Below are 142047 nucleotides of genomic sequence, written 5' to 3' on the forward strand. Positions count from 1 at the left end.
ACAAATATGGAATACCGGTAAAAACCATGTTAAAGCGTCGGTATTTTGCATTGTTTAATTGTGTTGTGTAGCCTGAACAAACTGTCTCTTTTTATCATCATTAGGATTGCATACACACATTTTAAAAATTGATTGTTCTGTGATTTCTTATCCCTCACATAAATTAATAGTGTTTTCATCCTCCACATTACTGTGATTGATTTAATGTCTGCTGCCAAACATTATATTGAACATACGCATGTACGTTACTTTATTATTAAAATATTTATATAATTTGTCAAAGAGATCACATGCTATTAGAACTAGAAACGCGTTTTAAGAAGTCGATTCGTAGTTTTTTATGGTGATATATGTAGGACAACAATACTTAGTATAGTTTTATAGTCATTCTTCCGTTTTATTTTAGTTATGATATGTACATCCGTAGTGTTGGCTTCACGTGGCTTTTATTGTACGTACATTCACTTTATTATGTGTAAGGCTTTTTTGTTCTCTTTGATGTTCATATAATAAATACAGCTTTGCGTCAGATGTCACTTAGTAACTAATAAAGACATGCTTCTGGTTCGTTAAATAATAAAATGCAACATAAGCTACTTACGTGATGTTCGTTTTTTGTTCCAATTAAAAAATATGCTCGTAGTTATGTAAAAGATATTCATTGCATGTTAAAAAAAATAAAATAAAGCTATTCGCATTATTTTCACGTTTGTGAGATGTTAAATTGCAAAATAAAAAGGATAGCTTATGCACTTGATGTTTGTTCGATGCTAACTTACAAAAATAGTGTTCTGCGTAGAATGTTCGTTAAATATTAAAATGAAAAAAATATATAGATGAGCACTTGATGTTCGTAAATTGCAAAAGGCAAAATACAACTATGCATAATATATTCATAAACTGTTAAATGGCCAACAATTAGCTAAACGCTATTTGTTCGTTGTATATTACAAATATTTGAAAAGTAATAATTATAGACACGTGTTAATTTACATATTCAAAGGTAGACTATAACTATCCATCAGATGTAAGTAAGGTGTTAATTTGCAAAAATGTAAGTATGTACCATGTGCTTCTTAAATGTTTAAAGGCGGAGATATAGATGAGCACCAATTTTTCGTTGAATGTCGATTTATTATTATCAACAAAGTGAAATACAAGCTACAACAGAGGAAGGTACCCTTTTAAATGGCAATGAACAACCTGCAAAAACTAAGTATAAAATAATGAGATACATCACATTTGTACGCATAACACAAATACGCAACACATACATGCGCAACTCAGAAATACGCAATACAAAAATACAAAACATAAATAAGCAACACAACAACGCACCACACAAACAAGCAATGCACAGAAACGCAACACACATTTACGCGACACACAAACACGCAACTCATAAATACACAACACGAAAATATACTACACACAAATACACGACACACAATTACACAAAACACAAACACGTTACACAGAAATACACGATACAAAACGCAACATACAAAAATGCCACACAGACATACGGAACACCAAAACACACACACACAACTACGCAACAAATTAATACGCAACACACAAACACGAAACTCACAAATAAGAATAAAACCGGGGTCACCGCAAGAGAATCGTTAATTCAAAGCATTGACGTATCAGCCGGGTTTATATGAGCTCCCGATTTTACACACGTGGCCCATTGATAATCGCACACAAAATTGAAGCGTACATGCAATTACAAATTTACAGCATATTATCATACTTTAATTGGAATACCAATAAGAGAGAATACATTTCAATAAAATAAGCCTCTTTTCCTCTGTTATTGTCCACTTAAGAGTTACATTTTCTGTTTATTAAAGCAACATAACTTACATATCCTATATATTTCCTTAGAAACTGGACAATTTTAGGAAGGAAAACTGGCAACATTTATATGTTGATATACCAAGAAAACATAAAAGCTATTTTTTTAATGTCAGGCTCATATCCGTCATATGAATATTCAGACGCGCAACCGCTCATTAAGGCAAATTGCATGCTACCAACCCCACGTGATAAAGCGTCAGATCGTCACGGATGAACGATTTTAACGTTGGCTTGCACCGAACATAGTCATATAATCACATCTACAATTAAAAATTAAAACTAAAATCTTTGCTTATAAGAGAAATATCAAAGTTTTAAAAGTGTTGCGTTAGACAAGTCTCCAATACACTTTCAAGGTAACCTGCAATTAGCCAAAATGCGCGGTTGTGCTTCAGAATATTCATATGAGACATACATTTTTAAAAACTTAATTTATGTTATGTTAATGTAAGAACCATAAAATGATGAAATTAAAATAAATTTAGAATATTGCGCTTCACCATTTCCACGTGCAATCAGATGAAACCATGAATACCGCACGAGCTAAAGCGTCTGATCGTGAAGGATAAATGATTCTATCGTGAGCTTGCTCAGAATGTAGTCAAATGATCACACGTACAATTTTAAATCAAAATCTCAACTAATAACTAGGACATTACTATTTGAAAAGTGTTGCCTTACAAAAGTCTCCAAGTGTACATCAAATAGATATCTTCTCACATGGAATTCATAATTATAAGCATGCTGAAAATGTCTGTTTGTTGTTAAAAGACAATATATATATATATATATATATATAATATTATATGCAACATAAAGTCGTAAATTGTTAAAAGGATAAAATAAAGCATTATTTGGGGTGTTAAAAAAATGTTAACATTCAAAATTATAACTTAACAGAAGATGAGCTCTATGTGGTCAAACACAATATAAAAGTTGAAGTAAAAACCAATATCAACTTAATATAAGTACTGTGACGTAAAATATATCTCCAAAGTTTCTCAGTGCTATGTCAGTATACCGTTTTAAATTCAATGTAAGTATTAATTACGATAAATGTAATATTTTTAACTCAAGTTTTGTGAATTTGACGACGATCATCATTCTTCAATTCATAGCTCTCACTCTTTCTCTCTCTTTCACCTGTTCAAAGAAGTGTGGGTGCTAAGGTCATTGATTTGCCCTCACTTACACAGCTCTCTCTCTCTCTCTCTCTCTCTCTCTCTCTCTCTCTCTCTCTCTCTCTCTCTCTCTCTCTCTCTCTCTCTCTCTCTCTCTCTCTCTCTCTCTCTCTCTCTCTCTCTCTCTCTCTCTCTTTCTCTCTCTCTCACCTGTTCAAAGAAGTGTGGGTGCTAGGGTCATTGATTTTCTCTTACTTATACAGTTATCCACTACTTTTCGACGCGTGTACAATGCGTCGTGTTCAAACCACCGTCCTCACGCGAGCTCCCTCACGAAGGCACATTATCGAGATGGCTGGTCTAATCGATAGCACGATATGACTATATGATGTACTCAATAACTATTAGAACATAAATTACGCTTGCCTCTTTCCCAATAGTCTACATCAAATGTCGTTTGTATGTCTTTTGGTGACAATCTGAAACGAATCACTAACAGCAACCTATTATATGCTTCATTAAAACGTCAAATCATCGGCTTCGCGTTGGTTACTATGGCAATAAAGTGTACCTGCATTGTGAAAATGATATTTAATAAGCGTGATGTAGTGTATGATATTATAGTAAAATGAATAGCAGTGGGAAATATTTTATGATACATTTCTTGTTTGATATTTGAGTGTTAGTGTTTCGAAGCCGAAATGCCATATTCGAACGTGAAAAAACACAATGCTATTGAGGAGCTGGAGGTAAGGCAATTTTTGTGTGAGATAGTTTAAAAGCATTTTTATGTCCCCCACCACTATAGTGGGGGACATATTGTTTTTGCCATGTCTGTTGGTCTGTTTGGTCAAAGTTTAACATTTGCCATAACTTTTGCAATATTGAATATAGCAACTTCATATTTGACATGCATGTGTATCGCATGGAGCTGTACATTTTGATTGGTGGAAGGTCAAGGTCAAGGTCATCCTTCAAGGTCAAAGGTAAAAAAAAATGTAAAAGCGGCGCAGAAGGGGACATAGTGTTTCTGACAAACACATTTATTGTTTACTCTAAAACTAGGGCATATATATGTAAACATATAAGATACAGACAAAATGTTAATACAATGTATAACTTATAGGGCATACATAAATTAAATTGTTTCATCGTGTAAACTGTATTAAAGCGTCTAGTAGGGTAATAAAAGTTCGCGAAAAAACTTTGTAACTTATTCATTGAGTGGGGTTCAGAACTTGTAGATGTGGAAACAATGGTGTTCTTAATACTAAGTAGAAGTAAATGTAGTGTGATCGATTTATATAAATGAGCATCGATAACTCGAAACTTCAATCCTCTTTTACAGTTGTGTTGCCTCCAAAATGAACAGTAATTAACTTAAGAAATATTACTCAGTTTTGTATCCAGTAGGGATATAAATTTACACAGAACAAATTCCGCTCTTTTCTGATATATTTCGCCTATATAGACTTTTTTAAAGTTTGTTTTAACAAATTAACTACATTTTCTTTCTGTGTCTCTGTAGTTAATTTGTTAAAACAAACTTTGAAAAAGCCTATTTAGGCGAAATATTCAGAAAAGAGAGGAATTTGTTCTGTGTTAAGAAATATTTTTGAAAAACTAATGAAACTTGTTGTATTGCAATAAAAGTAAAAAGCTGAAAACTGCCGTAAAATAATGATGGGTTGCTAACATTGTTCTCGAATAGTCAGTACACGCTATAGCTTGTGATGTCGGTGAGGTTAATCAACATTTACATAGTGTTTATACTCTGTGCGAACCAAACGTCGGTATCATGTATTACTTTCGCATCAAAGAGTTTCGAACTCCCACACGTTTAAATGCATTTGTAACATACGAAAGATCAACATGGGAATTAACGTTTATCATGATTTTCATTTGTAGGCGTACTTGATAGGTTAGGAATTCGTGGCACCAATGCGCGTCTGTTCGATTATAAACTTACATAATAAAAACAGATCATTAGACTTAGGACTTAAAATGAATTATACATTTAGTGTTCTAATTCACACGCAGCGTAAATCGGGCTAGAAAGGACATTTTCACTTTTGATGGGTGTATGGAATTCAAGAATTCGTGCAAACTCAACGCGTACGATAGTCTGTTAAAGGGACCTTATCATAGATTTTGGAATATATTGAAGTTTGCCGTTAAATGCTGTAAATTGATAAATGTAAACATTGTAACTAAATAGCTCCAGATAAAACAATAATACAATTTAGGAAAGGAAAAACAGAAATACTCAACTGGGCTCGAACAATTAACCCTTTCAGTAAAGGTCTAGCAAATAAACCACGCGACCATCCGTTCTTTACCAATAACAGGTGTATTTTATACTATATATATATATATATATATATATATATATATATATATATATATATATATATATATATATATATATATATATATATATATATATATATATACTCATATCTCTATACACCCCTAAAGAAGACTTATAATCGAAAGCGATATGGTATAAAATAATTATTGTTTACACTGTTTGAACAATTTCTTTCTCATATATATAACTATTTCTGATTGTTCTTGTATCCTCATAGGATCCAGTGTTTTTGAAAGTATATTCGTTGGTGTTTTATTATATTTCTCAACTATATATATATATATATATATATATATATATATATATATAAGCAATCCTCGTAGTGTCACACAATATAGAAATATAACTCTCCAAAGTAATCAATTGTATTGCGTTGCAACGCTTTATAATTTTCAGGTTTTTAAATCGTTAAAAGATGCATATAATCGATATTTTAGAGCATGGAAAATGTTCAGTATTACGGTTTCCTCGTAAATATCATAACTACAACGAAAATGTGCGAATCTGAATTTTTTTTTCTTCAATTTTGTCATTTTAACAAAACGTGCAAAGGGCCCTTCAACACAAATTAACATACACTATTGATTGTTAAGCTTCGCTCATCACCATATTTTATAAAAATTGTGGTAATTTATTAACAACGACAACAACAGGAACAGCAGTATTTGTTATGTTTTGTTATGAAAAAAACGCGTTTTACTTCAGTTTCATTTATTACACTTGAGTGGTATGTAAGCGTACATGAACATTAATTTCCAAAATGTGAAACATTTGTGAACCGTTTCTGTAAGTCGTAGTTTCTTTGGCTTCGAACATATAAACAGTAAAATCCACATTCCTTATTTGGCATAGCAAATTTAAGTATAAATAAGAAACATATTTTATCTATGCCATATATCTGGTGGTTACAAGGTACAAATCCGTCTTTTTGCGCTTTAAAACTTCAAAAGAATTGCGTTTGTCGAAATGGACGTTTACTTCTAGAAATCCTACTTTCGGTTTAAAAAGCGGTACCGTTTGACAAATTATAAATTACTTGCTAACTAGGCAATAGATTTAATATTATTTGTGTCAATTAGAATATATCTGGTGGTAACAAGGTAACAATCCGTCCTTTTGCGCTTTAAAACTTAAAATAATCGCGTTTGTCGAAATGAATGGACGTTTACGTCTAGAAATAATACTTTCGGTTTTAAAAGCGGTACCGTTTTAATAATAATAAATTACTTGCTAAATAAGCTATAGATTAAATGACAATTGTGCACACTTTCAAATTGCATCTGTATGTATTGATTAACGTGTATTTCATTTCAAAGTCAGAGGCAATGTGTGTGGCTTAAATCGTTAATAGCAACACACGATATGTCACAAATTATAAACACAGTATAATAATTGTTATGGACCATTAGCCTTCAGTGTAAAGTTTTGTGTTTAATATATTGTGACGATTTAAAAAAAAATCCGCGCATTTGTGCCACGGATATGTACCATATCTATGAAACCCGACATTCAATGTCATGATAAAAACATTTTGTTTTCAGAAATCTGGTCTGACGTAATAGGATTTCAGAATGTTTAATACTATTACAGGGGATGGCATTATTCTTGCATATCTTGAGAAGAAAGTAGATCAATCATCTCACGCGCAGCATAGCACTTCGCCGGTGTTCGATTGCCCTAATGGTAGTCGAATGAGTTCATACAGTACGCTATGATCAATCTACACTTTCTATAAGGACTTATTGATTTGTGTTTAAAATGATTGAGATTGCACTGACAATTCTGTTACACAAATAGCTCATATTTACTGTATAATGTTGAAATGTAGATCTTCTGCATATGGGCACAATAGACACGACGCAGGTCAATTGAGCATGGCGCAAGTTGAGTGTCCGAAACAAAACATAGTTGTCATTGTTAAGATAAACAACAAACCATGTTTTAATCAACACTTTGCAATTTGACTATTTGTGTTTATCTCAACCCCACCATCAAATATTTAGGGAAACGTAAACAGGTAAATATATTTGAGTCGTGTTCTGAGAAAACTTGGCATAATGCATGTGCGTAAAGTATCGTCCGAGATTAGCATGTGCAGTCCGCACAGGCTAATCAGGGACGACACTTTCCGCTTGTATGACATTTTTTGTTTAAATGAAGTCTCTTCTTAGCAAAAAACCAATTTAGGCGGAAAGTGTCGTCCCTGATTAGCCTATGCAGACTGCACAGGCTAATCTGGGACGACACTTCACGCACATGCATTATGCCCAGTTTTCACAGAACGCGACTCATTTACCCATGCATACGCCGCTTGATCGAACACCAACATGGGGATAATAGTTCAACACACATGGCTTGCTAAAAAAGTGGTGTTCTTTTCAAAATTGAAAGAACCAACATGCTTTATTTATGTTACTTTTGGTTATGTTTTTGTTACACAATGCACATATGTGCATCATCGTGTATATATAATCAATAAAAAGCCATTAAATGTATGTAATACAATTATTAAATGAACGATAAATAACAAAAATGAGTTTTTTGTTAATTTAACTAGAACCTGTCTCTAAAAACGTGTTCATGCAGGCATAATAATAGCATTCAAATCTGCTACTTTTCCATATAAAATGCTTAATTATTTTTTAAGGGTATTGATTAACTTTTGAAATCTTTAAAAAGTTTCATCGAGGGGTAGCATTCCATAACTTTGGTGCGACATCCTCATTTTGTCTACCACATTCTGGGATATAATTCCATATCTTGTATGCGACAATTTCATAGCATCTCTCACATTCGGTGAGAGCAGTCCACAACTTTGGTGCGACAACTTCATAGCATCTCTCACATTCGGTGAGAGCAGTCCAAAACTTTGGTGCGACAATTTCATAGCTTCTCTCACATTCGGTGAGAGCAGTCCACAACTGTGGTGCGACAACTTCATAGCATCTCTCACATTCGGTGAGGGCAGTCCACAACTTTGGTGTGACAACTTCATAGCATCTCTCACATTCGGTGAGAGCAGTACACAACTTGTGTGCGACAATTTCATAGCATCTCTCACATTCGGTGAGAGCAGTCCACAACTTTGGTGCGACAATTTCATAGCATCTCTCACATTCGGTGAGTGCATTCCACAACTTTGGTGCGACAATTTCATAGCATCTCTGACATTCGGTAAGAGCAGTCCACAACTTGAGTGCGACAATTTCATAGCAGCTCTCACATTCGGTGAGAGCATTCCACAAATTTGGTGCGACAATTTCATAGCATCTCTCACATACGGTGAGAGAAGTGCACAACTAAGTTGCGACAACTTCATAGCATCTCTCACATTCGGTGAGAGCATTCCACACCTTGTGTGCGACAATTTCATAGCATCTCTCACATTCGGTGAGAGCATTCCACAACTTGTGTGCGACTATTTCATAGCATCTCTCACATTCGGTGAGAGCATTCCACAACTTTGGTGCGACAATTTCCTAGCATCTCTCACATTCGGTGAGAGCATTCCACAACTTGTGTGCGACAATTTCATAGCTTCTCTCACATTTGGTGAGTGCATTCCACAACTTTGATGCGACAATGTCATAGCATCTCTCACATTCGGTGAGAGCATTCCACAACTTTGGTGCGACAACTTCATAGCATCTCTCACATTCGGTTAGAGCATTCCACAACTTTGGTGCGACAATTTCATAGCATCTCTCACATTCGGTGAGAGCATTCCACAACTTTGGTGCGACAACTTCATAGCATCTCGCACATTCGGTGAGAGCATTTTACAACTTTGGTGCGACAGTTTCATAGCATCTCTCACATTCGGTGAGAACATTCCACAACTTTGGTGCGACAACTTCATAGCATTTATCACATTCGGTAAGAGCATATCACAACTTTGGTGCGACAATTTAATAGCATATCTCACATTCGGTGAGAGCATTCCACAACTTTGGTTCGACAATTTCATAGCATCTCTCACATTCGGCGAGAGGAATCCACAACTTTGGTGTGACAATTTCATAGCATCTTCGCCCTTCACGGATAGCAGTCCACAACTTTGGTGCAACATTCTCATTGTATCTCTCATATTCGGTGAGAGAATTCCACAACTTTGGTGCGACAATTTCATAGCATCTCTCACATTCGGCGAGAGCATTCCACAACTTTGGTGCGACAATTTCATAGCATCTCTCATATTCGGTGAGATAATTCCACAACTTTGGTGCGACAAGTTCATATTTTCTCACACATAACATTCCACAACTTTGGATTGACAATTTAATAACATCTTCGCCATTCGAGGAGAGCAATCTATAACTTTGGTGCGACATTCTCATTGCATCTCTCACATTCAGGAAGAGCATTCTATAATATTGATGCGACATTCTAATTGCATCTCCCACATTAAGGGGTAAGCAGTCCATAACTTTCGTGCGACATTCTAATTGCGTCACCCACATTCGGGTTTGCATTCCATAACTTCGGTGCGACATTGTTGTGGAATCTCCTTCCTTCCGCATTAGTCGTGGTATATTAAACTTTCAACGTTAGAACGCAAATCTATAATCCAAATGCCGTGGGTAGAGCTAAATAATGTGCAAATAAATGCGTAATATATGTGAATGTACAAACTATGATATAGTGGTAAGCAACATATATTGATAGCCCGAGGAGATTGCATGCATTTAACGGATATCATATTCTTTCTTTCAGTTGCCATAGCAAAATATGTATGTATTATGTCTCCATTGTAAGAAATAATGATATTTTGTAAGAAATAATAATATTTTATGGTCATTATGTTATATATCGGTTGCTATGTACTAGACATACTATTGATGTTTTATAGAAAATCTGTATAACAAAGTTAACAGTATTTTCAGATCTAACTAGACAAGACAAGCACTTGGTGGTAAAAGCGATACTCGAGCTTTAGCGACTTTCTCAATATCAAATGACGAAACTTTTACAGTTACATTTTATTTGCATGTTTTGTAAAATCTGGCTTTTGCCGTTTGAAATAAATGTGATAAAAGGTTAAGCATTTGCTCGCTTTTCATAGATATTATTTCTAACAAAAATCCACAACTTAAGGTTAATGATGGTTTTAAATGACAACGGTTTTAGGCTCCAATATACTATATGTTATTGAAGTTAATGGTATGTTGGTTTAAAAAATATCGCCAGTTTCGAAGGAAATATCAGCAGGTTCTTTTCTGAATTTAATTATACTCCGTTACTAAATAAACGTAGTTAGGGGGGAGCAATGCTAAAAAAACATACTGTCCGTCTGTATTTCCAGTTACACAAACATATCCACATAGGACTCCTTCAACGTACATTCACACTGGCACAAAATGATTATAATGAAAGGAAGTTGTACCACTGCGCCCTAATATAACCATTACGAAAGTTATGCCACTTGTTAAAATTAGAATTAATGTAATATTACTGTTGTGATTATATACTTAATTATTGACACTACACTGTATACAGTGTATACTGTTGAGATGGGACATAGCTCGTATGTAACATTGAATATAAGCCGCCCTACACTTAGTTTCATCATATTATGACCGTGTGGTTAATACCGGAAACATCAATGTGGACCAAAAAAATATGTATACTTGTAACGAAAAATAACTAAACAAATCTTAAATTCTCAAACAATATAGATCTTAAGTTCAAAAATTGGTTTGTACAATTTATTATTGTTCTCTGCATACTTTGTTCGAATAATGACCCCGGGGTCCATATAGGAAAACAGATTGATCATTGATGATTTAGTGTAATTGTCTTTAGAATAAACATGATTACATGCGGCGTCATGTGCTATTCCTTACTCGTGTGACAAGATTTAGCTTAATTCAAACATAATTACAACTTCGGTCACTTTCATATGAATGCTGCATTCTGATTGGATAATTTGTTCACGTGACTGGTTTTTCATTTTCCGATGAACCCACTTCGTATGCAAATTTAAGCATGAATATTCATGGTGCTACTTTCTGGTCATAAACACGTTGCCGATATGACGTAATGTTTTGCGCGAAACTTAATGGCGTTGCTTTTTATTGGTCAATAGCGAAATGACGTTATATTTTTTGCGCGAACTTCAACGATATACCCGTTTGACGGAGGTGAAACCGAAACTGAAAATAGATTCATACGCTAGATAAAAAAGGACTTGAATGACCCTTACCACGATAGAATTTCAGCTTTAAGATCATTTTGTGTTGTAATAATAAGAATTGAAGAATAGCATTTTTCTGCATTTCATCGGTGTATGAACTGTCGGGAAAAAATACGCCTACGGCGTTTATGCAAATTAGGCGTAATTTTCCCGACAGTTCATACACCGATGAAATGCAGAAAAATGCTATTCAATTCTTAAATGACAATCGGGTTTTACGAAAAATGAGACATACATTTCTACACTGTGGAAAACGTCCTAAGAGACACAAAGTACTTTCTGCTTTTTTGTGCTTTTGAGGGAAAACTGACATTTGCAAGTAACTTGGTGCTCTTGTTATTCTGAATGATGTCGCGTATGAATATAAGTTACAATGCAACCAGGTATCGAAACTGATCCGTGTAAGAGTAAGTTTTGGCTACAGAAAATGGAAATGTCGTTTTTATATGTGTTGACTTTTCGAGAGCAAGTCTTGTCAGTAATTAAAAAAAAATCTCTTAAGTTTGTTTAGCGACGCATGAAGTCAAACATGTAGTTAATTACGTATTCAGTCTTGTTTCTTAAGAATGTATCACTTGGAGATACCTGATGTTTTTTAGAGCATGTCCAATGGAATGAAGCATCCATGGCGGCGGTCGGCCTCCAAAATGAGCATCGTTTCAGCGACGAGCAGCGTGGATGCCAAATCAGTAAGGTCCCGCAAGATATTATTTTTTATTTCAATTGCAATCGTTAACTAGCGCGGCAGAGCCTGTAAAGTAAATAGTAGTTCAAGCTCTCTCGAATTTGCGTTATCATGAAGACCATTGGTTTTAGTATATAGTGTCTGGATTTGCCACGAAGAGTCTCATACCCATCTTTTGTTACAGCATTAACGTACAGTATTCGAGATCACACACATACACAAGTGCATGATTGGGAAATCACACTGATAATGCCGCATGCTATTTTAACCCATTTATGCCTAGCGTCTAGAAAAAAGGCCTTATCAAACAGCGTCGCCCAAGATGAGATGCGGCGTCTCATCAGGGTTTGCGCTGTTTGCTTAAAGGAATTTCTGTAAGAAATATTCTGTAAAAATAACTATACTAGACATCCCTAATTTTGGAAATAAATTGTTCCAATTGAGAAGGATGGGAGTATCCACAAGGCATAAATGGGTTAAAATCGTTGAACAACTGAATGAGTGATATCCGAGTGCGTAAGTTTTATATGTGCCGCGTCGTGCGATAATGGGTCTTGTGATATATGCCAACGTAGCTCCAGCCTAGCATGCGCATTCACGCAGTTTTGTCAAGAGCTTCCCTGTCCGCTCTAATGTCTCGCAAGTTTTCTTGGTCTCATTAGTAGATCTGATGACCTGATGACTCCTTAGCAGCCATTTTCATACGGCGCAGGTCGTAATTTTAATTAATAAAAATGAATAAAAACTACTATAATTGACGACAGGTAACGGACCTAGAGGACATATTTATGCACGCGGCTGAGTTCGGTGACGTGGAGACGGTACGTCGCATGCTAACGGAGAGCCCGCACGTAAACGTTGACTGCGTCGATACGCTGGGACGTATTCCGCTACAGCTTGCGGTGAAAAACGACCATCTCGAGGTACGTCCTTGCCGGCTTACGATGTGTTATTTGTAGTATAATTACCGTGGTTAAGAGGTTATTTTTTTTTGTATTTTTGTTTCTGTTTTATGCGGTTACTAATTCTCTTTATTGCGTTAATTACAATTAAATAAAAAACTTATCATTCGCAATGTGCTTTAATTCGAACGCTCTAATACGGTTAGAAAATATAATGCGGAAAGACGAGACGAATTTCATTCTATCTTAAAACTGAATTACCGCAATTATCTGCAGTATTCGCCAAAAGTGCCAATCAAATTTCGTGCATGTTACATGATGATTAGTCCTTTTGATAATCAATATGCGAATTACGCCCCAGGTTGTAGAGCAACTCCTGGACCGCTCCAGCAAACGTCACGTGATGGAGGCGGTCATGCAGGCCATCAGCGCCGGTCATGTGCTCATTGCGGAGACCATCCTTAAACACAAGCGTTACCTCGAGATATGGAAGGTAAGACGGGATGTGTAGCGCAACCTCGAGATATGGAAGGTAAGACGGGTTGTGTAGCGCTACTTCGAGATATGGAAGGTAAGACATGATGTCTAGCGCTACCTCAAGATATGCAAGGTTAGACGGTATTTGTAGCGTAACCTCGAGATATGGAAGGTGAGTAAGAATGTTGACTTCGGTCTGGAAAAATCGGGCTTAATGCATGTTCGAATAGGCTAATCAGGGACAACACTTTCCGCCTAAACTAGATTTTTGCTAAGTGGAGACTAAATTTCAACGAATAATTCTGTAAAAGCGGAAAGTGTCGTCCCTGCGGACTGCACAGGCTTAGATGGGACGATACTTTACGCACATTCATTTAGCCCCATACTGCCAGAGCGATACTCGTGTATAATGGACACTATTATGCAACTGATCATCGTTTGAATTGTTTTCAATTAAACCAGTCGTCTTTATATACTAGTATATTGGTATTACATGACTGTGATGTTCCGGTGGATTGTATAGAAGGAGTTTTGATTGTGATGATGTCACGCAATCAACGACTCGATACGATTCATAGCCAAAAGCACAACACAGTTAGGTAACATTCCGTTTATTACCGTATACGTGAACTACGGAATTCATATTCAGTTGCTTGTATTTAATAGTCGAAAAACTCAATATGGTTTCAATCAACATATTTTGGGTATATTATAAGTAATTATATATAAAACTCGCACAAACATGACAGAAAGAAAGCATAAACAATGTACATGTAGTTGCAATAATCAAACTCCCAGCTACTGACCCTCCCTACGTATGTACTCATTACACCTAAAAGAATTCAAGAATAACTAACTGTACATGTCCTTTCAATTACTATTACTTATAACAAATCACAAGCAATAACTTGTTCTTAAGGACCGGAAGAAGTTCGGGGATGATGACCACTTCTTCAAGACGCAGTTCGAGGATTCTCAGTTCTCGCCGGACCTGACGCCCCTCATCCTGGCGGCCCAGAAGAACCAGTTCGAGATCGTACAGCTTCTGCTCATGCGCGGCGACCGTATACAGTCGCCGCACAAGTTCAGCTGCCAGTGTCAAGTGAGTAAATTAGTCTTTCGATAAACAAATAACGTTCAATATTTCAACATAATGAAAAACTATCAGTTATTCGGCGCTTCTTAATATGAAAGTAACGTACCATCAGTCACTGACTTGTCCCATCTACCAACGAAATTTGGCCACGCAATAAACTTGAATTTTCAAAAAGGTATGACACATGTTGCTTGAAACCCGATTTAAGGATCACTTGAATAATTGGCGTTGCTCTGGAGAGCGGCAGCTAGTATGTAATGCATTTTTTTCGCTTATTGGAGGAGAAGTTATTTTACGGATCAATGTATATATTTTTGTTTTAAGAAAATCCTGCATAGTGATGATTTTTTGTGTAAATTAGTGTAAATAAGTACCGCATTTGTGCCTATTACATTTATTACAACATTTATTGCCAATAATGCAAAGCTAATTGTTTTAATTCATAACTGATCCACAACTGATTACAGGGGAAAGATCACAGGGACTGGGCAAATACGCGAAACTTTCTGGTTTTGTATAAAAACAAAACATAATCAAAATATATTTATTTTGTGGTTTTTCTAATTTGCTTATTTAGTGGAGAATCTATGTAGTACGATATTTGACGACCTATCGCGCAAGCAAGTTTATTATTAAATAAGGCTTACAAGATGAAGCAGATTTTTTAAAACCTACACAGGGGGTTCCATTAATGAAAACTGCACACGGATGCCAGTATAAAATGGAAACCGGTGTAAATAAAATGAACTATGAAATATTTGGGGGTTACAACACAACATCATAGATAATGGTTATTTGGGGGTTATAACACAACATCATAAATAATGGTTATTTGGACGGTTATAACACAAAATTATAGATAATGGTTATACCAGTATCTTCTTCTATTTTGTTTAAAATAATCGGCCAATATATTAATATTTACAGTAGAAAAAAAATCGTTCCATGTAACTTCATTGAGTGCCTTTAACACTGAAATTCCCGACGCCCTTTGATGCTTTGCATCAATACTTATATTGTTTTATAAATGTAATAACCGTTTTCACTTAGGATAAAAACATCAGATGAAAAAACAATCATGCATTTACAGGAATGTGAGAACAAACGAAAGTTCGACCAGCTGAGAGCCGCTAAATACCGTCTGAATGCGTACCGTGGTCTGGCAAGTGACGCGTACATATCCTTGTCCAGCAAGGACCCGATTCTTACAGCGTTTCAATTGGCCAAGGAGCTCGGTAATCTCGCCAAGGACGAGAAGTGCTTTAAGGTTTGTTTGGGTGTTTCGTTACTGACGTTTATTGTGTCTCGGGTTCGACCTAGCGCAAAAACGCGCGGACGAGATGGGATGAATGATGGAAATACATTTATCACGCGAAGGCTCGAGATCAAGATTAAGCTTAATAATAAATTAATCTCGAAATATTTTCGGTCATTCGTATCATTTTTCTGTGTTCTTGCTAATTTACAAACTATTGGTCAAAACTGCGAAATAACAATGCTACTTTTGCCTACAGTATCACATTCACATTCGTCTGAATTCGTGCCCCTGAAATAATTATTTCACTAAATTAATACGAAATGTGACTACTGCTGCCATTGATATGTGAGTCAACAATCTCTAGTTTCATAATTTTTCATATGATAACGGTAATGTTCAATACATGAATCACCCTGTCAGTTAAATAGATAAATAATGCCAGAGCATTTCAATCGGAGAACTTTTGCGGCTACCTCTCCCTAATGGCTTGTAAACAATCTTAACCGTCAATCGATGTCAATAGATTTTCATTAAGATGCGTATAATAATTCATTTCAAACATGCGAGGAATGGAATATGAAACAATAATCTCATGAACTAATTGTGATAACATACTTGAGACGTTCTGTGGGAAAACGAAGATAATGTATAAACCGTTAAATGTCAGATTTGCCTATGAAGTACATTAACGTTAATACTTTCAGTGCTGGAACCGAATTTTGAAGGCCTTTGCAAACAATTTGGAACCAGATGAGACGTCACAGAACGAGGCGTCTCGTCAGGATCCAAACTGTTTGCTATTCTTATAGTATTGTTTGAAAAAAATCGTAGAAAGTCTAATTTTAGAAATTAAGCAGACGACATTTTAGCAGATGACAAATTTCCCAGCATGCAAAGGGTTAATTAGGGTCTTCACTTTCCGCCTAGACTTTATTTTCGGCTGGAGAAGACTTTCTTTGAAAGAAAAATTCCATAAAAGCAGATTGTTTCGCACCTGATTAATACTATGCGGTCTGCACAGGCTTATCTGACACGATAACTTTACCGACATGCATTAAGCCCGGATTTCCCAAAGCTCGGCTCATTTTCATTAGATGTTCAAATAACTAGTAATGCAAGTTAATATTTTTGTGCGCATGTTGTTAAATGTATGCACGGAGCTGAAGAGTTCCCAATTCTTCATGTTTGATAATCTTAAGTAAATACCCCACTCCTGTACGCATGCAAAATTGTTCGCCTCATTATTTGGTCAACCGCTGTAAACTGTGTGAGTATGAAAGTTCATTTGAGCCTCGTTCTGTGAAAACTGGTATTAATGCATGTGCATCAAATGCCTGTGCGGACTGCAGGTACGACACTTTCGCTTTTATGGAATTTTTTGTTTTAAGGAAGTCCCTTCTTAACAAAATATAAATGTATGCGGAAAGTTTCGTCCCTGATAAGCATGCTGGCGGCAAGGGCTCAATTGGGACGATGGCGAAACTTAACGCACATGTGTTAAGTTTAGTTTTCCCAGAACGCATTGCATTTGTCCGTGATTCAAAATTACCGCTCGTCTGCAGCAAGAGTACAGGGAGCTGCGGAAGCAACTTAGCGAATACGTCGTCAAGCTTCTGGACCGCGTGCGCACGCACGATGAACTCGAGCTCGTGCTCAACAAGACGGGCAAGCCTGGCGAGGACAGATACAGCACACTGGCACGCCTTCGCCTCGCGGTTCAGTACCAGGAGAAAAAGGTAAAATACTGACAGGAACTGACGAGTCTTCTTCATTTCAAATAAAAACGGTGTTTCATGCATATGCCTAAAGTTTCTTTCAAGTTAGCGTGTGCAGTCCACACAGGCAAATCAGGGACGATACTTCACGCCTTTATGGTATTTTTTTGTTTAAAAGGAATTCTTTTCTAGGCGAAAATACAGTTTATGCGGAAAGTGTCGTCCCTTATTAGCATATGCGGACGGCACAGGCTCGTCTGGGATGACACTTTTCGCACACGCATTAATACCGTTTTCCCAGAGAGCGGCTCTTATTTTTTGTTGCGAATTGTCAATAGTCATTTATCAATCTTTAAGCTACTGTCAACCATGACGACCAAGAAAAGAAAAATTGTAAAATACCGTATTTTTGTAAAATTATTAGTTCATATTGATTAAAATATCACGACTGCTAAATAACATTACTTTAAAAAAAGTTGTTTAGTTCTCATATTTTCAATATATTTGGTAATAAATTTTACTGGGTATGTCTACCAGGTAACTACCCGCGAACTATAAATAACGCCAGTAGATTGAACATCATCGTCACGTGGTAAAACCAGGAATGCAAATTATGCATGCGTAGTGAATTGTATATATTTTATATATAAAATGATCAATCTACTTGCGTTATTTATAGTGTGTATATCGTTATGTCACCTATTTTCGCGATGTACTTTCGATTTCACATCGCGAAATTTTATTACCGAATATACTGAAAATATGAACTTTTTTCAAGTTATGTAATATACCAATCGTGATATTTTAATCAATACAAAATAATTATTGTAAAAAAATACGGTATTTAAGAACTTTTCTTTTTTCGTCATTCGTGGTTGACAGTCCCTTTAAACTCATTGATGTACATAAGCCATGTTAACTGTTATGCAATCTCAAATTAGTCTTTGCCGGTACATAGACACGATTTTTTGTTTGAAACAATTACGGGTAAATGTGTTGTTATAGGTGTAAACTTGTTCGTCATGGATTTCATTTAAGTAAACACTAATTAATTCGCGTTACCACTTGATGATAATACATTTATTTGATATAATATTACTTGTTTATATTCATGTATTGGTTAATATTGGTGATATTAAAATGTTGAAATTAAAATCCTTAAAAAAAACTCGCTTTAAATACATATGAGCCGCGCTCTGAGAAAACTGGCTTAGTGAGTGCGCGTAAAGTGTCTTCCCAGATTAGCCTGTGCAGTGCAACCAGGCTTATGAGAGATGACACTTTCCAACTTAACTGGATTTTCGCTAAGAAAGAGACTTTCTTCAAACGAAGAATGTCATACAGGCAGAAAGTGTTTTCCTTGAGGGCACTTCACAGGCTAATCTGGGACGACACTTTACGCACATACATTCAGTCGTGTTTAATCAAAGCTCAATATCTTATTATTTCAGTTTGTGGCTCATCCAAGCTGCCAGCAACGTCTTGACAAGAGCTGGTTAGAAGGGATTGACAGTTTTAAGAAAGCTGGAATTTTCAAGAAAGTCTCCATGGTGGCGATGTTTTTGCTTGCATATCCGGTACTCATCCTCATATACATAGCTGCACCGAACGCAGATATTAAGGTTTGTATATACATGTACATAAATGTGCTTTTATTTTAATTGTGTAGTTCAGTGAGGTATAATAACGATAGAATTGCGTTCATTATTAAATAAAAAAACAACAAGATTATTTAACAACAAATAAAAACAAAATGATTCTTGAATATAATTTATTTTTGATAAAAGTAATCAAAGATAAAGAGAATTATTCGTGCATCACATAATCTACGCAACTATGGACTGCACAGACATTGTTAGCCGTGCACTGATCTATATTCAGATCATATTTAAATGCTTTCAAGGGCGTGCGGGCGCTCAAGTACCCTTGGATCAAGTTCGCCGTGCACTCAATATCATATATCGCCTTCCTGGTAATGATAGCCGTGTTTACCGTCGAGGCTACCAGCCACCACTCCCGCGACTATACACTAGGTGAAAATCACGCATTTTTTAAAGAATTTGCTATTGAATGCTGAATTTTCTCTGAGCGGCGTTGTGCAAAAATGGGTAAAATGAGTCAGGCAAGGTTTCGTGGTCTCTTTAGCGGACAAAACGACTCCTCGGATACGGATGCAGAGGCACATATGAACAAAACTGAACAGAAAGTGTATTCATATAACTTGAACATTTCCAGTTCATTGTAACATATGGAGCTAGACTCTTCGGATATGTCTCAATGCCCATTCTGGCACCACGCAGATGCGAAGCCTGGTCTTGAGCTTCTCTGTCCGTATTGAATACGACCCATTTTCGCATGACGTTGCTTATATAATGATTTTGTCATTGCAATTCAAATACCTTACAGAGCAATTTTGATATACGTTCTATATGACGTTGCTTTTCCGATGCTAGCATTTAGTAAACACTTAAAAATATCTGTGTTTTTTAAAGATCGGTCACGACAATATCACTGAAACTATACATTAAACAAAACGTAAGATATGATCATACAAATTGGTATATAGATTGATCTATATGCTCGTTATTCATCACTCCATCTCTGCATCCGCCCCTTTGTCCGTTCGTGATAAAAAATGACTAGAGAAGTACATATGATATTATCATGAACTCGGTATACACGTTGATGATGAGTGATTATGAATGACTTTAATTTCTCAAGACAACAGTTTTCCAGTAAACTAGACACCTAAAAACGAGAAAAACACAATATAAAACGAAAACTGGAAAAGTACATAAAATAATATCATGAAACTATAGATGAATGTAAGATGTATGCGAGCAATTTATTTTTCAGCAAAAAGAGGCCAAAGTATGGTTATGTTAAAAAACAACAACAACAATTACATACTTAGCCGTAATACTGCCGTGACAAACTGATATTGCTCTTGATAAAATTTAACGATACACATCGTTAAAACACATACATGCTTAAACTAAATTTACATCGTTCATCAATGTAATGTAGGCAACTTATATCCGGATATCTACCAGAAGTACAACGCAATGCGCAACGTGTCTGCGCAGTTTCGTTTCGGCGAAGATCTTCCGTTGCGACCCATGTTACCAAGTCCACTCCAGTTGCTGATTTCGATCTGGATTGCAGGCAGGTACCTTAGTACTATACGTACTCGTAGAAATATAACTTGTTGGTTGATGGTCCAATTACCTTCCCCCTTTCTCTTACCCCTTTGTCTGTAGTAGATGTGGTGGTGGTACCGTTAGTCGTCATCGTTAAAACGGTTCGATTGAAAATTCCATGAACAGTTAAACGTTTCGTTAGTTTAATATAAGATATCAGTCTTATATTGGTCAAATGTTGTACTAGTTATATTACAATTTTTATATGTTTATGTATCGAAGGTCCTTAACCCATAACTCTGTCGGTTACTTGTACTGAATGAATAACATATTGCGCCGTTCTATCGCCATGCAGGTAATCTGTGCCACGAATGCGTTCAGATTTACCAGGCCGGGTTTGACGCCTACGTCTCCTCGTTCTATAATATCATGGACTTTGCAATCCTCGCCGTCTACGTCTGCTCGTTCACTCTCAAATACGTCGCCATGGTGAAGGTTAGCATTCCACTGACCAAACACGTTGAACGGTTTTTATACTTAAACAAATCAAGTGTCGTCCAATCCTTTTAATCTAATAATTAATATATATATATATATATATATATATATATATATATATATATATATATATATATATATATATATATATATATATATATATATATATATATATATATATATATATATATATGTATAACTCACAGTTAATAATTGTATTCAGGTTCAATGTCAGTAAACATTTTATGCATATTAATGATCGCCTAAGAGTCCCTTAACCTGTACCTGTTATTACTCAGAGATGAATGTCAGGGACATTGACCGGCAAGTCTGCGTTGAGACTAGTAATATGAGCCAAGTATTGCGAAAATGGATATTATGCCTTATGCAGAAAGCGTAGCACTAGATCAGCCAGTGCATTTGCGCGTAATGGTCAGTAGCTGTCCGCTTTAAAGTCACGCAGGGTTTCGTGGTCTCATTAGCGAACAGAGTAGCTCCTGGCCCGACTGCGATTATGCGCTGGCCGCACATGAAATAATAACCATTTTCGCATGGCACGAGTAATATTTTATTCTGAATTTTTTGTCTTTCCATGAACGCCCGTGATGCAGGTTCACATTGCAATACGGTACCTCGCTACAGCGGAGATGGCGAACATTGCTGCACAAGATATGAACTACACACAGTATAGCCTTTACTGGATTGTCGCAGGTAGGGCCAATTGCTGACTGTCGGGAGAACATAGGTCCTTTTAATAATAGAATAAATGTTGAATTGTTCCGGAGGCTATTATGTTGGAATCTTTACTTCTATTAAGTGTGACAACGCCATCTAGAGCTTTTCCTATATATAATAACGACCTGTTGTAGAATGTTTGAGATTAGCTATATTAAACAAATTTTAATTATGAATCTTCATCAACCATGTTTCTTTATTTTTCATGCATTCTTCCATTTTTCAGAATTTCAGACGACGACGCCCTACGTTGTCTTTAATCACAATAATATACATTTGTATCGTAGTTATTGCAGACGGTATCTGTTTACCCGCGCCAAGGTCGTGATTATTGGAGATCCGATATCACATGTATTTCATTTGTAAATTATCATATTTCCCGGGGGAAAGACAGTATTCTGTGATAGTTTTGCACATATATATTCAGTTCTTAAATAGTTCTATGAGTTTCACAGATTTGTCTAATCCAATGCGCTGTAGCTTCTGCAGGCATTCAGGGACAACAAAATAACTAGCAATATAGCTTGCACACAAAATACGTTGATATTCTAAAGGCCAATGACATGCTAAATGTCAACTGTTAAACATATCATTCTGTTATCGCATTTCTGCTCTATAGCTCTACGATTTAAGTATTTAAAAATTATTTCATGAAAACGCTCACTTAAATGAGTCACCGTGTAACGCTTAAAATCATAGGGTACCTTCAAGGTTGAGGTCAAACTTAAAGGTCAACGTTAGAACAACAGCAGTGTTGGTTGAAATATAGTTTTTCTGCATTGTAATTTTACCATGAATTGAAGAACTTCTTAATAATATGACCTTTATCAAACTCACATCAACCAAATCGCTTACTTGAGGGTCAATTATATTCTTTGTCACTGGTTGACTAGGTTACCGTCAAAGAACACGACACAAACAAGTAGTGCAATAGGGCAATGTGACCTAATTAACGCGACCATCATGCGCCGTGTTAACCCATTTATGCTTAATGGACTCTCCCATCCTTCTAAATTGGATCAATTTATTTCCAAAATTAGGGATTCTAGTATATTTATTTCTATTTTTATAATATTTCTTACAGAAATTCCTTTAAGCAAACAGCGCAGACCCTGATGAGACGCCGCATTATACGGCGTCTCATATGGGTCATCGCTGTTTGCCAAGGCCTGTTTTCTAGACGCTAGGCATAAATGGGTTAAAAAGTTTTTGGTATGCGTCATGGTAAATGCGGAATACATTTTATTGTTTGCAAATAATTTGTTATCAACACATATATGTATGGCTCAAATAATCATCTCAGACTTTTAAAACTGAAAATCTTATAAAAAAAACACAACACTGTTTCAACAAATTCCCTTATTTGCGTTCAAACATTCGTTGAGAGTATTAGACACATTAAAAACACAATACTTGCTTCTATTCGCCCCAGACCGGTTTTACTGGCTGACATGGGATCCTATCAACCTCTCCGAGGGGCTGTTCGCGGTGGCCAACGTGCTAACGTTCTCGCGCATCTCCTACTTCCTGCCGGTCAACGCCGCCCTCGGGCCGCTACAAATCTCCGTTGGCAGGATGATCAGGGTAACAAAACCACTGGAAATGTTGAGTTTTGAACACCCTACCTTAATACCCCCCCCCGCATACAATCACGCAATTGTTTTTTTTTACGGAATTATTTCGCCTAATATATGATTTTTTTTCAATTCTTTCTCAGCGAAAATTATTTAATTTTAAAACAAAAACAACAAACCTCATACCTACACATATATCAAGTGCCTGTGAAATATCTCCCATTGCAGGATATCATTAGGTGCCTTTGATATCTCCATGAACAAGAAATCATCAAGTGACGATGCCTGCTTATCATTTAGGGTGCAGGATCAACGGGGTTTTCAGGGGTTTACACAAGGGCTGGAAAGAATGTAAACACACTGCTAAGAACTTTATTTTTGCAACGTTCTCAACTCATTGAAACACCTTTGCATAAAATGTTAAGTGCAAGAAACACAGTTTTTCTTGCAGATTTTGCCGATATCTTAAGATTAAAGGATAATCAAATCGGTGCCAAAATTTCACGTTACAAGCTGCAAAACTGTATACATTAATTCAGTAAAGATCGATTTTTGGCCAAGAACACAGGCTCATTAAATAAAGTAATTCTAAAATATTTCACGTTGCAATAAGCAGCATAAAAACTGTCTTTCATGCATTAGTTGAAATTCTTAAGAAAAATGGTTTTTAAAAAGTTATTTGAAACAAAGCACCTCTTACCGGTGTGTTTACATCAATTAAAGTTCAATTAGGAACCCCACAAAGTCACGTGATCTTGCACCCTGATTTCTCGTTGAAGGATGTCATCAAATGCCAGTGTCTGATGATGGTATTGATGATGATAATGATATTATCAAGTGTCTGATGATTATCTCCCTTAACAGTATATTATCAAGTGCCTGATGGTAACCTTCCTTTGCAGGATACTATCAAGTGCCTGATGATGTATATGATATACTAACGTTGATGATGTATATGATATCCTAAAGTCAAGTGTCTGATTATTACCTCCCTTTCCATGATATCATCAAGTGCCTCTGAACTATGTCTGATTTCAGTAAATCATGAAGTCCCTAATGATAACCTTACTTTTCAGGATATCATCAAGCGTCTGATGATTATACTTTCCTTAACTGGATACCATCAAGTTCTTGTCAATTACCTCCCTTTCAAATATAATATCAATTGCTTGTAAATTATCACCCTGTGCAGGGTATATTCAAGTGTTAGATTATTTCCTCCCTTTCCAGGATATCATCAAGTGCCTGTGCCTGATCACCATGGTGCTAGTTGCCTTCGTGATCGGCCTGCAGAACGTCTACTCGTACTACCACGTGCGGAGGACCATCGAACTCATCGATCACAAGATCAAACCGGAAGCGGAAGAAGCGTTTGGAGAGTACGGAGTCAGGGACCATAATCAGAAACATCTTAAGTTACAATTAGATTTAAAACCTAACATTTTTTTTGAAAGTTTCATGCGATCTTTACAAGTCTCCACATGGTTTTTATATCAAATAACGTTACGTTTTAGTACTATAATTATAAGTAAAAAATTATGAGCTTAAGCAAAATTCATTTATACACGATTCTAAAGATACGAATGATGTCAGTTATTTCTGAACAAGAACCGCAGATTGTAATTCTAAATTTGTTTTGGAATCACGTGATGTTAGATTTGTCAGGAGTCAGATAAAGTCGATTATTGTTCAGATAGGTTCAAAATTTTATTTTAACTATCGTCGATATAATGCAACTCAAGCATTTTTTTTAAGTACCCGTTCTTTTATGGATAATTACAATCCGTGCAGCTTTTAAACAAAGGTATTATAGACTTGTGTATTGTTAAAAACAAGTTTCCATTTTTATATTAAATAGAGATAAATCATTTTCACACCAGTAACAAATATTATCTTTTAAAACTACCCGTTGCCACAAAGCTATTCTAGCCTAAAACATTCATTTTCGTGCAGCATTGTGAGCACGTTCCGAACAGTGTTCTGGTCGGTGTTCGGTCGCGGGGGGACAGATGTGGTTCTGCTTGACCAGTACAACAACTACGTGACGGAGAATTTCGGCAACTTCCTGTACGGCCTGTACAACGTCATCATGGTTACCGTGCTCATCAACATGCTCATCGCCATGATGGCCCGCTCCTTCCAGGCTATAGCGGTCAGTATGCGGTAGATATAGAAGTCTTGTTTTGAGAAATCATGGCTTAATGCATGTTTGTAAAGTCTTAGTGTATCATAGCTCACGTGGCTGTTGAAACATCGCGTTATACATAGACGCTGTAGTTTGTTTCAACAAACCGTAGTTAGTTAGTTACGATACGTAAACGATTTTAGCATAGCATTGGGAAGACGGGGCTACGTGAATGAGCGTAAAGGGTTCACAGATAAGCCTGTTCAGCTCGCACGGGCTGATCAGGGACGACACTTTCCACTTTTATTGTATTTTCGTTTACAGGAAAATTTTATACAATTCGAATTTTTCGTTAAATCAAAGTATCTTTTAAACGAAAATCCAGTTAAGTGTGGACAGAGTGCACAGGCTAATCTGGGACGACACTTTCAGCACACGTTTTAAACCATTTTTTCCAGAGTGAGGCTCATTTGCATTAATTTTCTATAAACAATTGTGTGTGTCTTGTTCTAAGAAAACTGGGCTTAATTCATGTGCGTAAAGTTTCGTCCCAGATTAGCCGTTGCAGTCCGCACAGGCTAATCAGGGACGACACTTTCCGCCTAAACTTGATTTTCGGTAAGGAGGGACTTCCTTGAAACTAAATATACCATTAAAGCGGAAAGTGTCGTCCCTGATTAGCCTGTGCGGACTGCACAGGCTAATCTGGGACGACACTTTACGCACATGAATAAAGTCCAGTTTTCTCAGAACAAAAAACATATTATGATTGAGTTGCGTGGATTTGATGGATTTTGTTTACCTTTAGTAATTTTGGATTGCTATGGCAAACAATAGCCCATTTTTAGATAATCCGATCAAATTCCTTGAAATCCTAGGCCGCATCACCTAAAAGACAGAAGGCGAAGCTATTAATGTTTTTTTTTGCAACTGCTCGATACCCTGTCTATGCTCTCGCAACAACTTTCTGGTCCATTTTTTATTACCATCATTTTTATTACAAAATTATTGACAATCATCTGTGCTTACAACGCGTGTCATATTTTTAATGGTAAGTGAATAAGAACGGCAATGAGGTTTTTCATGTTTCCCACCATAAAACTTACCATTGAACTTTGCATCCGCCTCTTTGAACAAATATCGACATTATATTTATATATACTATACATACAATGACAGCATCAAACTTCGAATTTTTGCCATCGAATGTTAAGCTTGCAAACCACTCTGCTGATTCCATCGTTAAATTTCTATTTATCAGAACTACGAAACGTTGTTTATAAATCATTATATATTGCATTGATATATTAATGAAAAAATTAGTGTACTGTATTGTATTAATGAACGTCATCATATTTTATATTACCCGGTAATTATCATTCCGTATACAGGAGGAAGCGGATATTGAATGGAAGTTCGCGCGCAGTGTACTTTATCTGGAGTACATGAGTAACGGACAGGTACTTCCGGTACCTCTGAACCTAGCACGTATTCCACGCGGTCTCCTTGAGTGGTTCTGCATCCGCTGTGATGTCACTGAGGAGAACCTCGAACCGCCTGTAGACCATGATATATACGGAAATGACGTCACGAATGTCACGCATGGGCTCAATAACGACGAGGTTTGTTCGAAATATGTATTCTATACCAGGCATCTTTTAATACTTCTACTGACGCAATTAATCTAGACAAACGCATTATTATAATGCATTTACTGTTTCGATATAATAGTATTACCCTTTATTCACATAAATATATTTTATATGAATTGATTAATTTAAAATATGACGTTAGACTAACAATCCGATATTTAACTTTCCTTGGAACCAAAGGGAACACATTAAATTGATTAAACTCTTGTGATGGTTTCTTAGTTTCTATTTTACCCATTTATGCCTAGTGGACTCTCCCATCTTTCTAAATTGGATCAATTTATCTCCAAAATTAGGGATGTATAGTATTTTTATTTCTATATTTAGAATATTTCTTACAGAAATTCCGTTGAGCAAACAGCGCAGATCCTGATGAGACGCCGCATGATGCGGCGTCTTATCTGGGTCTGCGCTGTTTGCCAATTCCTTTTTTTCTAGACGCTAGGTATAACTGGGTTAAATTATGGTCGGTCATCATGTATACAATTACACTAACAGTTAACATGTATTTCAGGAACATACTAACAAATGCAACGAATCCATTATTTATCGACAGGCTTCGCCCGCACTTCCCAAGGCGCTCCGGAAAGAACCCTCGGCGGCTGCATCGCCGGCTTCGAAAAGGCAAAGAATTTCTTCGGCGGCGTCGGGCATGTCGGCCTTTGGCAAGAAACTACACAGGAGGTCCACAGTTCGAAAGACCAGCCTGCCGGGATCCGTTTCCGGCGTCAATCAGTACCAGGTCAGTATCGTGGTGTTCAGTCTTATAAAAGATCATATATAGAATTATAATATGAGCATCGCTATGGTAAAATGGGGCTTACTAATAATTCATGTGCGTAAAATATCGTCGCAGATCAGCATGTGCATTCCGCACAGGCTAATCTCGGACGACAATTTCCGCTGTTATGGTATTTTATGTTAAAATGAAGTCTCTTCATAGCGAAAATTAAGTTTAGGCGGAAAGTATCGAGCCTGATTAGCCGTGCAGACTGTTCAGGCTAAACTTGGACGACACTTCACGCACATGCTGTAAGTCTTGTCAGAACGAGACACATATGCATTTAAAGCGAAAGCTAATCTTATGAGCAAGCATATGTACTTTATTAGGCTTACCACATATACTCGCCATAAAATTGTATACGATTTTATCATTTAATATTACATGTTTTAAAGTATACATTATAACGTATAGTGTCTCAGTAATAAATTGTTGTAGAAATATAGTGGAAAAGAAACTCCTGAACAAAATAGCGGACAGTCACGAAAGCAATGTTTCAGATTACATAAAAAGAATAATTTCAAAAGGTTATGAAAATAACTATATGCATTAACATTAAAATTTGTTTGAAAAATACAGATACATGATATTTAGCAAACATTCAACAAGTATATAGCAATAAACGAGAGAAGCACAATTATACGTAAACACAAAGTACAAGAGCATGGATAACACACCATATATCAGACGGTTTTGTTCTATTTCAGAAAGTTATGCAACGGATCGTGCAGCGATACATATTTGACATACAGAGGGAAGAGGAAATTACAGAAGGTTTGATACATATATTATATAATTGTATCAGAATGTTTGAACAGGCTTATGTAAAGTGCTTTGAATGCATCGAACACCGACCGACTGCATTCACTCGTTATTCCAAACAAGATGTGTTTGTGAAACACTATGTTCCCCCTTATATTTGACCTTTTACCTTGAAGGATGACCTTGACCTTGACTTTTCACCACTCAAAATGTGCAGCTCCATGAAATACACATGCATGCCAAATATCAAGTTGCTATCTTCAATATTGCAAAAGTTATGGCCAATGTTAAGGTTTGACCCAAACAAACCAATAAACCAACAAACAAACCAAAAAACAAACAGACAGGGCAAAAACAATATGTCCCCCAGTATAGATTGGGGAACATAAAAATAATGCCGGTAATTCGTAATGTTTATGCATGGGTTTCAACATTTAATAACCTTGCATTTATTTTGATATCAAGAGAACAGTATCGCTTTATTAATTGGAAACACCAATCATAATGTACGTGGTTTCGGTCTATTAAGCTGAAAGTTTTAAATGAGTCGCGCGTTACGAAAACCGTGCTTAATTCATGTGCGTAAAGTTTCGTCCCATATTAGCCGGTGCAGTTACTCCTCCTCAATGGCTTATATATAGGCGTAACGAATAGAGGTGTGAGTTTAATGTTTATTATAACCCATGTTTACTAAGATGCATATACGAATTCAATTAAATCTTTTGAGTCGTGTTCTGAGAAAACTTGGCATAATGCATGTGCGTAAAGTGTCGTCCCAGATTAGCCTGTGCAATCCGCACAGGCTAATCAGGGACGACACTTTCCACTTTTATGGTTTTTTTCGTTTAAAGGGAGTCTCTTCTTCATGAAAATCCAGTTAAGGCGGACTGCACAGGTTAACCTGGGACGAAACTTTGCGCACATGCATTAAGCCCAGTTTTCTCAGAACGCGACTCATTTTAGAAAAAGAATGTGAAACAAATATCTCGTGAAATATGGCGGTTGTATACTTGAGCCGCGCTCTGAGAAAACCGCGCTAAATGCAAGCACCGTTTAGTGTCGTCCCAGGTAAGCCTGCAGTCCTTATGCGCTAATCAGGGATGAAACTTTCCGTCTAGAATCAATTCTCGTTAAGAATTTTTTCCTGTTAAACGAACATTTTCATAAAAGCGTATCGTTCCTTATTAAGCTCCTTTTCTCTGAGCGCGTTACGAATGTCTTGTTCTTGTTCGTTTCAGATGACTTTAATGGGATCAAGCAAGACTTGAGTGGTTTACGCCACGAGATGCTGAGCATTTTGAACCGCCAGTCCCTCGTTGACGTCTTTGATACGGCATTCTCAACTAGACGACCATCTAAAGGTATAACTTACATCCTAGCTGTGCACGCGTGGTTAACATAAAACTCTTTTTCAATGCGCGTATGCTTCAATTGCTATGTTCCAGAATCTTGTAGATGAATTTACGTATCGCACGCAAGTATTCGATTGGGGGTTATTACAGTGTAAAGGTTGCTATGGATCCCTTGGTCTCAGTCAGATGTAAACACAAAATCATTTTGTCATGCCCTTTCTCCACTCGCCTGCATATAAGTCGTTATTTCCAGTTAAATTATAGACAATCCCAGAATCGCTCAATTGACCTTCGCCGTATCGGCTATCATGCGACCCGCTGCCATTACGGTACTGAATAATCTGATAGACTTCAAATATATATCAATTTAAAAGATTGGAAACATTAATTAATAATATTTCATTTCGTTTAAAAATAATAGTGAACTTAAAATAATACACGTTAGATTTCTAACACACGTGTCTCTGCAACAACATTCAATGATAACAAGTACTGTTCATTTTGTAAGGTAATGTAACGATCATAAGCCGAAATAAAGAATGCGATTTGAAATAAAATTGAAATATTTATAAGCGAAACTCGACAAGATTTCAGGTAGAGGGAAAATTTGTTATTAAAAAAAATCTGGTTTAGTCTAAAACTTAAGTATTATGTTTTATTTATATCTTTTGTATAAATATTGATTTTAAGCTAAAACAAACATTTCTGGTCGGAAATGAATTTTTTGATTTTAATGAACTAGTACAGGAGATATTCATTAGCGAAAATGTGTAAGGTATCAGAGTGTTTAATTGAAAAGTGCATATCTGCTTTTGCATATAACTTTATTTTGATTTTATTATTTTAATAACATTTTACTGGTAAATCAAATTCTATAGCCTAAAATAACTGTGTTTGTGATGTTCTCAACATTACCCTAACTGATTTCTTGCTTTATTTTATTTTCTTAATACAATCTAAATTAACGATAACAATGTTCAACATGCTACATATGGGGCCGCTACATTCCACAAACGTATTTATTTCTTTAATAAATTTTGTCAAAACAGTTTATATCTGAAACAATTAAAACACGAACAAAGTAAGTGATGTTTTGCTACGTTACTTACGGAGTGTCAATTCAAGCAAGATAATTTTCTTGGAAAAAAATGCGATCGATGCACGAAAGCATTCCCTCAGTGGGAGACGATGTCCCAGTGGTTGATTAAAAGTTTTAATTGGTATGTCTGTTACACTACATGTCTGTACATGTGTAGATGCAGTTATTAAGATACGATACCATGCGTAACCTTTTAAACATGTAAAATGACAATGAAGGCCTAATTAATGTTTTATGACTCTTAAAAAATGCAGATGAACCTTGTTTCTATTAATCAACAAATAACTGACAAAATATTTATTTAAAAAATACGAACTATGATGTGATGATCAGATCGATGACATAAACTAGTTAAATCGTCAAATATATTAAATACAATCGCTTCACTTCCTTTTTTTGTTCATTGACCTATAGAAACATAAAGGTCTTGCAGACAATACTTGTTTAACATTTGATCCGTTCTTTAAGAAATCGTTTTTTAGTCATCTGCTTTGTGCAGTTGTGCTCCCCGCATATAACGCAGCAAAGACCGTTGACTTTTAATCAGGGGCGACACTTTCCGCTTTCATATGATTTTTTTCGAATAAATGAATTCTCTTCTCAGCAAAAATCCTGTATGGAAGGAAAGTGTCGTCCCTGATTAACCTGTGTGGACTGCGCAGACAAATCAGGGACGATAACTAACTGACATGCATTAAGCCCGGTTTTATCAGAACGCGACTTAAATGCATTACCAGTCATGTAATACATTGCCCATCCTCCTTTCTAAAGCACGCACCTTCGTGTTCTATTTTGCGCGGGCCTTTTTCTTGCAGACTACCTCGAGGACATAAGCAAACGGAGAAGGTCCGCGATGTCGAAACTGCGTAATCTTCGTCTGGCCTCGCGGTTCTCAGGCTCGACAGACAGCAAGAGAGCAGAACAGGGGGAGGTAGACGAAAATCTGGTGGTGAGAATGAACACTGTGTATTGATGCGCCGGTACCAAGTTATGATAATAAAATGTTTCTCATGGCGTAATTATTATGTCAATTTTATTGACTTAATTTAGGCCAGACCAATTAATGTTTATGTTAATAAAATTTAACGCAACGCGTTGAATTTGATACAGTCTTACTAAACAAGTAAATGTATTTTCGTAAATTATATTGTAAAAAATGGCGTGCGTCTATCTAAGGTATTTAAAATAATAAAACAACCATGACACAATTACATACCCTATATTTTATAAAAATGAATTTTACTACGCCTAATCAAATACGATATACAATCGCTATTGTTTTATTAAATGAATTTTAATGTTTAAGCATTCTTCATATTGAGTGCAGCAGTTTGTTAAAAAAATGGCTTAACCCATTTATGCCTAGCGTCTAGAAAAAGGCTTTGGCAAACAGCGTAGACCCAGATGAGACGCCGCATAATGCGGCGTCTCATCAGGTTCTGCGCTGTTTGCTTAAAGAAATTTTAATAAGAAATATTCTAAATATAGAAATAAATATACCAGACATCCCTAATTTTGGAAATAAATTGATCCAATTTAGAAGGATGGGAGAGTCCACTAGGCATAAATGGGTTAATACAGGTACAAGAAAACGATGAAGACTTGATCCCCGAGGATCAGTTAGCAGACGAAGGCGACACTGAACACAACGGCGGAGCGGAGGATGATTTAGAGGAGGCCGACACTGAACACAACGGGGGAGCGGAGGATGATTTAGAGGAGGCCGACACTGAACACAACGGCGGAGCGGAGGATGATTTAGAGGAGGCCGACACTGAGTCGCAGACAGCAAATTATGGCCATATAAACAGACAGGGTTTGACAGATGAAGCTGACGATAATAATGATCCAAATGTTGAGGATGAATATGTTGATGATGGATATCAAGAAAACCAGGACAACGATTTCGATGCGACGAGTGCAGGTGATCTCTATGGTCAGGTTAACGACGCCCTTTCGAAAGTTAAAATCTACGAATGAATTAAATATATATGAGCTGCTTCATGCGAAGAGACAATTAGAAGTGAGACGCCAAAAAAATTGCATTGACAATGCTATTTAAGTTTTTATTCTTTTTCTTTTTTGTGTGTTGTTTTTTTTTCGCGTAGTTTTCAATGTAGTATTTTTACTATCGTGATTTTCGCAGTTTTTGCTTACTTTAATGTTTCTAATTTGTATCGTTTAATTGTTAATAAAACCCTACTGCATTTAATATTGCTGTGAAATGTACTTGTGTGTGTGAATGTTTTATTATTAAATATATTTTTCCACATCATAATTAATATTATTATAATTATGATTATAATGATGCTGATGATGATTATGATTATTATTATTATCATCATTATTATTATTATAATTATTATTATTATTATTATCATCATTATTATTATTATAATTATAATTATTATTATTATTATTATTATTATTATTACCTTTTTAAACTGTATAATTATTATTCATGTTAACTTATTTTAGCTTAAGGAAATTGCATGTTATGTTATGTTTTAACCACAAACATACCTGCCAAAAGCGATTTTCGCCTCATGAATGTATTCGTAAGCATCAGCTGGCTGATGAGATCAAATCCAACGCCATTGATTAAATTGTGTATAAGTTAATAATGGCATGTTGGGGCTTTTTCATGTTTTTCTTTGTAATTCTTCTTATGCATACTATTAAATATCAATAAAACTAGTCAGAACACGTAGTGTTATGTTTTACATTCACATTGAAAAACATGTCCACATGCTTTACAGACAGTAGTCGGCATTTTTTATTGTTTATAAACTTGGTATCCTAAGATGGTATCTTCCAAATCTAAATTACATACGCAGTTCCCAATTTATTGATAATAACACCCGTAAAATCAAGATTAATTTCATGTTCCGAAATATGTAATTATATATGAGCAATTACGTTACCTTTATTTTTCGTTCGAGAGACACAGGCACTTGTGAAATTAAATAAAGAAAGTTGTTTAGAGCTGAATAATTCTTTTTGAAATGCCTACTGTTGTTGTAAACAATACGTACTTACACAATTCATCGACACCAATCCCCAAGTAGTGAGGAAACCGCTGGTGGATGATAATATGAGCCTCGTTCTGGTAAAACCAGGCTAAATGCATGTGCGTAAAGTGTTGTACCAGACTAGCCTGTGTAGTCCGCACAGGCTAATCAGGTCGATACTCACTTGCCGACTTCATTTTAACAACAAATTCCATAAAAGCGTAAAATGTCGTACCAGATTAGCCATTACTTTATTCTTATCGCACATGGATTTAGCCCAGTTTTCACAGAATGCGACTCATATGCTCTCTGGCACACTGTGACACTTACGTATGTGTGCCTTAACGTAAGAGTTGACAAGTATCCTTCATCACACACTGAATAATTAATAAATAAATGTACAAGTTTGTAATACGCCCATTGTCAATTAAAGGGACATTTTCATTTTTAAAAGTAGTTAAAAAGCAACATGAAGTTAGTGAAATTTTAATGCAACCAATTGAAACTTTAGACTTTAAATGATGAAAAATTGGATATGACTGCATTGTGGGTGCTCTCAATAAACATGACAGTCACTACAAAATCGTATATATAATATACTCTGTAAGATACGTTATACATTATATCATTTCAAATTAAAACTACACAATTGACGACTATCCAAAGATATATTATTCATTTGAGTGGAGGAATGATATATTATAATACCCATGATAAGTTTTTCCGTATGGCTTTGCCTTTTAATGAATAATTTATCATAAAAGTTATAATAAATATATATAAAATAAACAAGATCAAGGATGTCTTCCTGTCATGTATAGTGTATTTGTAAGACAAACATATTCTTCCAAAATATTGCTGTCATTACATCAGTCTATTAGTATCTCATATTTACAGTGAAATAATTTGCAGTTCATGTGTGGAGAGAATGGTATATATTTTGGTAAAAGGAATAGTACTGTTTTTTTAACGTATCTTACAAAAGTATATCATGCGTTGCAGAAAGCACTTTTTATAACAAAACATATCAATGAATGACTGGCATGCCTTTCTCTAGTAATAAAATCGTTTTAAAAGTCTAAACAAAACCACTTGCTGAAATAACTGCAAAAAACATGAAATTGTTAACGTATCTTACATTTAACCTTATAAAGTGTCAACTAAACTCCTTTTTAGATGTTTGCTAGTTTAAGCTGAAAACAATATTTATATATATACATCATGCATTATGTACGGTGGCATAAAGGGGACATAGGAAATATTTTATTTAACAGTCTCTATGACGTGCGCACGTCATAGCTATGACGTGAGCACGTCATAGAGTGGCATAAAGGAAATATTTTTTAACAGTCTCTATGACGTGCGCACGTCGTAGCTATGACGTGCGCACGTCATAGAAAAAGTTAAATAAAATATTTCCTCTGTCCCCTTTATGCCGCCGTAATTATGAGTTTAAAATCATCCCATGTAAGCCATGCTGGACTGATATTTTGGCATTTTATGCCACTACAAAAGTTAACGTATCTTACAGCGTGAATTTGTCTTAAAGAACAACTTCGTGCCTAGTCTGTTGCTCAATATCTGTTTAAACTAGTAATTAGTTAATGTTTTATTACTGCAGTGGCTATATCTATAAAATTTCATTAATACAAATATAAAGTATACATTGTCAATGAAAAAGAGACATAATGCAAATTGATACATGTGCTTATTAACAAATCGCTTTAGTTCATTGTTCGTTCTGTAAAAGAATCAAGTTAGATCATTATCAAACTCTGTATGCCAGAAGTCTAACATTATAAGTAGCGTATTGGTAGTCATATACCGGTATAATCAAGTAGGATCACAATGAATTTTAAATAAATGTGATGAATATAAAAGTCTTATGAAATCTAACAGTACGAGCACTCGTTGTCAAGTTCTTTTAAATTAAAATTGTTGTGATTATTTGTATCATCTTAACTGTATACAGCGCCAAGAAAAGATCATGCACTAAGCAAGTGACAGCTATTAGATAAGATAAATTAAAAAAAAAAGACAGCGATCTTCATTAATGTTATTATTATACGTTTATTAGTCTACATTCTCCATGAAACACAGATTGTGCAGTTTATTGTAAACAAACTGCTTTATGCCATTGCAAATTTCATGAAGGTATCTAGGTCATCTACTACTGTAACATGTCCAATTATTAAATTTATCACGTGCCTGCACAGGTTATTCACATTCAAATTATTTCCCTATCACTGTACGTATTCTTTCTGATACACTCATGGTGGAGTTCGGATAAAAATGTAAGATACGTTAGCAAAATTGAAAGATACGTTAAATACAATATCAAAAACACAAGGCCTAATGGAGTATTAGTATTGTCAAACTATATACTAACTTATATTGTAATGTAATTTTGACCCTTGTTATATCATCCAAGCACGCAGTTACTGACAGAATAAAATTCATCTTATAAATATTGTGCCCTAAACATAACATAGAGCGCGTAATATACGTTAACTTTATGTAAGATACGTTAAGCCAGTTTGTTACGTTTTATGCACTAAACAGCACATCTATTCATTTACAAGACCTTTAAATATTTAGTTTAAAGTATAATATCATGTAAAACAAAACAAATTATTCTATAACGGTAACTTATCCCAGCAATAACGTATTAAATTAACCACGGGTCCAAAATCAAACTTTATATCAAGTTATAATGAACATGCCTACAAAACTATGGCAATAACCCAAGAACATGGTTCTGTCGAGTCTATCTAATGTTAGTTTTGCTCGTGTGTGGTTTAAAGGAGGATTTTGACAAATACACTGCGGGGGATCACGTGATCACAAAGTACATCGTACGCACAAAATGGCGGAAAAAGCTCTCGCTTACAGACGAAAATCAATGAATTCTCATATTTTATTATATCAAAATAAATGATAACTATGCGCAGAGTACCCGCTTAGTCGCCTTATGTACTCTGGTAATTGTCGTTTTTCTTAGATTTCTGTAGTTTTCTCAAACATTCAGGCACAAAAGACAATGAAAATTGTACATCGCCTGAACATACTTTATTTTGACGTGTTTGCAATTCAAGACGACAAACAACGAAATAAATACAACATATTAAGCTTGATAACATGCATAGAATATTTCGTACAAGGTTTTGCACGTTGTTTAAGCTTTAATAGATCTGTGGCGAGGAATTTGGAAAATAGTACATCGTCTGAACGTTTTTTGTTTGCGTACATCGTCTGAACGGTTTTGAGTACATCATCTGAACTGCTTCTGTTTTTACTTTTAATGTGATGTTTATCATAATATAATTGTAATAACACTTGTGATCAGCCAAGCGATTTTTCGTCCAAAAGAAGTTCCGTTCTATGATCAGAATACACAAAATCCTGTGTTATTTTACAACTTTACATAGTGTTTAATTTTATTAAATTAAATGTATTAAATTAAATACAAGTCACACTCGAAAAAGGTTGTTATTTTTATATATAAAGGCATGACAATAATGTAATACGAGGAACGTTATTGGGACGAAAGATCCTTGGCTGTTCACATATTTATATTTAAAAAGACCAAATGTAGTTTGCAGTTAAACTAAACTAAACTTAACATTTCTTTTTACATACCGGTACTTGGCACATGTGAGTGCTTATTAAAAATATAATGCTCGGCTCAAAACAGTGGCAGCTCTGAGCTTGCGGTGATTTTTGTCAAGCTTCAATAATATATGTAGTATATAATATTAAATGTAAATCTTAGTCTGAATTACATATATGTGGTTATCGATATATAATTATTTTTGTGAAGATAAAATATTGATGTCATCAAATAAGTTGATATAATTAGATGTCTGTTATATATAGCTGGTTTTTTTAAGATTTCAGAATGCACAAAAAGTAAAGTCGATCGCTTCATCGTTTGAAGAGAAAGCGCTTGAAAACATCGCAAACAATACGATTAGTTACACCAAAATGCATTTCGTCAACTGCATGTCTCACTGGAGTTTGTCTGCAACAAATTACACCTGTGCTAACGACCATTTAGTAACCATTTCGTTCACCATTGTATAAAGTATCTACACCCAAAAGCGAGCAAAGAAAAGCATTTCTGCAAGAGCTCTTTTTGAGCAGCAGCCATCTTGTGAAAAAATATGGCGTGGCATTCATGACACTACTGAACATAAACAATGGATCAGTCAAAACGAAAAGCCAACAGTCAAGTGTAATCGATATCGTGTGAATCTCAAAGCTATGAGAATACTACAACACAAGCAGACAATTTAACGAGATACATATTCATAAAATAGTTTGTACTAATGTATCTAAGATCTGAAATAGTTGTACCGGGTATATCTACATCTCATATATTAACTCTTCTCAGATTCTACCACCTCCTTTAAATACCAGTTTTATGAATAGTTATAGATTTTCCGAATGCTTTAAGAATGCTTTGTGCTATTTTATGCCAAATACAAATTATGTTAATGTTATGTCATGAAATAAAATTTAATGTTAATAAAGAAGTCATTATGACCTAGTGTTATATTTTATATGAAGCATCATATAGAGGCCCTCGAATACATGTATGTGCTATTTAATCTTGACTGGGGTTAGAAGTGGCCACACGCAGGAAGTAAAATATTTTATTGACTCGAATAGCTAAATAACTGATAAAATAACTTCTACCGAACATGTGCCCAATTTGATGGAAGGGGGAAGGGGCAGATATAAGACATTAGGAAAAAACAGCATATACACTTTACACAAGTTATGACGCTTCAAGAGGAATTTACTGGATTAAAGCATTTTGAGGACTTTTATATCTATTATCTATTTTATATCTATTATACCCGGTACATGAATGTCTTCCTATCAGATTATACTGCTGTTGATAGCCTAGCGCAATGTTGAAATTATGCATTTGTACACTTCAGCATGTGGTGCATTACAACTAGTGCTTAGGATATTTTCTACATTGTCAGATACAAGTTCCAATAGTGCAGCAAGATTTTTTTTGTAAACGATAGTGTGAACAAGGTTTTGCTATAGCCATACACGGTATACTGCCCCGCTCCCTAGTGACCATGTTTTTCAACGGACCGTAATAATTTTCGAATTCAGCGGAGGTATCATAACAACAAATGTTCGGACCAAGTTTCATGACGATTGAAGTATGAATGTGACTTCTAGAGTGTTTTACTATAGCCATGTGAGCAAATATGCCCCCTGACGGCCATCTTTTTCAACAAATCTAAACCATTTTCAAAGAAAGCTGATATATCATTAAGACATACGTTTTGACCAAGTTTCAAGAAGATTGAACTATAAATGTGAATTCAAGTGTTCACAATCTTTTTCTTTATTTTGACCAAGTGACCTAGGTTTTGACCTGGTGTGACCCAGTTTTGAACACGACAAAGATATCATTGGGACAACTTTTCTTACCAAGTTTCATGACAATCAAGCAATAAATGTTACCTTTAGAGTGTTAACAAGGAAAAATGTTGACGACGCATTAAGGACAAATTGTGATCCTAAAAGCACACCATGAGCACCTTGTGCTCAGGTGAGCTAAAAATAAGAAACTTAACGTTTTATGTTTTATGAAACAAATGTAATTTTTATTTGCACTAAACTAAATTTCCAGTACTTTATATTGGTTATGTCATAGTCAGAGAGGTTAATATTATGCACATATACAGTACATAGATTGGCATGTTCACAAATTCAAATATATGACTGTTAGTTTAAATATTTTTTTTATCACAGTCATTCTCAAAATTTATTAAAGTCATATCAGGGTGATAATTTTCTCATCAATCCCTTGACCGGTTCGGTTGTTGGGGGGAAATGAGGGAAGGTAATACAGAAATCCTCCTCCAGTCAAGTCTGTTGTGTGCTACTTAGAGTAATTCATCCATGGAAAGGGATGTCCACTCTTACATTATCCATCCAGCTTTTATTCTGACGGCCTCGGCGTCGACCTCCCTCTAACGTGCCCTGGAGAACAGTCTTGCACAGAGATTCGTGCCTGGTGACATGTCCAAACCAAGCCAGCTGTACCTTAGCACAAATATTTGTGGTCATGGTAGTACATTTATAAAATTGCCCTTACTGAAGCTTGTTTCATTCCGTTGACTGTTGTTTATTTCTCACGGTCCATACAATAACCGAAAAGCACCGAAAAGCACCAATAAGCACTCAATTTCTCTCTATATATGCAATATATCGTTTCTAGTGTGTGTTAACGAGTTTAATTAGTAATAAATGGCTATATGATTGTATGTTTATACTACATTGTGCCCAAAATGGTAAATATCGGCAATTACCGACCGAAAAGCACTTCATGTGAAGACCGAAAAGCACTCAATTTCTCGCTATATATATGAATATTTGCGTTTCTATTGTGTGTAAACGGATAAAATTAGTTATAAATGGTTATATTTCATGCATATTTAAACTACCTTGGGTTTATTATGTGGTATTAATGCCCAAAATTGGATAAATATCGTCAATATACCGACCGAAAAGCACTTCATGTGAAGACCGAAAAGCACTCAATTTCTCGCTATATATATAATATTTGCGTTGCTATTATGTGTAAACGGTTTAAATTAGTTATAAATGGTTATATTTCATGCATATTTATACTACCTTGTGTTTATTATGAGGTATTAATGCCCAAAATTGGATAAATGTCGGCAATATACCGACCGAAAAGCACTTCATGTGAAGACCGAAAAGCACTCCCGCGACAGCAGAGCATCACCGAAAAGCACTCAAGTTCTCTATATATATATGAAAGTTAACTATAAGGGCAATGTCTGTTCATATTAAAACTTAATTGTAAGGTCTGAAGTCATCATTAACAACTTGTGAACGAACGGCCGGTACGCTTCTTTAATCAGCACAAAGCAGTTTGGAAATAGATTTTCGCACCTTCAATTAATTATATTCCAGATAATGATGAGAAGTTGTGTTATGATCGGCGCCTTTCTTTCATGTCCGAACAGTGCGGCTCGTGTGAATTAATGTACAGTTTTGTCGAATTACATGTGCTCAATTTATTATTCGATGTACGATGTGAATCTAATCTTAGTTTTAGTGCAGATTCGTTCATACGACACAAAGACACTATTTTATTTTACGGATCATTTCGGTTTAGAGGATTGAGACAGTCATGTTAAATATCGAATAGAATATATATTTTTTATAAACAACTGGTAGCAAGATATAAATATATCGGCAATGTACCAACCGAAAAGCACTTCATGGTGTTTATCATCTTATACGTAAATTGATGTATATGTTTTAAGTATTTCTTATTGACGTGAAACTCTTAAAGGGGCCTTTTCACAGATTTTGGCATTTTTTTAACTTATTCATTAAATGCTTTATATTGATAAATGTAAACATTGGATCGTAAAAGCTCCAGTAAAAAATCAAGAAAAAAATTAAAAAAAGGAAAAGAACATTGCCCGGAGCAGGTTTCGAACCAGTGACCCCTGGAGTCCTGCCAGAGTCCTGAAGTAAAAACGATTTAGCCTACTGAGCTATCCCGCCGAGTACACATTCTTGACGTATTTTATACCTTATATAAGCAATGTGTCATAAACCCAGGGACCTATACTTGTATATCTCTGTACGGGGTCATAGACCGCATGTGTCTGGTCATTAAACACGATTTATGATACCCCCATGTCATCTATTGGCATGTCAAGCCAAAAGCTTTACAGTTGCTTTAATAAAATATTTGAACATATTTTAAGAACAGACGTACATTTGTCCGAAATGGATCAACAGGAACTATTAAGTGTATATATATATTAGCCAGTTTAAACCAGAGACCTACGTCTCTGTTTAAACATAACAATAAAGTGTTTAATAATAACAATACATTAAAAATATTGTGGAAATGTACTGCTACACAATTAACGTATTTAACGGGTACTTGCAAATATAACGTTTAAATATCGTGCGTTACTGCAGTGTTCGAAACATCATCGTGAAAGCAAGCAATCGCGTTTGATCATAATATGGATATAAAATGCTTGGGTAAAATAAGTGTATAGATTTATGGTATAATAAAATGCCAGAATTGTATCGCTCATTATCACTACAAAAGAGTTTTCAATATACATATACATTCAAAGACAGTTCAATTCGCAAAATATGCATGTGTTTTTTTTTCCATTTGAATGCTAAAATTTATTAATATTTTCATTAAATGTAAACGAAACGAAAATTCATTCAATGTAAAAGAAAATTACAACTACATTTGAAGATTGTAATGTATTGCGCTATTTTAGGGCTTTATTTTATAACTGATTCAATGCACCTCTTACACTAAATTTCGATCGCTAATGAAAAATAACACTCGCATCCACACCACTTATAATTATAATAAAACTATTATAGGTTTTATTATTTTTGAAATATCTTTTATTTAAGTCTTAATCTAAAAAAGAATACGTAGTATTTATAGTTTTGTATTATGAAATTGTCAGTTATTTAATCTTCCGACGACCTTTCCTCTGATACAATGTTGTTATTCGCGATTTCCTCCATCAAAATCGCAATAAATTTTCTGGGAGCCGCCATCTTGAAACGTTCGCGCCGAACTTATCGTTCAATAAGACCGAATCGGAAACGAACGATTATTGGCGAACGTTCGCTGTAACTGAACGCACTACGAACTCTCCAAATTATTCAATCGTTTCGCGTTGCAACGCTTTATAATTTTTAGGTTTTAAAATCGTCAAAAGATGCATATAATGGCTATATTAGAGCATGGTTAATGTTCAGCATTACTGTTTCCTCACAGATATCATAACTAAAACGAAAACTTACGAATCTGAAACAACTTTTTTCAATTTTGTCAATTTACCAAAGCGTGAAAAGATCCCTTTAGATAGAAATTGCAGCATGACTTTTAGTTAATGTGCTTTGTATTAATAATAGCGATTTTAATCGTTCCATTAAAACCATTCATTGCGCGAGTATCGAGTGTACGCTGGTAACTTAACACGCATTTTATTATGACTATTAATTTACAGCTCAAACACAAATTTAAAAAGGCGCGTGTGCGTTAAATCAATTACAATGGATTATTGAAGATACAAAAAAATCAACATGTACACTTGAAATTCAATAGCTCCCCCAATAAGTGCAGAAAAAACAACGTGTCAACGTGAAACCCGTATAGACCCTTTCAGTTATTCGCTTTTACTAGTGTTAGAGTTGTGTCCCTTAGCCGGATGTGACGTCAACGGGGGATAGAAATTCGCCAGAGAAAATAAAATTTTACTGTGTCGCTGAAGAAATCAACGTCTTTAGCACAATATATGCGTAAGTTGCACACATGTTTTATTTTTATTATTTTATTGACGCATATTAAAGCTATCGCTTGTTGTATATTTACTTTTAAGTACGATGAAGTGAGAAAAAATGCATTAAACATTCCGTTTTGTCAAGACACATTTCATGTTCGTACATATACCATTACACCTGGATTGGAACCTAAAAGTAAATATTGTATAAAAATGCCAAATTTTGAAAGCAAAGCGTATTACGAGTTATTTTCAGAAAGTTTATATTTGTAATCATGATTTTATCATAGGAATTATATGATTTCGGGGCTTTTTTTATTCTTAAATAGAACTAGAAAGTAGAAGAATGTGAATGAAAACCAATCAGGAGAACGGGTCATTTAACTTTCATGTTTTTTACACCAAAATCTCTATATTTATAAACTTTCAAAACCGAAACTATCCTTTGTTTCTTTGAGTGTTTGACTGAAGTGTTGAAATAATATAAAAATCAGCTGCAAAAAAAGCATTATATGTGGTTTTTTTTTCAGGAATCATCCCAAATGCTATGTTCAGAAACAGTGAAGTACCATGGCTGAACCAGATCCTGTAACAGAAAAGAAAGTACAACAGTACACGACTGTGATTGTCATAAGGTTTGTTTTTTTTGTTTTAAATGTGAATTCACTATAATAAATACTCCTAAGTTTATTATTAATATAATTATGCAAATACATACACATTGGTGGCATGAATATATCCGGACATAGTCATGTACCATAAATACACTCTAATAAATATTGACTCGGTACAGAGACCCAACATGAAAGCATACAAGTTCAGCTGTCAGGTTTTAAGCATTATTGCCACTTTAAAAAAAAACATGTAACTTACACTACATTCAGTATCGATCATATTTATTTCAAACCATTTTCTAAAAAAATAATATGATGAATTTTGTATGTTGTATAAGTAACATGATTTTTTTCTAAAGAAGCAATAATGCTTAAAACCTATTTTTTGTAGCTGTATGCCAAGGATGTCCCTGGCGCTGTTTTACCGCAACTTCAACCAGAAAGATGCAAAGTTACAGAGTTGCGAATATGGTTGAAATGCCGGGGACAAGCTGTGAAATCGAATGAGACAAAAGCCGAACTTTGCTTGAGGTACTTATTTTATATCGCCTTTTCAGGCCTTTTCCTGGTGTATCTACGGGTCAGTTAAACGGACCCATTCCCTAACCTAAATTGTAATTTGAAAAAAATAATTCCCAATAGAAAAAGAAAGAAGAGGTTATGATTATTTTAACTCAATTATATGTAAATGACATCTAACAAAGTACATTACCATGAACAATATGATTTTTCATCTAATTTGAATGATTGTGAAGGGTTATTTTATATTAGTTTTTCCCAAATCAGTTGATTTTTGGCACGAAAAATTCACAATCCTGCAATTGCTTTTTTCCCAAAATGGCCAGGAAAAAGCCTGCTTTTTATATTAAAAACGCACATTCATGTTGTGAATTTTTTTCTATGTTTCTGTCAACCAGTCTGTTAAAAATAAGTTTTATCTGTTTAGTCAGCCTGACTCGACCACACAGCATATAGTACTTTACAATGTATATAACATGCATAGTGGCACACAGCTTTCTGCTTCAATTAAAATCCCTGACATAATAAGTTACATTACTCTCTTAAGTCTGCATTAGAAATTGGTTGCCACTAGTTAAATTGTCTTTATACATTTTTTGGTCACAAAGAAGGTAGGGGTGGCGTTTATTAGGTGGAAAACAAGTATCTGAAACAGACTCTGGAGTAGTGCTTTTTTTGTAACACCTTAAATCTTAATGTTCTGTTACAAAGTTTAAATCTTTACTTTTATATATTTTCCAGGGTAAAGAAATTCAGTGACAACCAGGATAACATCCTAATTGTGGATCCTTATCCAGACCAGCCATTTGCAGCTAAGCAGAAGTCGTCCTGTATGAACTGTCAAGGACAATCAACAGTGTCAACAGCGGAAGAACATCTTAATTTGGAAGAATGCACATGGACCCAAAGCACCAGACCGATCTTCAAAGACTTTTCGTACATGAACATTCTGGAATGGACCAAAAGTTCTGGTAAAGGTTAAAAACTGGGTGTTGAAAAGCCTATTCAACGAGGCTATGTGTTTTTTCATGACGGTTATGTATTCGACACATGGACATCTGAACGTAACAGTTCAACAATTGTTAGATGCAAGTGTTTCCGCTCCATGAAAAACCGGTAATCAGAAATAAAGAGTATTGAAATAATCTAAATTATATTTGAAAGTATTCAATTTTGTGTTATTTTAGTGTCAGTATTTGTGAGATTCACCTCAAATCACATTTATTCATTTATAATCATAGGATCTCAGCTCATTTTGGTGCAATACCTGTATCTGAATGTTTGTAATTTTCAGATTGTGTTTCCTTAAATTAGTTTATGATTTCTAGCTTTCACATGTTGTCTTTCATCATTAATCTTACAATTAATGATACTTCATACTGTTTTGTGATGAACTATGCTACTCAAATGTGCTTATCTTGCATTATTTCTGTTGTAATAAAGCTTATATCATTGATTACAAAGTGTTTTTACTCAAAGGATTACGCAAATCTGTAGCAGAGTCTTAGTGAAATAGTTGCTATGGTGTCTGCTAAGCAATCTGGAGCAACCAGTTTCGATCCCCATTGAGAATCAGTAATGGTTCTTCCCAGGAAACGAACTTAAGTACTGATTTGTCTCAATATGCATTGGACTTTCTTAGTTTTACCTAATATTTCCCCAAAAAAACTAAAATTTCTATTAACAAAATTATTTATTCAGTAGTCATACAATCAAAACAAATTAACAAACATGATTAAAAAGATGTATATACAATTTTTATGTAAAGGCCACACACCTTATTTGGCATAGTAAATTTAAGTATGAGTGACATATTTTATCTATGCCAATTAGAATATATCTGGTGGTTACAAGGTAGAAATCCATCTTTTTTGCACTTTACAACTTAAAAATAATCGCGTTTGTCGAAATGGATGTGTACGTCTGGAAATCCTACTTTCGGTTTTAAAAGCAGTACTGTTTGAAAAAAAAAATAACTTGCTATTAAACTAGGCTATAGATTTAATTTTATTATGCCAACTAGAATATATCTGGTGGTAACAAGGTAGAAAGCCATCTTTTTTTGCGCTTTAAAAAGTTAAAAATAATCGTGTTTAATATAGAAATCCTTCTTTCAGTTTTAAAAGCAGTTATTCCTGTTTGAAAAATAATAAATTACTTGCTAACTAGACTATAGATTTAATGAAAATTTTGCACACTTTCAAATTGCATCTATATGAACATGTACTTTATTTCAAGGTGTGTAGCTTTAAGTACTCTTTAAGCATTAATCTGTAACTAAATCAATGCTTATATCAAGATAATTATCAAAAACTTTATACAAAGCCAAAAAATGTACAAATATTACATGAACAGCCAATGGTTTTTCATTAGCCTACATGTACCGTATATTCGCGGCCATAAGTCTACCTCGGCCATAAGTCGAGGGGTATAATGTGGCTAGAAAAACTTGGTTTTCTGCCTTGACTCTGCCATAAGTCGGGGGTAAATTTCCTCAATATCTCAGACATGTTTTAGTGACGTTTTAGTCATGGTTCTGAGGGCTTTTGCACTGGCAGTTGACATTTTTTGGGATATTAATAATAAGAATATATTTAAAACGAAACATTCAACGTTTCAATTATTTATTATCACGAAAAATATATTTTATTGTTCAAAATCATAATAACATTTCATTGATTATTTCGAACTTAATATATATTTCACAAATCAAAATTAGTTTCCCATTTAACGTAATAACTTTCAGCGTTTATATTATGAGCAGATATTTTTGTATTCAAATGTTAGTGCTATTGATGTGAAAATTCGTTAAAATCTTGAACGCAGAAATTCATTATATGGTCAAAATAATTGTAACTTGCTCTCAAAAACGCTTTCGCCATTATGTATGAAACACGTGAATTTACCAACACTCGCATCGCTCGCTATTCGACTGTTATATACATATTCGTAAATCACGAGATACCCGAGGAATATTTTCTGCATTCTGGAAAAACGTCTTATCTAATAATACTAAGCAGCTAATTGAAAGTAATTGTGTATTTAATATGTCCAATTACACTTTTAAATAATCCAGGGTGAGTGCGTAATATTATTATAATCAAACAATGAATGAAATCTTCACTCAGATAAGATCTATTTATTTACGAAAACGATTATGCATAAATTGTGGGACAGTTGTGAATAAATCAACGAAACCACACCTTCATCCAATCAAAAAAATATACCATGTGGAGTTGAACAATAGCGATTGGTTAAAGGCGTATCCAACGATAGAGTAATTATTTTTGATTGGTCCGAAGTAGTTTGTAGCAGAACCGTTTTGCATATCATTAACGGATAACTATTTTTAGGCGTGACGCAATAAAGACAAATGATCAAAAGGATGCCAACACTACACTTTACACTTTGATCTTAGTCAAAAGGCCGAGAAGCGATAATTGGTGGCATAAAGACACCTGCATCTGTTGACAGTTTGTATTTACACGGATTAACTTTAAATGGGTACAAGTGTCAGCAGTCGATTTTCTATTGTTCTTAGCAGACAACGGACGATGTATCAATAGACAAATTGCTATGTATAAATTTCGCCACTTTACCGTACGTCACAAATGTTTAATATTTTCGAAGTTATTTTTACATGTTTTTATTTGGACTTATTACGAAGATTAATGAATTAAAACCCAATGTAAACATGCAGTATTTTGTTATCAGCGGACATTTAAGTAAAAGACGAGTCGCCTTTACCGTAAATAGTCATCATTCCTCCGCTTCGGAGATTAATTACTTTAAAAAAAAACGGCACAGAAATATGTTTTTATTTTTATTTTTATTTAGTACCTCATCCATAAGTCGAGTTGACTTTTAAAGTCAATTTTGGGAGCGTTTTTAGGTCGACTTATGGCCGCAAATTTACGGTAGTATGATGTACACGAACAACAAATGTTCATATAAATGGTATGTATGTTAAACACCAGGACATGGTATAATTGGGTCTTGGAAAAGAGTGAGCAATGAGCAAACTGTCCAAATTTGATTAATTATCCCAAACAGAGAAACCAGAATGACCTGATCAAATATGTGAAAACTTTTAATCTTGTTAATTGCACGTTCCACTTGAATTCGCTTCAACAGATGTGGTTTGTCCTTCCAGCAGTCGAATAGTGTAGGGATGGCTCCTGGTTTTAGATACCTCCGCTTAGCAAATCCAGATTCATAAAGACAGTCACGTTCAAAATGGAAAAAACAGACAACCGTATTGTGACTTATCTGAAAGAAAAAAAAAGAATAAATAAATATGTGTGCTTTTTTTGAATCACATGAACACTATTTTTCTGACATGAAAATGTATAGTACTTTACATGTTTTATTTTTCTTTATACAAAATCATTTAAAGTTTTACTGAAACCACTAACAACTGACCTTAAAATGTCTGTCTTCATCTCTTCGTATTTTATTCAACCAAACAGCTTGAACTGGATCATCTTCAGCTGGAAATGCATGATAGCTGGGCTTTCCATGGCCTTCTAACAATCCTTAGCCAGTGGTGTGACATTTGGGCACACAGCAGATCCTGTTAGACTGAAATTTTATGAAGATCAACTAATAATATTAACAAAATCAAGTGAATAACAACTTTACCAATTATTTTGGATCATTAAAATCAGTATAACAAAGTCCACAAACGTGGTTAACAAATAATAAGATGTGTTTTTATCCTATTGGTTAAGAATTTCATTTTATTTGTATTGATATTAATTATTATATGTCTATAAATGTTTTATTCCCAAATGTTATTTAAACAAATCAATTGACTAAACAATTTAATTTACCTTCAACTTCTTCTCGAGTGATACAGTAATGTCTTGAATCTGTTTTCCATCCGGTTTTGAGTCGAATACTGGTGTTGCTGTGTAAAACTGGACAGCATAGTCGTGGTCATTAATCTGTTGAACAAAATTCTGTTTCATAACATTCATGATAACTGATTCATTGTACTTTACACATTAATACACATTAGGCCGGGTATAGCTTAGTACAAGCTCTAATCAAACAAATAGCTTTTTAACAAACCATATGCTGCATTGGATGCCGTTGGCTTTCAATTAAAAAAAAATGGTCAATTGGTACAAAAGCACGGTATGACTAAGACCAGTACGAGTGTCCTTTAGTACTCCTATAAATATGAGGTCGATTTACATCGACCTCATATCGTTTAACGTTATTTTGCAATAGCATCGTTCCGACATGAATTCATGTCGGAAGCTTTAACGGCATCAAATTCATATAACAGCACAGAATAATCATGCAATAAATTATTAAACATACAATATAAACATTATTTTACTTATTGCATTAGAAAAATGTTTATACAAACTTACAAGTAATGATAGTCCAGACCTTAAAACACTACCACTGTTCAAATTCCATATTGTTGCCATATAGCACTGTGTAAATTGAAAGTTGCATAATGTTACCTCATTGGTCGGTTATAAATACATTGTTTCTCTATATATAGTATTTGATTTAGACGAAAATAATAATTTAAGTGGAATGTCATATTAGTTTTCCATTAAAACTTTGATATTGCCGTGTGTGTTTATGGACGTTAATAATTATGTTATACTTATTTTTGTATTTCATTAAGAATTAGAACGTGTAGCCCTTTTTGTTAACTGTTTTTAGCAAACGATTCACGGCTTAATAAGACACGGAAAATAGTTAAAGCGACACTTTCATTTAAAGGTTTAATGTGAACAATATTAAATGAAACCTTTTTTGGTATTAATATATTTTATTGACATGTTAAATTCGATACTTGAAAAGGTGTTTAGTCTTTAAAAAGATGTCGCTGATATTGTTAATTTTAATAACTGTTAATATGCTTAATGTTGTATAAGAAATCGAATAGTTTCACTGAGTTGTATTCCCGCCTAAAATCCGATATCGTAAAACGCGCAACGGTTAAGAATAAGGTCTGAATAAGTTTAGGTATTCAGATCCGAATATCAGCAGCTGTGCCAACTGGGAAGCCCCGTTTTGGCTTTAACAACCGCAAGCGAAACAACATACTTTTTTAAGTCTTTCACTAAGACTCCATGATCACAAGTATAGGTCCCTGCTGTGGCGAATGACACCATAGTGTTATTTAGTATTGGTCGGCACAGTATCTGATCATAAAGAGATAATTGGTTTGTGCTGAACACAGGGCAATAAAACCACAGATCTATCAATAAACAAGATTATTGAGATATCTTTTATTGAACACCGCGATAAAAATGCTCAAACCACGGACTCTAGATTACACGGATAAGAAACATGGCAACATTCTCAGAATCATCACTGCTATATGTGTAATCACCTAACAATTCGTCTAAAAATAATTTATATATTTGAGTTGAAGACGATGTACTGTTGCATAAGTCTGAATAAACTATCTGTCTGCCTGTCTAAATCTAAGCCGTCATCGTCCCAGTGAAAAAAATCTGATTTTGAATAGTTGGACATGATGCCCTGATGTCAAAATACGAAATGACCCGCGTAACACCGACCGTGATTTTCAAGAATCTTTAATAAATTGATAATTTAAGGTAAATAACATTTCATATAATTATACATAATTCCCTCGTTGATAATTAACAGCAAACGATGAATGTTTTTGACACCCATTTTATTTCAAGTATGCATGCAAAGCCGAATAAAATCGAGAGGATCCGCTATATACGCTGTTTCATCATACATTTATCACCCTTTCTGTGTTATAAACAAGAGCTGAAATCGTTAATTTATTAAGATGTATTTATAATAAGCTTTATTGATATGTTTCGTGAACAAAATACCACAATATATTCCATAAAAAATATAATAATCATGGCAAAGGAAATTCAATGGCCGGTTTCTAAACAAAAGCATAATCGTCAAGACCGTAGCATCAGTTCAGTGCGTTAGGAACGCGCGCTTCTTTCTTCCGCCTTCATTCCTTAATTACTTTCGTTTTTAAACAATTTTTTTCTATCGTATACAGAATTCTATTCTCCTAAGCAAGATGTAATTTTTAAAACTGAACTCCAAATATAAACGCTACAAATTGGTATTAAGTACGAACATGTCAACCGTAAATCTAGATTCTAAAACTCCAAAACGGTATAATATTTGCAAAAGTTTAAGTTATAACTCGCCGGGCTGTCGAAATCAGAAGAACGCTACAAATTGGTATTAAGTACGAACATGTCAACCGTAAATCTAGATTCTAAAACTCCAATACGGTATGATATTTGCAAAAGTTAAAGTTATAACTCGCCTGGCTGTCGAAATCAGAAGAAAAACTTAATATATGTTTGTATATCTGTTTACTACGTAACGTAAGCTTTCTAATGATATATAATTTGTCAAAATCGGCCGAGAAATGAAACTATAATTCAACAAAAGACGACACGTGAGTGGGTACATCAAAATGTATAACCTCGGCGCTTCGCTGTACGCTAATTGTACAAGATCGATAGCCACAACACGGTAAAACGCGCGGTGGTAAAACATAAAATGTGTATTTCTTGTGTTTATCTCGCTATAAATCCATTAATAACAACGGGAGTATACTAAAACGTATTTTTTTTAAAGAGGAATTAATAAGCAACAAGATAACGTATAAACCAATAAAATCGGATGAATAGTTTTTGCATAAGATTGAATTTACGACAGTAAGGGTCAAATACTCGAATCATCTCCTATCAATATACACTCCGTGATACAACTGGTAGTTTAAACACACACATATAGGTTTCATTTAATTAAAAAGTACAGAAAGCTAAAAAGTGATGTGGTTTGTTGTACAACAACAATTGGTTTTGTGTAACCTATTCAAAAAATAATTTCGTTCAAGATAATTCAATGTAATTCTATAAACGACAAACACACTTCGTGTGTTGTGTATGTTTATTTTTTAAAAATGTACATAAGTTGTTTAAAAGCACAATTTTTACACATTTAAGAGGTAATCGCTCACATTTATGTCTAATTAATTATAATTTTATGCATTAGCAAAGATTTAACGAGAAAAACTGAAGTTTAAGTTGAACTCAATTTGCTACAGGAAAACGACGGTAGCCGTTTAGACGTAAGCGGGATTAAGGACGAAACGACCCGAGACCGACGTAAGCGGGGTAGCTTACGTCTAATTATTTGGACTAGTCCTTTAGTTGCTTCAAAATATAAATGCCAACGAGTGTTCATACTTTGACGAATACGAAATGTCCTTAGATAAAACAAGTCAATATTTCCACCTATTTAATCTATATCAACATTTCTGAACAGGATTTATTTCAGTAAAAAATCCTTCGTTTGAACGTTTCGTCCTCGCGAAAACATATAACAGACAAAAACAATACCGCTGCTTTATCAGCATTATAAACCGAATATCAAAATTGCATAAGAAAATAATAAATTATTAATAATAAGGTCAGTACAAACCTTTTCGTTCATATTTTAAGTCCATTTACACCGTTGAAAACACACATTGTCAAACAGACATCTCTTTGTTTGCTTACAGTCGATAATCGGGTATTCCCGGATGACGTCATTCAGGGGAGGTAATTATAATCAGTTAATAACTGAAAGGGTGTATATTTCCCCTCCCTTACCTACCTGAATTAATATTGCAAAAAACAACGTGTCAGCAATGCTTCTCGTATGACAATCCTCCCCCAATTAATGCAATAAAAACAACGTGTCAATAAGGGACCCCAAAAACGCACATGGTTGCCGGGTTATGACCCCCTTTTCTCGCGGAAATGCAGGAAGAACCAAGTGTCAGCGTATAACACACAAGTTCCCCCAATTATTGCAGCAAAAACAACATGTCAACGCGTTCGCATCTGGTCGGCGTTTTTTTAAGATATGAAAGATGCAAATTTGTCTTACTTATATTGTTTTCTGGTCTTTAATCTATCTTATATATATGTGACTACGTGCTAATGTTTTGGAGAAATGAAAGATTCAAATGTGTCTTATTGATATTTTATCCATGTATCATGTGTATTCAGTGACATGCGAAAATAGATCTTATTTCTTAATTTCCACGTTTACACTTTATTAGCGCCGTCTTTAATTAACTCAGTAAATTAATTAATTTAATAAAAAAAGTGCAACGGTGAGGTGGATCAATTCGCGTTGTTAATTGTTAGTACACACCACTTCAGCAATAAATGAAATCAGTTATTTTGGCTGTAAATCCGATATTTCCAGTACAGTAGCCATGTTCCTGTGTATTGAGATGATAAGATCACCACAGCAGGTTGCTAATACACAGTGTAGACTGAAATGAAAACAGTTATTTTGGCTGTAAATCCAATTCCAGTACAGTAGCCATGTTCCTGTGTATTGAACTGATAAGATCATCACAGCAGGTTGCTAATACACAGTGTAGACTTCCCCTGTTTTATTATAGTAATTGTTATTTACCTGCTTGTATTATGAATATTGCTGGGCCAAGTGTGAGGTTGAGCGCTCTATAACCAGGTTTAAACCCCCAATGCTTTGCATTGACCGTTCCAAGGCGGTGACCCCAGCTTTATTCATATTTTGTGTTTATGTTGGTTTGTATTGTGCTGTATTGTGCTGTTTTGTACTGTTTGGGCAATCTGTCACTTGCCTTAAATAAAGGACCAACTAATTGTTTTTAATGAAAATTCAATACTGCTCCAGCAGCTGGAGTTTCACTTCTTTATATTGGAATAAATGGTGTATTCATTCGGGTCTGATGGCGTTACAATTTCATGAAACAATGGATATATTGGCGTGATGGAACATGATTTATAAATCAAGCTGACAGAATAGTATCAGCTTTTAATTATGTGTAATTTAATACGCATCTCCCCCGTAACTCAACGTTCAATGGCACGCGCACTTAACAAAATTATAAAATATCATGTGCATCATTATTTTTCTTTTTTATAAATTATGTACAAATATTATATGTTATACATGTTGTTTTGTGTTGTTTTTTTTACTCAACCAGAAAGAAGTAATATAACATTGTTATATATAAATCTCGTTAATTTTGCAAAATTCTACATTAAATAAAGAAATATCTTTTTTTTTAAAGTGTACGTGCTTGATTTATATATATAAAATAACAGTTTTTTTCTAATACACTCGGAATTTGACATTCAATTTGATGCATTCCACATTTTTTTAAAGCGGCCAATTGAGGTATCCGGAGAAGTGCCCCCCCGGAGAACTGCCCCCCGGAGAACTGCCCCCTTATTTTAAAGGTGGCGGAGAGGTGCCCCCCCCATCAAATCGGTAGGGGCGGAGAACTGCCCCCCTGTCAGAATTTAGTAGGCGGATATCTGCCCCCCCATCAAATCTGTAGGGGCGGAGAACTGCCCCCCGGTGTCATATTAGTTATTAGTTACGTAGTGAAAACAATACTTACGGGTAATTTTACGTTATCGCCGTACACATTTTATCCGGTAACAATTTAATTTCAGTACAAGTATATTACCATTTATTGAACTGAATAACACAAATTGTCTAGAGGCATGTTATAATACTGTTTAAGGCCCTTGGTACGCATCTGCACCACTCACTATACATGAATGCCTTGTAAAAGTCGTGTTTTAATAAGAGCGCGAAACATAGTCGAGATCCACACAGGAAACGCGTGCGTGTTAATACTGGCAATGTGTTGCAACTAAATATAGACGTGCAACTCGGTACTTATGGAGGAAAAGTTACATCGGAATTAATTTACATTATAAAGATAGTATTGACCCATGGAAAAAACGTTAATTGACATATAAAAAAGTAAATTAATAGGCATGGCAAAGGCAATAATTTAGCTGACTTGAAGAAAATAGTGAAGTGAAGTTGAATTTATAAGCAATTTATTTATGTTGTTTAGTTAATTCATGTCTTCTAGCACCTTATCCGTCGGTAGCATCGCCAGACCGTCGAGTCGTCCGCAGTTTGCATTTTGAGCAGATCATGTCGACATGCCAAACAAACAAAATCGGTAACAGTTGCTTTAATTAGCAGCTAATAAGGCAGGCAGAGAACTTGTTACCGTTAACGATAAGTACCGCGATCTTTTAATCTTTTAATTGGTAGACCGGACCGACCTTAATTGTTAAGAACTTGTAAGCTTTGAATAAAGCCGCATACGGGTTTATTATATTGAACCGTCCAAATCCGTAATTGGCGAAAACAAACAAATAAATTATTGTTTTCAGCTGGCATAAGGATGGATTAAATTGCATGCTAATTGTTTGTTTTTGTTACGGGGAAAATATCAAATAATTCAGCCGCGAAAACTTTTTATTAGCAAAAAGTTATTTGTTTTTCTTTGTTCACATTGACGAAAATCACGTGATTATCAAGTTGGCGACGTGACGACGTCCATGCCGAGGCAGGTATTTTATGCCGTTTTATAACTTTTATTACTTGTACAACTTTATATTACTTTTGAAATTTCACTCAATTTCCATACATAATAGCAAGAAAGTTACTGGCGTTATTGTCATTATAATACTCGCTTTATATATCACCGCTATTTCTTTAATTAGGGGGCACTTCTCCGGGTCATCAATTCTGACAGGGGGGCAGTTCGCCGCCCCTTATTAATCAGCAGGGGGGCAGTTCTCCGCCCTATACAAAAACAGTGAGGGGGCAGTTCTCCGCCCAGTGAAAAATCTTTGGGGGGGCAGTTCTCCGGGGGGGCACTTCTCCTAGCCGCCAATTGATGGTGTATTGTAATATATATAATTCCGATAAGAAACAGTAGCACACAACAGGAATTTGGTTGATAAAAAGAACTGATGTATTTATTGAAAGTGAATAACAACACCAACTAAAAATGTTTTGAAAATATAAATTTGCCCAGAATAGTTGTATAAAATTATTCATCTAGCGGCCAAGTGCATTAATCCCGATCGCTGTTGGGTATTTTACTGTTTAGTAACACCTTAATACCATCATTTTTAAACTGATAACGGAAATAAAGAAATATCTTTTTTTTTGTTAAGTATACGTGCTTGAATTAATGTTACATCTTTCATTGGAGATACATTGCGGCAGAGTTCAAGTTCGCAGCGTAATCAAGCTCCGTGTAATCGATATCCTACAATAAATAAGTTTTTAAGTATGTGTAATTTAATTCGCAACTCTCGTTTAACTCAACGTTCAATGGCACGCGCACTTCACAAAATTTTAAAACATCACGTGTTATTGTTAAGTGTACATGCTTGATATATTCATAAAATAGCAGTTTTTTAAAAACAATCGGACTTTAACCTTTAATTTGATGCAAATGAAAAGAAGAACTGATGTATTTATTTAACGTGAATAACATTATGAACTAAAAATGTTTTGAATTAATGTTAATGCAAAAATAAATCTATAACATTATACCGCTGTTGGGTATTTTACTGTTAGTAACACTCGATTGGTCATTGTCGGCTCGGGTAAAACTTACATGTACCCCGGGTACTCTTAAGTAACTCATACTCAAAAATCATGTTGATGCAGTTTTTCTTAACACAAATATTATATATATAGCGAGAAATTGAGTGCTTTTCGGTCTTCACATGAAGTGCTTTTCGGTCGGTATATAGCCGATATTTATCCAATTTTGGGCATTAATACCTCATTATAAACACAAAGTAGTATAAATATGCATGAAATATAACCATTTATAACTAATTTAATCCGTTTACACACAATAGGAACGCAAATATTATATATATATAACGAGAAATTGAGTGCTTTTCGGTCTTCACATGAAGTGCTTTTCGGTCGGTATATTGCCGATATTTATCCAATTTTGGGCATTAATACCTCATTATAAACACAAAGTAGTATAAATATGCTTGAAATATAACCATTTATAACTAATTTAAGCCGTTTACACACAATAGAAACGCAAATATTCATATATATAGCGAGAAATTGAGTGCTTTTCGGTCTTCACATGAAGTGCTAAATTCGGTCGGTATATTGCCGATATTTATCCAATTTTGGGCATTAATACCACATAATAAACACAAGGTAGTATAAATATGCATGAAATATTACCATTTATAACTAACTTAAACCGTTTACACACAATGACAACGCAAATATTATATATATAGCGAGAAATTTAGTGCTTTTCGGTCTTCACATGAAGTGCTAAATTCGGTCGGTATATTGCCGATATTTATCCAATTTTGGGCATTAATACCTCATAATAAACACAAGGTAGTATAAATATGCATGAAATATTACCATTTATAACTAATTTAAACCGTTTACACACAATGACAACGCAAATATTATATATATTTAGCGAGAAATTGAGTGCTTTTCGGTCTTCACATGAAGTGCTAAATTCGGTCGGTATATTGCCGATATTTATCCAATTTTGGGCATTAATACCTCATAATAAACCCAAGGCAGTATAAATATGCATGAAATATAACCATTTATAACTAATTTAATCCGTTTACACACAATAGAAACGCAAATATTTATATATATAGCGAGAAATTGAGTGCTTTTCGGTCTTCACATGAAGTGCTTTTCGGTCGGTAATTGCCGATATTTACCATTTTGGGCACAATGTAGTATAAATATACAATCATATAACCATTTATTACTAATTAAACTCGTTAACACACACTAGAAACGATATATTGCATATATATAGAGAGCAATTGGGTGCTTTTCGGTGCTTTTCGGTGCTATTCGGTGCTTTTCGGTTATTGTATTTCTCAATATGAAACAATCAAAAGCAATCCCGTGTAATTTGTCCACTTCATATTGATGGCTTAATTTATTTGCCCATCGATATGTAGAATATTACCGGATTCGATTTGCTGTTGGCATATATGGTAAAGTTTTCTTGGACCTTGTGTAGTACAATCTGATCTCAGTTCTGAAATTTAAAGATATAATAGCATACAGTTGACAATATAACAGCAAATACATTTTAAACACATTGAATAAAAACACGTTCACTGATGGACATTAAGGATTTCTTTGTCTATTAATTTTTGTAGTAAAATTAAAAGAATACTAGCGTCATAAATAAAGTTATTGGCTGATCACAGATGTTATTACAATTTTATTATGATAAATATCGCATTAATAGTAAAAACAGAAGCAGTTCAGATGATGTACTCAAAACCGTTCAGACGATGTACTCAAACAAAAAACGTTCAGACGATGTACTATTTTCCAAATTCCTCGCCACAGATCTATAAAAGCTTAAACAACGTGCAAAACCTTGTACGAAATATTCTAAGCATGTTATCAAGCAAAATATGTTGTATTTATTTCGTTGTTTGTTGTCTTGAATAGCAAACACGTCAAAATAAAATATGTTCAGGCGATGTACAATTTTCATTGTGTTTTGTGCCTGAATGTTTGAGAAAACTACAGAAATCTAAGTAAAACGACAATTACCAGAGTACATACGGCGACTAAGCGGGTACTCTGCGCATAGTCATAATTTATTTTGATATTATAAAATATGAGAATACCTTGATTTTCGTCATTAAGCGAGAGCTTTTTCCGCCATTTTGTGCGTACGATGTACTTTTGTGATCACGTGATTCCCCGCAGTGAAATAGGAAACTGATTACATAAAAGCATATTAACGTATCTTACATAACGTATCTTACCAGCATTTTTTGTTTTTTATTACCATCATAATGTTTGTCGTTCGAATTACAATAAATGTGCTATATCTTGTCATAAAAGAGCAGGACTGTGACTAAGGAAACTTAACCTGGAATATCATAGTTGTGTTCATTGGGACTATTCAGTCGATAGAGTGTTAACGTATCTTACACAAACTGTACGCACCAATTAAAAATTCGAATTTCGTCAATTTGTGGTGTTTTAATTCTCAAACGATGAGTCTTATTACTATTATAAACATATAATATGACCACTGCCAATGTCATATACATATAATTCAAACTATATTTACATTATTGCATACCAACTATGTGTTACCAAAATTTGTTAACGTATCTTACCGCAGTTTATGGGACACTCATTTAATATGTTATGTGAACATAATGAGCATGATTTCAGTGTCAATTCATATTTTAATGTTTTCCAGTTATGCTTCCTTCAGTTCACAAAAAAAAAACATTTCAAAATCACCAGTTAATAATATTTTGTGTCCCCACCACTTTATCACCATCGCCTGGGACATAAGAAATATTACATTTTAGAGGTATATGTCGTCAAATATCAACTTAAAATGGCTTTTTAATTCGGTAAAAAGTGCTGTGTTCGGGTACTAGCCTTCGCTGTGTGTCGAAAACAGCTTCAAAACTTAGCACATTTAGTATCAATTAAAATATATAGGCACGGGACAATTAAAATATGAAAATGTCCCTTTAATTGACAATGGGCGAATAAGACTCGTGTAAGACGTCATTTAGCGCCCGAATAAAAATGTTATAATGACACACGACTTGTTAGATACCCGGTGTTCGACTTTGATTCTCACAATTAAACATGCATGCATGCTTGGGACCCGGTATTACTTTTTGGCCCCGATATATCTATGACAACTATACTTATATGTACATGGTCTCACACTCATGTTTAAAATCACAGTTCTATACAATAACATCGTGACTTGCTTCGTTTCCGTCGCCCCACTTTGCGTCAATTTGATCACGGATCGATTTGATCAATACCCAGCGTCATGCGTGTGTATTTCGAAATGTTTGAGGTCCTTCCGCGCATGAGGCTGCATTATGTAAGGACCCGGGGTGTGGCCCAGAATCTACCTAATGAACTACTGGTATTTGACTCACGGAAGCTGAATAATAGCTTCAACATCAAGTCATTTCTTTTATTTAAAGGTATTTGTATTATAAGTGTTGTGTTGTCTTGTGGGGGAAAGCCGGAGTACCGGAGGAAGCCCCACCTGTTCAGTATGGTGACCACCAACCAAACTCGCATGCTTCCGAGAAAAGTTATTTAACAGGAGTAGCCTAGTTGAGACGCGCATGTATAAACCAATGCGCAAGCCGGAAGCCTATACCCAGCGTCGAACGCTGCCTCCGATATATAAACATAAATAAACAAAAACACTAAGAATGGGATCTGCTTGGTTCCCGGCCGTAGCGGAATGGAGGGGTGACCTTGCCTGCAAAGTCATCGTCGTCGAGCAGCAGGAAGGCCTTCTTGTACGTTTGGGCATAGGCGCCCGTAATGCAGATCAAACCTACCATTTCTGCGACAGAAATCGAATCATACGTATACATAAAAGGTAAATTATATACATGTAAACTAATCGGTATATAATGTGTATTAATGTGTCTATAGAAAACTAGAGGTAATTGCACTGCATAGTTTGCTTTTCTGGTTAGACTTCAAAAGACAAATAATAATCGCTACTGCGTTTGCCTTAGTGGTCTTCTATATCAGGTTTGAGGGTGGCATTAGGCATCTATGTAGCTTTTTGCTGTTATTTTAAATGATCAAAGGTTTACGCTCATTCCACGCCGATATCTTTTACACGCCCCTTTATAAAATCATTTTGTGTACATTTAAGGCTCAAAAAATAACCTGGACATCAACCGTATACTAATTAGAAAGTAATTTCAGTACATTCCACAGATAACAACTTAAAAAGACTCGTTATAGGAAAAAGCCCAATTGAGAAATAAAACGGACTTAGCATGCACATGTTGTTTCGTCAATTGTTACTATTCGACCATCATCGCAAGCCGAATTATAGTGAAAAGCTCATCATATGCATGCTCGGAGGCGCCTTCGGCGTAGTTTAAAAAAAAACTTATTTTAGTGGTATATAACCAAACATTATTTACTATTAGATTAACTCCCTTTTGTTTAAAGTTTCCATTGGTATTTGTCAATAATTGAACTGTCATATGATCGTTAAGCGATTGTTTAGCAGTTTACACTATAACTGGGTAAGAGAACTATTGCTGTAAAATTTTATACACATCTTTATTTGCCATAGCTAATCATAGGCAGCAGTATCATAGCAATTGTTATCTCTTGGAACTTACTGTCATCTAAACAGATCTTACCCAATCAGCAAAACGCTACACTCTTTTAGAACAAGCACATGCGCATAGTACAGGCCTTTTTCTGTCTTTTTTGGGAAAAAGTACCTAGCAATATTGGGATTTTTCAGGTCGCGAAATATTCCAAATTGGGAAGAATTTTCATCGACAAAAGCATTATTATCCCCACGTTTTTTTAATCAAAGGTGGGGATATTGTGGTTATCTCCGCCGTCCGTCCGTCCGTCTGTCTGTCTGTCTGTCTGTCTGTCCGTCCGTCCTGGCCACTATCTCCTCCTACACTAAAAGCACTAGAACCTTGAAACTTACACACATGGTAGCTATGAGCATATGTGCGACCCTGCACTATTTGGAATTTTGATCTGACCCCTGGGTCAAAAGTTATAGCGGTTGTGGTGGGGCCGCGTCAGAAATTATCACTCATTTTTTTAGGTTATTTTACATTTACTTCTTTATTTCTACACCGGTTCACTTCAAATTGATACTGGACCTCTCTTATGACAATACGGTCAATCTCAACCATGCATGGCCCCATTCCCAACCCTGGGGCGCCCCGCCCACATAGGCCACACCCACCAAAAATTTCCATTTACTATAATTTTTTCATTTCTACACGGATTCACTTCAAATTGATACTGAACTTTTGTTATGACATTAGGGTCAATCTCAACTATGCATGGCCCCAATCCCAACCCGGGGGCGCCTGCCCACATAGGCCACACCCACCAAAAAATTCCATTTACTATAATTTTTTCATTTCTACACGGATTCACTTCAAATTGATACTGAACTTCTCTTATGACATTAGGGTCAATCTCAACTATGCATGGCCCCATAACCAACCCTGGGGCCCCGCCCACATAGACCACACCCACCCGAAATTGTCTTTACTATAATTTCTTCATTTCTACACCGATTCACTTCAAATTGATATTGAACTACTCTTATGACAATACAGTCAATCTCAACTATGCATGGCCCCATTACCAACCCTGGGGCGCCCCGCCCACATAGACCACACCCACCCAAAATTGCCTTTTACTATAATTTCTTCATTTCTACACCGATTCACTTCAAATTGATACTGAACCTCTCTTATGACAATACGGTCAATCTCAACTATGCATGGCCCCATTACCAACCCTGGGGCCCCGCCCACATAGACCACACCCGCCCAAAATTGCCTTTTACTATAATTTCTTCATTTCTACACCGATTCACTTCAAATTGATACTGAACTTCTCTTATGACAATACGGTCAATCTCAACTATGCATGGCACAATTACCAACCCTGGGGCGCCCTGCCCACATATGTCACACCCACCCAAAATTGCCTTTTACTATAACTTCTTCATTTCTACACCAATTCACTTCTAATTGATGATGAACTTCTCTTATGACAATACGGTCAATCTCAGCTATGCATGGCCCCATTACCAACCCTGGGGCACACCTAGGTCAAACATTCGGCGTGGGGATACGCGTCGGCCTCTGCCGCGCCATTTCTAGTTTGGGAAATTATTTTTCTGATTTTTTTCTTATTAAATCTAACGTTTTCATCTATAGGTATTGCCCAAAAATGCTAAGAAAGTATTAAACTGTTTTTTTTTACCATGCAACAGTCATTATCCACTGCTAACATAAGTATGTGTATGATTAAAAAAACACAGACTTTGTTAGGCTTGAAGTTCAAATAAAATACATAGCTCCATATGTCATGAAGGATTTTTTATGAATATTCACAGTCGAAGGACCTGCATTCAACATTTTTTTATTGAAAATTCAAGTTGCCAAATGTCTGAAGGCAACCATTTTTTGAAACACAAAAGTAAAGCTGAACATCATAAATGTACAGTATTGAAATGTTGAGAAGCAACAAAGGGTAGTGACTCTGAATCTGGCAGTGGAAAATGTCTCTCCAGACTGAGCTAACCGGGCCGCCACACATCTTCCTGTAAGCGAGGTGTCCCGGGTTTGAGTCCTGGACTGGCTGCACACTTTTCACCACCTGGCGACAATGGCACCCAACGTGGGACAGTGACGCTTGCAGTTCTCCATAGAACCTGCCTGTGGGTTTGTCGGGATCAGTATTTCACTGTTCCCTGTGACTTGAATTAGAGGACAAATTCCAACTTGGCAGGGTAGAATGTCACGGGATTGCTTAAGCGGGATTGGTGGAAAGATGTGTGGCGGCCCGGTTAGCTCAGTCGGGAGAGCACTTGCCCTGTAAGCGAGGTGTCCCGGGTTCGAGTCCCTGACTGGCTGCACACTTTTCACCACCCGGCGACGATAGCACTAAAATTGAAAAAAAAAAAAAACAAAGTTCTGACATGCCATCAAAAGCTAAAATCAATAAAATGTATTATTTAAACCAATCGGAATTTGAGTCATAAAAATGAATATTGAATTATTTGTTATTTTGAAGCACTGTTAATTTTTTTATGAAAATTAACTAAAACTCTTAACGATTCAAGTATTTTTAGTCTGACCATAAAAATACTGAAGGTGTTCAATCATCTTTTGACATTTGATTAACAAGAATCGATTTTTACTGGAAGCAAGAGATGTTTTGTTGCAATTTTAACAAGCAGGTAGCACATGTTGTTTTGTAAACAAAGGCCAGTACGTGTAAATGAAATACAACAAAAATAGCAATAATGTCAGGTAAGGCAATAATCGAATAGACTTTTAAATTTCTTTTTTATAGTTTTCTAATTTTTACTTTCTCCATATTTTACTATTTTGTTCCTATAGTTCAATATTTCTTATTCATTTATTGAATTAAAAACTTCAAAATACAGAAACATTGTTGGAAAAGTCATGTTCATTTTAACCTTAAAGCTGACATTTCACAGTTTTTTTGGTCAAATTTGCAGCTAAGATTGAGCCTCATTCCTTGTCTCAATAAGTATTTATTTTTCCCTTGTGACTTGCTTAAACTTTCCATTGATGGTATCAAAAAAAAGAAATAATTTAATAATTTTTGTTTATTTCACAACATTTAGTCAATCTTCCCTTCCATCACTTTATAATGTTTAAATCACTTTTATGCACAATTTCATAGTATTTGTTTAAAACTAAAATTCCCAATGTTATTCAAAACATGAAAAGGATGTGATTTTTCCCAGTCCAAAGGGCACCAGCCCCATTCCTAAAATACTGAGAGAAAAAAACTCCTTTTCATGCATAACATATTTTCAGATTTGTGCAATTCTGAGGTGATTGTTTTCTCATGCTCGCTTTGAATGAAATTTGAAATTTACCGAGGAAAGCTAGTTTTGGGGTATTAATTTATTTATTCTACTTTTAACTTAAGTAATGAAAAAGTAATGTTTGACTCCATAAATTTCAGTATCTTGTCATGCATGAGGTGGGATATAAATTAAAGCTTTATGAGGATGTTGAAATTTATTTTCCTTTCTTTAATTAGATGAAACGAAGACAAGATGAAGTTAAGCCATGGCTTACTGATGTTGATGGCCTTGGTATCATTCTGCGGTGCAGCTACCAGGCCAAACATTGTGGTGATAGTAGCTGATGACCTGGTAAGATTCTTTATCTGTGTTCTTGATTTTTTTTATAGCCAATCAATTGTCTAGGTCAACATTCCAAAGTCACTAAAAAACAAGAGATGTGTTTGTCAGAAACACAATTCCCCCTTCTGGGCTGCTTTGAAGCCATATATTTATGCCCCCCTTCGAAGAAGAGGGGGTATATTGTTTTGCACACATCGGTCGGTCGGTCCGTCCACCAGATGGTTTCCGGATGATACCTCAAGAACGCTACGGCCTAGGATCATGAAACTTCATAGGTACATTGATCATGACTGGCAGATGACCCCTATTGATTTTCAGGTCACTAGGTCAAAGGTCAAGGTCACAGTGACTCGAAATAGTAAAATGGTTTCCTTATGATAACTCAAGAATGCTTAGGCCTAGGATCATGAAACTTCATAGGTACATTGATAATGACTGGCAGATGACCCCTATTGATTTTCAGGTCACTAGGTCAAAAGTCAAGGTCACAGTGACTCGAAACAGTAAAATGGTTTTCGGATGATAACTCAAGAATGCTTAGGCCTAGGATCATGAAACTTCATAGGTACATTGATCATGACTGGAAGATAACCCCTATTGATTTTCAGGTCACTAGGTCATAGGTCAAGGTAACTGACTCGAAACAGTAAAATGGTTTCCTGATGATAACTCAAGAATGCTAACGCCTAGGATCATGAAACTTTATAGGTACATTGATATTGACTGGCAGATGACCCATATTGATTTTCAGGTCACTAGGCCAAAGGTCAAGGTCACAGTGACTCAAAATAGTAAAATGTTTTCCGGATGATAACTCCAGAATGCTTACGCCCTGGATCATGAAACTTCATAGGTACATTGATCATGACTGGCAGATGACCCCTATTAATTTTCAGGTCACTAGGTCAAAGGTCAAGGTCACAGTGACTCGAAACAGTAAAATGGTTTCCTGATGATAACTCAAGAATAATAAGGCCTAGGATCATGAAACTTCATAGGTACATTGATCATGACTGGCAGATGACCCCTATTGATTTTCAGGTCATGAGGTCAAAGGTCAAGGTCACAGTGACAAAAAAAGTATTCACACAATGGCTGCCACTACAACTGACAGCCCGTATGGGGGGCATGCATGTTTTACAAACAGCCCTTGTTGACGTTTGACCTTGAAGGATGATGTTGACCTTTCACCTTTCAAAATGTGCAGCTCCATGAGATACATATGCATGCCAAATAATAAGTTGCTATCTGAAGCGACATGGAAGTTATGAGCATTTCTGACAGAAGGACAGACGGACTGACGGTCCGATCACTATATGCCCTCCTTCGGGGGCATAAAAATTTCAGTTTACAGAGATTGTTTCTTTCAGGTATGCAGTTATATCACAATTAAGTTATTCACTTGAAATACTAGTGCTACATTAAAATATATCTTGGGAATGGCATTTTTGAATGATAAAATTGTCTGCAAGAGTAACTCAGTATTTTAGTACAGAACTTTATACTGCATGCATATGTGGTTAAACATGATCTTAATCAGTTTATTTTAATTCTTGTCTTGATACATCTTGAATAGCTATAAAGCATGGTTGCTATGAACTTTCTCCACTGCAGGGATATAATGATGTGAGTTTCCATGGCTCCAACCAGATCCCCACCCCAAACATAGACAGCCTGGCATACGAGGGGATCATCCTCAACAACTACTACGTGTCCCCGATATGTACGCCAACACGTGGGGCACTGATGTCAGGCCGACATCCTATACACACAGGTCTTATAACATGATTTCTTTTTTTTCTATTTGTCTAGCCAAAGTAACCCTACATCCTTTTCTTTTCAGATGTCTTTAAAGACACAACTTAAGTTCTATTTGTTATACACAGGTCTGCAGCACAGTGTGATATATTCCTCCGAGAAATATGGACTACCATTAGAAGAGAAGATTATGCCCCAGTGGTTTAACGAGCTGGGCTACAGGTCACACATAGTTGGCAAGGTAACAGGTTGGAAATGTTGCCGCACTGAAAAATTTAATGAGAACGCAAAATATTTTGTATTTGGTAAGAATGTTAACGTGTTGCTACAACAGACATTCAGTTATCAAAATAAACTTTAGAAACCCAATTTCTGTTATTATTTTTGCAAACCAATAAAAAGTTACAAGCCTGCCGGTATGAAACCTCTGGCCCGTATTTACCAAACCATTCTTAGACTTAATAATAAAAAATAATACTTAGACCAAGAATAATACTTCAGGGTTTGTATACATACAGGTTACCACGGGTGCTTATGTCATTAACCCTTAGCATGCTGGGAAATTTGTCTTCTGCTAAAATGTCGTCTGCTGAATTTATAAAATAAGCATTTTCTTTACGATTTTTTTCGAAGAATACTATCAGAATAGCAAACAGTTTGGATCCTGATGAGACGCCACGTTCTGTGGCGTCTCATCTGGATCCAAACTGTTTGCAAAGGCCTGCAAAATCCGGTTCCAGCGCTCAAAGGGTTAATAATATCTTCTCAATGAATTATTAGGTAATTAGAGACGATAAATACCAGGTCAGACTCAAAATTATAGCGAATCTTGACTATAACAATTTAAAGGGACCTTTTCACGTTTTGGTAAATTGACAAAATTTTAAAAAATGGTTTAAGACTCGCACATTTTCGTTGTAGTTATGATATTTGTGAGAAAACAAGAATACAATGTACTGAACATTTATCATGCTCTAAAATATTGATTATATGCATCTTTTGATGATTTAAAAACCTGAAAAGTTTTGCAACGCGAAACAATTGAATAATTTGGAGAGTTCTGTTGTTATTGTTATATTTTGTGACACTACCAGGATTGCTTATATAAAGTATAAAATACATCACTCCTTGCATGAGCACGGATGGCTGAGTGGTCTGGCTGCTAGACTTTTACTCCAGGGGTCAGTGGATCGAGACCAGTTGAGGGTTGCTTTTTCTTTCTTTAATTTTATTCTTGTTTTTACTGGAGCTTTTTAGATCCAATGTTTACATTTATCAATATAAAGCATTTAATGACAAACTTCAATATCTGCCAAAATCCCTTTAAAGCATCTGCTCACTCTCAAGTCTAAGAATATTTTGGTAAGTACGAGCCCGAGAATCTGTAAGCCCGGTCCAAATTTACTGGTGCAGTTCTCTCAGGCATGTTTTAATTTAATTCACTTGAAATCTTGAAATAAATGTAAGTAAATTGTTGTATTCTTAGATTTAAAATGCATGAACACATTTATATGAAGTTTGTTAAAAAACACAACTGTGTTTGTGTCTATATATTTCACTATTTCAGTGGCACCTGGGTTTCTATGCAGAAGAGTTCACACCATTATTTCGGGGATTTGAGACTCACTATGGTTACCTATTGGGACATGGCGATTACTTTGATCACATGGCAGAATGCACCCCTGTATGACTTTTTTGTGTCCTTTCATTGAAACCAACTTCCTATTTTGCTGGTGGATTACAAATTTAGTCAAATCTAGTGCTATGATTAAAAATTTCATTAAGCATAAATTCAGAAATAAATACAGATACCATGTGTTTACAAGCAAATTAGTTAATTGGTTATATGTGTTTAGCTGTAATAGCCTGGTTTCCCTTTCTTCCCATTTTGGTTTTCACTATCATTTTACCAGTTTGGTATTTCGTAATAACTATCAGTACTTTACAAGGTGTTGAATAGGGAAGGTGAACTGATTGTTTTCTCCGTGGGTCTATGCATAATTTCTGCTTTTCACATGTCGCTATTCTTCTGTACCCAGGTGCCACTGAACAAGAAAAAGAGGTAATCATATCCTTATTAAGCTATGCTGCTAGTTTAAAAATAAATAATTGTTTATTTGATAATTAAAATTCTGAACTTTGATGCATTGAAATTAAATCATGTTGGATGTCTGCTAGCTGTACATCAATATGTATTATTCTAGTTTATAAACACAACAGTGATGTGTTAATTGCTAATACATGTTACACAATGGACTTTATATGTATGCCTACTTAACAGTAGTATAAGTTTGCCACCATAATAGGAGGCCCTCCAAACAAAAGTAAGAATATGCTAATGTTTGATCATGACAGGTCTTTCAAAATCTATCAATTCTTAGCTTTCTGACGGACTCTCAATGAAGTCTTGTCAGAAGGTCAATTAATATTTAAATTAAGACTATTATTTAATTAATGGGAATTATATATACATATTTTGCTATACCATATTTAGAGAAATGTCAGATAGCCGTATGGCCTAGAATTATTTCAGTGGCACCTGGGAATGTTTGCGGATCAATACCTGCCCACCCTGCGCGGGTTTGAGTCCCACTATGGGTACTACCAGGGCTGTGAGGACTACTTTGATCACACTTACGAGGCAGAGCCTGTAGGTTGTCAACTTGATTGAGCCATGCTCTGGGAACTATGATGCTAATGAATATGCGTTAGAGTCAGCCCAGATCAGCTTGTGCTGTCTGCACAGGCTAATCAGGGACGACATTTTCCGTCTAAACTGTATTTTTTAGCTTTAAAAGAACTTTATAGAAACAAAAAAAATCATACAAGTGAAAAGTGTGGTCCCTGATTAGCCTTTTTTGAATGCGCAGGCTAATCTGAGACAACACTTAATGCACATGCATTAAGCCCCATTTTCCCAAAACATGTCTCAATGTTCCATTATAGTCAGGTCTTTTTAAGAGCTTTTTTATGCTCCCTGAAATAAAATTTCGGCGGAGCATATAGTTGCCAGTTTGTCCTTACTTCCTTACTTCCGTCACACCTTTGTTACCGTTTTTCATAGCGCCTTCAATACTTTACTGATCTCTTTCATATTTGGCATGTAGGTACCTTGCATGGACCTCTACCTTTTGATGAGGTTTGAGGTCACTGGGTTCAAGGTCAAGGTCACCGAGGCTAATAATAGTTTTTCCGTCACGCTTTTGTTACAGTTTCTCATGGCACCTTCATTACTTTACAAATCTCTTTTATATTTGGCATGTAGGTACCTTGCATGGACCTCTACCTTTTGATGAGGTTTGAGGTAACTGGGTTCAAGGTCAAGGTCACCGAGGCTAATAATAGATTTTCCGTCGCACTTTTGTTACAGTTTCTCATAGGGCCTTCAATACCCACCGATCTCTTTCATATTTGGCATGTAGGTACCTTGCATGGACCATTTCCTTTTGATAAGGTTTGAGGTCACTGGGTTCAAGGTCAAGGTCACCGAGGCTAATAATAGATTTCCATCACACTTTTGTTACAGTTTCTCATAGCACCTACAATACTTTACCGATCTCTCTCATATTTAGCATGTAGGTACCTTGCATGAACCTTACCTTTTGATGACGTTTGAGGTCACTGGGGTCAAGGTCACCAAGGCTAATAATAGATTTTTCCGTCACACTTTTGTTACAGTTTCTCATACCACCTTCAATACTTTACCGATTTCTTTCATATTTGGCATGTAGGTACCTAGCATGGACCTCTACCTTTTGATGAGGTTAGAGGTCACTTGGGTCAAGGTCACTGAGGCTAATAATATATTTTCCATCAGGCTTTTGTTACTTTACCAATCCCTTTCATATTTGGCATGTAGGTACCTTCCATGGACCTCTACCTTTTGATAAGGTTTGAGGTCACTGGGCTCTAGGTCACTGAGGCTATTTTCCGTCACACTTTTGTAACAGTTTCTCATAGCACCTTCAATACTTTACCGATTTCTTTCATATTTGGCATGTAGGTACCTTGCATGGGCCTCTACCTTTTGATGAAGTTTGAGGTCACTGGGGTCAAGGTCACTGAGGCTAATAAAAGATTTTTTTAGGTGGTTATTAACACATAGATTGACAAAGCGCATCATCGGGGAGCATCCATCAGTTTCACTGATATTCTTGTATTCGGGAAGTGATGGAGGGGGGAGTGGGGAATGAAACAGGTATGTCTTAGTTCATTTGGGAAATGCAAATCATCTGAAATATCAACATTTGAAAATCCTTATTCCTTTTTTGTATGTTCAGTATTTAAGAATTAAATTTTCAGTTTGAATTTTCAATATTTAAGAATTCAATTTTCAGTTTGAACCATTCAATAATGTTTGAGCAATACTTATAATTGAATTGTATACTTTGATACCGAATCAATATATGTTTGCATAGGTTCATGAGGAATACTTGTTCTATGTTTGATTTCAGTTTAGTTTTGTTTTGCTATTAGGAGTACTTAGGTAAAAATTAAGCCTATTTTACATTTCTAAGGGTCCAAAGGTCAGACTGTGAGAGCAGTAAAAGGCCTTTTAGTTTTGTAGTAAGAATAAGGATGCATTTCATGTATTTAAAAGGCCTGTTAGTTTTGTAGTTGGTATGAAGACACGTTTCCGATTGTCTATATTCTCATCACTGATAGGCAAATCCACAATCAATAAACAATTGAACAACATGTGCGATTTCCCCATATGTTCTCCAGTTGGTGTCAGAATAAGCTCCCTACAAAACAAATGGCTGGTGAGTGATCCAGATAATACAATTCTGTAAATAACTAGTAATATTAAAACAGGCCTGTTTTACTTCAGAGATTTAGACATCAATTATTGATGCGTAAATGGTTTTGGAACATCCTAATAAGGAGTGGTTTTATGTAAGCATATCTAAAGTGTACAGGCTAGAAAATAATGAGGAAATTCTAAAATGCCACAATGGAGTCATAGTTATTGATTATTAAAGGCATTTGCAAACCTACCTCTGTTAATTGATACTTTAAGATCAACTTAGGGAGCTTTTAGAATACTTAAATATTTGTTGTTTGTCCATTCCGTCCTCTACATAGTAAATGTAAAAGTCAAGCCCCCTCAGTACAAAATGTCCACTCCCCAAGGGTTACGCTTTACATAGACAAACATTACAAAATTACTTTAAAATCTTTGTCTCTAAAATGACAAGGCCCAGAAGTGTAATATTTGGCCTGTAATACAAATTGATTTCTGGTAACCAAATTTGTTCATTTCATCCCTGAGGGTTACAATGGCCCCTTCCTGGGGCTATCTTGTTTCCTTAATTTGTATATACATTTATTGGAATTCAAAAGTCTTCTATTCTGAAATGGCAAAGCCCAGATGTTTTGTATCATAATGGTTTTCTACCCAGTTTGTTCCAATAATTCCCCTAGGGTCAAAACTGGCCCAGCCTGGTGGTAACTTGTTAACCTTAGATGTATATAGTAAAAACTTAAAACATCTCTGTTACCACATGGCACAGAGGTTTTGTATTCATCTTTTATCATAATATTGTGGTCCTAAACCAAGTTTGTTCAAAGCATGTCAGTTAAAAGTCAACATTGGCTCTACCCCAGTAGTTACTTGTTTTCCATTTATGTATAAATGTTTTGAAAATCTTATTTTCGAAAATCTTACAGCTCGTCTGTTTGTTATTTGTCCACGTATCATCCTGCCACAAGTTTGTTCAAATCATGTCCCTGGGGTCAAAACTTGCCCCACCATGCGGGTCACTTGTTTGATTGGGTTCTGTTTTAAAACATGGACATCATGGGGGTGCAAGTTTCTTAATATGGCTAAAAAGATACATTGTGAACACTCTGAAAGTAACATTTTTCTTAAGATCTTCATATAATTTGCTGACATTTTTGTTAAAGATATTTTGGCCATGTTGAAAAATAGTTTTGGGAAATATCACAAAAGCTCAGTTCCCAAATAATAATTATCAAACCACATACATTTGGCATTGGTTTTAACATAGCTAAGTCAATGAATGGTTTTCTCCTTCAACAGGAATACTGGGGTCTGGACTGGCGCAGGAATCTAGACCTTCTACGCAACGAGACCAACCTCTACTCCACCGATCTCTTTGCACAGGAAGCAGTCAACATCATCAACAAGCACAACACTTCAGAAGTGTGTTTAAAAACATTCTGCATCTTAACTATCTGTTTAGAGTGTGTTTTTTTTAATTTTTTAGTCACAAAATTAAGTGCTTATTTCATCTGCTTGACAAAGGTGAAATAACAAACAATGTAGCCTTGATGTTTTACATGATCAGAACAATGTAATAGTAGTTCAAAGTTGAAGACCAGGGTGCATCGTCGGTAGAGCACTGGGCTACAATCTAAAGATGGCAGGTTTGATTCCCAGCACAACCACATAGCATGGAATATGTCAGATAATGGCCTGAGAATGTCATGTGCTTATTAACCTCCTTTCACTGGTGTGAGATGGGTAAATGACAGCAATTGTATAACTGAAAAACTAAGCAAACAAGAGTGCTATTTAATACGCTAATCTTATACTTTTGTTTTAAATAATGTAAAATGCTTATTATTCTTTGTAGCCCCTGTTTCTGTACCTTCCTCATCAAGCCGTTCACAGCGGTAACACAGAGGGTGATCCACTACAGGCTCCTCAACACTATGTAGACCGGTTCCCACATATAAATAACTACCACCGAAGACTGTTTGCAGGTAATCAGTCACTCTTATGTTTTAAATATGTCAGTTATTGTGTGTTGAACTGTTTATGCTAGGTTCCAACTACATTGGTTTGTGTTTTTTGTTTAAAAGAGGTCTCTTAGCAAAAATCTAGTTAAAAAGACTCCAAATGCTAATCTGGGACAACACTTTACTACGCAAGTTTTTAGGCCCATTTGCACAGAGAATGCCTCATGTAAATTTTAATGAACTTTAAAGGGTTTAACAAATGGCATGTACAATTTAATGTGGCATTGTAATTCATATTTTATGCATTATGTCAACCTAAAGGATATTATTACACAGGAATGTTGAAAGTTCTGTAAGGCATCATTACTTTTGTTTGAAGATGGACCAATGTGTTTTGTGTAGTTTTTATTGTGCAATAAATTAATTTAGATCTAATATCCTATGATCCGATTTTTAAACTCAAAACATGGATTTCTAAGTCAACCTTTTCACAAAAAGTGTTCAAACTTGATATAACTTAAATTACTTAAATAAATATTAAAATCTTGCTGACATTATAGGTACGGGTTTATTTCTATACCAGGAATGCTGGCTGCATTAGATGATGCAGTCGGGTCTGTTGTGAACACTCTGAAGGCCAGAGGGATGTATGACAATACTGTCATCGTGTTCACAACCGACAATGGTGGTCCCTCCAATGGATTTGATGCAAATGCAGCTAACAATTTCCCTTTAAGGTACTTAACTGTCATTCTTTGTGTACAGGGGACTATGTGTTCCTTTAATTATTGTTTTGTTGAAGTGATATTTCACACAGAAATTCATAAAAAGAAAGTCTTTTTAGGAGTTAGTTTAAACCTATTTATTTTAGCTTGATTGCATCAGAAGCCTCAGGCTTATAGAAACATTCTTGAGTCCGTTTCCTGGGCCTATAACCAGTACTTGGTGTCTTCCCCAAGTGGGGATCAAACCCCTGATTGCTAGGCGGACACCTGATCTATTACACCACGGCGACCTTAAGGAGTTAGACAGTGACCTATCAAAACCTAAGTACTTAAAGGCTCCTGGTGATATTGCTTGGTCAACTTTATTAAAGGCTACTATATGTTAACTTTTAAGTGTTTGAGAAAATTGTAAATATGTTGCTTAATTCAACTTAACTTACTTCAACCTTTGCTTCATGTACATGTATTTAATGGTGACTCATATTTTGTGGTTTATTTGCTTTTAAACAATATATTAAGTGATATTATCTCTAAAGATTTTTACTCAAAGAATAGATGTAATTGATACTTGTTCTAGTTTCATTTCATCCTGCCCCAAACATATACCAGTAGGTTGCTCTGGTTTGCATCTAACCATAGAGTAGTTCAATAGTAATTAATTTGTATGTCTTTCTATACCCCCACACACGAAGTTTAAGGAGATGTATTGGAGTGAACTTGTCTGTCGGTCTTTCTGTCTGTCTGTCTGTATGAAGTGTCTGCTCTCTAATTCAAGTTGTTTTCATCCAATCTTCACCAAACTTGGTCAGAAGTTGTATCTAGATGATGTCTAGGTCAAGTTTGTATATGGGTCATGCCGGGTCAAAAACTAGGTCACAGGGTCACTTAGTGCGTTTTTAAACATTCAGCATATTGTCTGCTCTCTTATTCAAGTAGTTTTCATCCAATCTTCACCAAACTTGGTCAGAAGTTTGATCTAGATGATCTCTAGGCCAAGTTTGAACATGCACCATGCCGGGCCAAAAACTAGATCAAGGGTCACTTTGTGCGTTTTTTAACATTCAGCATGGTGTCTGCTCTCTAATTCAAGTAGTTTTCATCCGATCTTCACCAAACTTGGTGAGAAGTTTTATCTTGATGATCTTAAGGCCAAGTTCGAACATGGGCTTGCTGGGTCAAAAACTAGGTCACTGGGTCACTTAGTGCGTTTTAAACCTTGAGCATGGTGTCGGCTGTGTAATTGAAGTAGTTTACTTCTGATCTTCACCAAGCTTGGTCAGAAGTTTTATATAGATGATATCTAGGCCATGTTCGAACATGGGCCATGCCGAGCCAAAAACTAGGTCACGGGGTCACTTAATGTGTTTTACACATTCATTATGGTGTCTGCTCTCTTTTTCAAGTACTTATCATCCGCTCTTCACCAAACTTGGTCAAAAGTTTAATCTAGGTGATCTCTAGGCCATGTTTGAACATGGGCCATGCCGGGCCAAAAACTAGGTCACGGGGTCACTTAGTGCGTTTGCATTGACCCTTCCAAGGCTGTGTCTCCAGTTATTTGCATATCTTGACTGTTACATTTGAGCAGTGCTCTGTGGAAAGGGGGTTTGATGCATGTGTGTAAAGTGTTGTCCCAGGTAAGCCTGTGCAGGCTAACCAGGGACAACACTTTCTACTTTTATGATATCTTTCGTTTTAAGAAAGTCTCCTCTTTGCAAAAATCCAGTTTAGGCAGAAAGTGTCATCCCGGATTAGCCTGTGCAAACTGCATAGGCTAATCCGGGACGACACTTTACACACATGCATTGAACCTCCTTTTTACAGAGCGTGGCTCATTTGTTTTGAGTCTAACTGATAGAAAATTGGTTCCTTGCCATAAATAAAGGCTTCTCGTATGCTTGTGCCAATGTAAGTAAAATTTATCTTAATGCATGTGTGTAAAGTGTCTTCCCAGATTAACCTGTGTAGTCACAGACTAATCAGGGACGACACTTTCTGCTTTTAAGAAATGTTTCGTTTAAAGAATTTGTCTTATAAAAAAATGTCGAGTCTAGGCAGATAGTGTTGTACCTGATTAGCCTGTGGAAACTGCACAGGCTAATCTGTGATGTTTATGCACATATATTAAGCTTAGTTTTTCCAGATCTCTGCTCATTTGTTTGCAGGGGAGTGAAGGCAACCCAGTGGGAGGGTGGGTTGCGAGGCGTGGGTTTTATTGCCTCTCCCTTGCTCAACCAGACTGGTTATGTTTCCAATCACATGTTGCACGTCTGTGACTGGTTGCCCACCCTGTACGAGGCTGCTGGTGGAGACCCAACCAAGATGGCCAATCTCGACGGTTCCAGCGAATGGCAGTCACTGAGCCACAACCAGCCTGGGAACCGACAAGAGATTCTCCACAACATTGACCCAAGTGGGAAAGGTCAGATGGGTCTGAGGGTTGGGGACTACAAGATTGTGGTGGGCGATATCGGGATGGCCTGGAGTGACTGGTATCCTCCCTGGACCAGCCCTGGGGACAGTCTGGAGCTTCATGTCAACAACTCGGCCCTATTTAAATATTTCACTGCCAAGGATGAGCAGATGCAGGTGTTAAGTGGAGAAGCCTTCAAGAACAGTGTCTTTGACAAAAATACTCAATACTTTGCTAACTCTATGGCGGGCAATAGGGGAAGTGATGACTTAATGGAAGAAGACAATGATGAAACCTTGAAATTTGTTAAATATCATAAACCTTTGCACACTGTTGGAAAGCCAATGCCAAAATCCACTCTGAAATCCTACAGGCATTTCGGAAATCCTGTAAAGATTGACTGTGGACAGAAACCTTTTAATGCCTCCACTAACTGTGACCCCCGTCAGTCCCCGTGTCTGTTCCACATTGCCTCTGACCCCTGCGAGTACAACAACATTGCCGCTGGCAACCAGGGCCTGGTGGTCCTGTTGCTAACACGCCTCATGCAGTGCGAGGACACAATGGTGCCCCCATTGAACACTCCTGTAGACCCAGCAGGGAACCCGAAATATCACGATGGGGCTTGGGTACCTTGGGTTAAGTTGTAAGTCACAATACTGTGACCCCTTGTGTAAGTTTTGAATGGTCTCTTCTTAGCAAAAATACAGGTAAATTGGAAAGTGTGGTCACTGATTAGCCTGTGTGGACTGCACAGGCTTATTTGGGCTAAAACTTTACACACACTCATTAAAACACGCATTATCACAATGGGGCTTGAGGACCTTGCATAAAGTTATGAGTCACAAATCTGGGGCTTCTTGTGCAAGTTTTTTTTTAATAAGCTGTCTTATGACAAATCTGAAAAATTTCAATTACAAATAAGTTCTAAGCTAACAACTCAAAGGCCTTTGTTTCCTTTGTTATGCCCCCGGTAGGGTGGCATATAGCAGTTGAACTGTCCGTCAGTAAGTATGTCAGTATATGTGTATGTCAGTCTGTCCGTCCGTCCGGAAAAAAACTTTAACGTTGGCCATAACTTTTGCATTATTAAAGATAGAAACTTGATATTTGGCATACATGTGTATCTCATGAAGCTGCACATTTTGAGTGGTGGAAGTTCAAGGTCAAGGTCATCCTTCAAGGTCAAATGCATATGGCGTCTGTCCGTCCGTCCAAAAACTTTAACATTGGCCATAACTTTTTCGCTATCGAAGATAGAAACTTGATATTTGGCATGCAATAAGTATCTCATGGAGCTGAACATTTTGAGTGGTGAAAGATGAAGGTGAAGGTCATCCTTCAAGGTTAAATGTCAAATATATGGCATCTGTCCGTCCGAAAACTTTAACATTGGCCATAACTTTTTCAGTATTGAAGATAGCAACTTGATATTTGGCATGAAAAATTATTTCAAAGCGGCGCAATAGCGGGCATTGTGTTTCGTACGAACACAATCATGAAGATAGCAACTTGATATTTGGCATGCATGTGTATCTCATGGAGCTGAACATTTTTAGTGGTGACAGGTGAAGGTCAAGGTCATCCTTTAAGGTCAAATGTCAAATATATGGCGTCTGTCCGTCCGAAAACTTTTACATTGGCCATTTTTTAAATTTAAATATTGAAGATAGCAACTTGATATTTGGCATGCATGTGTATCTCATGAAGCTGCACATTTTGAGTGGTGGAAGTTCAAGGTCAAGGTCATCCTTTAAGGTCAAAGGTAAAAAAAAATAAAAAATTTCAAAGTGGCGTTCTCATGAAGTTAAGGTCATCCTTCAAGGTCAAAGGTAAAAAAAAATAATATTTCAAAGCGGCGTTCTCATGAAGCTGCACATTGTGAGTGGTGAAAGGTCTAGGTCATCTTCAAGGTCAAAGGTCAAATTAAAAAAATAATAATTTCAAAGCGGCGCAATAGGGGGCATTGTGTTTCTGACGAACACATCTCGTGTCTTTTTTTATGTTTCTAAAACTCATTGCATGATAATTATTGATGGGGAATACAATTAATTACTGACATTTACTGCTCATGAATGTTAGTGGTAAGAAATTGAGCAGCACTCTGAGAGAACCGGGCTTAATGCATAATGTATCAACCGCACCGGGGAGAACCGGGCTTAATGCATAATGTATCAACTGCACCGGAGAGAACCGGGCTTAATGCATAATGTATCAATCGCACCGGGGAGAACCGGGCTTAATGCATAATGTATCAACTGCACTGGGGAGAACCGGGCTTAATGCATAATGTATCACCTGCACCGGGGAGAACCGGGCTTAATGCATAATGTATCAACCGCACCGGGGAGAACAGGGCTTAATGCATAATGTATCAACCGCACCGGGGAGAACCGGGCTTAATGCATAATGTATCAACTGCACCGGGGAGAACCGGGCTTAAAGCATAGCATAATGTATCAACCGCACCGGGGAGAACAGGGCTTAATGCATAGCATAATGTATCAACCGCACCGGGGAGAACCGGGCTTAATGCATAGCATAATGTATCAAACGCACCGGGGAGAACCGGGCTTAATGCATAATGTATCAACCGCACCAGGGAGAACCGGGCTTAATGCATAATGTATCAACTGCACCGGGGAGAACCGGGCTTAATGCATAATGTATCAACTGCACCAGGGAGAACCGGGCTTAATGCATAATGTATCAACTGCACCGGGGAGAACCGGGCTTAATGCATAATGTATCAACCGCACCGGGGAGAACTGGGCTAATGCATAATGTATCAACTGCACCGGGGAGAACCGGGCTTAATGCATAAAGTATCAATCGCACCGGCTGATAAGGGATGACATAACCGGGCTTAATGCATAAAGTATCAATCGCACCGGCTGATAAGGGATGACATAACCGGGCTTAATGCATAAAGTGTCAACCCCACCGGCTGATAAGGGATGACATAAACGGGCTTAATGCATAAAGTGTCAACCCCACCGGCTGATAAGGGATGACATTAACGGGCTTAATGCATAAAGTGTCAACCCCATTGGCTGATAAGGGATGACATAACCAGGCTAAATGCATAAAGTGTCAACCCCACCGGCTGATAAGGGATGACATAACCGGGCTTAATGCATAAAGTGTCAACCCCACCGGCTGATAAGGGATGACATAACCGGGCTTAATGCATAAAGTGTCAACCCCACCGGCTGATAAGGGATGACATAAACGGGATTAATGCATAAAGTGGCAACCCCACCGGCTGATAAGGGATGACATAACCGGGCTTAATGCATAAAGTGTCAACCCCACCGGCTGATAAGGGATGACATAACCGGGCTTAATGCATAAAGTGTCAACCCCACCGGCTGATAAGGGATGACATAACCAGGCTAAATGCATAAAGTGTCAACCCCACCGGCTGATAAGGGATGACATAACCGGGCTTAATGCATAAAGTATCATCCGCAAAGGCTGACTTTAACGGAATTTATGTTTAAAGCAAGTTTATTATAAGTGAAAACCCAGTTCTAGCAGAAAGTGTCGTCCTAGACTTGTACAGACTAATCTGGGACGAAACTTAACGCATATGCATTAAAACCCGAAATAGCAAGGCAGGGCATGAGTACCCTGGATTATGTTGCAACACTCAAAGCTAGGGCTTTTTATGCAAGTTTTTAAAAACTACTTGGTATCTCATGACATGTCGTATGTATAATTTCAATTGGAAAGAGTTATTAGCTAACAACATATTTTTGCAATTCGTGGCAAAAAAATGATTGACAGAGAATAGAATTGCATACTGACATTTATTGATCCTAGATATTAGTGGTAAGCAATTGAGCCGCGCTCTGGGAAAATCGGGCTTAATGCATGTAAATAAAGTGTCGTTCTGTGCTGTATGCAAAGGCTTATATGTGACATAACTTTATGGTTTTATTGAATTTTTGTTTTAAAGAAGTTGTTTCTTAACGAAAAGCCAGTCTAGGAGGAAACCTTTGTCCCTGATAAGACTGTGCGGACTGCACTGTAGAACGTCACTTTACGCATACATTTATGTGTTTAACCCGTTTTTTCTAGAGAGCTGCTCAATTCAACATCTTCAAAAAATGTATGTATCATACTTGTGATTTATGAGTTTTTTGTCGTTTGGCTCCTGGCCCATATTCAAAATGCTTGATAAAGAAATTGCAGTTTTACTCATAAATGGAAAAGTTCAGGCAAACTTTTCAGATTATTTACAAATATGGTAAACATGGAACTTTAAAACGTTTTTATCAATGTGAATTATTTCAGTTCAAGTCTTTAATACTTTAAAGTCCTAAAACTTTGTAAATTTTCTTTATAAATACTTATTATCTGTGGTTAATTTGTAACTGGAGATTTTTATTATTTTTTTTTACAAAATAAGGATTGGACTACAGGTAGCTTGAAATATTACTATGACTTATGCAGTCAGCACAGGCTAATCAAGGGTGTGTTTTTGCGCTTTATGGATTTTTTTCTTTTTAAGAAAGTCATCTAATTGTCAATCCAGTTTAGACAGAAAGTGTTGTCCCTTATTAGCCCGTGCAAACTGCACAGGCTAATTTGGTATGAGACTTAAAGCGCATGTATTAGGCCCCTTTTCCCAGCCTGCGGCTCTTAAAGTGAATTAAGTATGAAGAAAACTAGTGTGTTAGCTTTTTACACACTAATCTTTGACGTATATTTGTTCATCGAAAGTGCATTATTGGATGTGATGGTCAGGTTTACAAGAAAGGGAGAAACAGCATTAATTTAGAATATCATGCAATCAGAGCTCTAGCATGTCATTTGACAACTGGTTAAATAGTAAACTAATGTGCCTTGATAATTGGTTACAATTGTTCCAAATTATTGTTTTAAAACTTTAAACATTCCAGTGTTTTGAGTACGATTTTTTGTTGTACAAAAGTACCTTGTGTGTGTTGTGTACTTGGTTCTTTGTAAAATGAGATACTTTGAAAGTGCAATAAAGCAACATATTTTTTAAGTTTTTTTGAACCTATATTAGCAATACAAGAACTTGATTAGTTATGACTTTTTGTTTTTTTATGTAGCTTATTATGTGATTTTAGAGTAATAAAATATCTACCAATTTTATTAATCTTTGGTACCGATGAAACAGGTTAACCGGTTAACTGCTTAACCTACTGAAACAATCAGTTAACCGGTTACATTTTTGTAATGGTTAACCCCAACCTTTGTTCTTAAATTAAGCTTTTTTCATGGAACAAATCATACGCGTTACATTTTTGCACGCGACATACTGCCAACGAACACTGACCCTTACTAAGAACAACATGCCACATCAACGAAGGGAAGTAATAATCAGTTACACATCAATAAATACAGTACTAAAGCAATAAACTATTACTTTTTGTGATTATTTGCACACTCGCTTTGTTTTATTCAGAAAGTTTAACTTGCAAACTTTGGGGAATGGGGCTATTAGCGTATACATATTGGCACATTTATTTACATAGCGATACAAATCAATCAGTTAAGACTTTGTTTCGCTTATTTTGATGTTTTTTTAACATTGTCCAGGACTGAAACAACAATTTTATAAAGCTTATCATTCGTTGTTAAAATCTTTTTGTGCTTGGGTTATCAGCATTTAATTATAATAATGTTTTCGTCATCAACAATACACCACCACCGTTTTAGGCGAGTTTGAATAAAGAAAGCATTAACAAAAAATCTAATTGAATTAAAAATACAACAAGCAAATACTTATTTAAAAAAATCGTTAAATATAGTATTTATGTTTTTTTCGTGCACGGTACGGTACAGCTGTAAGAAACTACTTTTTTGTATATAGCATACGTTTATTTTGCTAATAAAGTCAATATTAAAAATTCTTTGAAAGTATTGAGCAATCTGCAGCTATCAATCAAAGCAGCTGATAAATTCGCAATCAAACAGTCTGATATCGATTTTCGACACACCCCTTACATATGTAAATCGCCTAATCGCCGCGATTTTGTCCGACAAAAACACAGTCCCTATTTTAACCCTATTTAAGAAACGTTTCATTACAGATTTTGACGTTCATGAAACAAAAGATAAATAATTGTTAAAACTTACCAATCGTCCATTTATGTTGTAAGTTGTTACGTATAATTTGAGGGTGTCGACAAAAGTTAAACACGAACTAACAAGCAATTCGACGTTTTGCGTCTATACTAGCTCTTTCCAAGGCAGGAATTAAAAGCGTACTTGTTTTGTATGTTTACATTTCATCTCCCCTGAGCACAACGTGCTCAAAGGTGAGCTTTTGTGATTACCTTTAGTCCGTCGTGCGGTGTGCGTCGTACGTCGTCAACATTTGCTTTGTTAACACTCTTGAGGCAACATTTATTGTCCGATCTTCATGAAACTTGGTCAGAACATTTGTCCCAATGTTATTTTGGGCGAGTTCAAAAATTGTTCCGGTTGGTTGAAAAACGACTGACAATGTGCGGGGCATTTTCCTTTATATGGCTATATAAAAACTTTGTTAACACTCTAGAGGCCACAATTTTGTCCGAATTTCATGAAACTTGGTCAGAACATTTGTCCCAATAATATCTTGGACGAGTTTGGAAATGGTTCCGGTTGGTCGAAAAACATGGCCGCCAGTGGGCGGGCATTTTTCTTTTATGGCTATAGCAAAACCTTGTTAACAAAGTAGAGCCCACATTTATTGTCCGATCTTCATGAAACTTGGTAAGAACTTTTGTCCTTATGATATATTGGACGAGATCGAAAACGGTTACAGTTGGTTGAAAACCATGGCCGCCAGAGGGCGGGGCATTTTTCCTTATAAGTCTATAATAAAACCATGTTAACACCCTAGAGGCCACATTTATTGTGAGATCTTCATGAAACTTTGTCAGAACATGTGTCTCAATGATATATATAATATAATGCCCAAATATCTTGGAGAAGTTCTAAAATGGTTTTAGTTGGTTGAGGAACATTGGCATCAGGGGGCGGGGCATTTTTCATAATATGGCTAAAGTAAAACTTTGTTAACATGAAACTTGTTAGAGCATTCATCCCAATAATGTCTTAGACAAGTTCGAAAATCGTTCCAGTTGGGTGAAAATCATGGCCGCCAGCTTGGACGAGTTTGAAAATGGTTCTGGTTGATTAAAAAAACATGGCCGCCAGGGGGCAGGGCATTTTTCATTATATTGCTATTTTAAAACCTTTTTTTACACTCTAGAGCCCACATTTATTGACAGATCTTCATTAAACTTGGTCAGAACATTTCTCCAAATGATATCTTTGACAAGATCGAACATTCTTACGGTTTTTCCTTATATGGCTATATATGGATATAGTAAAACCTTGTTAACACTCTAGAGGCCACAACGTATTCAGCTCAACAAAACGTGTTTTAACAGGTAGACAACGCACACAGCTCAACACGATGTGTTTTAGCTGGTCGATAATGTATCAAGCTCGAAAAGACGTGTTTAAGCTGCTTGGCAACCTATTCAGCTCAACAAGACGTGTGTTAGTGGTCGTTAACGTATACAGCTTGACAAGACGTGTTATATACAGCTCAATAAGACGTGTTTAGCTGGTCGTTAACGTATACATCTTAACAAGACGTGTTTTAGCGTGTAGACAACGTCTACAGCTCAACAAGAGCAGGGGCGTCGGAAGCAAATTGACATTGGAGCGGCGGAGGGGGTGGGTATGGGAGGGGGTATCCCCCTCCTGTTGTTTGGGGCCCGGGGGCTTCCCCCGTAAAAATTTCAAATTTTATCATCAACTGGCGCATTCTGGTGCGTTTTTATGCCTGATACCTGACCTTATACACGTCTATTGCAGGCATATTCTGAATGACAAAAGTTGTGACAGACAGACGATTAGGAAGTGATCTCTAGATGTCGCAGTTTGTACTTTGTAGCAGGCGACACAACAATAGGGATCATGTGGGTTGAAATAACGTTCTTCGGGATTTTTTTCCCCAGAAATTCCGTTTTGGAAATTTGAAATTCGTTGGTTGGTTTGGAGTAGACATATTGAAATGACACAAAAAGTGGTAAAACAGATTAAATACGTTTTTTAGAATTATCGATTTACTTTGAGTTATTAACTTATTACAATTAATTCAGGTATCTTGAGGTATCTTTAATTTTGTGATAATTAAGGACTATTGGATATCAGCACATTTGTTTCATGTCATACTTTCCTTTATATTAATAAAAAGAAGAAAAGGCTGAGATCAAACCGACAATTAAAGATTCCCAGGTTTAATTACTCAAGAATAAAGGGATTATCGTTATAGAAGAAACCGATCAATTAACAACATAATTGACACGTACATGACCGCGGGCGACTGATGACAATCAACAATACATGTGTCATAACCGCGAAAGCGTGATTTAAATTGCTTCGTGGTAAAGATATTTTCAAATATACGGGTATTGAAATGAAAAAAGAAAAAGAAAAAGGTCTTTGCCAAAATTTTATTTTTGCCGAAAATATTGGGGCGGCGGTCGCCGCCCCTGCCGCCCCAGCTCCGACGCCCCTGAAGACCTGTGTTAGTTGGTTTACAATGTATCAACAAGACGTGTTTTAGCGTGTAGACAACGTATACAGCTCAACAAGACCTGTGTTAGTTGGTTTACAACGTATATACATGTATATCAACAAGACGTGTTTTAGCTTGTCGTAAACGTATACAGCTTCACATAAGGTATTTTAGCTGGTCGTCAACGTATACAGCTTAACACGACGTGCGGGAACTGATTGACAACCTATGCAGCTCAACATACGCGTATTAGCTGTTCTACAGCGTATATAGCTTAACAAGACGTGTTTGAGCTGTTCTACAGCGTATATAGCTTAACAAGACGTGTTTCAGCTGTTCTACAGCGTATATAGCTTAACAAGACGTGTATAAGCTTGATGACAACGTATGCAGCTCAACATGACGTGTTTTAGCTGTTCTACAGCGTATATAGCTTAACAAGACGTGTTTTAGCTGTTCTACAGCGTATATAGCTTAACAAGACGTGTTTCAGCTGTTCTACGGCGTATATAGCTTAACAAAACGTGTTTAAGCTTGATGACAACGTATACAGCTCAACAAGACGTGTTTTAACTTTTGGTCAAAGCATACAGCTCATCAAGACGTGTTTAAGCTGGTCGTTAACGTAAATAGCTCAACAAAACGTGTTTTAGCTGGTCGTTAACGTATGCAGATCAAAATGACGTGTTTTAGCTGGTTGACCACGTATACATCTAAACACGACGTGTTTAAGTTCGTAGACAACGTATACAGCCCAACAAGACGTGTTTTAACTTGTTGACAACATATACATCTCAACCAGACGTATTTTAGCTGGTCAGCAACGTATACAGATCAACAAGGACTGTTTTAACTCGTGGACAACGCATACAGTTAAAAAGATATGTTTTAGCTTGTTGACAACGTATATAGCGCAACAAAATGTTTTCAAGCTGGTGTCCAATATATACACGCATCAAGAGGTGTTTTAGATGGTTGACAACGCATACAGATCAACATGACATGTCTTAGCTGGATGACAAAGTATGCCGCTAACAAGACGTGTTTTAGCTAGGCGACTACGTATACATATCAACAAGACGTCTTTTAGCTAGATGACAACGTGCACAGCTCAACAAGACGTGTTATAACGGGTCCAATACTTATACAGCTTATCAAAACGTGCTTTAGCTGGTCGACAATGTATATAGCTCAACAAGACGTGTTTTAGCTGGTTTGAAACGTATACAACTCAACAAAACGTGTTTGAGCGGCAGACAACGAATACAGCTCAACAAGACGTGTTTAACTGGTTGGCAACGTAAACTGATCAACAAGATGTGTTTTAGCTTGTGAACAACGTATACAGCTCAATAAGACGTGTTTAAGCTGGTTGACATATTATACAGCTCAACCAGACTTGTTTTAGCGATCGTCCACGTATACAGCTTAACAAGACGTGCTTTAGATGGTTGACAGCGTATACAGCTCAACAAGACGTGTTTAACTGGATGGCAACGTAAACTGATCAACAAGATGTGTTTTAGCTGGTTGACAACGTATACAGCTCAACAAAACATGTTTAAGCTGATTAACATATTATACAGCTCAACAAGACGTGTTTTAGCGGTCGTCCACGTATACAGATTAACAAGACGTGCTTTAGCTGGTTGACAGCGTAAACAGATCAACAAGACGTGTTTTAGCGGGACGATAGCGTAAACAGATCAACAAGATGTGTTTTAGCTGGTTGACAGCGTATACAGATCAACAAGACGTGTTTTAGCTGGACGACAGCGTATACAGATCAACAAGACGTGTTTTAGCTGGTTGACAGCATATAAAGATCAACAAGACGTGTTTTAGCTGGTCGACAGCGTACCGGTATACAGATCAACAAGACGTGTTTTAGCAGGTTGACAGCGTATACAGATCAACAAGACGTGTTTTAGCTGGTTGACAGCGTAAACCGATCAACAAGACGTGCTTCAGCTGGTTGACAGCGTATACAGATCAACAAGACGTGTTTTAGCTGAACGACAGCGTATACAGATCAACAAGACGTGTTTAAGCTGGTCGACATCCTATACAGATAAACAAGACGTGCTTCAGCTGGTTGACAGCGCATACAGATCAACAAGACGTGTTTTAGCTGTACGACAGCGTATACAGATCAACAAGACGTGTTTTAGCTAGTCGAAACCGTATACAGATCAACAAGACGTGTTTTAGCATTACAAGACATGTTTTAACTGATCGACAACGTGTATAGCTGAACAAGACACACGTTAACTGGTTGACAACGTATACAGATTAAAAAGACATGTTATTGCTGGTCGTCACCGTATACAGCTTAACAAAACAACACATACATGTTAAAAACAGGCGTTTAAGTTGGTTTTCAAATTACTTGTATACAGCTCAAAATTAGATGTGTTAATTATTTGACCACTAATAAAGCTTAATTAGAGGCGTTTGAGTTGGTGTACAAAGTATCAGTATGCATCTTATAAGAAGATGTATTTAACAAAATAGTTTTGACAACTTATAAAGCTTATTAAGAGGTGTACAAGTTATTTGAATACGTGCACGGCCTATAAGAGAGCAAATAATTTAAAACTATTAAATTGTTGGTTGCTTATGAATAATGCAATTTACAAATGTTTTGTTTCGACGGTGTTAACGTTTTAATATTTTTTTGTTTTGTTAGAGCCATACAACATGTAATAAGATACAAGTTTATTCTAAATTTTGATAACAACATTTTTAATATTTATAGCCAAAATCATCATTAATTATTTACTGAAGCATTTCTAGTTTTAGTTTTTTTCCCCCGATAATAATGCCTACATACATTGAAGCAATAGGCGTCATGTTTGGTTTTCCTATTTGCTTAAACTAACCATCGTACTTATAAACCCATTATACAATTCCTGATTATTTATTATCATCCAGTCAAAGCCAAATATCGGAAAATGATTGGCAAGCACTTTATGTCATCTAAATGGGATCACTGCCGTTAGAATATTACATAATTATCTAGGGAATAGAATGATAAAATAAAAACCACATGAATAAATAAACACACTAATCTAGTAAAGAGTAGATTGATACTGCTAAATTATTATTATTCGTGATGCATTAACTTTTGTTGTAGACCGATCCCAAATTTAAGGTCCCGAAGAAATATTACCGGTACTCTATATGCTTAAATTGTTTGAGACCATGGAAACGAAAGACATTAAATCGAGCGATATCCAGACACGCACACATCCTGCGTTGATTACGCAAACCAGTAGTGCGTTCAGTTACAGCGAACGTTCGCCAATGATGGTTCGTTTGCGATTCTGTCTTATTGAACGATAAGTTCGGCGCGAACGTTTCAAGATGGCGGCTCCCAGAAAATTGATTGCGATGTTGATGGCGGAAATCGCTAATAACACAGAAAGTACTTATCTAACAGATATTTCAAAAATATCAAAAAAACCTATAATAATTTGATTATAATTATAAGTGGTGTGGATGCGATAGTGTTATTTTTCATTAGCGATCGAAATTTAGTGTAAGAGGTGCATTGAATCAGTTATACAACAAAGCCCTAAAATAGCGCAATACATTACAATCTTCAAATGTAGTTGTAATTTTCTTTTACATTGAATGAATTTTCGTTTCGTTTACATTTAATGAAAATATTAATAAATTTTATCATTCAAATGGAAAAAAACACCTTCATATTTTGCGAATTGAACTGTCTTTGAATGCACATCTATATTGAAAACTCTTTTGTAGTGATAATGAGGGATACAAATCTGGCATTTTATTAAACCGTAATCTATACATTTATTTTACCCAAGTATTTTATATCCGTATTATGATCAAACGCGATTGCTTGTTTTCACGATGATGTTTCGAACACTGCAAAAACGCACGATCTTTACACGTTATTACATCGGAGTTTACATTTGCAGGTACCCGTTAAATACGATAATTGTGTAGCAGTAAATTTCTACAATATTTTAAATGTATTTCATTATAAAACACTTAAGTGTTATGTTTAAACTGGTTAATATACATACTTAAGAGTTCCTGTTAATCCATTTCGGACAAATGTACGCCTATTTTTTAAATATGTTCAAATGTTTTATTAAAGCAACTGTTAAGTGTTTGGCTTAATATGCCAAGAGATGACACGGAGGTATCATAAATTGTGTTTAATGACCAGACACATGTGGTTAATGACCCCATACCGAGTCATACAAATATAGGTCCCTGGGTTTATGACACCCTGTTTTCTTAGTAATTGTCTGGACAGTATCCGATCATATCGAGATAATCGGTTTGTGATGAAGGGGCAATTAAACAATGGGTGGTTAAACATGCTGAAATAAGGAGTGTCAAAATTGGTGTGAACAATTAAATAAAAACATTTACATGTATCAAGAGGATTTAGTTAATCTGCAACAAGGTAAGTTTTTACGGACAAATAGTTTCTTTATGTTGATTACATAAAATCAATCAATTTGTTGTTTGTTTTCGTCCTTATTTGTGTTCATTCATTGGATTCTATTTAATCTGAAAGAATTTCAATTTCTTAGTGTTTTGTTGTTCTTAAAAAGGGTCGCGAATATGATTGAAATCTTATCACGATGCGGATCATCAAACGCAAACAAAAGCAGAATAGCCGCAGTGTTGACGGCCAAAATTTGAGGATGCGCAAACGCGACGTCATTATCGGAATCCCCAAAACCTCATATACACTTTGTTTATTGTTCAATTCATTTTTGTACTACAAAAAAAGGAAACAATATCGAAGTTACACTGAACAAATACAACATATTTATTTGTCCGCCATCTTGGTTTCGCTAGCGAACTATAGCGAACTACCTCCCAAGAGGGTTCGCTTCGGTTCGCGAACGTTCGCGGCGAACCGAGCGTTCAGTAGCGAACGTTCGCGACCGTTCGCGAACTATAGCGAACGTTCGCTGTAACTGAACGCACTACAGGTAAATCCAGAAACTTCACAAGACGCTGGGTAATGTATTGTAACGGTCAACTTCGTTTTGATCGGACGGTATTAAGATGCATGTCCTTTGGAGAAAAAGTATCATCCTCTCCAATACCCAACACGTTTTTGATGCGTTGATCATAACAATTGCACAGTAAGGCCAGAGTTTTTTGATAAAAAGATTTTCGGATTTTTTTTCTAAAAGTGTCGGGTAGGAGGACGGCAAAAAAAAAAAAAAAAAGATGGGTGACCAAATATGCACTCACTTAAAAGATGTTATGGTATGAAGTTCTTTTTAGTAAGCAACCGCAGTGATTTGTTTCAAACATGTTGATTTGCTAAATGATTATAATCAGACTGTAGGTCTTGATTTGCAGTTTTTAAATCAGTTTGAATTTTAAAAATATCTTAATTGGTTCAAATGTTATGCAGTTTTTTCACTTGTCCAAAATTAACTTTTTGGTGATTTTTTTGCTGAGCATTTTAACCATAGTACCTGTGCGTTTGTCGTGCGTGGAACAAAATAACTTTTTTTGCTTTCATTTGAATTTATTCTTTTGTTTTAATTGTCTCATTTGGTTGAAACTTGCCATCTCAATGTATTTTTTTCAGAAGGAATCCATTTTTGGCATTAAAAATACCTTATCTCAACAAACAACAAATAAGATATTGAGGTTTAAAAGAAACATTTAATAGTGTATTGTCCAGTAAAAATCAATACCGCAGACAAATACAAACAACAAAATAAAACCCTTTTGCTCTTAAATGAATTAAACAACAGTAATGTTACTTGCAATACATGTGTTGTTTAAAAGAACAATTTCTTCCAGAGATTGAACAATATGTCATAATGTTCATAATTTGGAAAAAACACAATGGAGTCCTGAGGTAATGCACTCTGGCAGGTCGAAAACATCAAGAATGAACTTTCTCTCTACAGTCTGTGTATCCTCTCTGATAGGCCATACAAACACTGTCACTCAGTGTTCATTCTGGGCCAGATTGCTGGTTGGGTAATGACCCATCAGCCATAAATTTAGTGGGCCATTAAAAGGTTGCGTAGGATGCAGGATTTATGATCACTACCAGCTGCATGTCTATTCAGAGAACTTGTCAGAAAATCCGAAAAGCCGTTAACAAATGTGTTACTTTGACTATGCTTTTTACAAATGTCACAAAACATGAAATTATTTTTGTCATCGTTTGACAACCACGTAAATTTTCTCTACCCAACCTTTCTCGAATTTATGATCATCTATCTTTTCCGAAGGTTTCAACAATTGATCGCTTGATACAGCAGACGATGAAGGCCTACCCGCTTTGGCCGAAGCATCTGCTGTTTTGCCACCTTCCTGATCAGAAGTTCTTTCACTTTCCCTTGTTTTTTTTGTTTAAAAAATGTAGGAGAGTTCGTCCCTCGCTTCTCTCCTTTCTGCTTTGACATGTTTAAACACTTTTTTTCTTAAAACGTTGGAAAATCGCAACAACAAAAAATGCTAACAAACGTTTTCAACACTTTCTGATGACGTTGACACAGTTTGCAGACATTTGACATCTATCAACCAATGAAAGTGCAGGATTCAACACAGTGCGCCCGCGGTAGCCAAGCAACGGTTATTTTCCACCTACTCAGCAGACCCGTGTTTAGAATTTGCAGTACGATTCCATCGCTTTGTTTTTGAAAATTAAATCTCCCATTGATTTTATTTTTTAATGCGCCAATTTTATTATGTATTCGCCCGACTGGCCCACTGATATTATTAAGATTGCGACCATTAATATTTCGATGCGAGAATTCCGCAATGGCGTTGCCCAGAATGAACACTGAACACCCCTGCTTTTCTTTCTTGCAAAATTAGTTTATTTCCATCACTAACCCATTGTTCAAAGAGTCAAGTTTTTGCAATTTTCACAGCGGATGCCACAGTGCCTTGTTGGACAAGGGAATTTCATTTTAGATACATCTGCTAATTTTTAGCCTGAAAAATAAAAATAAACGATTTCAAATAATTAATTTATTTTATTTGGACATTCATGGTTTGAAATCGTTTTAAAAAATGTTGATTTTGCGATTTTTGAACTTTTGGTACGAACTAGTCCGTTATAAAACCGAAGTTTCGTACCCATTAAAAATAACGAAAATACACGTATTATATGCACAAACTCTTCTCTACAATTGCATTAAACAACACATACAATTTTATTCTTTAAAATATGACCGTATTTGTGCGTCAAATATTGAAGATTTAAAGTTGATAGGCGTAAATGGGTTTCGCATTTCGGGCACCTGTTCACGGCTGTTGAATTTAAATCGTTGTTTTCGTATTGCTTTCATAATAATATTTAGTCATTTTAATACTATCAATTTGATAAAATTGTAAAGAAATAATAAAATATTTACTTACAAATCGATTCTATTCAGGATTTTATTTGACGGTTGCATAATTATTGAGTTAGCAGCATTGTGTACACATCGGTCTTATTGACAATAACGTAGTGACGTCACCATCTATGTATAGAATGGAGTTAGCAGACTTTGCTGTTGAAAGTGTTGTAGCGTTCTTGAACAAACAATTATGGCGTAGCTTTTGGTAAATTCCAGCACAATTGAACTTTTTCTTAAACTCGGCACCCATTTCGTGTTTAAAAGCCACCTTTTGGCATCCGAAAAAATATTGAGATTCAATTTTTATTTTTTTTGGTTTCGTCAAAAATTAGAGTCGGCGGGTCCGAAAATCATTTTATTAAAAAACTCTGGCCTAAGAAACATTAAGAAAGGTACCTGCTTTTTCAGTTCGAACAAAGTTGTTTAAGACAATAAGGAGTCAGCTTTTCCAGCATTAATACTGTTATTAAATACAAAATGGAACATAATTTTGCAGTTAACACATACATGTAAAGCAAAAACAAGGACCCACATTTTAAGTATACACATATTGTTGGACTAAGATAATCAATACTTGCGGTATAATGCCGTTTTGAAAAAAACTATGCGTATTGTGGAAACACCAGTGGCATGCAGGTATACGTTTTTTTGGATGGCGAGCAATTTGGTGGCGTCAACGAGATCAATGTCTGCTATTATTTTTCGACACTATATATTATTTTTCGACACTATATACAACGCTTCCTCACGCTTTAATAAAATCCAAACTTGTTTCTTTGATTGAAAAATCTTTTGCTAGAGAGAAGTGTTTGTATCTAGCTTTAAACACTAAAACAGCTTTTTTTACTAATCAGATATTAGATAATTACATCATTTGGACTGGTCTTGACTTTTGTGCAGCACTTACTTTTCTTTTGGATAACTTGTTTGTTGAATTTAATGGTAAAATATTTAAACAAATTATTGGCGTTCCTATGGGTACTAATTGTGCGCCACTTATAGCTGACCTTTTTTATATTGTTATGAAAGCGAGTTTATGTTAGAATTATCTAAAACAAAGCAAGAAGATTTGATTAATTGTTTTAACCTTACTAGTAGGTACATTGATGACATACTTAATTTAGATAATCCATTATTTGAACAATATATTCACAAAATCTACCCAAAAGAACTAGTCTTAAATAGATCGTGTATATCCAATACAGACGCTGCGTATTTAGACTTACATTTAACTATTAATAATAATTTGATCAAAACTAGTTTATACGACAAACGGGACGATTTTAACTTTGAAATTGTGAATTTTCCGTTTCTAGATGGCAACATCCCTAAAGGACCTTCCTATGGTATTTACATTTCGCAGTTGGTACGTTATGCCAGAGCATGTTCGTGTATTAAAGATTTTAATGACCGTAATCTAATATTAACTAAAAAATTGCTAAAACAAGGATTTTTGTATCATAACCTAAGAAATAAATTTGCTAGATTTTACTCAAAGTATGGTGATTTAATTTCAAAATATAATGTTTCTTTAAAATGGCATTTAAATAATGGAATCTCCCATCCATCATTTTACGGAGATGTTTTGAAGCGTGTCCGCAAATTAAAATATGTTAAACCAAATGTTCATATTAAACTTTTCAATTTAATTAACTTGTTTTTATCAAAAGGATACGATACTTATGTACTTAAAAACACGTGTTTGATGGTTTTCGATTCACTATATCTTTCTTCCCTTAAAATTTGGAATCATTAGTGATATTATAGGCATTTTTCACTGTTGAATAAAATTGTGTCATTGTGTCGTATGAACGAATCTGCATGAATACTACACTAATAGGCATTTTTCACTGTTGAATAAAATTGTGTCATTGTGTCGTATGAACAAATCTGCATGTAAACTACATTTGGACTCAAATCGTACATCAAATCATTTCTGTCTTCAGTTGTCAAAACACCTATATACTGTTTGATTCCAATAATGTCGCTTTAATGGAATTACCATTTTTATTCATTTGCTTCTTAATATTAAATCACCTAAACTTGTTTTATTAGTAGCACAGCCCCATTAATATTTTTATTTAGTATTGCCCTTGGAATTTGTTCACGTCATTATGTCAATATGGATTTTTGTGACGTCATACGACCGACTTTCCCAGTTGTAATCTACATGCATAGGTCATTGGGTTTATAACGTTCCATTTTATTTATATTTTCTCTCTGATAAACGTTTCTTGTTTGATTTAATTATTTTTATTTTTTTTAGCAGTCACATAAACAACCAAGCTATGTAATATGGAATTTGTACACCCATTATTGCTGCTTCTACCTGTATTTGCGCGATGATTATCTGAGATATTAACTCTATGATTCTATATTCTCAAATCTTTTCTATAAAGAAGGAATGTAGTTGACAATTGTTAATAGTTTTATTTGATCGTTCGTCAAAAAGTTGTAATTCTGTTACTCTTGTATCTTCAATGCAATTGAGTAATTAAATAGTAATTAAATTGAATGCGTTTTAATTCCCTTTTATTATTGTTTAATTTGAGTTACAATGCTATGACGTTAAATTTTATTTACACTTAAATGTATTATGAATATTGCTGGGCCAAGTGTGAGGTTGAGCGCTCTATAACCAGGTTTAAACCCCCAATGCTTTGCATTGACCGTTCCAAGGCGGTGACCCCAGCTTTATTCATATTTTGTGTTTATGTTGGTTTGTATTGTGCTGTATTGTGCTGTTTTGTACTGTTTGGGCAATCGGTCACTTGCCGTAAATAAAGGACCAACTAATTGTTTTTAATGAAAATTCAATACTGCTCCAGCAGCTGGAGTTTCACTTCTTTATATTAATAACTCAAACCGTTTATTCGGATCATCTGGAGACTTGCTTATAATAATAACGGGCATATTATCTCGGCCAGCCAGATCGCATAAAGTCCTTTCATTATTAACAGTAGCCGCATTTGGCTTCTCAGGCTTCTTACTCCAAAACTGTATATCGGATCATCATGGCAATTGCGTTAATGATTGTGAGAATTTCAGCTCCACCAAATTTGAAAACCAGCCAAATTACATGAAGCACTGTTTTATTATGGTCCTTGAATCATGCCACATTTGTCAATAACTTAAGTATGGAACTGTTTTGGTACACGTAAAGTGTGTGTTTAAGTAGCTCTCTTGCAGACAAGGCCTGAAATTGCTTTTGGGCAAATTAAATAAAAGTGAAGGTCACTGTTACTAAAATAGAAAGAAACAGTGTAGTTTGAGCACAATAATTTGATATTGAGCTGATATATTGAAGTGACATTCTGTGTGTATGTTGCTGTTATTTAGACAAAGGTTGGGAGTGCTTTTCGGGCAAGTTTGATAAACGTTAAGATCATTTTTGAGGCGATCGACATCGTTACTAATGATCTCGATACAGACGCAATATATATATATATATATATATATATATATATATATATATATATAATTCTCAATCTTTATAATTGGTGCTTCCTGCGTGAGAAACTAGCATTGCCTAGACTTTACGTTTCAAATGGTTTTCAATCATGCGATGCAGATTGGATCACACCCGTTAGGAAGAATTCATACCTAGGGAATTAAATTAATTATGAAAACATTAGCACAACACGAGCTAGTGAATACTAGTGAATATTTTACTAGTGAATATTTAAGTATTGTCTAGAGGCATTTACTTGGCAAAACAGTAGCACTCTTTCAGTAACAAACCAGACTGTCATGCGTTTATTTATACAAGTTATAAAGGACAAACAAGCTCGGATTGTTAAGTATAATCACGTTTTAGCTTCGAAAAAGGTAATCAATACTTTTTTTATACAATACATGAAAGCGTCGATGTTTGTGAAATACTGCTTGTTTAAGAGACAAAGTATACACCAACACAAAGGGTATATTTTGAACTTGAAAATAGGGGTCATAGGCAAAACACACAATAGATTGATAGTCTGAGACAGTTTCAATAAGTTTCCAATTGTAATTATAATTTTTAAGAAAATGAAATACATGTATAAGCATACAATTTTCATGAACTTTTTTTAATTGCATTAATACGTACTAAAAATACACGTTGAACATATTAATAAGAAAAATAAAACAAAAACCTCATCATACTGATGTTAATGATAATTGATAAATAAAAATAATCATTATACTAAACAAAAATAATAATTATAATTTTACAGGTAGATGCATAAGCATATTTGAAGTGTTTTTTAATGTGTTGTTTAGCTGACGAAGTGAGATCTATTAAATATTGTTTAATAAATTTCGTCGGGAGTTTAGTTCCTAGAATCAAATCATTTTTTTGAAAAGTCAATTGATAGCGACCAGAATTGTTTCATTAAAAGGAGATACAAATGGAAAACTGCAAGGTTAATTTATCACATCATACACTACACAGAAGAAAATAAGATCTTGGGTTTACTTCTAATGTACATCGAAAAGGCTTTCGATTCTTTCGTACAAACAAATCTTTTCTTTTTTCAGACCAGACATGAAGCGTTAGTTTCATGTTTAACATAAAGTAAATCCTTTGTTCCTCAATGTGGTCCCCTGTCGAATTTGGCCCCTGTTAAAAGGGGTTTCAGAGAAGGAGATCCCCTTTCATGTTGTATCTTTATCCTCTGCGCCGAAGTGTTGTCATTTGTATTGGGAGCTAACAATAATATAAAAAGGTATAACAATTCATGGAATTGAACATTAATGGTCTAATTTTGCGACCGATAAGACTTATTTATAGACAGTACTGAACAATCCTTAAATGAAACCCTTACTGTTATAAAGGATTAAGCAATTATTGCAGGTGATAATGTACATTGCGATAAAACAAATATTGTATGGATTGGAAAGCACAGATATAGTTCTGATACCATAAAAATATATGGAAATTAAATTGGATCCAACTCAGTTTTAAAATGCTCGAAGTAATGAAAAGAAAATGAATAAAAGAATAGTTCTAAGACAAATTGGGAAAATAGTAAGTGTGAAAGCAATACTTTTGCCATAATTCAATTGCTTGTATTTATCAATGCCTAACCCACCCATTTTATTTTAATAGTGATAAACGTGTTATTGAAGTTATCATTATGCTTACTTTATTGTGGAAAATAAAAAGTAAAAACAAAAGAACGCTTATATCGTCTTCTTTTTTTCAAATCCAACCATATTGATAGGAAATAAGCGTTTTCTTTAAGTCGTGGTTCTGTGCTGGAATTCATTGTTTGTGTGATATATTCAAAAAGATGAAATCTTTATTTCTGTTGATGAATTAAATAGAATCTACATTCTACATAGAGTGACAAGAAAAATGTTTTATCTTGTACTACCTAACAAATCATCAAACCCTTTTTGCCCTCATTACTCCAACTTATATTGAAAAAAGAATCCGGTACACAAATACTATACACCATTCTAAATAAAAAAATAAAGAACAGCCATTAGTAACAGCGAAATCGTGCATACAACTCAATACTATAATTATTGAGAAAGAATATGATTGCATATTTGAACTAGCCCTTTTAATTATCAATGATGTAAAGGTTTAGTTGTTCATATACAGAATGATTCAAAGGATGCTTGGAACACACAGTCTTTTGAATCAAATAAAAATACCGATGAGCAATTGTATTCATATTGCAAGCTAAGTAGGGAAACTTTAGAAAATGTATTCTATGAGTGCCAGATATCTCAACAATGAATAATGACATATTACTAGGACAAACTTTTCCTTTCATGAATAAGACAACTTTTCCCCTTGGATATTCAACAAAATCTTCAAGAGCCATAAATAATGTCATTTTGTATATTATCTAATACACATGCTAATATGAATCTAAAATCAATGAATGCATACCAGGCATAACAGGAGCCAATCAATACACAAATTATGCCTATGATGACTTAAAAATGATGTCAATTAAAAAAAATAATTCAGAATTGTTTGACAGTGAATGGGAATTGTTTAATGCTATTGTCCCTAAAACTTGGTATTAAATTTGATGAGTTTTGTACTGTTTACAACTGTCTACAAATACTATCCTAATTAAAAGTACCATTTGTAATCTTACATGAAATTAAATGTAGTAGCTATGAGTCATAAATCATAATTATATGTCCATATTAATATTATTGTTGTTTCAATGCCGTTTGGCATCTGCATTTGCAAAGGCTCTGCATTTATTACAATTTCTATAGACTTTTATTATGTATACATACTGGACATTGTCTTATTTTTCTTCTATAGACTATGTTTATTTTTTCTTTTCGTTGAATGCTCAGAATGTAAACTTTAAAGATCTATTGCACTGTTATGTTCCACTATCTCCAACACAGATATAATATTGCGTGTAACTATTTTTGTCAACAAAAGTAAAATTCTCAGCCAACATATTATAATATATACAAGAAATTTAACATGAAGGTAATTTTGTGGATTACTTATCTTAAACAAAATTTGTATGTAGCCAAATACGTTGCACATGTGTAGTAAAGGATGAGACATTTTACTCTTTAGTTCGCTAAATTCTTTATACGTCACTGACTTTTATATATAACTTAAAGTGATATAATGGGCATTTTTCACTGTTGAATTGAGCTGAAAAGAACTAACAGGTCAATAGAGTTAGTTAAAATGTGGTTACTGACCAATTATCTGCAACTCATCTTACTATCATTTGTTAATAAAAAATATATGTTATATTCGATATTTTACAAGACTCACCCAGTCCTCTAAGCCAAAATGATCCGTAACACAAAAAAGTGTCTATGTGTCGTATGAAAGAATCTGCACTAAAACTGAATTTAGATTCACATCGTAAATCGAATCATTTCTGTCGTCAGTTGTCAAAACGAAAGTACGGTTGATATTCAAATGATATTCAAATGCATTATTTTTCTCTTTCCAGAATATTGTTTTAGTATGTTGATGCTGCATTAACAATTATAAGTGTATATGAAATGAAAACACCAAAAATAAACAACGGTTGCGATAGACCCATATAAACTGTTAGATGCCCATAATATCACTTTTATGTGTTGCATATGCACCATTTATGTAACTGAAATAAAACAAATCAACTCTGATTGCATTACATTTTTGTGTTATATTTTATATGTATTATTGCAAACTTGTAATAAAATGTGTTGGATTTTTTTTCAACTTAAGGCATATTGCACATTTGAGACGAAATTGATAGTTTTAAATCTATGTGGTACGACGCGATTGGACTTAAACGTATATCGTACTTTGGGGGAAGGTTGGTTCCGACGATGGTATGCGTCTTTCCCTTGCAGAATGAGCAAAACAGCTGTCGCCGAGTACATGGACTATGCGACCATCCATGGACTAGGACGGACCAAGAACTCACCGTTCACTGCGTTGAGGATACTCTGGATAATGTCGGTGTGCGCTTCCCTGGGAATGATCACATGGCAAGTCGTAAATCTGCACCGGAAATACGACAGGTAATGTCGACGCTCGCTAGACTGGTAAAGCAATCCAATTACTGATATTTCAATTTGGACTTTTATCCGGACAAGCGAACCGGTCACTCATATAGTGGGTATCAAGGGCACTAGGTTCGTGTATAAGTTTATGGAACGAATCTCAGAAAGTCTACGTCAGGGGAACATGACACTAGCCTGGTATTTTATTTATCGCACACATTTTATTTATATTTAATGGCTTTGTTTTTAAATAAACAACATACAATATTGCGCGTGTTTGCTGCTTTAAACATGGTCAAACAGTGGAAAAGTTAGGCTTTGTCTCATATGATTTCTATGCTCCACAATACATATGGAGCCATTGGCCTTAATGCGGTTGATCTCCACCTGGTGCAGCTAATGTGTTAGTTTGTTTGTATTCAACATGATGATAATACATATCGATCACCCATATCAAAACATTTCAGCCATCCTGTTTCCACTTCCATGGAGATAAAGATAGTGAAGAAGATGAAGTTTCCAAAAATTGTCATCTGCAACACCAACCTTATCAACTATTATAAATTTTCGTTCGATTCAGAGCTAGAGAACATTCTTTTGAAGGCTGCTTACAAACACAACATCAGCATGGACATGTACACAAACATATCATTCTTTGGCGTAAGTTGGTGGCCTAATATAGTTCGATTCATGGGATTACCATGGCGTTCATTTTGACAAGGACATGCGTATGACATATGTGTACTGGAAATATGTAAGCAGTAATTTGTCAATAAACTTACTGGTCTTTGTGCACGCAATGTAGCTGTTTAATAAGTTGCGAGAATATCTCAGTAAATTTTAATTAGTCATAACTACCTTAACTTTTCTATCATATGTTAAACTTGACTACTTTATTTTTTCATGTAGTGATTTGTATTCGTATATGACATTTGATGAAGCATTGTAAATAAATAAGTTGAAACCTTAATAATACATAAAGAAAACACATAATATTATGTTGTATGAAGAAAATAATTTCGTCTTCTAAGTTGTTCATTTGCATTAACATTAATTTTCCTTTTCACAGGATAGTTTGTTTACATACGACTCCACAAATATTGATAATTTCGATGACTCGACGGACTTAGGTGAGTTAAAATCTTCAACATTGTTTTCTTTTATAAGTCAATAATTATTCTTACTTACATATTTAGTTCATATTACGGAATATTTGTTCAATTGCCGTAATGCTATTCGTTTGTAAAACGACAGTTGTTTGTGATCAATCCGAATATTCAAATGGTGTTATAATACGTAGCTAGTCAAAATAGAAAAAAATACAATGCGCATATCAAATTGTTTACAAAACTATTTATGTATATGGTATTTTAATGTGTTTACAAAGATGCTGACATTATGGTCAACACAGCCGAGAAGTTCAAAATGCGTTTAAGTAGTTACTCCGAAGACGAGCTGAAGGCATTATCGCAGCCTTACAACAAATTTGTCCTGACTTGCACATTTGCCGGGAAATCGTGCTCACGGTGAGTGCTATGGCTTTTGTTGTAATCACCATCAATTTAATCTTAATATTAAAGGCACAATTAGCATGGCTGACGTCTGTTATTGAGTGACGGCGGGATTTAAGGTCGAGTTTGAGTGTTTGCGACTTTCAATTCATCCAACACGCAAAACGATGAGTCAGAAATTAGCCATCGTATACAATAATTCTGAATGATAACTATTTCTAACAGACACGATTATTTACGCCCTTTGCATTTGTTATATCCTAAAAACTATAATATATAAAATATCTACATATGCAACACCTTAATAACAACTTGAGTGTTTTTATATACTCATATACTTGTTCATTCAGAAAATAAAAGTTCAACGCACCGTGATGAGTACATTGTATTTCCTAATTAAACTTACATACATCTGTAACCAACTGCCACGTTGGGTATTTATGAAATCATATACTCGTAACAAGCAGGTTACAGTTTATTTATTTACATTAATAAATCAATAAAGTAATTGAAGGAGACGTCCTGAAAAAACACAAAACAACATTACATACATTTATTAAAACAAGTGTGGTTACCCTCAAGATTATATGATAATATACATACCAACACGCATCAAAGTTCTATAATTAATATTCAAACGAGTTAAAACAATAAATCATCTCACACAGATATACATTTCTAGACATACCGCATCATAAGATGATACAAACAAAATTAACACATACATACAAAGGACTCACTTAACACAGTTTACTTACTGAATATATGCTACTCATGACACTTCTGTTCCTTAATGACTGGTGGGATAATTTCTGATAGCTTAAATATGAATTATTGCAAATCGAAAGTGGTAGGTTCTTGTTGACTCTTGGGTTCTTTTTGAGTCGTGGGTATGAAGATCGCGTAAAATCCCATGACAGAACGTTCGCATATGGTGCAGTTCGTAACAGAAAATGTTTTGACACAGTCACCATCACTTTGCTGATAAAAATGCCATAAAACGGGTCAATATATTGTAATTCATCAAATAAATATTTCTACTATAATGTTACGTTCATATAGTGTTCCTAAGTAACACAAGGTCTTTTTTTTCTTACTACATCGTCTGTTGACATGTTTTCATAAAAAAATAACCACCCCTGCAATGTCAGTTTAAAGGCTATTTATAGTATTCACATCTTGAAACTGGAATAGCCAATCAGAATTCACGGCTCAACCAGAATCTGCGTTCAAGATGGTGGTTTGACACCATCAACACAATCGATTATTTATTATTATGACATACGATTATCATATGGAAAAAAAGCAACAAATATAAAGACGGTGACAAAATGTTAATAATTATGTTTATAATGATTCATAGTAATATATTTATAAAGATGTGTGATGTAAGAACTTTATGAAAATTACCCACGACCCAACAAGCATATAATATAATTCAAGACATCGTATTTTTTACCGATAGCCCTTTCTTTTAAGAAAAGAATAGAAAGAAATAGAAGAAAGCTAACTGGATTTCTGTTTACAACACCAAATACTTGGCGAGTGACGTCACGCGCACCCGCACAGTTTAGACTCAGCCCACTGGTTGGCAAAAAGAGGTGAACTTCACATAAGCGAATATCGAGCAGATTGACATAATTATCGTTTTTTTGAAAATCATGCACCAAACCAAATATAATTTTACTAATAATGTCTAAATAATAAAACATTAGCATGCAAGGAATCGCATTTTTGGAACGCTAATACTGTTGTTATAATTTGTTTTAACTGACAACAAACTCGGGAATGGAGCACAATCTACGAGTTCGGTATGTGGTGTACACAGACTCTCTATTAGGCACATCTTCGCAACTATTGTTTTGAACAAAAAACGCAGAAATGTAAATTCTGCCAGAATACATAAAATTTTATGAACGAATACAAATAATGACGAAAAGAAACAACAAATAGATTTATTGTAGGCACATATACAATTGTTATGCAACATATAGTAACTGATTTGAACTTTATATGTCTGTAAAAAAAACTACCTTGTTACACATTCGATTATCTCTCTTGATAAATGTAAATGTTTTTATTTAATTGTTCGCACCATTTTTTAAACTCTTTGTTTCAGCATTTTAATCCGATGTTTAATTGCCCCTTGGTTCATCACACACCGATTATCTCTTTAAAAGCGGATATTGTCCAGATAATGACAAACAAAACATATCATCATAGACAGACAGACAGGATTATATTGTTTGTGACAAATTTAATAGTTTTATTGATAGCAACGATTATACTTCAGATTGTATCCCTGACAGGGCCTCTTTAGATAAATCACTCAACATTCACGGGATAAAATTGCTCGATATTTGTAAAGGCTCGTCTTTTCGTATTGTAAATGGTCGCATTGGTAATAGTGATCAGTACACATTTTTGTCAAATAACGGCTGTTCAGTGATCGGTTATCTTTTAACAAAAGAAAGTTACTTTTCACAGATACAACAATTTTATATATAAAGTTTTAATGAATGGAGTGACCATGCTCCGCTATGCTTTTCATTGTTATGCAATAACAGATTTCATAGCGAAGAAAGCCAATCAGGTATAAAACATAAATGGAATGACTACCTGCGGGAACAATTTCGATCAGGGATTATTCGAAGCTTACCAACTTTTAATGATATTGTGCATAATACCAATTGCCCTGACAGGGACTCAATTAATGTTTTGATTGACAAGTTTTCAAATACTATTCGCGATGTTGCAGATCCATTGTTTGCGAAAAATTGTTTTTATACACATGATGTTTATTTTGAGGGTTTTGAACAGAACAGAACAATACTTTATTACTCCCAGGTATACATAGATACAACATGGGGAACATATAATATACACAGTACAAAATACATTGTTTGTTTCCGGTTCAAGTGCGGGACATTTTGGTATAGGGGGAAGTCATATTAATATAAGCAGTTTGAATCACTTAACAGTTTTAACAGTTACATTGATTGTTTGTTAGTTTTAAATTAAGTTCGCAAAATGGGAGAGATAAAAATTAACATTGGTTTTCAAGAATAGCATTTGTGCTTAAACAATAATTTAGTAATAATAATAGTAATTAAATAATAATAATAATAATAATAATCATAATAATAATAATAGTAATAATAATAATAATAGTAGTAATAATAATAATAATAATAATAATTATTATGATAAAATAAATAAATAATGATATTGATAATAATACGCATAAGAATCATGCATGCACAGAATAACCCTATACATTATCATCATTTACATGAAACGATTTCATAATCAAGATATTCATATTCACAATCTCGTGTATTTTAAGCAGTGTCATAGTCATTGGTAATATACATCAACATAATGTTAGGAATAATTTAACAATAGATAATGTAAGTATACATACATAAATGCTATTCATTGTTCATCAGAGAAGAAACATCACACAATTATTAACGTGATAAATAACAGTGTTTTATTTACTGGTGTATGGTACGTCTACATAGATTATAATTGTAAGTGTTTATAGAGTCGATGCGGATCAATTTACAATAGGAAAGATAAAGACTGGTTTGGCCATGATTGTGTTGTTGCGCGTAATATGTATTTAGAAGCACTTAAATTGTTTAATGTCGACAAAAGTAATACAAACAGGGCTTTTTTTGTAATGCAAAAACTAATTACAAAAATATTGTTAGAAAGAAAAAGCAAGCTGATTATAATAAACGTATGTCCGATTTAGCAAATTTACGCAAAAGTAGGCCAAGAGACTTTTGGAAACATTTTAAATCTAAATCAGCAAAAACATCTTCCAATATTTCTCTAAATGAGTTAAAAAATTATTTTGAAAATTTAAGCACATACATTTCGACTGATAAGAATAATGATGCCGAATATTTTAATAGTAATTATGATTTTGATAATCCTAATATTGTTTACCTTGAGCTTGATGACCCAATTACAGTTGAAGAGATAATTAATGCTGTTAAATTATTGAAGCGGAACAAATCTTGCGGTAGTGATACTCTTTTGAACGAGTATATTATTGAAAGTCTTGATATATTAGCCTTGCATGTATGTGACTTATTTAATTGTGTATTGAACTCAGGATATTATCCTGAAAAATGGACCGAGGGAATAATTGTCCCTCTGCACAAGAAAGGTTCAAAAGAAAATGTAAATAACTATAGAGGGATTACTTTAGTTAGCTGTTTGTCTATGCTCTTTACAACCGTTTTAAACAATTGCATTATGTCATATTATCATAAACCCATACCAATAATTGGGTACCTGCATAAACCACATGCGAGAGACAAGTGTCTGGTCATAGAACACAATTTATGATACCTCTATGTCATTTCTTGGCATATTGAGCCGTCATTTAAGCCACATTTTTAAGGCAAAATACTTTATAGTTGCTTTAATACAATATTTTGATATATTTAAACAAATTGAAGAAATTTGTCCGAAATGGATTAACAGGAACTTGTGTATATATATTAGCCAGTTAAATCATAATAAAACAGTGTTAAATAACTATAAAGTAAAAATATTTTACAATTTTACTGCCAAAACATTTATGTATTTCACGGGTATCGGCAATTGTAAACTCCGCTATTACTTGTAAAGAATGTAGTGTACGAAACATCATCATAAAAACAAGCAATTCCAATAGGGTAAAAAATACTTGCGTCAAATAAATAAAATATATAAATTTATTGGATCATAAAATTCTATATTTTTATCACTCGTTATCACTAGTAATGGGATTTCAATATAAATGCAAAGACAGTTCAATTAACATAATATGCACGTTTTTCCCTAGTTGTATGCTAATATTTATCAACATTGTCATTCAATGTTAACGAAAGAAAAATTAATTTAATGTAAAAGAAAATTACCACATAATTTCAAAATTGTAATGAATTTCTCTTGTCTCAATGCACCTATTAGTATAACACTTTCGATCGCTGATGAAAAACAACAATATCTACACAACTTATAATTATAATCAAATCAATATATATAATTTTATTATTTTTGAAATATCGTTTATTAAAGTCTTATCATTAGAACAAATACGGCTAATTTATAGTTTTGTGTTGTGGAATTCTCAGTAATGCATAGTTCCTACAGTCGCATTTTCAACCAATCAAATAGCTGTACTGTATTCGCTGCCAGACAGCTTGTTGCTACCGCTTCACACGCCATTCGTTAAATCGAAAATGAAAAGTGTTGCTAACGAAAGTATTAATAAAATAATTTCAAAATGTACAGACACCGCAGTAGTCGATCAAAGCACAGATCTGAAAATCACCTTGCATAGTTATCTGTTATATGACGATGGTATCACCAAGAATTATATTAAACCCTTTTCTTGACTATTTCTAACAAATGTACCGCGATTATTTTCTTTATTAGTCATAATACAGACTTGAATACGATTACAGTATTACGTGTGGGTTTGCATTCAAAACATTATGTTTCTTATCGTTTCTCTTGTGTTGTTTTGTTTGGTATTCCTGATTTTTATATGATTATTGGTGTTATATTTATTATTCTGTTTTAAATTGATTATGATAATGGTTGATTTCATACGAATAATTGTGTTCATTATTGCTCATCTGTGATAAATGTTGATCTCAACCGATTAAAGTGATATTATGGGCATCTAACAGTATATGCTATGTTTATAGGTGTCTATCGCAACCCTTGTTTATTTTTGGTGTTTTCACTTCATATACACTTATTTTGTTAATGCAGCATCAACATACTAAAACAATATCCCGGAATTAGAAAACTAATGCATTTGAATATCAACCGTACTTTCGTTTTGACAACTGACGACAGAAATGATTCGATGTACGATGTGAGTCTAAGTGTAGTTTTCATGCCGATTAGTTCATACGACACAAAGACCCAATTTTGTTTTACGGATCATTTCGGCTTAGAGGACTGGGCGAGTCAGGTAAAATATCGAATATAATATATTGTTTTTATAAACAACTGGTAGCAAGATGGGTTGTAGATAATTGGTCAGTTACCACATATTAACTACTAATTTGACCTGTTAATTCTTTTCAGCTAAATTCAACAGTGAAAAATTCCCATAATATCACTTAAATTGTGATGTATATTGATTATCTGTGATTATTGTTGATCTCCCCCAATCCGTTGGAATTTAAAAATCTGCGATTTGTGTTTATCTAATTCGAATCAATATGCTTAAAATTTATTTTCGGGGATATATCTTTGTCTCATTAGAATCATTTTGCGAATCGTCGGCAAGTACATTTAAATCTGTAATGGCAACAACAACGTGATTTATTGGAACTGGCTTGATCTTCTCTCCTCTTGGGACATGCCATTGTTGTGGAACACTGGTACAGCTAAGTAAGCTAGGGACTGCGGAAATGTTATGCAGTTTAAATCCCTGTAGTGTTTTTAGCAACCCTATGATGTGTTAACAGTGCCCAGTCAGTCTGAAATAATGTAAATATCCTGCATTTTGCAATTTACATAAAGAACTAACGATTAATAAAGATGTTACCAATAACAAATAATACTTTTTAAATAATTGAATAATCATGTATAATAACTCACCCGACTTTACAACTGCAGTGTTAATCTTGTTATCTTTTCATCGGAAAAATCGATGTTTAAACGATGTGGTTTTTCATTTTATCGCAATGATCTCGAGCAGTCAGCGACGACACGCACACGGTTTTCATCATTAAAAATCTTTATATTATGAATGTATCATTGAGTGTAATAATTAAGACCTCTATTTAAAATTCTATCTGCTAGTTTTATCATCATTTGGTAGGAATTTAACTGAAATATTGTCAGAAATATAAACAAGCGTATCAGATGCTTCAGCATCGGCGGACGCCATTTTGGATGTAGCGTGTGAAGCGTAGCAACAATCACTAAGGACGGGTCAGTGAGCGGAACTATGCATTAGTCTTCTGACCACGTTAACACTGATGCTAATACTTTCGTATTTTTATAAAGAGGTAATTATATTTATGAATATACATTTATTGGTACTAAATATAAAATATTTTGAACTTTTATTTAAGTGTTAAAATGTTTATTTCGGAATTTTTAAAATCCATTTATTGACTAAACAAAGGCCCTTGATACATGGTTTACGTAATTGTAACCAGTGCTTTTGCCAACCAGTCAGTGCGCATGCGCGGAAAATACTGAATGTAACAATAACAATCAACTGGTCTATAAAATTGACCAACGAATGACTTCTGTTTAGTCTGTCAACAAACTGATATTTTTTATTCTAATTTCACAATTACTTATTGAGATGTATTGCAATACAATATCAAAGCTCCTTTTCTCTTCTGGCTGAATTATCAGTCTGTTAAACCCTGCAAGTCAATTTCTAGCAGGATGTAATCTTGGCCCCCAGCAGGAGATCATAAAATCCCTCATTAATACCACAACTTGACAATACAATAAAAAAATGTTTTCCTTTTTCTCGGAACTTGACAAAGATTCTACCATTACATGTTTTGTTTACTTACTCTGACGTGCCCATTGGTGTACAGCTCGTAGGAAACTTCTCTAATAGAACGAAAATCGGAATGTGTCTGGAGGAAATGTGTAATAATTGTAGAAATGTTAAATTTTTTCAACATTTGTGGAAGTTTTCCAGAAGAATGTGCATCTTTTAAATCAATAAAGGAACGCTCGTCTGTTGTTGATGCCGCCGCCATTTTCAGAAAGTCTTTGAATAATGTAAACATTTTGGAACCAGCATTTGATTGGTCAAGCCGATCAGCTGATAATTCTCCATGTGATATGACTTGACGAAAATTTCCGATAATTTCCGAAGCTCCTGTGAAATGGGCTATGCAGAAGGCTTATCAGCCATGGTCAATACTACAGATAGCATCTGCCTGGTCATAGCTTACATATTTGTTATATAAACATTTCTTATCACAAGAAAATATGGAACATAGTTTTAACATTCCTTTCTTGTTTCCAATGGTTTGACAGTATAACATTATTGTTTTTATTTTAAGAAAATGGAAAGTGTGATTCATAGGTCGTTTGAACAATTACATTATTCACAGATGAGACCAAATCAAATTTCCAGTTATTACAATAACTCAATTTTCATTGCCGTATAATACATTTTGTTTTTGAGATTGTAATTACATTTCCTGTATGCACGTGCATATCAATAAATAAATACATTTATGTAAAAAGTCTTATCTTATAGTCTGGTCTTATTTAAAGACACTATTCAAATTCAAATTTATTCAGGTACAAGATCAAGGTACATTATAACAACAATATAGATAAGAACATACAATAAATAAATATGGTTAAGAGATAACAGTGAACACATATATATTGATCTTGCAGACCTGGGATAACCCAATAAAGTACTTGTTTCAATTGGGGTCCCTGATAGATGGCATCTGCCTGGATAGCATATGAAAACTATTTAATATTTTCCTAAAATACAAATGAGAAATAATTCTTTCAAATTTCAATTAATTTATGTGCAGTACATCCAGGAAACTTTTTAAGGTATCCTGATACAAAAAATAGACCAATAACACGATGCTGCTTTATGGCGAAACACAAATGTGGACCAAAGTCATCTTTTAAAGAGTCTAATTTATATACATGTACAAACATCAAATTAAGCCATGAATATATTTGATAGTACCTTTTCACTGTTGACATCTTTTAAACAATAAAATGAGACACCATTTAAAAAGGTTACGATCATTTATTTGCTAGAGATATCATAATTTATTAGATATATTAACTCAATACAGTAATATTTAAGACAGTGAGTAACTTGGCAGAGACACAATAATACTGTATAATATAAAATTAACTGTATCCTAATCAATACCCTGTTCCATAATGTCCAAATGTCTATACCATGTAATCAAGTTAGGAAGATATTAGACTGTACTGTCTGAAATTCAAGTACACTTATATGGATAATACAACATGGTACAATTTTATACCCAGAAAATTTGATAACCTCAAACAAATGGCACTTTACCAAAATTTGCACTTGCACTTTTTGTTGAGCATGAATTATTTTATTGAACATGTTGAATACTCTAACAACTGCGTAAAACTCTCGCACAAAATCGAATTGAATCTTTTTCCGTAATTTTGAGGTCCTTTCTATTAGGTAACATATTTCAGTTTTTTCACCACCAACAAACACTTTCCGCCTGTTTTTGCCTCTATCTTTTCATCTCCACACAGTAAGCAAGTGATTTTCTTTGTAGTCGTAGTTAGTCTGTGTAAATTCTTTTTGATGTGTAGATTCTGCCATATTATGATTTTACTTCATTGTCATATATTATATGATTTATGTTATATTTACATCATGGGTGAAATTTCAGCTTTAAGACATATCAATAAAACATATTGCCCAATGACCATTAAAGATAGTTCACGGTTTGTCTTAAAATCCTCAAACATAAAAAATATTTTAAATCCTTAAGTCTATTTTCCCTCAAAGAGATCATAACTAAAGAATGTTCCATGTTTACACAATGTTGTTATAAATTCTGTGCAAATCAAGGCCCATTATCATTCAGTAATTATATAAACATTAGATGGCCAGAGATATAATAAATCACTTTAGCAGCACTCTGGCCCATAAGGCGGCTATATCAGATTACAATCTTTCCAGGATTCTCCCCACCTCTCTCGCAGGGTTTAACAGTCCTACATTTTAAGCAGATAAGAAAACGTAACTCTGTATAGTTTAAGTACAGTACAATAAGTAGGAGAGAGTTATCTCTATAAAATGATAATGCAGGGCTGTAAACAGTCTAACTTCCGTTAGGCACAAATCAATACATCACTAACCGCAACCATTAATGTACAGGTTAAACTATACTTAGTTTTTTAGCATATTAACAAATCATAGTGCCCCAAACGTTTCTGACGTTTGAATTGTTACACAAGATTTTGTATATAATTATAACTTATAATATATAATGACGCTATTTGAAAGAAAACACGATTCGCGGATTCCGGCGGCTAATTGCCGGATGATTTCGCATTTGTTCTTTCCAGACCTGCTCTCGGTAAGGACTCCATAATTCGTACGTATGACTACGGGCTGTGTTATGTGTTCGATCCCGAGAAGCAAGCTGGTATTTCACCTTCGGGGGAAGTGTCTTCTTCGGGTCAAAGATACGGTAATTGGCACGCCATAGCTTTTTATATTTACAGAAATATTGAATTTGCGTCCTTATTCAAAAACCTTAAGTCTAAACATGAAAACATCTTAAATGCTCTGATAGTGCAATCATGTTGAATATGTGTTTTGTTTCCTTGTACATATCTTAACTTAAATCCTATCGTAACTCACTTGGTAATACATCTGTGTTTTAATCTGAAGTCAAAGATTTCGTTGTTTAACATAGGTTCACAATAGATATATGACATAAATATACTTACATATATAAATATGCGTTCTAATTAATGTTTTTCAGTGTATTATATCAATTTATAGCAGAAAAAATTCTTTGTCAGTGAAAGTTTATCTGAACAACCATATTTTTCTCACTCGTGAAATTGAAAAAGTGGGACAGTGAAATCAACAAATATCAATAAATATCCTCTTCATATTTCAGTGGAAAATACAAACGGTTTAATTTTCTAAAGCGGTCAACAGAGACAAAAGATAAAGAGGAAAGTCGGAGCGAAAGATTTATGTTAACGTCTAACTTGTGAAAAGTTTAAAGAAACTTAATCATGACGGTGTAATTCTTGCTTTTGAAAACAGAATTTGACGAGGTTAACAAAATAACTCGAATACATTTACTTTATGTATAACGTTACATATTCATGTTTCTTCCTCGCGCAGGCATAGGATTTCTTTTTTAAACCGGACCGATATTTTCTAATTCGAATACTAACTTCTCATCCACAAAACCTAAAGAATATAACATAATTTTACTTGTATGTGATATAAAAGTGCAATCATGTACATTGCAACATGTTTGTTTTTATTTATAATCCAGTTCCCTTTTCGCGGCTGAATAATGAAAAAGTAACCAGTTCCTTATTCCTTATTCAAGCCGAATAAGGAACTGACATTTTCTTATATTAACATCAATGCAATTGATCTAAAGTTGTTAACCACATATAAATTATATATAGCTTGTATATTGAAAAAACTAATTGCAATACATTTCTACTTAGTTTTAAGCAATGGTTATCCAGTTACATATTCAGTTTGAATAAGGAAAAAGGAACTGGTTCATTATTCCTTATTTAAATCGAACAAAAACTGGCATGTTCTTTCTATAAATTATAAATCAAAATTAACCAACGAGACGAATAAATCAACGAAAATTATTGTAAATGTAGGACGGGTTTAAAACGATTAATTGCATTACATTTCTACTTTGTTGCGTTAAATGATAACATAGTTCCATATTCGGTTTGAATAAGGAATAAGGAATTGGTTTCTTATTCCTTATTCAAATCGAATAAGGAACTGGCATGTTCTTACTTAACAAATAAATAAATTTGAATAAAGAGACGCATAAATCAAGGAAAATAACTGTAATGTAGGTCGTGAATAAAAAATAAGTATTTATTACGGGACATATCTTCTTAGTTCTCTTTTGTAATGATAACCGAGTGCCTTTTCCGCGGCTTAATAAGGAAAACGTAACCAGTTGCACTATCTAAAAATATGACTTATAACCACCGAAAACAGTGCCATTCTGTCGGTTCCCTAGAGTTTTAATCGTGCGCCAATGTTGAAGGTCGCCGGATGTTTCGTATGCATTCTAGCGCGAGAAAACGCGCTTTCGTATTCTTTGATTAATTTTAATTTTTGTTCGAGTAAAGCAATACCATTTCTTTATTATCGTCTTTATAATACTTGTTTTCAGCGTTAATCGTCAAATAGAATATAAAAAGAAATGTGACAGAATATGTCAATATAACATAATCAAGCTTAAATAACACACACAACATCAAAAATATTTCATATCTGAAAGTAATCGTCCGAAATACAGGCTTCCGACGAAGGAACTAACTTAACACCCAATTCCTTATTTAGTGGCCATAATTTCGGATACTTAAATTCGGATCATTCTTGCAAAGCACAGCTTTATATTCGTAATTATTGGCGAGGTTTAATGTAAGATTTGTTATTACGCTCCCCCAAAATTTATGTTGGGGGGGGGGAGGGGGGAGCATATAGTCGCCGCTTCGTCTGTCCGTGTGTGTGTGTGTGTGTGTGCGTGCGTGCGTGCGTGCGTGCGTGCGCGCGCGCGTGCGTGCGTGTGCGTGAGTGTGTGTGTGTGTGTGTGTGTGTGTGTGTGTGCGTGCGTGCGTGCTTGTGTGTGTATGTCTGTCTGTCTGTCTGTCTGTCTGTCCGTCCGTCCGTGCACAATTTTGTCCGGACTATTTCTCAGCAACTAATGACCGGAATTCAATGAAACGTTATGGGAAGCTTCACTACCAAGAGGAGATGTGCATATTATCAGCCGGTTTTGGTCGGGTGATTTTCCACAGAGTTATGGCCCTTTGAAATTTTCCATTAACTGTACATATAGTGCAATTCTTGTCCGGCTATTTCTCAGCAACTAATGACCGGAATTCAATGAAACTTCATGGGAAGCTTAACTACCTTGAGGAGATGCGCATGTTATTTGTGGGCTCTGGTTAGATGATTTATTTAGAGAATTATGGCCCTTTGAAATTTTTAAGTTACTAAACCATCCATCGTATTATTTTGTCCAAAGTTATGCCTCTCAAGACGTTTCCTTTTATCTGAATATATAGTGCAATATTGTGACAAAAAAAAACTTTGGGGAGCATCATCCGTCTCCGACGGTTTCTTGTTTATATCTCTGGTACAGTTTTTGCAGTCTTATCTGACCCTGAACTTTGGTCAAGACTATGTGATAGCTGAAAACTAAACATGTTTTAGATATCTCGTTCCGTTTTCATACGAAAACAGTTTCAAAAGGATATGATTAAGCATGCAAAATGATTTCAACACGTCAACATAAAATAAAGTCTGCACCGGAGGCAGCGGTACAAGTGCCTCTTGAAGACTTAAAAGATTCATTGAAATGCCTCAATATTTTATTTGATTTTATAATTGAAACGAAAGAGCGCGCATCCTAGCTGTAAAAGTGTGTTTTCGTCTTATTTTTGTTTAGCGCATATACGCGTTTTCTCGCTCTCAAAGTAACAGTTCTGTATTTGCACCGAATGCCAATATGTCGGACAGCGTTGTCATCAGTGCGACGTCACAATAAAGATGTCACAATAAAGCGAGACTGAACCAAAAGCAGCGACCAAGGTGCCTCTATAAGACTGGAAAGTTTCATCGCAATGCCTCTCTATTGTCACGTAATTGTTCATCATTCATGGTTGACACACAGTAACTAATAACGTTCATTTCTCTTAAATTACTAGTATGTACTCTATCATTCGATTTCTTGTCATGCGCATATTGTCATGATGACGGGATTTGCATTACTACCATTTTGCTGTATCGCGCATGGGACAAGTCCGTCCCTTTCTATTAATGTTAATTTCTCTGCATAATGTGGGATGAAATATTCAACAACACCATATATCAGTTTCAAGTCCATTTTAATGTCTAACATACTTAATATTTTCAGTTATACAAATACAGTCTGATAGCTACATGATCGTATCTTTCTCGATCCGTCCGCCTCCAAGTCTAAACGCTGTCTAACCGTCGTTTCCACACCAAACATCTCGTTCTATCGAACTACACATAAACATAAAATAATAAAATTTCTATAACATATTTAATTGGTTGATTCTATGCGCGCTTATTTCTCGTTGGTTGAATTGCATCATGGGACTTGATAGATTAAATTGTTCAAGTTTTTACATGCAGTGTGTTTCCCGGTGCACGCTTCGTATGATCAATGCAACTTTGTGTGCCCAAGGCAAACACACACCACCGTTCAAATCCTTATGCCAACAGCGTCGACCCCCTTTTGTTGTTAAACATACACCATATCTAAATATTTAATCTCTCACTTTGTGACTGTCATGTATACTCGCCATTGATACAATTTTCAATATTTCTTACATAAAGTAAACCCAAATATTTTACCTAATTTCCTATCATTATATTTAATGTCCTGTGTCACGTAATCGTTCATCAGTCATGGTTGACACACAGTTACTAATAACGTTCATTTCTCTTAAATTACTAGTATGTAGCCTATCATTCGATTTCTCGTCATGCGCATATTGTCATGATGACGGGATTTGCATTAACTACCATCTTGCTGTATCGCGCATGGGACAAGTCCGTCCCTTTCTATTGATGTTAATTTCTCTGCATTATGTGGGATAAAATATTCAACAACACCATAAATCAGTTTCTAGTCCAATTTAATGTCTAACGTACTTAATACTTTCAGTTATACAAATATAGTCTGATAGCTACCTAATTTCCTATCATTATGTTACACTATTTTGTTGTTGTTGTTGTTAAGTTGTTTTATTTTTTTAATTTAAAACCAAAACTTACATAGCTGTGAATGGGTTGTTTAATTTCAATAGATTTTCTATCTCCGAAAGCGCGTCTTCTCGCTCTAGGATGCCTAAGTTTCATTCGGCGACCTTCAACATTGGCGAACGCTTAAAAGTCGCGAGGATCGACAAAATGGCGCTGTTCACGATGGTTATCAGTCATATATTAAGATAGTGCAACTGGTTACGTTTTCCTTATTTAGCCGCGAAAAAGGCACTGGGTAATCATTACAAAAAATACCTAAGAATAAATGTACTGCAATAAATATATATATTTTTTATTTCCAACCTACATTTACAGAGATTATCCTTGATTTATGCGTCTCTTTATTCATATTAATGTATTTGTTAAATAGGACAATACAAGTTCCTTATTCGATTTGAACCAGTTCCTTATTCCTTATTCAAACAAAATTAGGAACTATGTTATCATTAAATACATTAAAGTAGAAATGTACTGAAATTAATATTTGTTAAACCCGTCCTACATTAACAATAATTTTCGTTGATTTATTCGTCACGTTGGTTTAGTTTGATTTATAATTTATAGAAAGAACATTCCATTTCGTTATTAGATTTAAATAAAGAATAAGAAACCAGTTCCTTATTCCTAATTCAAACTGAATAAGGAACTTGATTATCATTACTTAAAACTAAGTAGAAATGTATTGCAATTAGTATTTTAAATATACAACCTTTATATAATGATATTAATTTTTATGTGGTTAACTTTGGATCAATTGCATTGATGTTTTAGTATGAAAATGCCAGTTCCTTATTCGGCTTAAATAAGGAATAAGGAACTGGTTCCTTGTTCCTTATTCAGCTGTGAAAAAGGAACGGGATTATAAATAAAAGCAAACACGTTGAAATGTACAAGACTGCACTTTTATATCACATAAATGTATATAATGTTATATGCTTTAGTTTTTTTTGATGTGAAGTAAATATTCGAACTAGAAAATATCAGTCCGGTTTAAACAAGAAATCATATGCAAGCGCGAAAAAGAAACATAAAGTAAATGTATTCGAGTTATTTTGTTTTAATTTGCTTAAGAATTGTATGCATTATTTGTCTTTAAAACCCTATATCAAATATATTAAGCTTGAATTAGGAGTTAGGAACAGGTCCTTATTTTTTATTATAAAAATGACAAAGGAACTAGGAAAAAGGAACCAACTTATTCTCCATAATTTTTTTTACACTCTTTTAAGTCACTGATATTGCTCTATATCCGTCAATTGTTTAACAAAACACTGAACTAAAACATTGCGTTATTCGACAGGGCTTTTTCTGGATTTGGGGAAAGGGCCTAGTCTTCCATTTTGGGGAAAATATTATGAACAAAACTGTAAAAGGGGAAGAAATTTCCCAAAGTTAGCTTGAAATTCGGGGAATATTGCATATTTTAAAGAAATTCCGTATGAGCCTTTTTGAATCATGCCTTGTTTCTTTCAAGAAACAGTATATACTATTTTTGTTGTGTACAACAGATCCGATGACGGATTATTGTTTAGCTTGGGTATTCGCATAAAATCGTTATTGAAGTGATGCTAATCTGTATGTATCTCAATCGCTTGCCATAAATCTTTATTTACATGCTACAATTTGAATTCTTACTGGTACGCTAGAGTAATCCAGCTTATTCCGAATTCAATTCCAAAACCTAAGTTCAAATCACAGTTCAGATTAACCCTCTGAAGTTAGAGCTCCCGCTAAAAACGCATGTCACTTTCTTTTCAATATGGCTGGAAAGTTACTGGCATTTTAACAATTAATAAAAGCAATAAAGGGTAAAAACGGTGAAAAATACCTGTCTCGGCCTGGACGTCGCCATATTGTTTGTCACAGGATAGCAACCTCTGTTTATGCAATATTGATTTTATAGGTTTAGAATTGTTGCTGAACGTTGATCAATACGCAAATGTTCCTTTTGTGACGTCATCAAGCGGCGTTGTGATTTACCCGTTGTATGACGTAGGCGAATACCTGGATGCAAATGCGCTTGTATATGTTCCACCAGGTTTCAAAGCCGACATAGCGGTATCGCAGGTTTGTTTTCTATTGTTCTATTGACTTTTTATATATCACGTTTTATTTTCTTTTGTTTTGAGTGTCTTATAACGGCACTATAAGATAACTAGAAATATATTTGTTGTTTAACATGTATTGAACAAAGGAAAAATAAACAAACGTTTTTCAAACTGTTTTAACAAATTTCAAGTATGAAACAATTAAATAAACTTTTTTTTATTAATGATCGATCTAATCGATGATCATCACTAACCGGTTACTTGTTGTCACATTTCAAAAGGACCGAGTCCTAAACAAATACTGAGAATAATGAGTGACCAAAAAATAAAATGAACTGAGAACACCAATTATTAATGTAGTTACCCTTTTTATATTTGGCAGTCTGAATATGAAAGGGTACCAGGTAAGAACGACGAAAATCCGATGTGTGATGTCAACTCTAATGCGTCAGTTCACGTAAGTGCGATGTAGTTTTGTAGAGTCGTAAAACTTTTTATAAAAATATAATAGTTCACTTTTAAATAATTATAAGCAACATTTATCTAAAGCGTACAAAGGCCGGTTTATTTCAAAATAAATAAATAAATATTATATTTAATACAAAAGATGTATGTGTTCATAGTTTTGAAACAGTTTCTTGTCAAATGTTAAAAACTTGATGAAAAGCTACAGTATGGTTTGACAGTTGAAACTGTAACTTAACATTGGAGCTTGATTCGCAGAATCTATTGCGCAAACTCACTGTGTCATTAATAACGTTATGTAACTTAGTTATAACATGATTTTCTCTGCGTTTTGCACTAAAAGATTGCCCCTCAAGCGCAGCACGCCTTCAGGATAAATTGAGACAAAGCTAAATTTTAGAAAGGACATGCATGTCAATGACGTCTTGTAACTAACTGACCATTGGGGTGGGTATGGCAAATGGCCAACATAAGCATACATTTACCTCAAGAACAATTTCAAAATGAGGCTCGTCAAATAACTGGCATATGTCTCGACAAAGTGGTCAAGGTATATTACCTGTTAATTTTCACATTCAAGGACTGCATTCGTAAATGTCGTCAAGAGAATATAGCACAGAGATGCAGCTGCTACCAGCACTTTTTCCTGTTCAAAGCTCGGACGTTTGATAATAACACGGATATCAGACCTTGCGATTCAGACGAGGACTACGAGTGCATTCTGAGGACGCTGGATGAATTCACGAACTCAACGCCGTCCGGGTGCAAATGCAACAACCCGTGCAGGTTTGTTTGCTCTATTATTCGTATAATTAATTCATATGCAAATATACACAGTCGATAATTAAGAATTGGAAAGTCGCGTCAGACACTTAAAAGGAACATCCTTTTTAAGTTAATTATCACTGTTGACTATATTCACTTTAAAAAAATGTCTTTAGTTGATACATTTGACCGGCAAAGACCTCGTTAATATTGTGAGGTCAGTAGTTTACAATTTTTGATAAATCATATCTAAGTCTTTAGTTAAACTCTTAATAATTAAACATAATGTACATAAAATGCAAACCATTAAACACATGTAAACGGTGTTTGTTTCTTTATACGCAATATGAAATCGATAACTCGCGTGTTTCGGGGGACTGTAACAAAACTTCGTGTAGGGTCATTTGGTCATCTTGCCTGAAAAAAAACACCTGTTGATTGAAGCAAAACTTGCAGTAAAGGCAAATGATATTTTGAAAAAAAAGACTTCCGGATTTTGGCAAGATATACATGTATTGTAAATGCAATTTGCGACTTGCCTTGAAGGACTTGCGGATTACGGCACAAATTATTGCAATGGCATTTGCAATAAAAACACACATAAAGGTATTGTAAAATGAATTATTGCATAAACTCTATCTATTATGCCCTCTGGCGGGGTGCAGAAACTTGGCAAAAGGAGGGCTTTAACGGGAGAAATCGTATATTAACAATGCGATTCACGTGCCGTTCAAGCCCTGTGTTTTTCATATCCATAATCTGGTCCACGCGCAGTTACTTCCCTTCTCCAGCTTTCGACGACGCTCCAAGCATAAATGGGGAACTGAATAAGCACCAGTTTCCTCATGCATGCATGGATAATGACTATTTCAATCCACTTTTCAAGTTATACCATCTGCACTCTCTTGACAACAGCTTTATTTTATTGGCAACGTCAATGAAGTTAAGGTTATTTACTCAACACTTTCAAAAGACTATGCTGTAAATGTAAGTGTGTATGTACCTTTTAAGTTCCTGCTGTAAATTCCAAAATAATTCCTCATTTCTTACTTTGCGCGGTTGCATTTCAACTTTGCATTAATCCACTGTTTAAACACATTTTAAATCGAAAACTGCCTATCCGAAGGTAAAGCCTCGTCATTTCGGATGATGACCGAGTGAGGCATATGTAAAACATAACCTTGAACTGTATTGAAATAATCGAATTATTTTGTTGATGTCGAATGAACAAAACATATTGTTTTGAATGTTATTTAAAATTATTTTGGTATGTGTGATTTGGTTATGCAATAATAGCGAAAATACACATTTTCTCGGACATGATCATCTGCGGGCGCTCTCAAAATCTGTTCCTGCCCTCGTGCGCGCCCGCAGATGATCATGCCCTCGAAAACGTGTATTATCCCTATATTGTTGTAAACGTAATTGACCACTTGCCCTACACGATTTGTGGATTGCAACAATAATTTTTGCTACAACATTTGATCACTTGCAATATACGTCATGCGGATTGTAACAATAATTATTTTATTTGCAACAGGTCACTTACTTAACAGGAAGAGCAGAATTTAACAAAACTTATTACTGACGCAGTCTGTCATTTGCAATACAGGACTTTGTTTTTGTAAAACGCATTATTAAAAAGACAGTTGGCATTGCGCTTAATTAGAACTGCTGATTGCATCACGTTTATTGTAATGTCACAAATTGTTTGTATTTTTTTAAATGCATTCCGTCACTTGCATAATAAGCCATGAAGATTCTTACATGATCGTCTCCCCTTAAGAATGTCATATTTGCTAAAATAACTGATATTGTCAACTAAGGGAAGAGTTCTACACGTCAGACGTCGCGTTGATTTCTTGGCCGAACGAGAAGTACTTACCCATTCTTCTGCAGATAATACGCAAAAAAACGCCATGGGGTAAAGAGGCATTTGATCGCAATACAATCAGGTAAATAAACAATACATTAAGAGAGGATAAGTGTCGGTTTCGGTTGATTGTCGACTTCATGTTTTAGTGATAAAATATATAAACAAACTATGTATAAATACTTCTAAGTGATATCGGGTCTAAACTGTCCTTAATCCCTTGTTCAAACTGCTCAAATCGATGTAAATTTTCTAAGCAACCAATAACCGTAATTACTCTCACTTTTCGGACACTAAAACAATATATTTTTTTCGTGTCCGAAAATTTAAATACGAATAATATTCAACAAGTACGAGTGTCCGAAATTTAACAGACATACATGGTTTGTTTGTTTGTCAATTATTATAATGAAATAAAACCAATTAATAAAAATTCAATAAATGTTTTGTGTTGTTATCGCCTTTCTCTACTTCGAATAAAATACAACTTCACTTATGTTCAATCTCTTACCTGAAATGGTAGATAAAAACGTTTATATAAACAACTTCCATAATGCTTCCTGAATACTATATTATTTCAAATGCTGTCGGGTGAAACCATTATTTATTACCTGTATACATGGTAATCTACCCCAAAAAACGCAATTGTAATGGTCCATTGCCCTCAGGGCATTCTATGCCAGGTTTTATGACCTTAATTCGTTCGTAAAACTCCATTTTCGAAGGGTCCCTGAGAAGAGAAATCATGACAGAAATCTAGTAAACTAGCGCTGTAAAATATACTATCCGAAAAATTGGATTCATTGATTTTGGACGAAAACCCGTAGGTCCAAAAATATAGAGTCACGAGGGGGGTTGTCCGAAAGCTTCGAGTGTCTGAAAACTTCGAGTAATTGCGGTAATCATACGCTTGCTCTTCTCTTATCATGTGTATGAGCTATTGTAGAGATATAAGCCAAAGTACCATGGCTGCATACTGCGCCGAGTGCAAACGGACGACTTATAATTCAGTGATTGCTTATAAATGTGAACCCCTGCTAAAGATAAATCTATATCAGACCATAAACCCAGGACTTGTATCTTTTAAATTGCATATAATTTTAGAAACCCGCGCTTATTTAAACTATGGTATGCTTTTTCAGAGATAACTTACTACTTGTCCGGATTTATCTGAAGACTCTGTCCTACGAAGTTGTCAAAGAGAGCTATGCATATGAGGTAAAGAAAAGGTGAATAACTTTAAGAGAGCTATAATAGGAAGACCCTTAAAAAGTAACATTGGTTTAAAAACGTTAAAATACAAACATTCGGCAACTTCTAAGCATCTAAATATCGTTCCACGATGTCATATACTTTCGTTTTGTGGATGATATCGAGTCAGGATCGGATTCATTCGGGTTGCGTTCATTCGCATAATTTATACAAGCTATAAATACAAGCTATGCCAGAAATCTACCATTTTCGCATTCGCTATATTCCAGTAACCCAAAATTCATTTCGGCTTGACATAATTATTATTCATTAGAGCTACGTCATGCTTCCGACGCTGACCGAATCCGATCTCGCGTTCGCCCGTTAATGTTCGAATAATAAAAATGGAATTATTTGTGACACAATAAAATAAAAACGAGCATTTTTGTATCTTGTTAAATCAATGTTAACAGACAACATCTAACGTTTACATTTTGCATTTTGCTATAAGGAACAATAATTTGTGTATGGGTTAGCTTTATTTTACGAAATATTCAATATTTTTGAGCTCGATCGTTACTTTAGTACATTTAGAATATTGTCTCGCATTTTCAGAAAATAAAAACAAGAGGGCCTGAAAGGCCCAAAGTCGCTCGCCTGAGATAACAAGATATTATTGGGAGAAATCTTCTGACCAAGTTTCATGAAGATCGGAAAATAAATGTGGCTTCTAGAGTGTTAACAAGGTTTTACTATAGCCATATAAGGAAAAATGCCCCTCCCCCTGGCAGCCATGTTTTTCAACCAACCGGCATCATTTTAAAACTCGTCCAAGATATTATTGGGATGAATCTTCTGACCAAGTTTCATGAAGATCGGACAGTAAATGTGGCCTCTAGAGTGTTAACAAGATTTTACTATAGCCATGTAAGAACAATTGCCCCGCCCCTTGGAAGCCATGTTTTTCAAGCAAACATAATTATTTTCAAACTAATCCAAGATATCATTGAGACCAATCTTCTGACCAAATTTCATGAAGACTGGACAATAAATGTTGCCTTCTAGAGTGTTAACAAGGTTTTACTATAGCCATATATAGCCACATAAGGACAAATGCCCCGCCCCCTGGTGGCCATGTTTTTAAAGCAACCATAACCATTTTCGAACTCATCCAAGATATCATTGGGACAAATCTTCTGACCAAATTTCATGATGATCGGACTATAAATGTGACCTTTAGAGTGTTAAAAAGGTTTTACAAAAGCCATATAAGGAAAATTGGTTGTGAAACATACAGAGAGCGTTATATATGAATTAATAACACGGTTGTGAAACACACAGAGAGCTTTATATAGGAAGTATTAACATGGTGGTGAAACACAAAGGCAGCTTTATATATGAAGTAATTACACGGTTTTGAAACACACAGAGAGTTTTATATATAAAGTAATAACATGGTTGCGAAACACACATATAGCTTTATATAGGAAGTAATAACATGGTTGTTTAACACACAGTGAGCTTAATATAGGAAGTAATAACATGGTTGTGAAACATACGGGGTTTGGTTTTAGTAATCAAACTTTGTGAAATACATTGTATTCACACAGATAAGTTAATGCAGTAAATATAGAAACAAATAAAACTCCTGAAACATTATCAGTAGGGACGTTTTGATGAGATTCAAAAGTATTTTATTTAAGGCCATTGACCAATGACCTACACAGTCAGCAGCAACATGATTACAGCACAACATTTAGCATATTAACAATGCAAGATTGGATTACCGTATTGGAACGGTCATAGCAAAGCATTCGATGTTCATATCGGTTTGATTGCTAGCCTACACACAAAACTAAACCTAGAAGTATTCACTTTTTACAAATATGTAAATAACATTAATGCCAAAAAAATGATATGAACTCGATTTAATTGCGATTTAATTACTTAGTTTTTAATATACACCAGAGCAAACGAAAATAAAAAAAATTCTTCGGCAAGTCAAAATTAAATAAATACAAGTATCATGTTAACCTTTTTGTTTACAATATTTTAGAGAAATTTTAGTTGAAAATGTTCCTTTTATTTAGATTGCGAACTTCCTTAGTGACATCGGAGGTCAGCTGGGATTGTGGGCGGGTTTCTCCGTGCTTTCCATCTTGGAGCTCGTGGAACTCGTGTTCCTGCTTGTGGCAAAGAAAGATAACCAGACTAAGTCGGTGAGGGATGAAACAGAAGACAAATACACTAAGCAAGGCACACACGAAACAGAACTGTCACACTTTGATTAAAAGGCCATGGCCACAAAAGAGTCACACGACAGAAGAAGCCATAATGCAATGTTGGTCTTCTGTTTTTCTGAATACAAAAGGCGCGCAAACTTCATCACGTATGTTTAATGTGGATCTTATTTGTGTTCCACAAAGACATATATATGGCTAAACCAGTCTGAAAAACGGGCAGTGAGCTGAAAAAGAATCCTTTGCACGCACTCTAATTTTTTCCATCGTAGAAACTATGTAAGACCTTTTTTTAAAGATTTTTGTCCTGCTAATTAAATGTTGTTGTTTTTCCTGCACAGTTACATCATGTCCCAGTGTATTCTATGCTTTCTGAGCATTGTGATGTATTTACCTATAATAATCTATGTTTTTAATCTTGGAGAATAATGTTATTACGTATATGAGAACGCTAATTAAAAACAACATAAATCCTACATTTGTGATGATGTAAACTCTCACAATATATATATATATATATATATATATATATATATATATATATATATATATATATATATATATATTTAGCATTTAACTGCTTTTGTTTAATCTTTAAAGAGTAACTTAATTACATAATTGCGAGAAACTTGTCTTCACAATCAAGATATTATTGGAATTTACTATAACATATAAAAACATTTAATACCACTCTTTTAGCTTTTAATAGTGAACTATATCAAATTTAGTACTGCTAAAGAGAGACAACTCTTTAAAAAGTGTATCCTTATCCTAGGTTTTAAGATGTAGTTACCTCCCTAACAGATATGCATAGCATTTAGATACAAATGGACTACTGTTAAGAGTTCTTTAATTATGTAACGTAAATGTAACACTTAATACTGATTTAACTTTCAGAGTAAATTAACTCAATATAACAGAAATTAGTGTATTTTTCAATAAATAAATATATGAATGAATGAATATATATATATGTGTATATGTATGTTTCTTTATGTCACATGTCATATAAGATTGTCATAGCTAATAATCCGGTAATACATGTATAGTTATAGGGCAATAAACTCACACGTTTTGTACATCTTTAGCATTGCAAGAAAAATGTATAGTAGTCTAGATACTAGATACTAATCTTGATTATGTCAGGAAAAATATGTTTTTACAACGACACCAGTGTTATCTACCTACCTAACAACACTAGGCGAATTTGTCAATACAGTGTGATTTTGTCTGATTGCTGTCTCAAATCTTTAACGTGGTCAGATTGTATCCAATATGTAGGTTGATTTGTTTGTATATTGGTATATAACATTGTAAGTAATTGAAAATGGTATAATGTTAAATTTTCGAGCCAGAATAAAATTAATTTTTTTAGACCTCAATATTTATTATAATATTAATACAGCTGCACACAGGAAAGATATATGCCAACACTTTTCATAAGAACATAAGTTCTTTTAGCATACATTCCCCACCATCCATAATGTTATTATGTTATAGATATTTTGTTTTCCTTTTCATAAAAACATAATTTATACCAAATACTGTATGTCCTATTTGTTTTTGCAGCATAGCAGGGTTTTTGTGTATATTTTTTGGTGGTGCATACATGTTTGTCTGTGTTCTTTTCTTTTTGTTCCTTGTTTTAAATTCCTGTTTACATGTTTTTATATCTTTCATAAGTGTATTGTTAAAGTTTTGTCTGTTTTATATGCCACTGACAATTTACCATATTCTATATTATGATCGAATACCGATACTATGTTTTGTAATCCTTTGTTATGACTGAACTACGTATTATTTCCTTTAACTGTCGGGGTTTGAACGATAGTAGAAAGAGATTTGAGGTAATGAATTATTTAAAAAAGCTTAATGCTGATATCTATTGTTTACAAGATGTTCACTGGAATGCACAAATGGAAAAAAATATATACTCACACTGGGGTGGGGATTGCTTCATTAGTTTTTGGTCAACTCATTCGAGGGGTGTTGCCATATTATTTAAAAATAAATTACAAATTACAGTAAATTCAGTCGAAAAAGATGATTATGGAAATTTATTTTATGCTTTCCGGTGGTTTATAGAGAAATATCAGTGAATTAAAACTGATAATTTCACTGTTACAAACAGTGGAAATTATCAGTGAAAATTATCGATAATTTTCACTGTTTACTGTGAAATGACGTCATTTTTGGGACGAAATGACGTCATTATCCCAGCGAAATTCTTTAACTAAACTCTTTAACGATGTATATAAACTGTGAAAAAAATCATAAAATAAAAAGAAAATTTGTTGGATTCGGTAGAATATCGATTTTAATTCTCTCGTGATCATAGCAAATATATTTTTCACTCGTGGCTGCGCCACTCGTGAAAATATCATTTTCTATGATCACTCGTGAATTAAAATCGATAATCCACCGAATCCAACAAATATCCTCTATATGATAGCCCTTAATCTTAGTTTGTGTTCCAAACAGTTCACATTACTAAACTTATATGGCCCAAATACAGACAACCCGTCCTTTTATAAACAAGTATTTGATACAATTGATAAATTTGGCAATACAATGCATATTATATGTGGAGACTTTAATTTAGTGCTTGACCCACTGTTGGACTATATTAACTATAAACATTTAAATAGTAATAGGAAAGCTAGAGACTTGTTATTGGGGGAAATAGTTAAAAGGGAATTGAAGGACACATTTAGATATATAAACGGTGAGAAAAAAGGTTACACGTGGAGACGTACTAAACCATTGCAACAGGGCCGTCTGGACCTTTTCCTTATTACAAATAATATGATTGAATATTTATTACATGCTCAAATACAATTATTTTAAGCTACAGATCGGATCATTCTATTATTGACATGGTTATAAGTTTCGAAAAAATTATACACGGTAAAGGTTTATGGGAATTTAATAACTCGTTACTATCCGATATTGAATTTTTGCCAGTAATTAATACTGTGATAGACGATATTAAACGGCAATATTGCATTCCTATATATAATTTAGACACATTAAACGAGATTGAAGACAGCCAAATACAGTTTGTCATACATGATCAACTTTTCTTAGAAAAACTTTTCATGGAGATTAAAGGCAAGACCACCTCTTATTCAAGTCACAGAGCAAAATTAAGAAGAACACACGAAAGTATATTAATATCACAAATTGAAATATTAGAGCAATCACTGACTGAAGAAAATAAGGAATTATTAATAACACTAAAAATGAACTAGAAACTATTAGACAAGAAACTATGAAGGGTTGCTTTATACGTTCCCGTTCAGACTGGATAGATAATGGAGAAAAACCTACTAAAATGTTTTGTAACTTGGAAAAACGTAATTTTCTTTCCAAAAATATATCTTGAATTCAGAGAGAAGATGGAACATTTATATATGAACCTGAAAATATTCTTAATGAAGCAAACTGCTTTTACAAAATTTTATATTCAGAACAACTCACAACCAACCCTGATCTCAAAAATGAATTTAAAAATGATGAATAGCCAACATTAACAAATTTAGGCGGACATGTTAAAAGGTATTCTTTCCTTACAAGAGGTGTCAGTTACGCTTAAACACATGAAAAATGACAAAAGTCCAGGCTCCGATGGATTCTCTGCAAATTTCTTTAAAGTTTTTTTGGAAAAATTTGGGGGTATTTGTGGTAAGAAGCATTAATTATTCATATAATATAGGGTCACTTTCAATAACTCAAAAGCAGGGAATTATAACTTGTATTCCAAAGGAGGGTCAGCATAAACAATTTTAAAAAAATTGGAGACCAATTTGCTTGTTGAACACAGTTTATAAACTAGCATCAGGAACGATAGCTAACAGACTTAAGTCAACCTTAAACAAATTAGTGAATAATGACCAAACTGGTTTCATTAAAGGCAGGTACATGGGAGATAACACACGATTATTATATGATATTATGATCTATACTGAGTGCAACCAAATCCCTGGCCTATTGATGCTAATTGATTTCGAAAAAGCGTTCGATACTTTATCATTCAGTTTTATAAAACAAGTGTTTGATTTGTTTAACTTTGGGCCAATGTTTAAGAACTGGATAGCGCTTTTTTTAATAATATGGAAAATGCGGTCCAGTTGAATGGGTTTTTGTCAGACTTCTTTATGATAGGACGAGGTTGTCGTCAGGGAGACCCTATTTCAGCATATATATTTATCCTTTGTGCAGAAATACTAGCTATTAAAATAAGAAAATGTAAGCAAATGAAGGGAATAACAATTGACAATGAAGAATATAAGATATCACAATTTGCTGATGATACCTATTTATTAATGGACGGGTCGGAAGAAATCTTTAATGTTGCATTACAATTGTTGCACTCCTTCTCACAATATTCAGGCCTGAATGTAAATTTTGAAAAAAACTCATGTTGTCTGGATAGGAGCCTTAAAATACAGCACACTATCCATAAAAACAAGATGGAAACTAGTGTGGGGATGTACCCAATTTAAATTATTAGGTTCAACTTTCGATGCTGATCTACCTAAAATGATTGAGCTAAATTATAACGACAAATTAGTTAAATTAGAAAATATCATTGCTTATTGGAACAGAAGAGAGCTAACTCCCTTAGGTAGAATAACTGTTGTTAAGATCTTGATACTTCCAATGTTTATTCACCTGTTTGTCTCTTTGCCACAACCCGGAGAGGCTATTTGTAAAGTTTTAAATGATAAAATACTCAAATTTGTGTGGCAAGGGTCTTCAAAAATCAAAGCAAAAGTCATAACAAAAGATTTTGATGAAGGGGGACTCAAAATGGTGGACATTAATGCATTTATGAAAAGTTTAAAAAGTTATTCAAGGCCAGAACAAATTTACATCCTTGGCTAGAAAGTTAATAGATTTTAATATACTATGTTATACAGGCAGTTTATACGCAATTTCAGCTGTTAAAAATATAACCAACGCTTTTTGGATAGATGTTTTAACAATATATTCTGACTTTGTTAAGAGTATTAATATTGACTCTGTTGATAAACTTGTAGATATGCCTATGTTTTTTAATAACTGTTTATTAATCAACAATAAATACGTTTTTTGGAAATATTGGTATGATGATGGCATTCGGTTTGTTAAAGATATTATTAAAGACAGTGGGCAGATTTTGTCACTGCAAGAGCTACAAGCCAAAATGGATAAACCGGTAAACTTTTTACATTATGAAGGTATAAAAAAGGTTCTTTCCAAATGCATTGTCTCGGTGCAAAATGTAAAATTAAAATATTATAAAGTACATTCATATCCCATTTTGACGACCTATATAAAACCTATCATTCTGAATTCTTGTAATAAGTTACTATACAATATGTTAAAAGAGAACTCTGAAATCCCCACATGCCAAACAAAATGGAATGAATACTTAGCAGATGATTCCATACAATGGAAAAATGTCCATGGAAAAAAAAACGAATAATACATATATTCAATGGTTACAAACTAGAATTATCCACAGAATATTGGGAACAAACTCACTTCTTTTTAAAATGGGCTTGTCCGATAGTAAAACATGCACTTTTTGCAAAATATCAGAAGAATCAATTACCCATTTATTCTGGGATTGTAACACAGTAAAAATACTTAAAAAAATCTCGGATAGCTTAAAAAACGCAAATATACAAATAGTAATAAACAGCAAAATGTTCCTTCTTGGTGATACAAGCGTAAGTGACAACTGCTTTATTATTTTCATGGAAGTTAAAAAGTACATTTTTGAATGCAAAAGGAAAGAAGTAATTCCAAATTTTCAGGGATTTAAGGCTAGCCTAAAAATATCTTTAAATATATTGCTAATACAAATGAATCGAATAAAGGATTTTTTTGGATAGTTATACGATTAATATGTAATTCATAAATGCATAAATAACAAAAATAACTGTTATTAACTCGCATTATATATGAAACTTGCAAAATGTGTTTCCTTAATCAAGTGTCACTATGTTGTTTGCATATTGATCATAAAGTTTGTATTGATTGTGTTGTAAAATGCACTCTAAGTGTAAAATCAAACTTTGTTAAAAAGGTCCATTTTTAATGACACTAGCAAATGTACTAGGTTTTATCTTTTTGAACACTGTAACCATAGTAGTTGTAAATCTGACTCTTTTCTTGTGTTACTATGTTGTTTGCATATTGATCATAAAGTTTATATCGATTGTGTTGTAAACTGCACTATAAGTGTAAAATCAAACTTTGTTAAAAAGGTCCATTTTTAATGACACTAGCAAATGTTCTAGGTTTTATCTCTTTGAACACTGTAGCCATAGTTGTTGTAAATCTGATCCTTTTCTTGTTTAAGAATCACTTAATATTATTGTGCTATACATAATTATTTAAGTTAAGTAAAAAAGGTAAAATGGTTGAAGGAAGTATGATCCTAATTCAGCTTGAGTAATGATTGTATTAATATAGCGAAAACACATTACATATGGTAATTTAAGTATATGAACGAACATGCCTTTGTAAATTGTGTGTATATCAATGAATACAAGCATTTAAACAGGAAAAAAAGCCATCTTTTTATTGGCATAATAATCCACATGATAAACGTAAAATGATAAATTTGTATTTTTTTCATAATTATATTTACAGCTTAATAGCTGATTCCCACCCTGTTAAACAAATACTTTGTAAAAATGCTATTATTTTGTGTTTTCCCACCAATGTCATTGTTTATGTTTGAAGGTATGTACACTACTTATTACTTTATTATGACTTTCTTTTCACGTGAGCTTTTGATATGTCTATTATAATATGCTTAAGACTGACGATGAACTATGTACACGTCGTTACAAATATCTGTTCTGTTCTGAATTATTTGTATGTTGTAAGGTTGTTATATTTGCATGGTATTGCTTACCAAAACTGTATATATTTCACTATATTAAATAACTTCTGCTTAAATATAGTCTTCATTTTTTCTTAGTACCACATTCAGTAGATCTTAATCATTACTATAAAGCTGCTTTTTGTAAGCTAGATCCTGTGTATATAATAGGAAATTACATGTAAATCATGCATCCGAAAGCACCACACTGAACCATGTCGAATAACGTTTGTAATGCAAAAAAAGTAGTTTCAACAAACGCTTTATTCCAATCGTTTTAGAATATAGCTATTTATAAAATAGTTTTTTTCGTAATAAACCCTGCATTTGACCTCTAAACATTTTGAGAGATATGCGTATCAGTTAATCACACGGTTGCGAAACGTACAGATATGAATGCATATAAAGTAATAACGGTTGCTGAAAAATATACAGATCTGTACATGATGTCATGGCAAGGCGGTAAAACATACAGGAAATTATGTATATGAAGTAATAAAGCAGTTGTGAAAACATACACAAAGCTTTGTGTTAGATCAAATAACACGGTTGTGGACCATACAGAGAGCTGTATATATGAAGTAATAATATAGTTGTGAAACATACAGAAAGCGTTATATATGAATTAATAACACGGTTGTGAAACACACAGAGAGCTTTATATAGGAAGATTAACATGGTGGTGAAACACAAAGACAGCTTTATATATGAAGTAATAACACGGTTTTGAAACACGCAGAGAGCTTTATATATAAAGTAATAACATGGTTGCGAAACACGCATAGAGCTTTATATAGGAAGTAATAACATGGTTGTTTAACACACAGTGAGCTTTATATAGGAAGTAATAACATGGTTGTGAAACATACAGAGAGCTTTATATATGAAGTAATAACACGGTTGTTAAGCAAACGGGGATTTTGTTTTAGTAATCAAACTTTGTGAAATACATTGTATACACACAGATAAGTTAATGCGGTAAATATAGAAACAAATAAAACTCCTGAAACATTATCAGTAGGGACGTTTTGATAAGATTCAAAAGTATTTTATTTGAGGCCATTGACCAATGACCGACACTGTCAGCAGCAAAATGATTACAGCCCAACATTAAGCATATTAACAATGCAAGATTGGATCACCGTATTGGAACGGTCATAGCAAAGCATGCGATGTTCATATCGGTTTGATTGCTAGTCTACACACAAAAATAAACCTAAAAGTATTCACCCTTCACAAATATGTAAATAACATTAATGCCATAAACGATGATATGAACTCGATTTAATGGCGATTTAATTACTTATTTTTTTATATACACCAGAGCAAACGAAAATAGTCCAGGCCACTTACAAGAAAAAAATCCAAAACCTAAAACAAATTGCAAAAGAAATGCCGTAACTATATTCGAACGGTTTAGGATAAGTTCTACCGCGTATTAAAATTCGCCATCCGTAGGTCGAGCGCAAATTTGATTTTTTGCACTTGCAAAATGTTACATGCGAAATTAATTAATTTATCAATTATTTCAGCGAGAAGTAACACTCTGTTGCATTAAACACTTTTTAAACCAAAACAAACTTCAAAAAGCGTAATTAATCACACAATGTTACCTTAAGATAGAGTAAATACATGTAAAATGCTAAAATTTGCTTATAACTTTGACATTGCTATTAACGTTGTACCGAAAACAACAACAACAACAACAACAACATTTATTAGCATATAAGCATAATACAATGCTTTTTTTGCCACAAAACAGAAAGTTACGCAGTGTGTTTAATAATATCAACACATTGATTTAATTAGAGAAGTTTACAAAAAGACAGTAATACATCAATAATCAATATAATATATCTTCAACTGTAATACGAGGAAATCGTAGAATTATTAAATTATACAACATGAAAAATCAAATAACATGGCTATAGTCTAGTAAAAGTTAACAATTATAACAATTGTCTATATTATTACGAATTTACGAATTTCATTAGCATTAAACAAAGCAACGTTGTGTGTGTATTATAAATTCTATGGAGTAAAGCGGCGACGCGCTTTAGAGCAAGTTTAAACATGAATGGTATACATTTGAATCTAAATAGCTTGAACAAATTATCTCAAACTGTTTTTAATAAAACGGGGGTCATACTAAGAACCGCTCAATATGTTTATTATCGAGTTCGAGCTATTAAAATGCAACTTCGCATTCGCTATATGATAAATATAAACCTCTGTAAACCGGACAATTGGAGCCTGCGCATAATAATATGGGTATCTAAATGAGCCTGGATCCCAACCGGATTGTTCATACATAATCATCTGAAGTGATGTCACTTGGTGGGCAGTTTGAACAACTTGATCCTTTGCACTTCCGTGCATGCAACGGAACTCAAGCCCATGCTTTCTGCATGAGCATCGCCGGGTGTCACAGTTTAATTTGCATTTACACCTAACTATCGCGAGTAGATTGGCTGAAGCGGGTGGCATATCTGTTTTAACTGGAACGTATAGTCCGTTGTCCAACCTCCAGCCCCACATAGTTGGCTCCAAATCGGAAGTCTGAGTCCATTCTCGAGCCTGAAGATGAGCGCGAAGAGAGTGGAATTTTGCTGCAGCGGATGTTGGTGGAAGGGTATGTATCTGTACACTGTTAATGCCATTGATGGTGTTCTGAGTGAAGAGATGTAAACGCAGGCTATTCAAATCAGAGAAGCTCGATCCGCCGTAGAGGGCCACAATTATTCTCTCACCTGCTTCTGCCACTTGCTCCTGTGTCGTTCCTTCTTGAAATTCTGCGAAATCAGCCTGCAGAACTTGACTCGACTTGGCTTTTTTGAATGCGATACCCTTTCCAATTCCAAAAATACGCGAATTGGTATCGCATCCTGTCAGCGCATGCAAGGCAGGAAGTATATGACACAACTGTGTACCGAGAACTGTTTTCGTTTTATGTACACTCCAAATTTTCGGCTTTCGATTAGTTCCTGAGTTCTTGTCTGACATAAAGACAATGTCATGCGTTTGCATGTTGGCATGGTAGCAAAGAAGTACCAATAGGTCTGTGTCTTCGCCAATAAGTGTCGTAGGCTGTGTAGAGGCAGATTCGATGGCTGTTTTTACAATAGTAACATCTGCATCTGCACTAGCTTGTACCATTGTGCATCCAATATTTTGAAGCATTTCAGTCAGAAGATTGATGAAGGCCTGTATGTTTGCCTTGTTTGCCATGAAATGGTCCTTCCTTGAGCGAAATGGTGTTTTTTTTTGTGAACACACAATGTGTACCCATTACGCCCTTGCTCCTACGTTGATGTGTAGCGTCTTTGGTTGAGGGCTCGTCTGAATATCCATCAAAGACTACTGTTGGCGTACCATACCTGTTGGATACAAAATCAGCATATATCTGACAAATTTCCTGGAATGTGTATCCTTTTGGCCATGGGATTCTATGAAGCAGTGAGCCGCCATCCAACACGTATGCCATTTGTCCGTCCACCTCAGCACTTGCAGCACAATCACCCTGTGTCGATATTGTGTCTGCAAGTGTTGCTTTTTGTGCTTCTCTCATGCAGCCTGTGTCATCAAATAAAGAAGCTGGAACCGGACAAAGTTCGTGTGTAAACACGGTTTTCATATCTTCAGTTTTCCCACTGGCGGCTACCAGTAAACGCTGAAAGAGAAGCTGTGGGCTAACCTTCAATACCTCACTGCCAATTTGCAGTGTGGACTGCGAATTCATTGTAACTACCTGGTTCCCTTTTTTGAATGACACTTCCATCACATCTTGGCCCTTCAGATTGTCTACAATTTTGCTACCGATCTCCTTGGCTCGGTGTGCATTTACGGTGCCAGTAGATGTAACTCCAGTCTCAATGTTTCTCAAGGATATTGTCGGTGCAAATGGCTTTCTTTCTTCCAAGAAAGCCACGACTGTGTGCAAATCTTTGCAATCTCGCTCTTGCCTTGAGGAATAACATTCTTTGTGTTGCTCGCTTGTCTGGTAACCTGTTTAAGTTAAATCTTGGATGGCTGAGTTAACAGCAGCACACATTGGCATTGAAAGAAGCCACTGGGCCCTTTGTACTTCCGTCATGCCCTTTCCTCTTGTCATTCCCCCTGTTGACTTAAGAGTACGCATAAGTGTTGATTCTATAGTCAAATCAGTTGAGAGTCCAGCCCAGTACCGGGCACTTCGGCGTACAAAATGGTGGCCGTGTACAAACTTGTCTTGCACGTCGGGGTGAGTATCTTGTAGATCATCCATCTCTTGAAGATACAGATAGGCTGACTTTAGATACAAGTTGTGACCCGTCGCTGCCAGATAGGGAAGCATTTCCTTCACTGTTTGTAGATGCAATTCCCAATTTCCCGTTCTCTCTGCTTTGATGAATCTTCGGAGTATGTCGATCATTTCCATATATTGTACCCACAAACATGATGTGGGGTACTGCTTAAGCTCTTGCAGTTTTCTGTCATAGCTTTTGACCTTTTCTATAACTGTGTGTTTCAGCACACTTTCAGGTGATATCTGCTTTCTAATTAGCTGATCGTATATGGTAGAAATCGTATCCAGATCATTTGCATCATCATTACGTATCCCTACGTCAAGCTCGTTCTATTGAACACGATGCTCGTCTGTTTCAAACGGAACGTCGGTGGCGGTTCGTTTTGTGGATTAGCAGTTTGTATCGAATCAGCCTGGTCAGTGTCAGTGCGTTCACATGTAGGCGTTTGTTGCGGTGTAGTTCCGTAAATTTCAGCGGTAACCATCGCACACAGTGCTGCATCGACAAGGAGATGCCCACGTACTGCTCTTGACACTGCTTTCCCACTCATCATGTGGTCTACCGCATTCGGTGCGTAGATGGTTTCTTAGACGTCCTGAAGCCCAGTCGCATGCATGAGACTTCCTATGGTTCCAAGAAAGCTCATTTGCATATGAAATCCACCAAATCTGAGAATGATCCTCCTCAGTGGGCTGTCAGCGTTTTCGTTTTGTACTATTGTTCCAGCTTTCCAGGACAGTGGCTGGTCAAATGTCACGATCGGTGTGCTATTACAAATTACCGCTTGTTCACACACAAATTTCAGTGTAGAGTAAACACATGACATGTCACTTGGATTAAGGTCAATCATTGGAAGAAATGTCACAGCTGACTTTCCTGGAAACTGTCCAATATCAACAGATTGCATAAATCCCGACCAACCAGGGTTTGACAACTTCAGTGGCCTGGCGACTTTTACTAAGACATCTAGATACGCTGTTGGGTCTTGAACATTCCTGGATTTCAAATCTTTGAGTATAACACTTGAGCGCTCTTGTTTAGGCCGGTAGAAGTGTACATTGATCCGTCCTGCTGAGACTATATCGGCATTGGAAACGTTTATTCGAGGAATGCTGACGTCTTCTGTGACACCTGGGATAACGGCTGCAATAATACTCATGCCATGGAAAGTGCCATACCCGTCCAAAGTACATATATTGTGGTCTACATTATCGGCCACGAACTGCAAGGAAGATGACGACGACACTCCTGGAATGTGCACTCCATTTGTAGCAGAAGCGCTGGTTTCAAATCTCATCACTTCTTTGTAACTTGAACAAAATCGCATTTTATTTAGTACATCAATCAGAAATCGTGAAGAAAATTGATTGTGGAGTTGCACAACAAGTCCTAGTTGCAGAGGCGAAAGCAACATACGCGGCCTGGCAGTTTGTATTATAGCTTGTCCTATTGACGCCTTCTGGACACCTTTAGTGTTTTTCGGAAAAAGTGTGGACAGAAATGCGCTTAACGAGCCAGGTAAGAAATCTGTCTGTTCTTCTAGGGAAGAAAGTGCAACTGGGGACGGGTATGTGTCCTTATTAACAGGCATTTCTTTAATCTCACTTTGTATGAGCTTTGCTGCTGCTTTGATGATTGACGCCTTCTGTTCTGCTGTGTCCATATTCTTCGGTTGGTTGTAAAAGTCATTCAATATTGACGAGGCGGTTTCTTTGAATGTTACAATATTGGAAACACCATTTAGTTCAGTAATAACCACTCGATCTTTATAATGTTCCTTCAACCTTTTCTTCATGTACACGGCACTGTACGCACATCCTGGAATCAATTCTTCCATTTTTAAAACTAAGTCATGTACACTGGTCTGTTCATTGTCATTTTCTTCGAAGAACTGCATAACAGATAAAAATGCAGCATTTTGCTCTAGATTTTCTGGTCTGCCTCTTGGAGATTTTACTCTAGCTTCCGGGACAGTCTGTTTACTAGAAGGTAATTGTCGTGCAGTTCTAAAATTGACATTGCATGTCTGATGATAAATTGCATCTGCTGCATGCAAATCTTGTGCAAATTCCAGTCTTGCCAACACCTGATAACCCCACTCATCCTTTCTGCCTTCACACACTTCCCTGATTGTTGCTTGAAAATCGAACGTTCGCACAGGATACACATCATGTCCTCTTTTGCAGCCCTTAAGTTTGGCAGCTTTGCCACAAAATAAGCAATGCTGACCAAAGTCGAAACCGCCATTTGACCGAAGACGTCTGTATTCTTCTGAAAAGCCTGCACCACGGTTTCCTAATTGCCTTGCTTCCCTCGGTCGACAGAAATCACGACGGCAGTCTTTGTGAACACGTTGTCCAGTTGTTACAATGACGCTCAAACCCAGGGAACTGGCGAGTGTGTTAATCGTTACGCACCCCTTTTCTCTGAGCTGTGTCGTGGGTTGGCCATCGCCCAGCTCCTTTTTGCAGAATATACAGCAGCTCATGGTATGACCCTGGAAATCAAATGAAAGTAATTAAAACACTGATACGAAGTTCCTGTTTTCATAGATTAATAAGGATAAATTACTCTGTAAGATAAACTATTTGGGATATTACACAATTTTAACATGACATCGTTCTTTTACTAACTAGACATATAGTAAACTAATAGTTACAATTATTAGCTGTGTTTTTTTATAAGCACTTGGTGCGTGCTGCTTTCAAAACATCTTATTAATATAGCACATGTAGAACTAGATCTATGTTATGACTTTATTCATGATTTGCATCAGATTCATTATATAGATTATAGATCTATCTGAATAATTTATGAAAAACCAAACAATAGTGCACACCAATACATTAAAGATTGGCTAAAAAGAACTTTAAAATGAAAAATTTGTAAATTGAATTTTGACCCGAATGGTCTTCCGTAGTTTTTTTTGTTGAGCGTAAGTCTCCCTTAGAAAATGAGTTATTTTTTGTTATTTTTTATCAAACTTGATTCTTAATATTTGTTATACATGATTTTAAATATCTTTTATACATGATTATCACTATAAAGAGCACAGAAATAACAAAAATTGGTAAACAAATTTTACAGACTATGACGTCATGACATGTTTTCCAGCGGTCAATTTCAATCTATTTAAAGCACAGACACAGATAAATCGGGTTTTTATATAGAGGAATGCATTTGTCCTGTATTAATGAATATGCCATTGTATCATTTTAGGTTTTAATAAAATATAACTCACCTTTTAAGACCAAACAGCGTCGAAAGTTACGAGTCTCGGCATTTTGTTCTAGAATAGTTGCAACTTCCGGTATAAACATTGTCAAGGAATAATAGGCTATGGAAGCCAAAACATGCCAAACAAAATTATAGTTAAAACCGGACGGTGTATCGCGGATATCTGAAAAACCGCACGGAGGCATGATGGCGAATTTTAATACAAGGTACATATTGCATATATCTATGCGATGAACGTTGTTTCATTTCTTTTGCAATTTGTTTTAGGTAATTTCTTTAAGTGGCCTGGACTAAAATAAAAACTTTCTTCGGCAAGACAAAATTAAATAAATACAAGTATCATGTTAACTTTCTTGTTTACAATATTTTAGAGAAATTCATTTTAGTTGAAAATGTTCCTTTTATTTAGATTGCGAACTTCCTTAGTGACATCGGAGGTCAGCTGGGATTGTGGGCGGGTTTCTCCGTGCTTTCCATCTTGGAGCTCGTGGAACTCGTGTTCCTGCTTGTGGCAAAGAAAGATAACCAGACTAAGCCGGTGAGGGATGAAACAGGAGACAAAAATACTAAGCAAGGCACACACGAAACAGAACTGTCACACTTTGATTAAAAGGCCATGGCCACAAAAGAGTCACACGACAGAAGAAGCAATAATGCAATATTGGTCTTCTGTTTTTCTGAATACAATAGGCGCGCAAACTTCATCACGTATGTTTAATGTGACTCTTATTTGTGTTCCACAAAGACATGTATATGGCTAAACCAAAGTCTGACAAACGGGCAGTGAGCTGAAAAAGAATCCTTTGCACACACTCTAATTTTTTTCCATCTATTTATTGGCATAATAATCCACATGATATACGTAAAATGATCAATTTGTATTTTTTCATAATTATATTTACAGCTTAATAGCTGATCTCCACCCTGTTAAAGAAATACTTTGTAAAAATGCGATAATTTTGTGTTTTCCCACCACTGTCATGTTTTATGTTTGAAAGTATGTACACTACTTATTACTTAATAATGACTTTCTTTTCACGTGAGCTTTTGATATGTATATTATAATATGCTTAAGACTGACAATGAACTATGTACACGTCGTAACAATTATCTGTTCTGTTTTGAAATATTTGTATGTTGTTAGGTTTTTATATTTGCATGGTATTGCTTACCAAAACTGTACATAATTCACTATATTAAATAACTTCTGCTTGTTACGTAATTACACATTGTGAACACACAGTAACAAACAAAGTTCATTTCTGTTTTCATCGAGATTTATTTCTGTTGAATATTCTCTAACACAACGCTTGATCATGTTCATGAAATACAATTTTACAGCGCGGCGGCCAACATGGCCACCACGTCAAGAAGACGTGACAAATCTCAAAGTTCCTTTCAGATCTACCCGCAGACTCTATCTACTAACTAAAACACTGCATTATATCCCCAGGTTAATTTACATAAAATTTACTTGTAGTTTCCATTGGTCACCAAGGTCCGGGCTTATTACGGATTGGTTACATTGCACCTTGGGAATTGATAGCCCGAACTGTTCGAGTTCTTACTTGCTTATAGAATATTCTAAAACCTCATTACTCGGTGTGACATAAAACTCTATGTTGTGTTTGCCTGTGAATGCCTGTGAACTATTTTATATGGCCTGTACAAATGTGTAAGATAGAAATATTGATGTAAATAATCTTTTAACATTTCCTTACATATTAGTAATTAAAATAGTTACTAATCAATTACTCAAACATATTATTAAAATATTTCCATATTATTAAATCTATCTGTAATTATTGTTATGTCACACAACCCTCCCTCTTTATTTGATTTTATTGTATTTTATGATATAAAAAAATCTCTAAGATTTAATAATTGAACTACGAAGTACTTAAAAACATGATTCATTTAAACACATTTATGATGGAAAGTATGCGGATAACAATAATATTTTTCTTTACAAGCGTCTCTGCTGAAATTGATACATTAGTTATTGTTTTACAATGTCAATGTCAATCGGGATGTAATGGAGCACATCATCTGTGGATCATCGGCCTTCAGTACATCTGGCGTCGTCCACGTAGCATTGAAGTCGTCGCTCGCGACGAATACGGTGTTGATTTAAAGTCACTGCCGTCGTCCTGAAGATAAGCCGATTGTAGATTCGTCCTTGGCGATTGGAATGCGTGTGTTGATTCAGCTCTCTTTTCCGGTGTTTAACTTGCGTCGTCGATTGTCGTTTCTGTTGTTTTCATCGTTGTTGTTGTTTTCGTTGTTGGTTCAAGCGTCTTCTTATCTCTCGGGACATTAAGATCTTCTATTGGCCATAAGTCTAAAAATGTATTAACTATAGCAGTGATCCCCTTGATGTCTTAAGCCTGTGAAGTACCATTCCGAATTCGTTATCTACGCATGTCAAACAGTTGAGCGGCTGCATCTACTCTATAGTGTTTAACGTCACAAGTATTGTGTCCAGTGTTGCGTCACTTGTTGTCCTTCGA

General features: G+C 35.0%; 3 protein-coding genes and 2 long non-coding RNA genes across 9 annotated transcripts in view; 4 read left to right on the top strand and 1 right to left on the bottom strand.

Moving 5' to 3' along the window:
• The window catches only part of LOC127876155 (sodium/glucose cotransporter 4-like), a 24825-nt gene extending 24229 nt beyond the window's left edge, over nucleotides 1–596 (top strand). For all 3 annotated transcript variants that reach the window (XM_052421145.1, XM_052421144.1, XM_052421143.1), the window contains one exon: nucleotides 1–596. This exon is cut by the window's left edge and continues 328 nt beyond it. The gene's annotated coding sequence lies outside the window, so the exon portion shown is untranslated.
• An 11557-nt stretch (nucleotides 597–12153) lies between these two features.
• On the top strand, nucleotides 12154–33497 carry LOC127877041 (short transient receptor potential channel 7-like). Its single transcript, XM_052422646.1, has 20 exons — nucleotides 12154–12240; nucleotides 13001–13159; nucleotides 13500–13631; nucleotides 14535–14717; nucleotides 15802–15978; nucleotides 17532–17705; nucleotides 19136–19306; nucleotides 19588–19717; nucleotides 20712–20849; nucleotides 21180–21319; nucleotides 21919–22033; nucleotides 23490–23641; nucleotides 24862–25010; nucleotides 25585–25783; nucleotides 27148–27378; nucleotides 27965–28150; nucleotides 28897–28963; nucleotides 30190–30312; nucleotides 32218–32351; nucleotides 32984–33497. Exons 1-20 carry the CDS (start codon nucleotides 12154–12156, stop codon nucleotides 33380–33382), a joined length of 3246 nt encoding a protein of 1081 aa, XP_052278606.1. The 3' UTR covers nucleotides 33383–33497.
• A 10129-nt stretch (nucleotides 33498–43626) lies between these two features.
• On the top strand, nucleotides 43627–46343 carry LOC127876159 (uncharacterized). The gene is made up of 4 exons (XR_008047691.1): nucleotides 43627–43773; nucleotides 44285–44389; nucleotides 44760–44899; nucleotides 45629–46343. It is a non-coding gene; the product is annotated as an uncharacterized LOC127876159 (long non-coding RNA).
• Nucleotides 46344–46561: 218 nt separating this feature from the next.
• LOC127876158 (uncharacterized) lies at nucleotides 46562–53500 on the bottom strand. The gene is made up of 4 exons (XR_008047690.1): nucleotides 53354–53500; nucleotides 49720–49833; nucleotides 49310–49468; nucleotides 46562–49156 (listed from the first exon to the last, which is right to left on the bottom strand). It is a non-coding gene; the product is annotated as an uncharacterized LOC127876158 (long non-coding RNA).
• An 8230-nt stretch (nucleotides 53501–61730) lies between these two features.
• Nucleotides 61731–82205, top strand: LOC127876156 (arylsulfatase J-like). Of its 3 annotated transcripts, XM_052421146.1 has the most exons (10): nucleotides 61731–61824; nucleotides 65372–65486; nucleotides 67092–67251; nucleotides 67364–67476; nucleotides 68803–68919; nucleotides 69769–69885; nucleotides 73279–73401; nucleotides 73835–73964; nucleotides 74524–74677; nucleotides 76831–82205. In XM_052421146.1, the coding sequence occupies exons 2-10, from the start codon at nucleotides 65388–65390 to the stop codon at nucleotides 77726–77728; spliced, it is 1911 nt and encodes a 636-aa protein (XP_052277106.1). In that variant the 5' UTR covers nucleotides 61731–61824; nucleotides 65372–65387; the 3' UTR covers nucleotides 77729–82205. The 3 variants fall into 3 exon arrangements, with proteins under 3 accessions (XP_052277106.1, XP_052277108.1, XP_052277107.1); XM_052421148.1 differs by lacking the exon at nucleotides 69769–69885; XM_052421147.1 differs by lacking the exon at nucleotides 68803–68919.
• The last annotated feature ends 59842 nt before the right edge of the window (nucleotides 82206–142047 follow it).

Source organism: Dreissena polymorpha, chromosome 4 (assembly GCF_020536995.1).
Source record: "Dreissena polymorpha isolate Duluth1 chromosome 4, UMN_Dpol_1.0, whole genome shotgun sequence".
NCBI classification, from domain to species: Eukaryota; Metazoa; Mollusca; class Bivalvia; order Myida; family Dreissenidae; genus Dreissena; species Dreissena polymorpha.

Excerpts from the sequence above, each read along its gene's own strand:
- LOC127877041 (XM_052422646.1), top strand. The coding sequence starts at position 12,154 with ATGTCCAATGGAATGAAGCATCCATGGCGGCGGTCGGCCTCCAAAATG. Across the intron at positions 14,718-15,801 it reads AGTTCAGCTGCCAGTGTCAA|GAATGTGAGAACAAACGAAA; the intron begins GTGAGTAAATTA and ends ATGCATTTACAG. Across the intron at positions 22,034-23,489 it reads CCTTTACTGGATTGTCGCAG|ACCGGTTTTACTGGCTGACA; the intron begins GTAGGGCCAATT and ends TATTCGCCCCAG.
- LOC127876156 (XM_052421146.1), top strand. The coding sequence starts at position 65,388 with ATGAAGTTAAGCCATGGCTTACTGATGTTGATGGCCTTGGTATCATTC. Across the intron at positions 68,920-69,768 it reads ACATGGCAGAATGCACCCCT|TGGCACCTGGGAATGTTTGC; the intron begins GTATGACTTTTT and ends GAATTATTTCAG. Across the intron at positions 73,402-73,834 it reads ACAAGCACAACACTTCAGAA|CCCCTGTTTCTGTACCTTCC; the intron begins GTGTGTTTAAAA and ends TATTCTTTGTAG.